The sequence below is a fragment of the Pongo abelii genome, chromosome 23 (genome assembly GCF_028885655.2).
Source record: "Pongo abelii isolate AG06213 chromosome 23, NHGRI_mPonAbe1-v2.0_pri, whole genome shotgun sequence".
NCBI classification, from domain to species: Eukaryota; Metazoa; Chordata; class Mammalia; order Primates; family Hominidae; genus Pongo; species Pongo abelii.
In genome coordinates, this window is record NC_085929.1 from 35,613,424 (window position 1) to 35,734,984 (window position 121,561).

Consider the following 121,561-nt stretch of genomic DNA (forward strand, 5'->3'; position numbering starts at 1 on the left):
CAGGTGAGGAGACTGGGGTTGAGAGAGGTGGGGTCCCTGCTCAAGCCAATGGGTGGCCCAAGTCTATCCGACCTGCAGGCCCCATGCTTGGCTCTCAGCTTCTGTTGCTTTCCCTTCTCCCTGGATGGTGAAGACCACTGTGCAGAAGGATGATCACAAGGCCCTTTGGGCCACCATCCAGCCAAGAGCTATTTCATCTGTGCTGGGCATGAGGCTCCGCTGAGCCCGAGGGAGTAGGGAGGCCCAAGGGAGCAGACCCAGTCGTGTGTGAGGCTGACTCAGGGGCCAAGAGCTCCATCCTCTGGAAACACCCATGGGGTTCAGGGCCCAGGGAGGCCAGCCCCCGCTGTCTATCATGAGCAGGCTCTGTCCCCTCCCTAGCATCAGTCCTCCTCCTGCCATATGTCTGGGAACCTCAGCTTCTCTCAGGCAGAGTCCAGCCTAGCTGGAGTCTCACTTTGTTGCCCAGGCTGGAGTGCAGTGGTGCCATCTCAGCTCACTGCAACCTTCGTCTCCCAGGTTCAAGCAATTCTTCTGCCTCAGCCTCCCGAGTAGCTGGGACTACAGGTATGTGCCATCACGCCTGGCTAATTTTTGTATTTTTAGTTTTGCCATGTTGGCCAGGCTGGTCTCGAACTCCTGACCTCAAGTGATCCACCTGCCTCGGCCTCCCAAAGTGTTGGGATTACAGGCGTGAGCTATCGCGCCTGGCCAGCCTGGCTGTCTTGATGGCAGAACCGGAGCCCAGATGCAGCCCTTTGAGGGAGAGAGTTCCAGGCCCTATGTCAGATGCTTACTGAACATCTCCAAATGAGCCTGGGTCTCCCGGCATAGCAGCAACTTCCCACTTTGGTTTACACAGGTTTATATACACACAGTGTTTATGCACAAAGCTACTTCTTCACCCCTGCGTGCCAGGAACCAGCACTCTCCAGCCCAGTGTGCACCCCAGGCCAAGAGCCAGACCATCACTCCCACAGTGGGCTTCCCCTAGGGCCCTGGGATCTTCTAGAAACCTTAGAAACTCAAAAGGAGTCAGGATTCCAGGAGTTCTGGCATCCCTAAGTAAAGTACCCCTTTTGAGCTCCCCAGAGAAAGACTGGGGGAGCCAGGCAGCCCCGGAGAACAGTCCACTAACTGTTGGCAAGCGTGTGGAGAAATTAGAACGCTTGCATGCTGCTGGTGAGAATGCAAAGTGGCACAGCTGCTGCGGAAAACAGATGGTGGTGCCTCAAAAAATTAAACAGAATTATCCATGTGACCCAGCAATTCCACTTCCAGGTATATACCCAAAAGAATTAAATATACCAATTCCACTTCCAGGTATATACCCAAAAGAATTAAAAGGAGGGTCTCAAAGAGATCCCATGTTCATAGCAGTATTATTCATAATTGCTAAAATGTGGAGAAACTCACATATCCATCAATGGAAGAATGGATAAGCAAAATGAGGTCTGTCAATTCAATGGAATATTATTCAGCCCTGAAAAGGAAGGCAATTCTGACACAAGCTACAATGAGAATGAAGCTTGAGGACATTATGCTGAGTAAATGAAGCCAGTCACAACAATAAATACTGTATGATTTCACTTATATGGCGTACCTAGAGTAGTCAAAATCATAGAGACAGAAAGTAGAATGGTGATGGCTGGGAAAAAGGGGTAATGGGGATTATTGTTTAATGAATACAGAGTTTCAGTTTTACAAGATGAAAAGGGTTCAGGAGATGGATGTTGGTGATGGTTACACAACACTACAAAGTTCAGTTAATTCCACTGAACTGTACCCTCAACAATGGCCAATTTTGCCGGGTGCGGTGGTGCAATTATGCCTGTAATCCCAGCGCTTTAGGAGGCTGAGGAGGGGGGTGGGGGAATGGCTTGAGCCCAGAAGTTTGAGACCATCCTGGCCAACAAAGCGAAACCCTGTCTCTACCAAAAAATACAAAGATTCACTGTTTATGGTGGCGCATGCCCATAGTCCCAGCTACCTGGGAGGCTGAGGTGGGAGGATCGCTTGAACCCAGGAGGTCGAGGTGGCAGTGAGACATGATCACACACCTGCACTCCAGCAGGGGTGACAGAGTGAGACCCCGTCTCCAAAAAAAAAAAAGGTAAATTTTGTTATATTTTGTAATGAGTAGAATGGTAAAATTCCACTTAAATGGGGTACTTAGAGTCGTCAACATTGTAGAGACAAGTAGAATGAGGGATGGGGGAATGAGGAGTCAGTGTTGAACCAATACAGTTTCATTTGAGGGAGATGAAAAAGTTCTGGATGGGAGTGATAGTTGCACAACAATGCGAGTGTACTGAACTGTATGCTTTAAAATGGTTAAAATAAGTAAAATGGTCAGTTTTTCAGCCTGGACAACATGGTGAAACTCCATCTCAACAAAAAAATAGAAAAATTAGCCAAGCATGGTAGCACATGCCTATAGCCCCAGCTACCCTGGAGGCTGAGGTAGGAGAATCACCTGAGCCCGGGGAGGTTGAGGCTGCAGTGAGCTATGATCACCACACTGCACTCCACCTTGGGTGACACAGTGAGACCCTGTCTCAAAAAAAAAAAAAAAGTCAATTTTACATTATTTATGTTACCAGAATTTGTATAAAAAAAAAAAAAAAAAAGAAAAATCTGAAGTTCCCCTTCATTAAGCAGCCTGCTATTCTCATGATCCTAGTAAATCCTGGTGGCGACATTTCAAGGTGCATTCTGGGATTGTCCTCAGTTTTCAGGTGAGAAAGCCAAGAGAGAGAGGTGACATGAGCAGCCTGAGGTCACCTAGCAAGTGGCAGGGCCAAGATTCCACCCAGGACCGCTGACTTCACCCAGCCACAGAGGGAATGCCCCCCTTCCCTGACAGCTCCCCCAAAATCCCACTCAGATTCTCCTGGCAGGGGCCAGCAAACAGGATCCAGATGGCGGTTCACCCAGTTAGGACAGGGCCTAACTTGAAACCCCTCTGCCAGGATTTCCAAATGCATCCCAGATTTCTGTCCTGGAAGCATCTGGTGCCCTCCTGCTGGGGCAGTGGGGGGCCGAGGAGCAGCCAGGCCTGGCCGTGGGCCTGGGCAGTGACTGGGGGCTGGTGGGGCTTGGCACTGGCCTCGAGTCCATCTCCTCGGAGCCCCTGGGGGATCCTGCCGGCCCTAGGAGGCCCAGTTTGCTCTGACAGTGGATTTGTCTTATTCCCACCTCAGCAATAAAGCCCCACAACCTGCCTGGCTTAAACAACAGACACTTATTGTCTCACTATTTTGGTGCTGGAAGTCTGAAATCAAAGTGTGGGCAGGGCTGGTTCCTTCTGAGGCTGAGGGAGAGTCTGTTCCAGGCCCCTCTCCTGGCTCTGGGTAGCCTCCGGCGCTCTTTGGCTTGTTGGTGGCCATCTTCTCTCTGTGTCTTAACATCATCTGCCTCTGTGAGTGTCTGTCTCTGAGTCCCATTTCCCCTTTATATAAAGACACAGCCACATTGGATTAGGGCCCACCGTCGTGACTTCATCTCAACATATCATCTGCAAACACCCCATTTCCAAAGAAGGTCCCATTCATGGATCCTAGGGGTTAGGACTTCAACACCTTTTGGGGTGGTGGGGGGGACATAATTCAAACCATAACACCATCCCACAATGCTGTTACTCTTCTCAGCTGCCCAGGAGGCCAGTGGGGAACATTCTGGGGATTGGAGATGTTTGCAAACTGAAATGGCATTTCACATAGTCTCTATGGTTTTATGAATTGTTAACGGTTGCCACCACATACTGAGTGCTTGCTTGCTGTGTGCTGGGCACTCAACAGAACTTCCCAGTCCTCAGCTGCAGGGTGGCTGCTATCATCCCATTATACAGGTGAGCCATTGAGGCTCACCTGGGAGGAGTCACTCGCTCAGAGACTCAAGGCTGATTATTCCCATCTGTGGGATTCATCCCACCACCTGTCTGAGCAGAGGCCCTGAGGTTTCTGTAACTCCTCCTATTCCTGAACACATTCTCCCTTCCCATCCTGTGTTCCCTCCTTTGACCCCAAACAACTTGAAGTTGGAGGAATTAAGTGCAAATGATTGCAGTTGGGAGTAAAAGACAGTGCCTGGGAATTCAGGCAGAAAAGGTGTGTGATGGGGAGGTTTTCCTCCCTCCCTCCTTTCTTTTTTCTTTTCTTTTTTTCACATTCAAACAGAACTTCAGATTTTAGAGGTGAGAAAGGGCCAGGTGAGGTGGCTCATGCCTGTAATCCCAATACTTTGAGAGGCCAAGGTGGGAGGATCCCTTGAGGCCAGGAGTTCGAGACCAGCCTGGGCAACATACCAAGACTTCATCTCTACAAAAACGAGATTTTAAAAAATTAGTCAGGCATGGTGGCACATGCCTGTGGTCCTAGCTACCCAGGAGGCTGAGGCAGGAGGATTGCTTGAGCCCAGCAGACAGGACTGTGGTGAGCTATGGTCATGCTGCTGCACTCCAGCCTGGGTGACAGAGCAAGACTTTGTCTCTTAAAAAAAAAAATTATTTTTAAAGGTGAGAAAAGTGTTCCCCAAGACTATGAGGAAAGAAGATGGGAAGAGGTGGAAAGTGAAGAGTAAGGTTCAGGCTCATCTGACCCTTATGCCCTCCTCCCGCCCTCAGAAACGCTGCCATTCTAGTCGGGCATGTTCCCGTGTGCCTGTAGTCCCAGCTACTCAGGAGGCTGAGGCAGGAGAATCGCCAGAACCCAGGAGGCAGAGGTTGCAGTGAGTCGAGATCGCACCACTGCACTCTAGCCTGGGCAACAGAGCAAGACTCCGTCTCAAAAAAAAAAAAAGAAAGAACACTGCCATTCTACAGGGAGCAAGATAGACACGAGCTATGTAGCCCTGCCCAGGCTGAGCTCCCAGTCTAGAGAGTGCATCCAGGTGAACCCCACCGCTATAAGCTGCTGCCATAGCCCCCAAGGGGCCCCTAACATCTCAGTTTGTGAAGAGAGGTTTGGGGTTGGGGCAGGGCACCTAAACTGAGACTTGCGGGTAAGCAAAAGGCACCCAGGTGAAGCCTGGAGGAGGAGTGCCAGGTGGAAGGAACAGGAAATCAACATGGAGGAGCTCTGAAGCCAAGAGAAATCTTGGAGCCCTTTAGGAACCGGGAAAAGGTCTGTGTGGTGGGAACAGGGTGCCTGAGATGCCAGCAGGGCTGGGCAGTGGAGCTTTGCAGGTCAAGTGTGAGCTGCTTCCAGATGCCCTGGGAGCCACTGTGAGACTCCAAGTAGCAGGGAACATGGGTCTGGCCTCCTCTGGCTGCAAGGGCTGGAGACCAAGGATGCCTGGAGACCAGAGCAGGGTGGCCCAGCTTGAACAATGGCGGTTGGGGTAGGGAGGTGCGGTGGGTTGAATGGTGGCCCCCACCAAAATATAGGTCCATGTCCAGGAACCTGTGAAGGTGACCTTATTTGGAAAAGGGTCTTTGTAGCTGTAATTGAGAATTTTGAGTGCCCAGGTGCAGTGGCTCACACCTGTTATCCCAGCATTTTGCGAGACCAAGGCAGAAAGATCACATGAGGCCGGGAGTTCAAGACCAGCCTGGGCAACAAAGAGAGGCCCCATCTCTACAAAAAATTGAGAAACTAGCTGGATGTGGTGGCAGGTGCCTGTAGTCTCAGTTACTTGGGAGGCTGAGGCAAGGAGGATCACTTGAACCTAGGAGTTCCAGGCCGCAGTGAGCCATGATTGCACCACTGCACTCCAGCCTGGGCAACAGAACGAGACTCCGTCTCAAAAAAAAAAAAAATTAGCTGGGCGCGGTGGCGGGCACGTATAATCCCAGCTACTCGGGAGGCTGAGGCAGGAGAATCGCTAGAACCCGGGAGGTGGAGGTTACAGTGAGCCAAGATCATGCCATCGCACTCCAGTCTGGGCAACAAGAGCGAAATGCCGTCTAAAAAAAAAAAGAAACCATATACCCATTTGTAGTGATTCCCCATTCTCCTGCAGCCCCCACCACCCCACCACCAGCTCCTGGCAACCACTTTCTGTCTCTGTAGATTTTCCTCTTCTGGATATTTCACATAAATGGAATCATACACCATGTGGCCTTTTGCGGCTGGCTTCTTTCACTGAGCACAATGCTGTCAAGCATGTTGCAGCATGTGTCAGTGCTTCATTCCTTCCGAACAATATTCCATTGCGTGGATGGACCACATGTTGTCTGTTCAATTCGTCTGTTGACGCACATTTGGGTTGTTGCTGCTTTTTGGTTCTTACGGATAATGCTGCTGTGAACATTCAGGTGCAAGTTTTTGTGTGACCCTATTTCCATTTCTCTTGGTTAAATATCTAAGAGTGGTGAATGTGGTTTTATTAAATTCTTTTATTAAAAACTTTTTTTTTTGACAGGGCCTCACTCTGTCGCCCAGTCTGGAGTGCAGTGGTGTGATCTCGGCTCACTGCAACCTCTGCCTCCCGAGTTCGAGTGATTCTCCTGCCTCAGCCTCCCAAGTAACTGGGATTACAGGCATGGGCCACCATGCCTGGCTAATTGTTGTATTTTAGTAGAGACGGGATTTCACCATGTTGGCCAGGCTGGTCTCAAACTCCTGACCTCAGGTGATCTGTCCACCTTGGCCTCGCAAAATGCTGGGATTACAGGTGTGAGCCACCGCACCCAGCCAGTGAATGTGTTTTTTAAATTAAAAATAACATATGTTCTTTTTTTATGTATAATTTCTTTTTATGTTTAAATATTTTTCAGTTTGTTAAAGGGCCATGCTAATCTGCTCTGTGTTGTTCCAATTTTTTGTATAGGTGCTGCCAAAGCCAGCATGTGTGTACTTAATTACAAAAGTGATTCATTAGAGATCACCAAAGTAACAAATTGGAAACCAGAAAACGTTTCTCACCTTTAAAATCTGTTCTGTTTGAATGTGTATGTGCGGCTTTATTGACACATAATTCAAATACCATACAAGGCCAGGCATGGTGGCTCATGCCTGTAATCCCAGCACTTTGGGTGGCTAAGGTGGGAGGATCGCTTGAGCCCAGGAGTTCAAGACCAGTCTGGGCAGCATAGGCAGACCTCGTCTCTGCAAAAAAAAAAATTTTTTTGTTAGCCAGGCATGGTGGTGCACACCTGTTGTCCTAGTTGAGGATGAGGCAGGAGGATCACTTGAGCTTCGGAAGTCAAGGCTGCAGTGAGCCAAGATTGTGCCACTGCACTCCAGCCTGGATAAAAAAAGCAAGACCCTGTCTCAAAAAAATAAAAATTTTAAAAATGTTTAAAAAGAAGCTATTGAGGCTGGGCATGGTGGCTTAAGCCTGTAATCCCAGCACTTTGGGAGGCCGAGGTGGGCAGATCACCTGAGGTCAGGAGTTCGAGACCAGCCTGGCCAACATGGCGAAACCCCATCTCTACTAAAAAATACAAAAATTAGCCAGGCATGGTGGTGCGCACCTGTAATCCCAGCTACTCGGGAGGCTGAAGTGGGAGAATTGCTTGAACCCAGGAGGCAGAGGTTGCAGTGAGCCGAGATAACACCACTGCACGCCAGCCTGGGTGACAGAGCGAGACTCCGTCTCAAAAAAAAAAAAAAAAAAGATTGACACACCCATAATGTTCCCAAAGATATCTGGTGTGTCCCGCCCTGCAGATGTGCGTTTGCTAATGCTTACGTTCACGGCATGTGACACAGCAATCGTGTGGATGGAAACTGTGACAGCTCCTGCCCTGTGCAGAAGGCAGCCTGTGTCAGGCCCCTCTGATCCCACATGTGCCCATCAGTAATGACCCATTCAGGGCAGATTAGACATAAAACCAGCTTTGACTTCAAAGGACCAAGCAGCTAAGAGTAAGAGAAAGAAGGAGGATTTTCAGCTGCTTGGGGGTGGGGAAAGATATTCAAAGGGCTGGAACCTCTCTTTCTTTGGCAAAAAAGGCCAAAAAAACCTTCCAAAGGAAAAAAAGAAAAGAAAAAAACCTCTGGGGAATCGTTATATTAAGATGGACGGATTATGGGTGATTTATTTTCTTTTTTAAAAAAAGTGCTTTAATGATATTATATTGCTATTATAATGTTTTACTACTAAAAAAGATTCTAAGAAGCCTCTTAGGGTTATGGATGAAAAAGAATGATTTAATAAAACTCAGCAATTCTTAAGAAGAGTACAGCCAAAAAAGCTTTCTCACTCCTTTATAGTTTCTTCCAATAACTGGCTCACTAAGTCGGAGGCTGAGCAGGCAGACAGCCGCAGACCTAAGGGAAGCTATGACCATCTCATCTGCAAGAATGAGACTGGCCAGGTGCGGTGGCTCATGCCTGTAATCCCAGCACTTTGGGAGGCCAAGGCGGGCAGATCACAAGGTCAGGAGATCAAGACAATCCTGGCCAACACAGTGAAACCCCGTCTCTACTAAAAATACAAAAAAAAAAAAATTAGCCGGGCATGGTGGCGGGCACCTGTAGTCCCAGCTACTTGGGAGGCTGAGGCAGGAGAATGGCGTGAACCTGGGAGGCAGAGCTTGCAGTGAGCCGGGATCGCACCACTGCACTCCAGCCTGGGCGACAGAGCGAGACTCCATCTCGGAAAAAAAAAAAAAAGAATGAGAGTGACTTAGAGCACATAGGAAAAAGCAGGTAAGAAAAGGCATAAAAGGTTTCTCTCTTTAAAATCATTATTTAAAAAAATCAGGAATTCTTGATCATTCATGATGAGTAATAAAGGCTGCACCTAAATGTTTTTTTTTTTTTTTAATTTTATATTATAAAGACAAGGTCTTGCTCTGTCACCCAGGCTGGAGTGCAGTGGTATGATCATGGCTCACTGTCACCTCCAACTACTGGGCTCAAGTGATCCTCCTGCCTCAGTAGCTAGGACTATAGGCCACCATGCCTGGCTCATTTTTAAATTTTTTTAGGGCTGTGGTCTTGCTACATTGCCCAGGCTGGTCTCGAACTCCTGAGCTCAAGCGATCCTCCCATCTCAGCCTCCCAAAGTGCTGGGATTACAGGTGTGAGCCACCACCCCCCTGGCCATTGTTGGCCTTTTAAAATATCTCTCTCTGTAAGTATCCAATCTCAAATTATATTTTCTCCATTGCAAAAATAATTCGTACAAGCATCCCTCCTTACACAGTGATTGATAGTTCTATTATGTAGGCTCAAGTGTTTTAAAAAGAGTTCCACTTATTCTAAAAAGTACTATGAAATAGAAAAACATACTTATCTACTCAGAAGCACAGTCTAGAAGTGGCAGAATGCCTGACACAGAATCTCCTTTCCACTCCTTCACCCAGTACAGACATTGTGAACTGATTACAGCACTCTTCTCCACTAATCTAAAGACTGTCTCTCTAGCCTCTCTATCCCTTTTTGTTCTTCTAAAAGGCAGCTTGTAGGAGTGGATCAGAGCTGGCATCCAGGAGGGTGTGTGTTGGGTGGGGCACGGGGGTGGGGCAGAAATCTCATCTCTGTGCAGGCGCAAAACTAAGACGCCTCCCAGTGGTGGAGCTTTCTAATTGCAGGCACAGTACTTACAGGACCAAAGCAAGACAAAAGGGCAGTAAATGAATGAATAATTCAGTCTAGTCTTCTGTAAATACATCCCTCCTAGAAAAGAGTTTTGAATTTTAACATGAGTTTTCTTTGCTTTAGGGATTTTAAGACTGGCTTATAGAAGCATTTCAGGTGACAGTTGGTAGCAAAGGGCCTTTAGAAAACCTCAGATTCTGATTGGGCATGGTGGCTCATGCCTGTTATCCCAGAACTTTGGGAGGCCGAGGTGGATGGATCACTTGAGGTCAGGAGTTCGTGACCAGCCTGGCAAACTTGGCAAAACCCCGCCTCTACAAAAATACAAAAATTAGCTAGGCATAGTGGTGGGTGCCTGTAATCCCAGATACTCAGGAGGCTGAGGCAGGAGAATCACTTGAACCCAGGAGGCAGAGGTTGCAGTGAGCCGAGATTGCACCACTGCACTCCAGCCTGGGTGACGGAGTGAGACTCCGTCTCAAAAAAAAAGAAAAAAAGAAAAGAAAACCTCAGATTATTTTCCCAATATCCTCTTTGCCAAAGGCTGACCCTTCTTGCTGCTTCTTGCTGTCCCAAGCCTTGCATCCCCAGCCTGCTCAGATTCCTCACTCTGCAGTCTATATGCAACATGCTTTGGATATAACCTGTGTACTATTTCTTGATCAGTCTGTGCCAGGCACTGGGCAAAGAAATCCACGTGCCTCATTTAGATGCTCCTCGTAACAACTTGCGCTGAGACAAGTACCCGATCCCCATTTTCCAGGTGAACACACTGAGGCTCAGAAAGGGGAAGCAATTTGGCCAAGGTTACTCAGTGTCTCGCTCAGGAACAGGCAGGATTGAAACCTTTTCCTGGCCAACCTGGGCCTACAGGCCCCACAACGTTAGCCCTATGTTGGGCCCGTCTTTGACACCAGGCCACCCTTCTCTTGCCAGAGGAGTCCCAGGTCAGCTGTGCCCCTGAGAATGTCCCACCAGGGCTGGGCATAGGCAGCCCAAATGGGCCAAGGGGTGCCTGTCGGGAGGGAAAGGGGACGGTGTAGGGTCCCAGAGCCAATTCTGGACCTGCACTATGCTGGCGACTGCCCTAGGGTTCTGCAGCCAGAGTTTGAATATGGCTGCTGCTAGCTGTGCAACAGTTTTGCCACCCTCCCCGGCCTCCCTTTCCTGTGCCAGATCCCTCCTCTGGGGGCGGCTGTGATAATACGTGCAGTCACATAGATAAAGGCTCGGGGCTGACAAGTGGAAAGCGGGTCAGTGGTCGCCCCTTTATCTCTGTTTCTAACACTGTCTCCTTCTGTGTCTGTGTGTCTCTCCCTGTATTACTGTCTGTTTTTCTGTCTTTCCCTCCCGTGTCTCTCCCTATACTACTGTCTGTCTTTCTGTCTTTCCCTCCCCCTCTCTTCCTTTTCCTCCCTCCGAGGGGTCAAGGGAGGACACAGGACCCAGCCAACTTTGGCTTTGTGAGGCCCCAACTTGCAGACGTAGGGCAGGCCGGGGGTAGGGGGAACCCTGGCTGCCCGCCAGCCCACCTCCTGGGACAGGCCCTTCCCTCAGGTCAGGCCCCTATCTCCCCTACTCACCGCTCTGAATAGCCTCCACTCATGTGTGTCCTGAGCAACTGGGAGCCCTGGGCCATGCCTGCTGAGGACAAGGACACTGGGTCCCTCCTGGGAGAGCATGGAGGGGGTCATCTCCCTTAGGAGCCATCCTCACAGCTTCCCAGGGCTGGGGCTGGGGCTGGGGCCTGATTCAGAGGAACTCCTGAATCAGCCCTGTCACTTGTGGTTCCTCTGCCCCATCTTTCTTCCTGGAGGTGGAAACCTACATGGAAACCTCCACACAGCACTCAGGAGCACTCCCCGGCTGCAGACAACAGCTCCTGGAGCCTGGAATGGCAAGGGCTGCTGTTTTACAACAAACCACACACACACACCACAGACACACACACACACACACACACAGACACACAGACATCTACACAGACACAAACACATATACAGACAGACACACATGCAGGTACACACACACAGACACACAGACACATAGACACACACACACTTCATTTTTAGGGCAAAGGGTGCCTATGCCATGCATACTTTTTGGCGCTAAATTTTTTTCAAACAGCGCAAAGGGATTCATAATGAAAACTAATACCTGAGGCCCAGGTGGGCAGATCACTTGAGGTCAGGATTTGGAGATCAGCCTGGCAACATGGTGAAACCCTGTCTCTACTAAAAATACAAAATTTAGCCCGGCACAGTGGCGTGCCCCTGTAGTCCCAGCTACTCAGGAGGCTGAGGCAGGAGAATCACTTGAACTCGGGAGACAGAGGTTGCAGTGAGCCGAGATTGTGCCACTGCAGTCCAGCCTGGGTGACAGAGCAAGACTTCAACTCAAGAAGAAAGAAAAAAAAACCTAACACCCTCAGTCCCTCAGTTCACCTTCCTGAAGGCAGTCAGTTTCTTGTGAATCCTTCTATAGAAAGTGAATGCATAATTCAAATATTAATATTGATGAGTATATATTCCTGCAATTTTCCCCTAAATGGCAGCATCCTTTACTTACAGCTGTATTAACTTTCTTCATTTAACAGGTGATCTTGGAAACTAGTTCCATACCAAAACACTTAGATCTACCTCATCTTTATGTACATATAATTCACGTGTCAAAAAATTTACCCTTTAATGTGTACAATTCAGTGGTTTTTAGTATAGTCAGAGCTGTGCAACTGTCACCACTACCTGATTGCAGGACACCTTCATCACCCTAAAAAGAAATCCCACACCCATGAGTGGACACCCCCGCATCCCTTGCCCTCAGTCCCTGGCAACCGCTAATCTGTCTTCTGTGTCTATGGATTTGCGTAGTGTGGGTTTCTCTTATACATACAATATATGGCCTTTCATGTCTGGCTTCTTTCACTTAACATAATGTTTCCAAGGTTCCTCCGTGTTGTAGCTTTGTATCAGTGTTTTGTTCCTTTATTTATGGTGAATATTCTATTGTATACATATACTACATTTTGTTTAGCCCCTCTTTCTTTTTAACAGCAATGTAGTATTCCACTGATGGATGTATTTAATTTTTTTATTAGACAGGGTCTCACTCTGTCACCCAGGCTGGAGTGCAGTGGTGCAATCATAGCTCACTGCAGCCCCGACCACCTGGGCTCAAGCAATCCTCCCACCTCAGCCTCCCAAGTAGCTGGGACTACAGGCACGTGCCACCATGCCCAGCTAATTTTTGTATTTTTTGTAGAGATGGGATCTCGCTGCGTTGCCCAGGCTGATATACCTTAATTCACCCGTCTCCTGCAATTGGCGTTTAGGTTGCTTCCAGTCTTTTGCTACTGCAGATAGTGCTGCACTTAATTTCCTTGTGTTCTTTGCAAATATACCTGTAAGAAACTTCCTTGATGTAAAATTTCTGGGTCAAAAGGGTATACATCTTTCAGTTTTATATATTTACCAACTGTGCTCCAAAGAGGGCACACACGAAGGCGACATTTTCCCCATACCCTTGCCAACCCATTTTATCAAAAATGTTAAGTCCTTACCATCAGCTTTGCATTGTGATTTTCATTTGAATTCTTTTTTTTCTCTTTCTCTCTTTTTTTTTTTTTTTAAAGACATGATCTTGCTCAGGTGTGCACCACCACAACCAGCTAATTTTTAAATTTTTTGTAGAGATAGGGGTCTTGCTATCTTGCCCAGGCTGGTCTTGAACTCCTGGTCTCAAGTAATCATCCTCCTATGGCCTGCCAAAGAGCTGGGATCATAGGTGTGAGCCACCACACGTAAGCACATTGCTTTTGTTTTGCGTGAAGCCTTTTCATTCTGAGTTAGTTGTCTGTTCACAACTTTTATTCATTTATCTATTAAGTCATTGATCAAATGTTATTGATTTGTGAAAGCTCTTTATATGTGGAGAAAATTAGCCTTTTTATCTGATTTAGACATTGCAAAAATTTCCACAATTAATCATATTACAGTTGACATTTGAACAATATGGGGATTAAGGCAGTGATCCCCCTCATGCACACTCAAAAATATGCACATAACTTTTGACTCCCCCAAAAACTTTACCACTAACAGCCTACTGCTGACTGGGAGCTTACTGTTCACATAAACAGTCCATTAAGGCTGGGCGCGGTGGCTCACACCTGTAATCCCAGCACTTTGGTAGGCCGAGGCAGGTGGATCACCTGAGGTCGGGAGTTCAAGACCAGCCTGACCAACATGGAGAAACCCTGTCTCTACTAAAAATACAAAATTAGCTGGGTGTGGTAGCACATGCCTGTAATCCCAGCTACTTGGGAGGCTGAGGCAGGAGAATCGCTTGAATCTGGGAGGCAGAAGTTACAGTGAGCCAAGATCACACCATTGCACTCCAGCTGGGGTAACGAGTGAAATTCCATCTCAAAAAAAAAAAAAATTAACACATATTTTGTATGTTATTATATAATGTATTCTCACAATAAAGTAGACTAGAGGAAAGAAAATGTGGGTAGGTGTGGTGGCTCCTGCCTGTAATCCTAGCACTTTGGGAGGCTGAGGTGGAAGGATCACTTGAGTCCAGGAGTTCAAGACCAGCCTGGGCAACACAGCAAGACCCCGTCTCTTAAACATATGAAAAAAAAATTTTAAAAAGCAAATGTTATTAAGAAAATCATAAAGAAGAAAAAATATATTTGCTATTTATTAAGTGGAAGTGGATCATCATAAAGGTCTTCATTCTTGTCTTCATGTGGAGTAGGCTGAGGAGAAGGAGGAAGAGGAAGAGGAGTGAGTGGTCTTGCTGTCTCAGGGGTGACAGGGGCAGAAGAAAATCCACATATAAATGGACCCATCAGTTTAAACCCATGTTGTTCAAGAGTCAGCTGTGTTTTTGTTCTATACAGAAATTGTGGCCTGGCACAGTGGCTCATAACGTAATCCCAGCAGTTGGGGAAGCCGAGGTGGGTGAATCACCTGAGGTCAGGAGTTCAAGACTGGCCTGGCCAACATGGCGAAACCCTGTCTCTACTAAAAATACAAAAATTAGCCAGGCGTGGTCATGCATGTCTGTAATCCCAGCTACTCAGGAGGCTGAGTCAGGAGAATCGCTTGAACCCAGGAGGTGGAGGTTGCAGTGAGCCAAGATTATGCCACTGTACTCCAGTACTCCAACCTGGGTGACAGAGCAAGCCTTTGTCTCAAAAAAAAAAACCAAACAACAACAACAACAAAACAGAAATTGTTATGCACCCAGATGTATCTTGTACAGCTTCTGGAGTTGTATGTGCCCTAGAACTCTTAGAAAGGTTATAAAAAGGGCTCAGCATCTGTGCCTATTTATGATCCATCAGGGGAATCACACAAATCAACAGATGTCCCCAGCCCAGAATGCTGTGAGTGGTGAACCCCAGTAGACACATGACCCAGTGTTGGGGGTGTGAAACATCCCTCTAGAGGTGGAGTGGGGATGATGTCTGAGCTGAGACTGGATGGTGAGCTCAGGCAGGGTGAGTGGGTATTGGCAGGCAGAGGGACAGGGCAGGAAAACCCGCAGACAGATGGAGTGCACAGGGTGGGTTAGGGAACTGAGACATCCCCTAGCCCACCCTGGGTCTGGGGGGTCTGTCCCAGGGTCTGGGGACAGTGGGAGGATAAGCAATCTGGGCCACCTTCAGTTCTCAGCCTGAAGGGGACAGGGAGACTGGAAGGTTTTCCTCTCAGGGTTGCTTGGCTCCATTTGCCTTTGAGAAGATTCTGCAGGACTGAAAGTATCAGAGGAGACAAGAGGCCATCGAGGAGACCGATGCCACATCCCATAAGGGGGCGGAGGCTGGATGGGATGGAGCCAAGGAATGGACACAGGGAAAGAGGACCCAGACTTAGCCCTGCAAGGTGACCGGATGGTGGGGCAGGGACAATCTATAGTCAGGTCCCTCTCTCCCTATATAGCTGTCCATCCACCTAAGACTCCCAGGACCAAGCCTCCGGTTAGGAATCCATTACCCCTGGGCCCAAGGGCTCTGTCTAACGGGGCGGCCCAAGCATGATGTATTCCAGCCCCAGGCAGCCCAGAGCCCACGGGCAGCCATTGCCAGATGCATGGGTGGGCAATGGAGGAAGGACAGGCTCCCCACCCTTGGCATGGGATGGGGGTCTGAGGGAGGCCAGAGTCTGTGAGGTGCTGAGAACGCATGAGGCTCGGGATGGTGGAGGGGTGGTGCCCCGGTCCTGCCCCCTCTGCCAGGCTCCTACGGGAGCTGAGACCAACCACCTAGGATCCTCTTACAAAAGAATCCCTCCTTCTAAGTCTGTCTGTCTCTTTTTCTGTCTCTCTGTCGTTCCCTCTGTCTCCTTCTATGAAAGATGAAGACATCTCTCTAGATCACTTTGTCTCCCTCTCTCTCTGGCCAGCTGGCACACTCTCTTCTTCTGAGAGTCTCTCACTATATCTCTCTGTCTCTGTCTCTGACTTCTCCTCTCTCCCCACCACTCTCATTCTCCTCCTGCTTCTCAGCACCACCACCACCTCCCCATTCATCCTGGAGCTGTCAGGTGGGGTGGGCCCACATGCTCATGACCTGGCAGGTGCCACCTGAGACTGGCAGGGCTGGTGGGCTGCTCCAGGGCCTCTGCTCTGAGGGGCTTCTCTGGTCTGTCCTTCCCTCCTGCCAGATCCATCCAACCACGGGGACTCACAGCTGCCACTTCAGATGCATCCAGCCAGGAGTGGGCTTCACCTCGCTGGGGTGAGAGATGGACAGCTTCCCATACAGAAGGTCTTAGGCCACGTGGCGTTCCTAGGCTGTGGTCACCAAACATTTCCCTCACCAGGCTAGAAGTTCCACTACCAACAATTTAGGGTTTAAATGGCAGGAAGCCCTGTTAACTCCCCTTCCTCCCAACATTAAACATTAAACACATCAGTCATTCACACTCTAGTAGGAATGAGCCTAGAGCTCTTCCCTCTACCCCCTAGTTGGGTGGATGCTGCATATGGAGATATTGTTCATCCATTTTTGCAAGAGGAGATGAAAGAGAAGCAGAGGAAGGGACCTGAGAGAAGGCAAGTAGGGCAGAGGTGGGGTGTCAGAAAGGGGAGGATTTAGGAGAAATTGCCAGAGGAGGGGAAGGGGGAACAAACGTTGCTAAGGAGAAAGCCTCTCATTTGTCCATTCCTGCACAGTCAACAAAGCACAGTTGCAGGAAAGTCCCTGAGTCCTCACATCACCCCCATTTTCCAGATGCAGAAACTGAGGCTCCGAGAGAAGGGACTCCCTAGATCACATAGAACATCCAGGTCTCCTCACTCCAACAAGAGGTGCCCTGTCCTGCCATGCTCGCTTATGTCCGGCCCTGTCATTCTGTTGTCGTCCCCCTGTACCCCCCTCAAACATGCAAAACGGGAGATTCCAGAGGACAGGAAGGCCCTCCCGAGCCCTAATTTATGATTTTCTGACAGCTTCCTTCCTCCCGCTACTCCCTTCCAGCCCCAGTCCCAGCCCTCTGGGGAAGGAATGAGCTGGGTGAATGAGAAGGGCAGCTCCATGGAGCATAAATAACTCGGCTGGGCAGTTGCAGACCGCCCAGGTCTCCCAGCGCCCTGACCCTGGCCCTGCAGGGTGCTCCCATCTCTGAGAGCCAGGGACAGGAGGGCCAAACCCCCTGATCAAAAGTGCAGACAGCAGCCATTGCTCTTGGGCCCTGTCCTTTGTCTGGTCAGCAGCTTTTAAGGCTGTGGCCTTACACGGTCCCTTCCTTCATGGTGTCCAGGCACTGCCTTGGCAATTAGGCCTGGGCCTCTGGGGGCTGCGGCCATGGACTCTGAGGACCCCTCAGGCTGCTTCCTCACCTATGGAACAGGCACGATATGGGAAGAGTGCCTGAGCTCACACGAGCTAGTGTGTGCACAGGGCTGATATGATGGGGCACACCCAAGCTGGAGAGACAGTCCTGTAGGACACAGCGAGAGGAAAAAGTCCCTTAGCTACGGCCCCGAGAGACTTCACAGGGGAAGGAGGCTGCCGCCCAGGTTGTTTGTTAAGAGGATAAAACATTTCCTGTTTGGACTAGGCCAGGGTGGATGCGTCAGTGAATCTGCCCCAGACGGGCTGTGTTTCCCGGATCCCATGGCCTGCCCTGGAAGGGTGTCTGTGTGTGTCCCTGTGTGGTCCATCTGGGTGTGGGTCCAGGTCTGGGTATGTGTCCATACATTCTCTTTGGCCTCATCAGCCCCAAGATGGGACTCCAAATGGGAGCCAAGTTATCTCTTACCCCAAAGAAGCCCCGCTTCAGGGCTCAGCCAGTGGGTGGCAGTGTGGTCTGCTGGGTAAACTCATAGGCAGCTGCCCATCACTCACTAGCCGTGAGCCCCACACCTGGGGACAATAAGGCTGCCTCCCGGGTGGCGGAGAGGATCGCAGCAGACAATACAAGCAAAATGCTTAGCACAGCACCTGGCGCACAGTCAGCGCTGGGGAACGGAAGCTGCTGTCGTTACTGGCGGTTGTGGTCTGGTCTTGGCAGTGGAAAGGACCAGGCCCCGCAGTGGGGAGGCCCTGCCCTCAGGGACAGGCCCTGAGACCTCAAGCCAGCGGCCCCTCTCCTCTCAGTTTCAGCAAACATTGAAACCTCAAATAATCAAAACCCCAGGCCCCCACGGCATTTCCTGCCTTTCCACTCAACTAGGAAAGAGGACCAGAAAGCAGGCTGTCATCCAACAGGAAAGTGAGCCCTTAAACAGGGGCTTCAGCTGTGCCCCAGGGCCACTGAAGGAGAGACCTGAAGTTTTCACACTTTCCCAGAAGCTCAGACTCTTGAGCCAGAGGGACCTTAAAAGTCCTATGTGGGAGGTTTGCTTGAGGCCAGGAGTTCGAGACCAGCCTGAGCAACAGAGCAAGACCCCGTGTCTACAAAAAATATCAAAAATGAGCCAGATGTGCTGTCATACACCTGTAGTCCTAGCTAATCAGGAGGCTAAGGCAGGAGAATCACTTGAGCCCAGGAGGTTGAAGTTGCAGTGAGCCGAAATCGCGCCACTGCACTCCAGCCTGGGTGACAGTGTGAGACCCTGACTCAAAAAAAAAAAAGAAGGTCCTGTGGCTTGTTTTTTCAGGCAAAGAAATGAAGCTCAGAGAGGGGAAGTGACTTGTGTCGGGTCACACAGCTCCCAGAGGTTGCTCTGGAATTGACACCCTGGCCTATGGGTCACAGGGCCTGTGGGGTGGTAACCATCAGGTCACACAGCCACAAGTTCTGTCTATAGTGATAAATAAATACCCTGGACCCGGGAATCCCAGCCTCAGCAAGGACAGGCCCCTCTCTGATATGAAAATGTTGATAACAGCTTTTACCAGGAGAGTCTCTTGCTGGGGAAATTCTGCAGCGGCCTGAGTCTGCCACAAGTTTGATGGCATTGGTTAAGAAACGTGGATGCCATTAATCGCAGGAGCATCTCAGACATGTTGCAAACAGACGTAGCAGTGCCGCCTCATTCTGCAGCACCCATCTGACACGCTAGACACCTCTCAGTCCCTCCAAGGCATTATCCAGTGCTTCTCCTTCCTCAACAGCTGCGTGTTAAACAGCTGCATGTTTGAGCTTCCTAAACAGCTCAAAGCATCCCGTGGGGTGATGGTTTTTTATCTGGGCCCCTTGATTGGGGTTTCAGACAGGCCTGGCATCCTCTTGGGGGCATGGCTCCTCAGGAGTGACGAATTATCCAGGGTGTTAAGTCATTGATCTAGCTGTGTCAAAAACAAGGGCTAACCAGAGAGGTACGAAGCTGCATTTCTTGGAGGTCAGAGAGATGGCACAGGAGATGCGCCAAAATTTCACGTGAAAGGGAGGGCAACAGCTCCCCAAGGGGGCAACATTGGCACCATGGTGATGTCGCTGGAGGGAGAGGGAGCCCTTGGGGGACTATGTGAAGTAGGGGAGAGTGGGTGACAGGCCATTACCATGATATCTCAGTCCTTCCCACACTCCTGTAAGGAATGTACAACTGTCCTCCCTGCAAAAGAAACACTGAGGCTCCAAGAGGGGCAAGACTTGCCTGAGCTAACTGGAGCAGAAGTAGCAGAGGCAGGGTTTGAACCCAGCTCTCACTACCTGTCTCTTGGGACAGGGCATCAGCTTTCTCTATGTGGACACACTGGTGATGGATCCCCCGTCCTGCCTGCCTGCCTATGGTGGCCTATGCTGCCTGCCCCTGGTGAGTCCAGGAGGGGCAATCCAGTGACTGGCAGATCCTTTCTGGGGAGTGTTTCTAGAAGGGACCGTGGGTCTGGACAAGCCATAACAGGAAGGAGCCAAGCTGGGCAAGGGCTTCCCCAGCCCAGGCCTAACTACTGCCCATCAATCCAGGCAGAAGGCGGGGTTAGAGACTGCCCTGGGAGATTGGGGGTCTGGGTGCCCTCTGATGAGAGCTCTGGTCCCTCCCTATAAACGTACACTCCTATCACAGACACACATATGCACATAAATCCACATCAAGCATGCACACACATCCACCATACACACATACGACACACACATGCACCCCTGCACACACACACTACGATTCCATATACCTTTGTGGGATGCAGAGCCATTCCTCCAGAAGCCCATCCATGTACCCCAGATGAAGAAACCACACCACCAATTCTTACCTTGTTACATATGGTGAAATCAAGGCATAGACCAAAGTGCTGTGGTTAAGAGCTGATACTCTCCGAAGTCAGGCGATCTGTGTGCAAATCCTGGCTCTGCCAAACCCCTGCCACGGTGCTTTAGGTAAATGACAGCTCCTCTCTGTGGCTCAGTTTCTCCACCTGTAAAATGAGAATAAGAACAGACTCTGCACTTATGGGGTCAGCCCAGATCTCCTCCTAGGGAGACTGTGAGTGCCTGGGCCTCAGTTTTCTCTTCTGTAAAATGGGGATATTGTGCCCAGTTCGAGCAGAGTGGCTTGAAGAGTCACTGAGATAGGATGTGAAGTGGCCGCGGTGAGGTGCCCAGTACACGTGGCGCGCACTGCTCAGGAAGCTTTCCTTGGAGGGCTGGATCCCGCAAAGGTGTCGAAAAAGGATGAGTCCCCGATATCATTCGCTCAGGTGGGTGAGGTGGGTTCGGGTCCCGGCTGCGTCTGGGACCGTGGCCCGGGCCTCAGTTTCCCAGTCTACAGCCCGTGGGAGGACACCTAGGAGCTGGCACCCCGCCCCCAAAAGGGCCCCGCGGCGCAGGGCATGGGGCTCAGGTGGACACCTGGCGGGCCTCCTGGCGGGGGCGCCCTGGCCGCCCGGGCCCCTCCGGGCTCCTTCCGGGTTGGCAGCGGCGGCGCAGGGGGCGGGGGGCCGCGCAGAGGGGCCGGGCGAGGCCGGGAGCGCGAGCCCCCGCCCCCGCCCGCCTCCTGCCCGCCCTACGGCCGCGGAGCTGGAAACCGGGCTCCGCGCGTCCGGGGCGGCTGGCGGCGCGGGCAGGCAGGCGGGGAGGACAGGCTGGGGGCGGCGACCGCGAGGGGCCGCGCGCGGAGGGCGCCTGGTGCAGCATGGGCGGCCCGCGGGCTTGGGCGCTGCTCTGCCTCGGGCTCCTGCTCCCGGGAGGCGGCGCTGCGTGGAGCATCGGGGCAGCTCCGTTCTCCGGACGCAGGTAAGAGCTCCCGGCGCCTTTGCACCCCGCTGGCCGGGGGTCCCGGCGCGCACACGCCCCCACCTCCAGGAAGGGCCGGGATTGGGAGGGCGATCCAGTCCCCAGCCCGGGTGAGGGCAGGGACACGGCCATCCCGCGGTCCGGCTGAGGCTCCCGCGAGTGCGGGGTCCCCTACTCCATGTGTCGGAGCTGGCTGCCTCCCCTACTCCCTCCCTTTCAACCCAGGAGCCCGAGAGGAGAGGGAAGGGGCGCAACGAGGGCGAAGCCCTGGCCCTTCTGTCCCCCTGTCCCTAAGGCCCCTCCCCCTGCACTTGGGAAAGGCCTATGACACCCCCTAGCCGACTCTTCGTGGACCCTCTCTCCCCTTTTCCCTGTTCCTGTTTTTTTGTTTTGTTTTTTGTTTGTTTGTTTTGTACCCAGGCTATTTATCTCCCTCGGAGGAGGGACTGGGGTGGTCTCACAGCCCAGTGGGTCAGTGCCAGAGATTCCCCAGGGACCTGGCATTTCGGACAGAGAAAAGAGAGAGCACGGTTTTCCTTCTGCTCTCCTAGCGGCCGGGAACCTCCTCCCTGCTGGCCTTTACGGAGGAGCTCCCAGAACCTGACATGGTGGGACCCATTATTATATATAGTGTCCTCATCAATCCTTCAAGGACCGAATGAGGTAGAGAAAACTGTCCCCATTCAACGGTTAAACAAACTGAGACCCTAGGGAATTGGCATCATCTTTTAGACTCATGGGCTACTCACTGAAGAGCTGGGTTGCAAATCTGCCCTTCTCTTCTTGATGACAGTGTTTGAACCTGCCCTGGCCATTGTCCTGGCTGCAGCTCCAGCCAGGGTCCCCTCCTAAAGGCCAGCCGCTGTTGTCCAAGGCAGACAATGTGGAGTAGCCAGGCCTCTCCAGGCCTTTTCATCCCACTCAAAGGCCTGCGCGGCCCCCACCCCCTACGGCCTCAATTCTTTAATTCTTTTCAGAAATTCTCCTTTCCCAGTGGTCAGGGGCCAGCATGCCCCTGCTGGGCTAGCAAGAGCGGTTGACATGGGCAGGGCTGGAGGATGGAGGTGGTTGAAGCATCAGAGGCCAGAAGGGCAGTTGTCTGAGACAGGGGTGGAGGTGTGGCAGATGTTACAGCCACCGCCTATTGTGTGCAGACAACAGTTAGCCTCAGTTGGCCCCATTACCTGCATTCATCAGCTCCAGAATCTTCCCAGTTGCTTGGAGGTACGCTTTTTATGATTCTGTTTCATAGAGGAGGAAGATGAGGCTCAGAGAGGGAACATGACCTGCCCAGAGCATGGATGTGAGCCTCCAGGATCCCAGATGCTAAGAGGACAGAGACTATGAACTCAGAAATCCCACTGTTAGGCTCAGGATGACAGTGGCGACAGCTTAAGGCCCAGACTGCCCTGCAGCCAGTTCAAGGCAGGGCTTCCCAGCCTGGGCTCCTCACCTCCCAGGGTCTCCTGGGTGGGAGCAGGATGGTGGCTATAACCAGGTATCTGGTGGTCACTGGGGACTGTCACTCCATGTGTTGACAGAAGCCTATCACAGTAGCCTGAGCATCCCAAAAGCCCTGTGGGCAACGCTATTGCACCCATTGTACAGATAAGGAGGCTGAGGCCTACATCCCATTACTGGGTATATACCCAAAGGACTATAAATCATACTGCTATAAAGATACGTGCACACGTATGTTTATTGCAGCACTATTCACAATAGCAAAGACTTGGAACCAACCCAAATGTCCAACAATAATAGACTGGATTAAGAAAATGTGGCACATATACACCATGGAATACTATGCAGCCGTAAAAAATGATGAGTTCATGTACTTTGTAGGGACGTGGATGAAATTGGAAATCATCATTCTCAGTAAACTATCGTAAGGACAAAAAACCAAACACCGCATGTTCTCACTCATAGATGGGAATTCAACAATGAGAACACATGGACACAGGAAGGGGAACATCACACTCTGGGGACTGTTGTGGGGTGGGGGGAGGGGGGAGGGATAGCATTGGGAGATATACCTAATGCTAAATGACGAGTTACTGGGTGCAGCACACCAGCATGGCACATGTATACATATGTAACTAACCTGCACATTGTGCACATGTACCCTAAAACTTCAAGTATAATAATAATAAAAAAAAAAAAAAGGAGTCTGAGGCCTACAGAGGAAAAGTGGCACCTCAATCCAGACCAGTCAATTTCCAAATCCAGTGGCTTTTTCTACCCAGCAGCCTTCCTGGAAGAGGGAAAGAGGTTGTCGGCTTGGGGGCACCAGGAAAGGTTTGTAGTCGTGATTAGGAGTTAGGGGCTCCAGCCTTGGACAGAATGGAGACAGAATTCCTTGCGTTACAGGCTTGATGTGTGACCTCAAGTGGGTCACTTCCTGGCCATGGGTCTCAGTTTTGCTCTCAGTTTCCTTCTTTCCTCGTGGGAAGGACCAGCACTGGGCCTCACCTGCAGTGGTTCCTGCTATCAATCATGTCACATAGGGGTAGGGACCTGGAGCTTGAGGAGTCTGTGGGCTACCAGGACCTCCACTTGTGGCCCCATCCCCACGTCACTGGAGACAGCCTGGGGATGTCATGCCCTGTCAGCCTTCCTGCCACCCACACCCCAGCACCCCAGGCACCCCTTGGCAGCCAAGGGACCAGATGCAGAAAAGAGGCTTTGTCCTGGAGAGGGGGTGGCCTGGGAAGGCATCCAGGGGGCCGCCCCTTGCCCCAGGAATGTGGTGACACTTGGAGACCCCCGGAACCAGGGTGCCCAAGGGCTATGCAGAGCTGCCTTGGCTTGCCCCTGCCCCTGGGGCTGCTTCCTGCCCCGCTGAGGTCCTTCTAAGCCTGGATTCCGCTTCCTTTAACCACTCATCTCAGCGTTTCAGCTGAGGGTTCAAGCCTTCACCAGCCCAGATCTCTCGCCCCTGCAGCACCAGCTTCCTTCCGGCAAACCCTAGGATCAGGGAGAATGGAGGGCTCTAAAATGGAGGGGATCTGCCCCAAGCTCTCTCTAGGGGGCTCCAATCCCAGTTGATGCCCACAGGGGTGACCTGGGTAGGTGCTTTCTCTTGGAGCCTCAGTTTTCCCCTCTGTAAAATGCAGAACCTGATAATCCCTATTCCAAGGGGAAGACCTTGTGAAGAAGGTACTGTGCTGGTGTCCCCAATCCCCAGGGAAGCCCCTGGACCACAGCTGCTGGGTGTGGGGCACGTGTCTGGGCCTGAGCCCCTCAGTCCAGGAACAGGAAAGAACAATAGCTATTAGCACTGTGCTAAGGTCTTTGAGTGAAAATTCCCCCGCTGGAGGAAATTCTGCTGTCCCCATTTGCAGATGGACAAAATGAGGTCCAGAGAGGGTCAGGGCCTTGTCCAAGGTCACCGATGTAGGAAGCAGCAGAGCCAGGGCTGGAACTTCGCCCCCACTGCAGGGCTCTGGCTCTCATCATACCACCCCCGCCCGCCCGGTCCTTTCTTCTTTTCATCACAGCCCTTGGCCCTGGGCCCGCTTGGCTGCCTCCTGCAATTAGCCCCTATCACTGTTCCGGATCGCAGCCCTGGGCCCTACAGAGACAAAGTCCCCTGGGCCCCTCGTGGCAGGGGGTGGAGTGTGGGTGTAGGTGGGGGGCCCTTGTGGGGGTGGCCGGTGCCAGGCTGAGCTGGTCTGGCCTGTTTCTCCCCTCCTGGAGGCCTCTGGGGGCCTGGAGGTCCTGAGTGGGCAGAAGTGTTGGGCCCAGGAGGGAAGTGCCACCTCTTCCCAGCCCCTGCCCTTACCTGCCCCACTGCCCAGCCTCACCCAGCACTTGGGCAGCTTATCAATGACCACACCCCAGGGAAGGAAGCCCCCAGGGGCTGCAGGGATGGAGCACATTGGGATGGGTCCCTTCATCTGTGGAAACCTCGGGTCCCAGCTCCTCTGCCCGGAGCTGCTGCCTGTTCTCCATCATTCAGTCATTTAACAAACATCGCTGAGCGTCCTCAGGCTGAGCCCTACACAAACTTGGTCCCAGCTCATGCCCTCCTCCAACACCTGCCTGAGTGAGTAAAGCCCAGGGCTATTGTGAGTGGCTAATGGGTGATGCCCAACTCCTGCGTGGGCCTGAGGGCTGAGACCCAAAGGATGAATAAGAGTTGGCTGGAGCAAGAGGGAGGGGCTTTCCAGGCAGAGAGATCTTCATATGCTAAGATCAGAGGTGGGAGAAGGGGCTGCATGAGTGTGCAGGAGAGGCGAGCAGAATAAAAAGTGAAGGGCAGCACTTGCAGGGCTATAGGGAGTCATGGTGGGCTGCGGACTCCACAGTGGGTGGTGGCAACATTAAGTCTGCACTTTAGAAAGAGCCTCCTGCTACCCCTGTAAGGTGGATAGAGGCGCAGGAGGGTGGCAGGGCCAGGCTGGGACCCTGTGGAGGAGCTCGGGCTGATGCTAGGAGTCCTGGGGCTGGGGTCCTCAAGGTGGGGGATGGGGTAATTATTAGTGATCCCCAGGTGGAGGGGGCAAGGGACTAAACTTGAACTCCACCTGGCATGAGTGTCCTCTCCTGTCCAAAAGGTCTGCCTAGCCGGCCACCAGCTCCATGTCTCCTAAGGAAAGGATTCAAGCACAGTCCAGATTGTGGCAACCAGGCAGGGACCCACATGGCAAATTTTTTTTTTTTTTTTTTTTGAGACGGAGTTTCGCTGCTGTTGCCCAGGCTGGAGTGCAATGGCATGATCTTGGCTGACCGCAACCTCTGCCTCCTGGGTTCAAGCGATTCTCCTGCCTAGTTATACAGGCATGCGCCACCATGCCTGGCTAATTTTGTATTTTTAGTAGAGACGGGGTTTCTCCATGTTGGTCAGGCTGGTCTCAAACTCCCGACCTCAGGTGATCCGCCCGCCTCAGCCTCCCAAAGTGTTGGAATTACAGGTGTGAGCCACTGCACCCGGCCAAGAATTTTTTTAAGAGACAAGGTGTCACTCTGTTGCCCAGGCTGTAGTGCAGTGGCATGATTATAGCTCATTGCAGCCTCAAACTCCTGAGCTGAAGCGATCCTCTCACCTCAGCCTCCCAAATAGCTGCGACTACAGGCACGCACCAATGGTGGAGATTTTAATTAAGGAAGAAGAAGGAAAAATACTGTTTTTTTTTCTCTAGCTCCGCGCTGGTAAAAAGAAGGACAGCTCTGGCCATTGTGGACCATCACAGGCCCACCTCTACCTGCCTAGTCTGGGGGCTGGGCATGTGAGGGCTGTTGTCCACGTGTGTGTGTGAGGGCAGATGGCTCTGTGCGTGCCTGTATAGATATGTGTGAGAAGATGGCCAACAGTGCCTTGCTGGGCCTGCCTTCACCTGTTTGTGTACGTGTGAGAAGTGTGTGTGTGTGTGTACACATGTGCCTGCGTGTGCATGGGTGTACATGAATGAGAGCACTGTGGGGCCCTGTGTGGACATGCCCAGAGATCACAACTTCAGCCTATCTGCGTCCATGCGAGAGGGCATGTGTGTGTGTGTGCGCGTGTGCAGGTGTGTCAGTGTGTGTGCAAGTGTGAACGCATTTGCAGGGAGAAGGTTTGACTGTGACTGTGTGCCCCTCTGGGCCTGCTTTGGTCTGTCTATGTGCATGTGACAGAGCCGATGACTGTGTATATGTGAATGTGTGAGGGCACAGAGCCCTGTATCTGCAGGTATGGACTTGTGTGCAGGGAGGACAGTCATTTCTGTGATTAAGTGTCCTGCTGGATTTGCCTTAGCCTGTCTGTGTGCGTTTGTGTGCATGTATGTAGCTGTGTGTTTATGTGGATCTGTGTGTGCACATGGAGGCCCGTGTGTCCATGCATTGTGTATACATATGCCTATGTGTGTCTGTGTGCACATGCTCACTGCAGTGCGTATTTGCCCTGTGTGCCTGTGTGTGCATGTGTGTGTGTATGTGTCTGTGTGTTTGTGTGGATCTGTGTGCATGTGCATGAACACGTGTGTCCATGCATTGTGTGTACATATGCCTATGTGTGTCTGTGTGCACGTGCTCACTGCCATGCATATTTGCCCCTGTGTGCCTGTGTGTGCATATGTGTGTGTGCATTTGCGTGTGCAGGCACTGTGTGTTTGCGAGCATCTGCTCACTGGCATAGTGTATTCATTCTGTGTCCAGGGGCCCTTTCCTGTCTCCAGAGCTTCCGACTGTCCTCTGCCCAGATTGTCCTCTTCCTCCCTCCCTCCTTCACTCACGAAGCCCCTGGGCCAGCCTGGTGAGTGTCACATAGGCTCCAAGGAGCCTCTGAACCCCCTTAACCTGTACACCAAGTTTTATGCATATTTCTGGAGAGGAGCCATGATTCACAGCAATTTTCTAAAGGGGCTTATGCCCCCACTCTCCATATTCAACCCTAACAGGTTCAAAACCACACCTCTGGTTTTTTTTTGTTTTGAGACAGAGTTTCGCTCTGCCGCCCAGGCTGGAGTGCAGTGGCACGATCTGGGCTCACTGCAACCTCTGCCTCCCGGGTTCAAATGATTCTCCTGCTTCAGCCTCCTAAGTAGCTGGGATTACAGGCGCACACCACCACGCCCAGCTAATTTTTGTATTTTTAGTAGAGACGAGGTTTTGCCATGTTGCCCAGGCTGGTCTCGAACTCCTGATCTTCAAGTGATCCACCTGCCTTGGCCTGCCAAAGTGCTGGGATTACAGATGTAAGCCACTGCACCCGACCTTTTTTTTTTAATTAAAAAAATTTTTTTTATAGAGATGGGGTTCTCACCATGTTGCCCAGGCTGGTCTTGAACTCTTGGCCTCAAGCGATCCTCCTTGCCTCAGCCTCCAAAAGGGCTGAAATCTTCACCTACTCATTAGGAGAAACACTTCTAGCCTAGGGTTGAGAGTGCAAGCTCTGGAGCCAGAGGGACTTGAGTTCCAACCCTGACTGTGCCGCCTATCATGGGTGCCTGGGGCACGTCCTGGACCCCAGAGTCTCATTCTTCCCATCTGTAAAGTGGCTTTTTTTTTTTTTTTGATACGGAGTCTCACTCTGTTACCCAGGCTGGAATGCAATGGTGCGATCTCAGCTCACTGCCACCTCCGCCTCCCAGATTCAAGCAATTCTCCTTCCTCAGCCTCCTGAGTAGCTGGGATTACAGGCTCCCACCATCACACCTGGCTAATTTTTTGTGATTTTAGTAGAGACAGGGTTTCACCATGTTGCCCAGGCTGGTCTCGAACTCCTGACCTCAGGTGATCCACCCATCTCGGCCTGCCAAAGTGGTGGGATTACAGGCATGAGCCACCGTGCCCGGACTGAAGTGGCTTTTTAATAGAGTGTGAGAATTTAACTGAGCGAACACGTGGAAGGCTCTGGGCACAGCTCCTGGCGTGCAGCAAGCATGATAAACATAGCTACTGTTCGTGTAGTAGACAGAGCAGATGGAAAGCCCTCCTTGCTCCCATCGTGGCAGTTTGAGAAAAGTGTCATTTTTTTCTCACTTTATATGCACATATCTGTACATGTGCACGCATGTAGAAATAGTTGACGTTCTGTCTCTCTCTTAATGTAATAGAAATGCAATCACTGTATATCCGTTGGTCTTTGTCTGCTTTTTTTCTCCCGGTAAATAGGTGTGATAGCTGGGTCTCAGGTCAGCATGCGGAGACCTCGGGCTTTGTCACAGCATCTGGTTTCCCGTGTCTGGTGGCTGCATAGCTATTTAGGCTGTTCCCAGTTTTGTGCCATTTCTGATGGTGCCATGGCAGGCACCTGTCACCTCTGCATGGGATGGCTGGCCAAGGGCTCTGTTGAGCTTCTCCTGCTTCATGGGCCAAACTCAACCATCCCTTCTCCCAGCCTTCCCACCTGCAGGACCATACCTAGGTTGTTTTGTCTTCCAGCACTGATTCTGGTGTGGCACAGAAAGATGAAGGGAATTCCACAGGGCCCTAAATTGAATTAGTTGCCTGGTCCTGGCCCAGGAGTTTCTCCTTCTGGTGGTCTGGGGTGGGGGCAGGGCTGCAGCGAGTGGGGGCCGCACTGTGGTGGGCATGGGAGTCTCTGTGATGGCTGGGACATTCCAGGTGCTCAGCAGCCCTCAGCCCTGCACAGGGTCACGGGCCCTGTGCTTTTTGCAGTGGCTGGGGAAGGAGGGATGGTTTCAGGTGACCCTTCTCAGCCTGGGTCCCCCACCCCTCCCAGACTTTCTTCCTGCCCTCAAGCCTGGGGTCAGCAGGTTCCCAGGCCGGGGTGTTCACAGAGCCACAGACCGTGGCTCAAGGAGATGAGGAGAAGATGGGAGCTGAGGCTCTGGGATGGAGTCAGAGGCTGGGCTAGGCCATCCACATTGCTGGGTTCAAATCTGGCTCCTCCATGCACCATCTGTGACATAAGCAGTTGTCTTCACCTCCCCAAGCCTCAGTTTCCCCTCTGTAAAAACAGGGTGGGGGTACCTTCCTCACCATTAGAGGATAGTGTAAATACCCTTTGCATACAATAAGTGCTCAATATGTGCAGTGCACTCTGATTATTAGTTGGTGTTTGGAGAAGTCAGTCCTCTGGGCTTGGGGCATTGATTACACATCCCAGCCGTCCCACGGAGGGGACATGGGAATGAGTGAGACAGGGCCTCTCCTTTTGCATGCTGGCAGAGGGGGCAGGCACAAATTGGTAGCTTAATTCATCGTGACAGGTGTGCAGATGCTGCGGGAGCCAGGGCAGGGCACCATCAGAACTGCTCGGGTCAGGGTGAAGATGGGAAAGGATGGAGGGAATAGGCCATGTCACATCCGGGCTTTGAGGGTAGGAGGTGCCACGGGGAGAAGCGGAGGAAGGGCACTCCAGGCAGAGGGCCCAGCACCAGCAAAAGCCTGGGGCAGGTGTGGGTACAGGAGATCCTGAGGGTTGGGGAGTTGGGTAGGCAAGGCAAGGATGTAGGCAGGTTTCCATTCTGTGACACTCCCTCTAGGGAGGGACCGAGGGGCAGATGGAGAGGCCACTCACTGTAGTTGTCCAGGCAAGAGCCAGGCAGTGATGATGGCCTGGATGGGTCAAAGTTGGAGAGGAGAGAAGTTGGGGAGGGAGAACTCAGGGGAAGATGGCCCGCTTCCATCTTTCCCCTGCCATTCATTCCTCAAGACCTACCGAGAGCTCTCTGCACAGCCCCACCCCCAGGGCCATGACATTCACCCCTCAGCCACAGAGACTCCCACCAGCCATTTGGGCCCAAATGACTTTACAAGCTCAGGGGTTCTCGCTTCCTGGGGATTCGGGGCTCTTGAAGAGAACACAGACGTCCTCACCCATCCTCCTGGAGTCCCCGGTACCTGAGTTTCCTCTCTTTGGGTCTGTTTCAGGAACTGGTGCTCCTATGTGGTGACCCGCACCATCTCATGCCATGTGCAGAATGGCACCTACCTTCAGCGAGTGCTGCAGAACTGCCCCTGGCCCATGAGCTGTCCGGGGAGCAGGTAAATGAGGTGGAGAAGGAGCTGATGGCATTCCAGGTGGAGGCCCAGTTTGGGCAAAGGCCTGATTGGAGGACTGCATGGGGAGTGTGGGGGAAGACTGGACCCCAGGGTGGGCGGAGCAAAGGCAGCATCAGCCGACACCATTCTCAGCCTATCCCCTGTGCTGTTGAAGCACCCTGGAGGGCTTCCTGAGGGAGGGATACACCATTTGCCTGCATTCCTTTACTCAGTGAGTATTCACTGCTGGGCTCAGGCTAGCCCAGCCTGCAGGGTCTTCCTGTCCAGCTGGTATCCAATCTCCGATCCCTGTGGCAAGGTGGTGGGGGGATGGAAGGGCTGAATCCCAAAATGCAGGAGGAGAGAGCCTCCAAAGGGATCTGGAGGCAGCAGAGGATCCTGGAAGCTCTGGGTTTGTCCCCATGGGTGTCCAAGGCAGTGGGAGAGGTCGTGGAGGACCCTGTCTCAGCTGGGCCACCTGGGGACTCTTTCAGCTACAGAACTGTGGTGAGACCCACATACAAGGTGATGTACAAGATAGTGACCGCCCGTGAGTGGAGGTGCTGCCCTGGGCACTCGGGAGTGAGCTGCGAGGAAGGTAGGACTGCCCGGCCGGCTCCCGGAGCCCCGCGACAGCAGGCCAGGTGCCTCCCTGCAGGTGCATGGAGCCGTGAACTGTTACTCAGTCATGCACAGTACCGTGCCTGCTAGGGCCAGCTGCACAGAGCCTGGTTCAGACACAGTCAGTGCTTGTTGTCCCCCCTGCCCCCCACGGTGACCGCTTGCCTCTTGGGAGACTCTCAGGACCCCCAGAAGAATATTATACATGCTGCATAGCTCACATTTTAAGTCATGCCATCATAAGTCTTTCCTCCACACTCGGGGAAACCCATCCAGACATTTCTGTATGACACAATAACAGACATTACAGGGAAACAAAGAACCATTTTAGTCAGTTCATGGGTCAGAGAGGTAAGAATGGTTTTACCTATCCTGCAGATGAGGAAACCGAGGCTCAGGAAGGGGAGGGGCACACACCTCTGTCTGTCTGCCAGGCTGCACTCCCCGCCCCCCGCCCCTGGGCTCCAGGGATGGGAGGGCTCGGCTGGGCCCTTGTGTGCAGAGCGTGTTCCAGGCTCAGGGACTTCTCTCACCCGACCTGGCTTCACTGTGTGTACCTCTGGGTGGCTCAGGGCTAAGCACCCTGCAGGGGCACAGAGGAGGCAGCCTGGGCCTCCCAGGAGCCTGGCCACACTCTCCCCTGCAGAACCCTCTCCTCTCCTCCAGGCACCTGCCCCTCTGCTGAGTAGCCCAGGCCTCTCCCTTCCTCACCGCCTGGCTGAACCCATGAGCAGCAGATTTTTGGACACCAAGAGCTGTGTTTCCAAGCATGGCGCTAAAGAGGATGGGCTGGCCCAGAACCATCCTGAGAACCAGGCTCAGAGACAGCTCAAGGGACAGAAGCATTCAGGGCCCCCAAAGCAGCACATGAACGTGAACATCAGTCTCAGGACGTACCCCAATTCCGGAAACACAAATGTGCGAAAATGTAGCCTCTGACTCAAAGGAACATGGTGCTTCCAGAAGCCACGGCTCACAGGTGTTTCTTGGGAGATGTGCACACTTCACCTCCCGGGGACCCTCAACAGCCCAGTTCGCAGATAGAGTGACTGAGGCCCAGTGAGGTGGAGTGGAGTGCCCAGAGGCACACAGCCATGGGGATGGGGTTCAGAACTCACCACACAGTGGGGAGGGGTCTGGCAGGTTCTGACATGGGGTAGAGGAGTACCCAGTGAAGCCGGGGAGAAACCGGGTGCCTACAGGGAGAGCCGAGACGCCCCATGCCAAACACTCCTGCAGAGAGGCAGTCACAAGTGCCGGTGTGGGAGGCTGGAGCGGGTGGACAGACGTTTGAAGGGGAGCCAGGAGCAGCACCCTCTTGTTGCTGGTGGAAGGGAGAGGGGAAGGCAGGTGGGGCCGAGGGGCGGGAGAGCCAGCCAGGAGGCGCGGCTGCCAAGGAGACTACAGAGGTGCTGTGGAGGGGAGGGCCGAATCCCCAGGGCATGGGGGCCGCCTGGGCCCAGGCAGGGCCTCCCCAGACAAAGGCCATTCTGTCCCTGGCTGCCCTCCCAAGGGCAGACCTTCCTGGTCTCTGGGGCCTTCAAGGAGCGGGTGAGGGAGAGGACAGGTGGGGACAGCACCCGTGCCCTTGAATCTAGCTGCTGGAGGCCGTGAGTCCAGGAGCCAGGCCAAGGGCTGGGGGCTCTGCTGATGCTAAGGCAGGGGCATGAGCCAGGCAATGGAGCCAGGCCAGCTCCCTCTGTGGGGCCTTCAGGTCCCAGCGTGGGTATGGGATAGCTGAGGCTTCCTGGGCCGGGCCAGCTCTGCCACACACCAGCTGTATGGCCTTGGGCCGGGGACTTCCCATGCTTGTGCAAGTCATTGTGCAAGGGCCCTGGGCTTGGGGGTGCTGCACTCCAGGCAGCATTCTTCTCCTGCCCACTCGAAGGGAAAGGTACCGTCACTAAAAGGCACCAAGCTGCTGTGTGTGCCTTCAGCAGCCCGGGCTCCTCCACATTCAGCCTCAGTGTCCTCACCTGGGAAATGGGCAGGATGATAAGAGTCTGCCTCCCTGGATATTGCTAGGATGAAATGGTGGAGTCTGTGGAGGAAAGGGAGGTGGGTGAGTGGATGCATGCACTATTCTAGAAAACTCTGCTGGGGTCCTAGGAATGGGGAGCAGAGAGGCATAGGGACATTGCCAGGGGACCCTGGTCTCTGCCCTTCCTCCCATAGTTGGGTTCAGGCTGGGTTCCCAAGCTGCTTCTTCTGCTGGTGCCCAGTCTTGTCACCTGCCCAGTGCTGTCTCTTGACCCTCGAGCCATAGAGCTGCATCAGCAGGGCCAACAGGGCCTAGGGCAGCCTGGGGTGGGCCAAAGGAGGAGAGGGAACACCTGCCATTCTGGAATCCAGCCCTAAATCAGCTGCACTCTGCTGTGTGACTTGGGGCAAGTCACTTCTCCTCTCTGAACCTTGGCTTTATCTGGAAGTCACCCAGCATGAAGAAGTAGCACTCATGCTTGGCTCATGGTAGATACTCCACAAATGTCTTCCTCTCCCATCCTGCTCCCCCACCACCTACTCCATGCTGGGGATTGCATGGCGACCTGGCAGACACAGTCCTGCCTCCTGCCTCTGAGACCCCACTTCATAGTCAGCTGCTCAAGAAACGGACCTTGAGTCTCTGTGAGGCTGGTAGGCTCTAGTGAAGAACATCACGGCGCTGGGCCCTGGTTTTCTGCAGAATGGGGATGTTCACTTTGTGACAAATGAGGATTGTCTCATTTGATGTCCGTGGCAACCTGTGGAGAAGGGGCTAGAACGGGCTCCATTTTACAGATGGAGAAACTGAGGCTCAGAGAGGTGATGGGACTGGCCCGAGTTCACTCAGCTGGTGAGAGCCAAGATTGGGACCTGTCTGAGCAAGCTTCTGTGCCCCCAGGCCTCAGGAGGTGGGGCTGGCCAAGGGGTCACCTGGCCGCCTCTCATCAGAAACAATAGGGCTTATCAGAAACAATGGGTGAGGAAGAACCAAGGCGAGAATGCACCAAGTGGGCAGGGAGGAGTGGGCACAATGCCAGGGCCATGTCAGGAGGGCGGGCCGAGCCCCACAATCACCTTTTCTGGGCCTGGGCCTGGGCCTGACCCCCTGAGTGCCTGGGCCAGTGGGCTCTGCTGACAGTGGGGCTGCCGCAGTAAACCCCATGTCACTCTGCCTCTTGAGGCTTCCTGCAGACAGATCAGCCCCACTGTCCGGATGATGAAAATGAAGCTCAGAGAGGGCGTAGGTCTCACATAAGGTCACACAGCAAGCAAGTATTGTCGCCAGGTTTCTCCCCAGGGTGCCGACCTGAGTTATGTGGCATCCCCCTGCCCCAGATCCTCCTGCAATAATAGGACAAGGGGAAGGAAAGCTGCCACCGTCCTCCATGCTGGGCGCTGCAAGGCACACCCGCCTGCAGGTCATGGTACAGAAGGCGCAGATGCAGAAACTGAGGCTCAGAGAGGGGAATGCCTTGTCCAGGGGAGCAGCCTGTGAGCTGAGGAGGTGGGCTCAAACCCGGTCAGTCTGTGCAATCAGGGATCTTTCCCCTGCAGCAGTGCTGGCTGAGGATGTCCCCGGGAGCGTGTTCAGACAGCTGGGATGCTGTGAGGCTGGCAGAAGCCGGTCTCAGCCCCAGCTCATCCTAGATAAAAAGATAGAGAGGCCGGGGCTCCCTCTCCTCCCTCCTCTCCCCTCCACATGGGCCCCCTGGAGCTGAGTTGCCTCTGCTTCCCCCTCATAGGTCCCATTGTCCCCAGCATACATATCCCTTCCCCATCCATGGTTCCTCACAGCCCTTGTCTTCCAAGAAGAGGAACCAGAGGAGGGACACTTGCCCGAGGTTGACCACAAAATAGCCTAAGAACGGGCCAGGCACAGCAGCGCACACCTGTAATCCGAGCACTTTGGGAGGCCAAGGCAGGAGGATTGCTTGAGGCCAGAAGTTCAAGACTAGCCTGGGCAGCATAGCAAGACCCTATCTCAGAAAAAAAAGTTAAAAAATTAGCTGGGCATGGTGGTGCACACCTGTAGTCCTGCCTACTTGGGAGGCTGAGGCAGGAGGATTGCTTGAGTCCAGGAGTTCAAGTCTGCAGTGAGCTGTGATCCTGCCACTGCACTCCGGCTTAGGTGACAGAGCAAGATCCTGTCTCTAAAAATAAAATTTTAAAATAGCCTAAAGACAGACTGAGATTCTAGCCCAGGCCCTTCCTGGGCTCCTTGGTCTCTTCTACCATCCAGGGCTGGGCGCTGTCCACACTCATCTCTTTCATCCTAACCAGGCTCCAGGTATGGTGCTAAGTCTGAGCTTTACTTTGCAGATTCAGAATCTGAGGGCTAAACATTGCAAATCCACCTACATCCACCACCCAGCAACCCCCACCTCCTGCCAGCCCATCCTGCATGCCCGGCCGACATGGCTGCCTCCTCCACTCTCTCAGCCCCTGCCTGCATCCCCTGAACCTCACCCTCCCTCTGTTTGAACCCCCTGCCCACACCGGCTTTGTCTCCCATACACGGCCTTGGCAGTGGCCAGCAAGTCGCTGCTCTGCCTGCAACCCAGTGGGTGCTTCCACCTGGCTAGGTTGACCCCCATCCTGCCACCGTTACTCCCACATCCCCAGTGCCTGGCACTCCCACATCCCCAGTGCCTGGCACTCCCACATCCCCAGTGCGTGGCACTCCCACATCCCCAGTGCCTGGCACTCCCACATCCCCAGTGCCTGGCACTCCCACATCCCCAGTGCCTGGCACTCCCACATCCCCAGTGCCTGGCACGGGCCACGTATAAAGTGAGCGCACAGGAATTAAATAGGAACTTTGCCTACCCTGAAGAGGAGGCCAGGCTGGACATAGACTAAGCCTTCCCGGAGGCTCCTGATTGGGCTGGAGAGTTCTTGGAGCTCCCAGCCCCAGCTCCGACCCTAACCCCTGGCTCTGGCCACTGGAAGCAAATATTTACATTTGCAAAGTAAATTCCTTGCAGGAGACCTGGACTGGGGCTGGGAAGGCTGCCTCCCTATGGCCTGTGGTTACTAAACCGAGCAGAGCAGATCTGTGGGGTGGGTTGTGAACGAGGAAGCCCTTCCTGTGGCTCCCCCCCAGGGAGAGAAAGTCATGAAGGTGGATCCCAGGGACACCCCCAGCTTTTCACACCCCTAATCCCCAACTTTTCACATCCCTAATCCCCAATTTAGGGCAAGATTGGAATCCCAGCCCCCCTTGTCCCACTGCAAGGACAGAGCAGAAGCCTCTCCTCTCTGGACCTCAGTGTTCTGTGTCATGGGGTGTCATGAGGGTCCTGAGAAGGGGCACAAAGCTTCTTAGCTCAGGCCTGGCACTGGGCAGAGGGAAGAAGAGCTGCTTATGGGGCCCAGGGCTAGAAACTACAGACAGCACTGGCCTTGTGGAGGTCAAGATGTGGAGGTCAAGACAGGGAGTGATGAGCTTCGAGGGGGCTTTGACACTGGTAGGTGTACTGGCCTGTTTGGGAAGGCTTCCTGGAGGAGGTGACATGGGTGCAGCAGCTGTAGAGATTAGGGGAGGGCATGGGGTGGGAACGTGTGCACGTGCACGTGTGTGTGTGTGTGTGTGTGTGTGTGTGTGTGTGTGTGTGTGTGTGTGTGTGTGTGTGTGTGTGTGTGTGTGTGTGTGTGTGTAGGGCATGTGTGTGTGTGTGTGTGTGTGTGTGTGTGTGTGTGTGTGTGTGTGTGTGTGTGTGTGTGTGTGTGTGTAGGGCATGTGAGGACCTCCCAGATGGTGGGAAGTGGGCCACAGTCAGGCTCCCAGAGTGGAGCTGGGGTTTGTGGTCCTGGGACCAGCCTTCAGGGCCTCCCTGGGAGGACAAGGTTGAGGCTAGGGAGGAACCCTTCAGAAGGGACCACCAGGCTGAGATGAGGAGGGTCTCAGCTCACAGGGGCCTGTTTCAAGGCCTTTGACCAAACACCAGTGGGAGGGATATGACATTTTTTTGGTTTGGTTTTGTTTTTTTGAGAAGGAGTCTCACTCTGTCACCCAGGTTGGAGTGCAGTGGCGCGATCTCGGCTCACTGCAAGCTCCACCTCCTGGGTTCACGCCATTCTCCTGCCTCAGCCTCCCGAGTAGCTGGGACTACAGGCGTCTGCCACCACACCCGGCTAATTTTTTGTATTTTTAGTAGAGACGCAGTTTCACCGTGTTAGCCAGGATGGTCTCGATCTCCTGACCTCGTAATCCGCTCACCTCGGCCTCCCAAAGTGCTGGGATTACAGGAGTGAGCCACCACGCCCAGCCGGGATATGACATTTTTGTCCAACGGCAGATCTCCCCACAACCTGTGGCTTCTTCCTTACTGGAATTTTGTGTGCTACACGGTCGTTTAACAACCTGCTACATCCCTTAAAATGTTTCTGTCCATTTCTCAGAATTTTGGGGGAGTTTTTGGATAACTTTTTGTGAATCTTGAATCCAAAGCCAAAATTTTCTGGTCTTTTGAACAGTTTTGTTATTTCTTTAAACTCTTTTCTTTTTTTAATTTAAATTTGCAATTACTTTGAGCATTTGATGTCTATGCTGCTGGTCAGACCGTGTTTTTATTTGTTTTTCTAATTCTTTCTGGCCTCTGGAGAAACATCGAAAACAAACTGGTTGAAAAAGAATTTCCAACCACAAGTTTACAGATTAATAACTCAGGGACACTCTAGTGTGACATTAAAACATTTATGCTGATTTTATTATTTTTTTTAGATAGGGTCTCACTCTTTCAGTGCAGTGGCACAATCACAGCTCACTGCAACCTCGACCTTCCAAGTTCAAGCTATCCTCCCGTATCAGTCTCCCAAGTAGCTGGGACCACAGGCATGCGCCACCACACCCAGCTAATTTTTAAATTTTTTGTAGAGACAAAGTTTTGCCATGTTACCCAGGCTGGTCTCAAACTCCTGGGCTCAAGCAGTCTGCCCACTTCAGCCTCCCAAAGTGCTGGGATTACAGGTGTGAGCCACTGTACCTGGCCCATTTATGCTGACTTTTTTTTTTTTTTTTTTTTTTTTTTTTTTGAGGAGTCTCACTTTATCACCCAGGCTGGAGTGCAGTGGTGCAATTTCAGCTCACTGCAACCTCCGCTCCCGGGTTCAAGCGATTCTCCTGCCTCAGCCTCCCAAGTAGCTGGGATTACAGGCATGCACCACCACCCCCAGCTAATTTTTGTATTTTTAGTAGAGACAGGGTTTCACCATGTTGGCCAGGTTGGTCTCGGACTCCTGACCTCAGGTGATCCACCCGCCTCGGCTTCCCAAAGTGCTGGGATTACAGGCATGAGCCACTGTGCCCGGCCTATGTTGACTTTCAAGACAGTTGTTTCTGCCTTATATTTGGTTTGCTTGCTCAAAATTTATTTTCAGTTGGTGATTCATGTATTCATCAACAAAAGTTTTATACATGGCCAGGCGCAGTGGCTCATGCCTATAATCCCAGCACTTTGGGAGGCCAAGGCGGGTGGATCACGAAGTCGGGAGATGGAGACCATCCTGGCTAATACAGTGAAACCCCACCTCTACTAAAAATATCAAAAATTAGCTGGGCATGGTGGCACGCTCCTGTTGTCCCAACTACTCTGGAGGCTGAGGCAGGAGAATCGCTTGAACCCAGGAGGCAGAGGTTGCAGTGAGCCGAGATTGCACCACTGCACCCCAGCCTGGGTGACAGAGCGAGACTCCATCTCAAAAAAAAAAGAAGTTTTATACATGAGGCCCATGAGGTCCTACTGGGTGCTGGGTACTTTTGTAGGCCAAGCACAAGACCCACAAGGTCCCTGCCCTAGTGGGGCTGATGTTCCAGCCAGGAGGCCAGATGACAGGCAGTGGCCTGGGAAACTGGAGCAGTTAATAACACGCTAGAAGGTAGATAATGCAATGGGAAAAAAAAAAAACAGAGTAGAGGGGAGGGCAGAAGCAGGTGGGGGAGCGGACAAAGCTTCATCACAGAGGAAACTCAAACATCCCCAGGTTGTGAGAGACGGCCGCTTCTTTTGGTCAACTTCTCGAAAAGAGTACTAAAATGACATCACATCTCCACCTGGAAGCAGAAAGAATGAAGAGGGCTTGGTGAGGCCATTCTTCTCAGGCACCAGTGCTCCTGCTGAACATTGAGCCTCCCTGCCAGGTGCCCCCCACCTCCACCAACCAAAAAAAGAAATCTGGCCCTGGAATCAGGCAGACCTGGGTTCATATCCAGGCTTGGGACCATCCCATGGACAACCGATGCCAAATTGCCTCTCTTCTCTGCCTCATTTCCTCCTAGCGGGGAAGTGGAGCTGAGCGTCATTCACTCATCTACCTTTATCTGAGCATGGGCGAAAGAGAAGAGGTAGCACAGAGCTGCCCTGTGCCTTGGTTTCCCCCTCTGGAAAGTGGAGGTGAATTGGAGGTGATACTAGCACCCACTCACAGTTAAGACTATGTATGTGAAGTGCTTAGATGGTGCCAGGGCCAGGGTAAATGCTAAACAAGAGTTGTCTGTTCTGATTATCACCTTCCTTGTAGGATTGAGTCAGGCTATACAAGGTCCTTCACATGAGCATGGTTCACAGTGATGTCTCCCCTCCCCAGGGAGTCCCCAGTGCCGGCCCCAGTCCTGGGCTGGCAACCCACCTTCCTCCATCCTGGGTGAGATTAGCCGCCTGTGCCTGGGCAAGTCGTAGGCCCTTGAGGAGGGTATGCTGGGGATGCAGGCTCAGCACGAGTGAAAGCCCCACAATGGGACCCAGAGCAGGGCCTGGCAGCCTCTGCTGGGGGCTGGCCAGAGGGACCCGTCTGGTTTGAGTTCCCGGCGCCTCTCGCTCCCTGCATCAACCCACAGCCCCGCTCTGAGCTGCCAGGCCCGCTCCTTATTTGGGTCTTGTCTCCCCCCAGACAACATTTCGTGGCCTTAAAAGGAAGGCCTGGGGGGCTGAGGGGGGCAGTTGCCAGTGTTGGCTCCACAGCCTCTCCAGCTGTGCCCCCGCCCCTGGTTTGGCCAGTCCATCCCTCCAGCTGTGGAGAAAACCAGTCCCCCAAAGCCAGACCAGCCAGGGCGGCTGGGGAGGGTGAGGGGGGTCCTCCTCGGGTAGGGGTGGCGGCAGGGGTTGGCCCTGGAACTGGCTCCCCTTGCCCTCCCAGGCAGCCAGACTCCCTCTGGTTTTCATTTAAAACCAAGGCTGGATCCACTTCAGTCTCCTCTTACCAAGCCAGGCAGCAAGAGTGTGGATGGCGACAGTCACGGCGACCATTTATTGAGCACCTACTGTGTGTGCCAGTCCCTGTGTGTGCACAGTGGGCCCTTTGCATTCATGGCCGACCTCAGGCCTCACCCCAGCCTGGGAGGTTTAGAGGCCTTAGAATTCCATTTTACAGATGGGAAAATAAGTCTAGAGAGGACAAGTCACGCAGCACAATAAGTGTCAGGGCTCGGACCCAGGCTTGTCTGAGCTCTAAACTCTTAGCCCATGAGGCTGGCTGGGGTCGTTGGGGAAGTCCTCAGCCTCATCTATGCCCCCCCCCCGCCCCACTTGGCCAGTCCCTCTTCCCAGGCCTATCAGGTGGCCAGCCTTGCTGTAGCTCAGCCCAGTTCATGCTGTTTGACCCAGATACATTGCCTCTCCTTCTCTGGGCCTCTGTGTCCTGCGCTGAGGGGAGTAGGGATCCCTGCTGGGGCTACAGTGGTGGGCAGGGGGGCCTGAGGAGGCAAGGATCACACGCCAGCAGGGCTCTCACCCTCCATCCCTTAGTTGCAGGTTCCTCTGGCTCCTTGGAGCCCATGTGGTCTGGCAGTACCATGCGGCGGATGGCGCTTCGGCCCACAGCCTTCTCAGGTGGGTCCTGGGATAGCTTCTTGGGGTCCCCCTGGGCTGAGGGAGCCCTGGAGGGGGCTCAGGGAAGTTTGGTAACTGTCCTAAAAGCCAGCAGGTCTGACAGTGGAGGGTCAAGGACAGTAACCGTCTCCCCACCCCACACTCCCCAGGCTACAAAAGTTGTTTCGGGGGGCACAGAAAGGACCCCAGAAGGGCATCTGACCTGGGCCCAGACACCCTGAGACCCATGACCCCTGGACTCTTGCAGACGCCAGTTCAATCCCCCATTTCCTCTTTTTATTTAATCAGCACTTTTCTGAGCATCAGCAGTGTGCGAGGCCCTGTGCCAGGCGCTTCCCATCAGCAGCTCGTTTAGACCTCACAGCTGTCCACCGCCCTCCCATTGTCCCCTTTTTAAAGAGGAGGAAGCTGAAGGTCTCTGACCTCCCTGCCCTGCCCCGCCCCAGGCCCCACAGCCGGGAGTGGGGGCAGCACCAGGACTAGACCCCAGATGTTGTGATAGTTAGGCACTCGCCCCTCCCTGCTCTGAGCTGTGTCCTCAGGTGTGAACAGGGGTGACACTCCCGTGAGGAGGGGAGAGACTGCTGGCATAGCACTTGGCTGGGAGGCTCCGTAAATGTCCGGAGCTGCTGTGAATGACTCATGTCATTCTCGTGAGTCTCAGCCAGGCAGCCGGGGGGGCGGCGCTGGATTGTGGGTCAGGGGAGGCTCAGAGGTTGGGACCTTTGAGGCCAGCCCAGTCCAGACTGCGCTGGGTGGGTCCCCAAAGCCGGCAAGCCCTGGCCCCAGCCCTGCCCAGGCAGGAAGCAACAGTATCTTTCCAGAGAGGACAAGTCACGCAGGACAGTAAGTGTCAAGGCTCAGACCCAGGCTTGTCTGAGCTCTAAACTCTTAGCCCATGAGGCTGGCTGGGGTCGTTGGAGAGGTCCTCAGCCTCATCCATGGCCCCCGCCCCGTTGCCATTTCTTGGCTTCTGGGAAAGGGGTCATTTTGGACACAGAGGCTGCCAGGGGTCGGATCCCTGGTCCTGCTGCAGGAGAAGGAGGCCACTCTGGAGGCTCCAACGCCAAAAGGAACCCATAGGGTGAGGTCCCCCTGGACCCACTGTGATCCTATAGCCCCTCCCAAGCCTAAGGCTCCCTCGTGGGTTGGGGTCATCAGGTATCTGATGCTTTCCTCCATCTCACCCCCCAGAGACTGAAGGGTTCTGAGGGGAAGCCTAGGACCCTTGGCCCTGGCCCCAGCATCCTCCCTCCCCGCAGGTTGTCTCAACTGCAGCAAAGTGTCAGAGCTGACAGAGCGGCTGAAGGTGCTGGAAGCCAAGGTGGGTGAGCAGCTCCCTCCTGGTGGTTGTGTTGTCCCCTGCCCCAGGCCAGTCCGGGCAACCATCATCCCACCCTCCCCACCTCCTTCCCTGCACCCGATGCTCGAACCCCATGCTCACACCCTCAGCGAACCCACAGGGCAGCTCTGAGTCGACTCGGCGAGCAGCATCCCCTGTCAGGCATATCGTGGTCTCCTCCAGTGTCCCTCCCTCGGAAGCCTGCTCAAAGGTCGTGCCTCAGTTTCCCCATCTGTAAAGCAGAGGGGATACTGGCATCCACTCAGTGAAGACTGTATATGTGAAGCGCAAGTCACAGCCAGCCTGGCCTGTTCTTCCTCCAGGAGGCCTGTGAGCTCCCTCCCATGGGGCTCCATCACCATCCCAGCCAGATCAGCATAGACACTGCCCAGAGATCCTGGTAGGATCTCCTGCCTGCCCCTGCCCCACCCCCTTTCTCTATCCCCCCAACCCCCATCCATAATACTATCTTCCTCGTTTCAAAAACAAAACATCTATCACACGTCTCAAATTATTTCAAGAGAAAATGTTGTGTATTTTTTGTTTTGTTTTGTTTTGTTAGAAACAGGGTCTTCCTCTGTTGCCCCGGCTGGAGCGCAGTGGCAAAATCTCAGCTCACTGCAGCCTATGCCTCCTGGGCTCAAGCGATCCTCCCACGTCAGCCTCCTGACTAGCTGGGACCATAGGTGAACAATACCACATCCAGCTGATTTTTAAATTTTTGGTAGAGATGGGGTTTCTGCATGTTGCCCAGGCTGGTCTTGAACTTCTAAGCTCAAGCGATTCACTGTCTTGGCCTCCCAAAGTGCTGGGATTACAGGCGTGAGCCACTGCGCTGCCATAAAACTTTTTTTTTTTTTTTTTAATTAAAAAGTACAGCTTGGCGCAGCGGTTCACACCTGTAATCTCCATACTTTGGGAGGCCGAGGCAGGTGGATTGCTTGAGGCCAAGAGTTCAAGACCATTCTGGCCAACATGGCATAACCCCGTCTCTTTTAAAAATACAAAAATTAGCCTGGCATGGTGGCACATGCCCATAATCCCAGCTACAAAGGAGGCTGAGGCATGAGGATCCCTTGAACCTGGGGGGTGGAGGTTGTAGTGAGCTAAGATTGCGCCACTGTATTCCAGCCTGGGCAACAGAGCGAGACTCTGTCTCAAAAAAAAAAAAAAAAAAAAAAAAATTAGGCCAGGCGCAGTGGCTCATGCCTGTAATCTCAGCATTTGGGAGGCCGAGCCAGGTGGAGCACAAGGTCAGGAGTTCAAGACCAGCCTGGCTAAGATGGTGAAACCTCGTCTTTACTAAAAATACAAAAAATTAGCCAGGACCAAGTGCGGTGGCCCACACCTATAATCACAGCACTTTGGGAGGTCAAGGAGGGCGGATCATCTGAGGTCAAGAGTTCGAGACCAGCCTGACCAACTTGGAGAAACCCCATCTCTACTAAAAATACAAAAATTAGTGAGGCATGGTGGCGCATGCCTGTAATCCCAGCTACTCGGGAGGCTGAGGCAGGAGAATCGCTTGAACCCGGGAGGCAGAGGTTGCAGTGAGCCAAGATCATGCCATTGCACTCCAGCCTGGGCAACAAGAACAAAACTCCATCTCAAAAAAAAAAAAAAAAAAAAAAATGAGCCGGGTGTGGTGGCAGGTACCTGTAATCCCAGCTACTTGGGAGGCTGAGGCAGAGAATTGCTTGAACCCAGGAGGCAGAGGTTGCAGTGAGCCGAGATTACACCACTGCACTCCACCCTGGGCAACAGAGCGAGACTCCGTCTCAAGAAAAAAAAAGTAATTAATTAATTAATTTAAATTAAAAAGTACAACATTCTAAATTTAGAAACAAAAAAAATTCAGAAATGTAAAAAAACAGCCAGCAAACCATTCACAGTGTTGCCCATGCCCCCAAAGAATGCAACTGTCAACATTTAAGCATTCTTTCTTCCAGATTTTCTAAACACACAGACATGCATACACTTTAGTGCCATTCTTTGCTCCATCATTCCCTTCTCTAGAAATTTATCTTTTGTTTGTTCATTTTGTTTTGATTCAGAAACAGGGTCTTGCTCTGTCACCCAGGCTGGAGTGCAGGCATTGCAATCTGCCGTGAGTTGGAGCTCACTGCAGCCTCCAATTCCTGGGCTCAAGCTATCCTCCTGCCTCAACCTCATGAGTAGCTGGCATTACAGACATGTGCCACCACACCTGGCTAGTTTAAAAAACTTTTTTTAGAGCTGGGGCCTTGCTGTGTTGCCTAAACTTGTCCTGAACTCTTGGCCTCAAGGAATCCTCCTGCCTCAGCCTCCCGGAGTGTTGGGATTACAGATGTGAGCCATTGTGCCCAGCCTGGGAACTTAATGAGATTATCAGATGCAAAAATGTTTACCAATAGAGAAATTTGAAAACCAGGCAAAAGAAGGCATGTTGTATAATTGTAGAGAATTCATTCTATGGGGCATTCAGCAGCCATTTACAATACTTCCCTACCCTAACATGAAAAGATTTCTCTAGGCTGGGCATGGTGGCTCACACCTGTAATCCCAGCACTTTGGAAGGCCAAGGCAGGAGGATTGCTTGAGGCCTGGAGCCCGAGACTAGCCTGGGCAACATAGCAAGACTCCATCTCTACAAAAAATTAGCTGGGCTTAGTGGCACACAGCTGGCATGCAGTCCCAGCTGCTTAAGAGGCTGAGGCAGGAGGATCACTTGAGCTCAGGCGGACAAGGCTGCAGTGAGCCGTGATAGCACCACTGCACTCTAGCCTGGACGGCAGAGCTAGACCCTGTCTCTAAAATTAAAAAAAAGAAGATGCCGCCAGGCGCGGTGGCTCGTGCCTGTAATCCCAGCACTTTGGAAGGCTGAGGTGGGCGGATCACCTGAGGTCGCGAGTTCGAGACCAGCCTGACCAACATGGAGAAACCCCATCTCTACTAAAAGTACAAAATTAGCCAGGCGTGGTGGCGCATGCCTGTAATCTCAGCTACTAGGGAGGCCGAGGCAGGAGAATTGCTTGAACCTGGTAGGCAGAGGTTGCGGTGAGCCAAGATCATGCCATTGCACTCCAGCCTGGGCAACAAGAGCAAAACTCATCTCAGAAAAAAAAAAAAAAAAAAAAAGAAGATGCCCCTGATTTATCAAATGGGAAAACCAAGCTTCCAAATAGCATGTGCTGGCACCTGAGTTACAAGGCACAGGGTTCCAGGAGCAGTTCCCTGAGCTCCCTCCCAGGAGAAGCCCATGTAAGAAGCAACTCAGTTGCACATCTGTGATGGGAATTCCTGGTTCAGGATCTGCCAGAGAGTTTCAGCTTTTCTCTGGACAGGCCCCCACGATCCCTGAGCCCCTGATCTGTGGTCATCTGGCCTTTCCTTGGTCCTCAACAGCTGAGGGGACACCTCCAGCTTCCCAGAGTCTTCCTCCCATGGGCCCAAAAGTGGACTTTGTGTACACCTCCAGGTTTCTATTTCATGTCAGACTCTTCCAAACTTCTTTCCAAATTTAGTGAAAGGCTGGGAGTGATGGCTCACGCCTGTAATCCCAACACTTTGGGAGGCTGAGATAGGCAGATCACTTCAGGTCAGGAGTTTGAGACCAGCCTGGCCAATGTGGTGAAACCCCATCTCTACTAAAAATACAAAAATTAGCTAGGTGTGGTGGCGCATGACTGTAATCCCAGCTACTCGGGAGGCTGAGGCAGGAGAATCACTTGAACCCGGGAGGCAGAGTTTGCAGTGAGCTGAGATCGCGCCACCACACTCCAGCCTGGGCAATAGAGCAAGGCTCTCCATCTTGGAAAAAAAAAAAACAACAAAAAAACAAACTGAGTGAAACTCTTCCAGCCATACCCTGTGGTGCTTTAACAAATCAAGACAAGCTTCTTATTTGGATAACCATAGAGAAAAAGCGCATGGCCCAGCAAGCACCGCGACAGTCACAAAGCTCAACTTTGATGGCAATGATGGTGTCAGTGACTTTTCCATAATGCGTGTTATGAATTGTGTGCTTTGAAAAACACTGTCACTTCTGATGAAGTTCGGTGCCCCTTCGAGCCTGGGGCTCCACTCCAAGCTGGGCCCTGCTGGCTATGTGCCTCCTGCCTCCCATACCAGGCCCCTTGGCTGGCCTGTCCCTGGTGAGACCCTGGCTCTTGCCTGTAATCCTAACACTTTGGGAGGCTGAGGCAAGATGATTGCTTGAGCCCAGGAGTTCAAGACCAGCTTGGGCAACATAGCGAGACCTCGTCTCTACAAATAGTTTTTTTTTTTTAATTTGCCATGTGTGGTGGTGCATCCCTGTGGTCCCAGCTACTTGGAAGGCTGAGGCAGAAGGATCACTTAAGCCTGGGTGGTTGAGGCTGCATGAGCCGTGATGGCACCACTGCATTCTAGCCTGGGCAACAGAGCAAAACTCCATCTCAAAAAAAATAGGGAGGGGTCCTAGTGAGACCCTGGTACCCACACCGTCCCTGTCTTCCTCTTCAGATGGCCATGCTGACTGTCATAGAGCGGCCGGTACCTCCAACACCAGCTACCCCTGAGGACGCTGCCCCGCTCTGGGGCCCCCCTCCTGCCCAGGGCAGCCCCGGAGATGGAGGCCTCCAGGGTGAGTGTCAGACTCAGACTCCCCTGTGGGAATGAGCAGTGGGTTGGGAATGGGAGAAGTGGGATTCTGGTCCCCACCCTGTCGCTGACTCCCAGCTTAACCCTCTAGTGGGCCTCAGTCTTCCCATTTCCCGTTTCTTAGACCCGCCTAAGAGGACCGTCTCCTGGGACTCCTGAATGCTGCAGTCCCTGGAGACCAAGCAGCCCCAGCAGACCCTGCCTGGAGGTCGGGGGGAGCTGGGAGTGGGGATTCTGGATGAGCCTCCCTCCTCCAGGCCCAGCGGGGACACTGACCTCTGCCTACCCCCCCACCCCAGGGCTGCCAGGAGCCATAGAGAGTGTGAGGGTCCCGCTGCTTCCCCGAAATGGTAGGTGCTGGTTGGGGGGCTGGGGCCGGGGTGGGGGTCAAGAGCAGATATGGAGCTGCCAGTCTGATATGCTTTACCCCCCAGACCAAGTCGGTGCTCGGGGGCTGCCCGGGCCCACCAGCCCCAAGGGAGATGCCAGCAGCCGGGGCCCAATGGGGATGAGAGGCCCACCAGGTGAGTGCCCGCAATGCTGCCCCACAGCTCCTCTGGCCATCCCCCCCACCAGGTGGGCCCTTCCCTGCTCCTGACATGGCCAGGATGACCTGGGCCCTTTCATCTACTTGCCTCTTCACTCAACACCCCACCAGGGAGGGCCCTGCCCACGCCTGGGCTCCATGAAATCCTCTCTTATGTTCACTGACCCACATTCCCTGGGCACCTACATTTAGCAGGCTCTGAGCTGGGCACTGGGTGGGGTCAGACATGTCCCTGCCCTTCTGGAGCTTCCATACTGCTGGGAGCAGGGCTGGGCAGAGGAGAAGCAGCAGTGTTTGCCCCATATGACCAGGGTTTCTATGAGGGGTTTTGGGGGTTTGGGAGCCCCAAGGAAGGAAGACTCAGCCTGGACGAGGTGGAGGACTGGGCGCTGTGCTCATCCCCCTGTTAGACTACCAGGTAGCCTAGGCCTGTGGACTCCGGGGCCCTCTCTCGTGCCCACTGCTCCAGGCTGCCCTGTCCTGTCGCTCAAGGCCACCCTGGGCCTCCTTGCCTCCTGTATACCCACAAATCCATGTGATTCCCTTGCAGGTCCACAGGGCCCCCCAGGGAGCCCTGGCCGGGCTGGAGCTGTGGGCACCCCTGGAGAGAGGGGACCTCCTGGGCCACCAGGGCCTCCTGGTCCCCCTGGGCCCCCAGCCCCTGTTGGGCCACCCCATGCCCGGATCTCCCAGCATGGTGAGTCCCCCGGGATCCCAGCAGGTGGAGGTGGGGGTGGAGTAGCCATCAGCACAGTGCCCACTACCATCTGCCAGGTGCCTTCTGTGTGCCAGCCCTGCTCATGGTAGGCCACATGTGACCCAGTCCTCCAGCAGGCGCCGTTGTCCTGTGGTTACAGATGAGGAACACTGAGGACCAGAGAAGGAAGGTGGCTTGCCAGGGTCCCACAGCCTGGGTGTAGGGGAACAGCTTCAAACCCAGGCTGCCTCCAGAACCTGTGCTTAGAGCCACCGGGCATCAGGCCCTCCCGAGCCTTGGAACTGGCTGGAATCCAGTTCTCAGAGCACTGGGACGCAAAAGACCCGGCAGCAGGAAGCGAGCCCTGAACTCCCAAGGCCACAGGCCTGGCCCCTCCTCCAGGCCCCGACGTGCATCCTTGGCTTCTTCCCTTTGGCAGCCCAGCCTGACCTGCCCATGGGCTGCCAGGGGTCAGAGTGTGGAGCGCCAGGTTTCAGCCTCTTCTCCACCATGTTTTTGGTGCACAACCCAGCACACCATTCATTCTGCCATCCCAGCATTCATTCCATCTCACTGTCCATACGATGGGGACAATGACAGTGCCAGCCTCCCAGAGCTGCGTAACACCCATGTACAGAAGCCTGGCACACAGTAAGTGGTGGATAAATGGTATCTTTTATTGTCATTCCCATTTGACAGGTGACAGTACAGGCTCTGAAAAGTAGAGAGTGTTGCTGGATGTCACCAGCTAGATTGCAGTGGGGTTAGAACCCACATCTCCCTGCCTCCTGGTCTTGCGGGACCAACACTCTCCACACTCCTCACCCTGGAGCAGGTGCCCAGGTGGTACCAGCCATGCTGCAGGCTGCCCCATAGGGCAGTCCAAGCTGTCTTGGCAGAGGTGGCAGGTGAAGACTAACCACCCCGTTCTACCCAGCTCTACTCACTCATCATCTTTGCTCACCCAGGAGACCCATTGCTATCCAACACCTTCACTGAAACCAACAACCACTGGCCCCAGGGACCCACTGGGCCTCCAGGCCCTCCAGGGCCCATGGGTAAGTTGAGTCCAGGCCAGGGGTAAAGGGTGAAGTTGGTAGATGGCAGAGGGAATAGGGTTTGTGGCTATCAGGAGGGAGCTGATGGGGCACTTCCTGAGATTGTACTTTGTTCCGACCCTTAGGACATCCTGTCTTTTTCCAGGTCCCCCTGGGCCTCCTGGCCCCACAGGTGTCCCTGGGAGTCCTGGACACATAGTGAGTAGTTCTCCTTGTACTCTCACCCATGTGTCTGTCCATCTTTCCATTTATCCATACATCCATATATCTGTCCATCATCCACCCTTGTATCCATCTATCCATCCATCCATTCATCCTTCCATTCATTCATTCAACAAGTATTTATTGAGCACTTAATATGCAAACTACCTTCCATAAATCTTATTCAATCCAAGTAATGAGAACCATGTATGGTTATCACCTAAGACCAAGAAAAGTGGAGATTCTTGTGCCAGCACATGGCAATGAGCTGTGGTGGGACTGTCTGACTCCAGGATCAGATCTTTTAACACTGAGCTGTGTGAACTGACTGCTGTGTGCTGGGTGTATGGTGAAGAACCCAGAGGCCCAGACCAAGCTTGAGCACCCTCCCCAACACCTCTGTTCCCAAGCCCCTGCCCACTCCATCCTGCCCCAACACAAGGCTGAGGCCCTGTCTTGTTGCTCAGGGACCCCCAGGCCCCACTGGACCCAAAGGAATCTCTGGCCACCCAGGAGAGAAGGGCGAGAGAGTGAGTACCCAGGTGGCCCCAGGTGGGGGAATTCTGGGGAGTCCTGAGGGCGCCAGGTCAGAGTCCTCAACAGCTGACGCCATTCGTCTCCTCCCTCCTACACAGGGACTGCGTGGGGAGCCTGGCCCCCAAGGCTCTGCTGGGCAGCGGGTAAGTGTTGCTGTCTGTCCTGCAATCATCCCTGCAGGATCCCATAGTCCCAGATTCCTCCTGTGACTCCATCCCCTGCAACCAGAGCTTCTGACCCTCCCTGTCTTGTCATTTATTCTCAGATGCTCCCTGTCTCTAAGACTCATTGTCCTCTGGATCAGGCTGCCTCTGTCTCTCTCACTCTGGCTCTCTGTTTCACTGTATCTCTCTCTTTCCCGTATGTCTGTCTCTTTGACTCTGTATTTCATTTACACTCTATCTCTCCAATTCTGATTGTAGATCTGTTCATTTCTCTCTTTAATTTCATCAATTTTGCTTTACGTATTTTGAGTCTTTGTTATTAGATGCATTCACATTTAGTATTTTAATGTCTCCTTGGTCATTTTATCTTTATGAAATTAATATCTTTATCTCTGATAATACTTGTCTTGAATCTACTTTGTGTGCTTTTAATAGCACACCAGCTTTCTTATGCTTGGCATTTGCATGTTATATCTTTTTTTATCCTTTTTTTTTTTCAACCTGTAACTTTATATTTAAAGTGCATCATGACTGGGTGTGGTGGCTCACACCTGTAATCCCAGCACTTTGGGAGGCTGAGGAAGGTGGATCGTTTGAGCTCAGGAGTTCAAGACCAGCTTGGGCAACATGACAAAACTCTGTCTTTATATAAAAATATGTATATAAATTTTATTAAATGTAAGAAAGTGTGGGCTGGGCACGGTGGCTTACGCCTGTAATCCCAGCACTTTGGGGGGCTGAGACGGGTGGATCACCTGAGGTCAGAAGTTCAAGACCAGCCTGGTCAACATGGTGAAACCCCGTCTCTACTAAATATACAAAAATTAGCTGTCATGGTGGCGGGCACCTGTAATCTCAGCTACTCGGGAGGCTGAGGCAGGAGAATTGCTTGAACCCAGGAGGCAGAGGTTGCAGTGAGCTGAGATCACACCATTGCACTCCAGCCTGGGCAATAAGAGAGAGATTTCATCTCAAAAAAAAAAAAAAAAGTGCATCATATGACTTGGGTCTTGCTGTTTAAAAACAGTTTGACTGTTTAGTTAATTTATATTTAATGATATGTATCATTGATTAATTAATATGGTTCTGTTCAGCCATCTTGCTGTTTATGTTCTATTTATTCCTTCTGTTTTGTGTTTCTTTTTTCCCTTTTCTTTTCTTGTCTTCTTTTGGATTGAGTACTTTTTATGATTTCTTTTTTCTTTTTTAGAGACAGGGTTTCCCTATGTGCCTAGGCTGAACTCAAACTCCTGGGCACATAGTGAATGAAGTGTCTTAAGTGATCTTCCTGCCTCAGCCTCCCAAGTATCTGGGACTACAGGTGTGCACCATTGTGCCTGACTTAAAATCTTCTCTTTCTAAAATTAATTTTCTTTGTAGAATTAAAGCTATTCTTGCTTTCTTTTGTTTAGAGTTAGCATGCTATATCTTTCTCCATCCCTTGACTTCTTTTTTTTTTTTTTTTTTTGATACAAGGTCTTTCTCTGTCACTCAGGTTGGAGTGCAGTGGTGCAATCATAGCTCACTGTAGCCTCAACCTCCCTGGCTCAGGCAATCCTCACACCTCAGCCTCCTGAGTAGCTGGGACCACAGGCATGTACCACCATGCCCAGTTAACTTCCATTCCTTTACATTTAATCTGTTTTGTGGTTATATTTAAAGTCAGTTTCTTGTAGACAACATACGGTTAGGTCTTATTTTTTGGTCCATTCTAACAATCCTCATCTTTTAATTGCTGTATTTAGGCCATTGACATTTAAAGTGATTATTGAGGCCCAGCATAGTGGCCCACACCTGTAATTCCAGCACTTCAGGAGGCCAAGGCAGGAGGATCACTTGAAATCAGAAGTTTGAGGCTAGAGTGGGCAACAAAATGAGACCTTTTTCTGTAAAACAAATTTAAAAATTGGCTGGATGTGGTAGTGTGCACCTGTAGATTCAGCTACCTGAGAGGCTGAGCTGGGGGGATTGCTTGAGCCCAGGAGTTGAAGGTGACAGTTATAATTGCTTTACTGCATTCCAGCCTGAGTGACAGAACCAGACCTTGCCTCTAAAAAATAACTAAATAGTCTGTGCACAGTGGCTCACACCTATAATCCCGGCACTTTGGGAGGTGGAGGCAGGTGGACCACCTGAGGTCAGGAGTTCGAGACCAGCCTGGCCAACATGGTGAAACCCCGTCTCTACTAAAAACACAAAAATTAGCCAGGTATGATGGCGCACTCCTGTAATCCCAGCTACTCAGGAGGCTGAGGCAGGAGAATCGCTTGAACCTGGGAGGCGGAGGTTGCAGTGGGCCAAGATTGTGCCACTGCACTCCAGCCTGGGCGACAGAGTGAGGCTCCATCTCAGAAAAATCATCAATCAATAAAATAAAAAATAACTAAATAAATGAAGTGTTATTTATATAGTTGGGTTAACAGCTACCATATTACTATTTTCTTTCTTTTTTTCTTTTTTTTATTTTTTGAGGCAGAGTCTTTCTCTGTCGCCCAGGCTGGAGTCTAGTGGCTCGATCTCGGCTCACTGCAAGCTCCATCTCCCAGGTTCAAGCAATTCTCCTGCCTCAGCCTCCCAAGTAGCTGGGACTCCAGGTGCCCGCCACCACACCTGGCTAAGTTTTGTATTTTTAGTAGAGATGGGGTTTCACCATCTTGACTAGACTGGTCTTGAACTCCTAACTTTGTGATCCACCGGCCTCGGCCTTCCAAAGTGCTGGAATTACAGGTGTGAGCCACCGCGCCCGGCTACTATTTTCTGTTTGTTTTCCTTGTTCTTTGTTCCTATTTTTGTCTGCCAGACTTTTTCTGCCTTTTTTTTTTTTTTGGCTTTATTTATTTATTTATTTATTTATTTATTTATTTATTTACTTATTTCTTTTGAGACGGAGTCTTGCTGTGTCACCCAGGCTGTAGTGCAGTGGTGCGATCTCTGCTACTGCAACCTCTGCCTCCCGGGTTCAAGCAATTCTCTGCCTCAGCCTACTGAATAGCTGGGACTACAGGCACCCGCTACCCTTCCTGGCTAAATTTTGTATTTTTAGTAGAGACAGGGTTTCACCATGTTGACCAGACTGTCTCGAACTCCTGACCTCAGGTGATCCACCCACCTCGGCCTCCCAGAGTACTGGGGTTACAGGCATAAGCCACCATGCCCGGCCATGCTCCTCTTTTCTTTATGTAAAATCTGAGTTTCTGGCCGGGTGCAGTAGCTCACACCTATAATCCCAGCACTTTGGGAGGCCGAGGCGGGCAGATCATGAGGTCAGGAGATGGAGACCATCCTGGTGAACACTGTGAAACCCCGTCTCTACTAAAAATACAAAAAAAAAGTAGCTGGGAGTGGTGGCAGGCGCCTGTAGTCCCAGCTACTTGGAAGGCTGAGGCAGGAGAATAGCATGAACCTGGGGGACGGAGCTTACAGTGAGTGGAGATCGTGCCACTGCACTCCAGCCTGGGCAACAGAGCAAGACTCCGTCTCAAAAAAAAAAAAAAAAACTGTGAGTTTCTGACATATAATTTTTGTCCTCTCTGAAGAACTACTTTTATTTTTTCCCAGTTGGCTTTATTTGTGATTCTAGAATTGGGCAACACTTCACTCCATAAAATAAAATAAGTGCTCTGCTGAAGAACTTCTTTTAATGTTTCTTACAAGGCAGATCTACTGACAAAAATTCCCTCACTTTTTGTTTGTCTGAGAGTCTTCATTTCCCTTTCATGTATGAAGAATAATTTTTCAGGGTAAAGAATTCTAGGTTGATGTGTTTTTTTACTCTCAATACTTGGTATATTACTCTCCACTCTCCTGCTTGCATGGTTTCTGCAGAGTTGGATGTAATTCTTATTGTTGCTCCTCTGCAAGAAAGATATTTTTTCCCTCTGTTTTCTCTTCAGTATTTTTTTATCTTTGATTCTCTGAAGTTTTTTAAAAAATTATTATTATTATTATTATTATTATTATTATTATTATTATTATTAGAGACAAGGTCATACTCTGTCACCCAGGCTTCTGGGCTCAAGGGATCCTCCCGCCTCCACCTCTCGAGTAGCTGGTACTACTGTCACGTGCCACACCTGGCTAATTTTTTTTTTTCTTTTTTTGAGATGAAATCTCATCTTGTCCCCAAGGCTGGAGTGCAATGGCGCAATCCTGGCTCACTGCAACCTCCGCTTCCTGGGTTCAAGCGATTCTCCGGCCTCAGCCTCCTAAATAGCTGGGATTACAGGCGCCTGCCATCACGCCTGGCTAACTTTTTGTATTTTTAGTAGAGACAGGGTTTCACCATGTTGGCCAGGCTGGTCTCAAACTTCTGACTCAGGTGATCTGCCCGCCTCAGCCTCCCAAAGTGGTGGGATTACAGGCGTAAGCCACCGCACCCAGCCATTTTTTTTTTTTTTTTTAATTTTAGAAGCAAGGTCTCACTATGTTGCCCAGGCTGGTCTTTCTGACCTCTAGTGATCCTCTTGCCTTGGCCTCCCAAAGTGCTGGGAATACAGGTGTGAGCCACTGCACCCGGCCTGATTTTCTGAATTTGGATATGATATGCCTACTTGTTATTTCTTGGCATTTATCCTATATGGTGTTCCCTTATCTTCCTATATCTGTGGTTTGGTGTCTGACATTTTTTGGGGGAAAATTCTGTCATTATTACTTCAAATATTGCTTGTGTTTCTTTCTCTTTTTTCCTTCTGGTATTCCATTATGCATATTTACATCTTTTGTAGTTGTCCCACAATTCTTGGATATTCTGTTCTATTGTTTCAGCCTTTTTTCTCTTTGCATTTCAGTTTTGAAAGTTTCCATTGTCATATCATCAGGCTTAGAGATTCTTTCCTCAGCCATGTCCAGTCCATGAATAAGCCCATCAAAGGCATTCTTTATTTCTGTTACAGTGCTTTTTATATTTACCACTTATGTTTAATTATTTCTTAGAATATCTTTTTTTTTCTTTTTTTAAATTATTTTTTTAACTGTAGAGGCAGGGTTTTACCATGTTACCCAGGCTGGTCTCAAACTCTTGAGTTTAAGCAGTCTACTCACCTCAGCCTCCCAAAATGTTGGGATTACAGGCGTGAGCCACCACGCCCAGGCCTTTCTTAGAATTTCCATCTCTCTGCTTATAATCCATCTCTTCTTGCATGTTGTCTACTTTTTCCATTAATTCCCTTAGCATGTTAATTGTAGATTTTTAAAATTCCTGGCCTGATAATCTGAACATTTCTGCCATAACTGACGCTGTGTTTTTGCCTTTTAGTATGCCTTGTAATTTTTCACTGGAAGGTAGACATAATGTACTGTGCAAAAGAACTGCAGTAGATAGGCCTTTAGTAATGTAGTGAGAAGGTATAGGGGGAAGGGAAGTGTTCTGGAGTTCTATGATTAGATCTCAGTCTTTTTTTTTTTTTTTTGAGACAGAGTCTCACTCTTATCTCCCAAGCACTGGAGTGCAGTGGCTCGATCTTGGCTCACTGCAACCTCCGCTTCCTGTGTTCCAGTGATTCTCGTGCGTCAACCTCCCAAGCAGCTGGGACTACAGGTGCCCGCCACCACACCCAGCTAATTTTTTTGTGTTTTAGTAGAGATGAGCTTTCACCATGTTGGCCAGGCTGGTGTTGAACTCCTGAGCTCAGGCAGTCCACCCATCTTGGCCTCCCAAAGTGCTAGGATTGTAGGTGTGAGCCACTGCGCCCGGCCTAGATCTCAGTCTTTAGATAAGCTTGTGCCCTTGGACTGTGAACTTCACCAGTGTGTCTCAGTTGTTGTTTTGTTGTGTTTTGTTTTTGTTTGGGGGTTGTTTTGCCCCTTAGGTGGGACAGGTTGTCTAGAGGGGGTTAGAGTTGGATATTTCCCTTCTTTCATGTGAAAACTAGAGGGAGCTAGAAGTGGGTATTTTGCTTCCTCCAGGTTGGTTAGTGTTGGGAGAAAAGCTGAGTGTTGGGAGGGAAGCTGAGGCAGGGCTTGCATGTCTGACATAATGTAAAAGAGTCTTGGAACATGTCTGGGGTCCAGGGTCAAGAAGCCCTCATGGCCTTTGGAACACCAAACTCTGTGCTAAAGGGTGGAAGGCTACCCTGCCGCACCGTAATCTAAGCCCAGGGCATAAAACCCCTCGTGACTTGGATGGAATCCAGGGCTCAGGGCATTCCTTCGTGGCCTCTGGAATGCGTCTAGACTTGCTGGCTCCTTGCTTCTAGCACTCCCATTACCTCAAGTAGCAGAACATGTTCCATATGCTTCAAAGAAAATGCTAAACTATCACAGCTGTAAATCATGCACTTGATGCATCGCATTCTCTCAACCCCCACATCCTTGCCACCTGTTTCTTTGTTTGATCACCAGTAAATAGCGTGGGCTCCCAGAACTTGGGGCCTTCACAGCCTCCATACTCGTGTTGGCCCTCTGGATCCCCTTTCTCTCTCAAACTATCTTTTCTCATTCCTTTGACTCTGCCGGACTTTGTCGCCCCCATGACCTGGTGTTGGGTCCAATCACCCCAACAGGTTAGGCTCTGGTAAAGTAGTTTCTCCTGAGGCAGGCTTTGTTCAGAACAGAATGCTTTGGTCTATTTCAAAATGGTGCCTTCTCTCTCCTCTCCCTGCTGGAAGGACAAGGGCATTTTTCTCTGATATTCACTGTGAGGGCCTTGTAGAGCTCCTTGAGGTAAAACTCACCAAAGGAGGGATGTGGGCCTATGACTGGGTCCCCCTGGAGTTTTTAACCCTAAGACTTGTCTACACTGAGCCTCCAGAAGTTCATCAATTACAGTTTAGGTTTTCCTACCCTGGCCCTGGTTCCTCTGGAGGCTTGTGCTTGTGGGTTTCTGCTTTAGTAAGTTGTGATGGTCTGGATTTGCCTCTCCAGCTTTGGAGGCAGTGGTTTGCCTATGGTCTCACTTCTCCAACAGATCTAAGAAGAGTTGTTGATTTTTCAGTTTTTTTCAACTTTCCACTTGTTGTTAAGATGGAATGATAACTTCTAAGGTCCTTTTTTTTTTCTATATGACTCTCACCCTTGTCCCCTAGGCTGGAGTGCAATGGTGTGATCTCGGCTCACTGCAACCTCCACCTCCCGGGTTCAAGTGATTCTCCTGCCTCAGCCTCCAGAGTAGCTGGGATTACAGGCACCTGCCACCATGCTCAGCTAATTTTTGTATTTTTAGTAGAGACGGGGTTTCACCATGTTGGTCAGGCTGGTCTCGAACTCCTGACCTCAGATGATCCACCTGCCTTGGCCTCCCAAAGTGCTGGGATTACAGGCTTGAGCTACCGCACCCGGCCAACAACTTTTAACCTCTTTACATGCCAGGTTGGAACCCAGAAGTCTGTTTTGCTTTGTTTTTAAATCAAATTTGAAAAAAAAAAAAAGATCAACATTTCCTCAAACATTTTTTTCTGTTTCTGCTCTCCAGTATGTCCTTCTGGAACTCCATTGATTTTCTCCCAGGAGTCACTGAAGTTCTGTTAGTTTTTTAAACAATCTTTGTCTCTCTGTGCTTTATATTTATTTATTTTACTTTTTTGAGATAGGGTCTTGCTCTGTCACCCAGGCTGGAGTGCAATGGCGTGATCACAGCTCACTGAAGTCTTGAGCTCCTAGGCTCAAGCAATCCTCCCACCTCAGCCTCCTGAGTAGCTGGGACTACAGGTGCACACCACCATACCTGGCTTGTTTTTTTGTTTGGTTTTTGTTTTTTCATTTTTAGTAGAAATGGGGTTGCTCAGGTTGGCCCCAAACTCCTGGCCTCAAGCTGTCCTCCCACCTTGGCCTCCCAAAGTGCTAGGATTACAGGCTCTCTCTGCACTTTAGTTTAAATTATTCCATTGACCTATGTTTGAGTTGATTGATTACTTCTTCTGTTGTGTCCAATCTTATGTTAATTTCATCTGATAATTTTCTATTTCTGGTATTATCATTTTCACTTCCAGGATTTCCATTTGATTCTTTTTTATAATTTATATATCTCTCCTAAAATTCTCCATCTTGTCACTCATGATATCAATTTCAGTAGATTCTTTAACATATTAATCATAGATATTTTAAACTCCTTTGCTAATTCTAACTAGGTCGGCTGTGGATCTATTTCTATTGACTGATTTTTCTCTTGAATATAGGTCACATTTTCCTGTGTCTTCACATCTAATAATTTTTTATTGCACACTGGACAAAGTAGATAATATGTTGAAAAGACTCTAAATTCTGTTATCTCCTGAAGAGTATTGAGTTTTATTCTAGAACAGTTAAATTACTGATGGGTCATCTTGCTCTTTCAGAGGCTTAGTTGTAGGTTTTATTAGAGAGAATCTCTGGTTTTGCTCTTAGTCCTAGGAAAAATCCCTTAATCCTGAGATAGGGTCTTTCTTCCTAAGTCATGACTGTTCTAGAGTTTCATTAGAAAGCTTTAGGTGTTCACAAGCACCTCTAACTTGGTTGGACTGGAACTCTAAACTCTGTCTCCTATATGGTGGGCAATTTTTGACATCTTCAGTCAGTTCTACCAATCTGTTGGTTCTCCCCCTCTGGGCTCCTTGGAGTATTGCCCTGTGATTGGGCAATCCAGGGACCATCCAAGCGTCAGAAAGGAACATTTATGCAGATTTAGTTCCCCCACTTGTAGCTCCCTGCTTCCCAGTATTTCTCATCAATTTCTTGCTTCTCTGGCAACCTCAACCTCTGACTCCTCAGGCCAATAAAACTGAAACTTTCTGCTTGAGCTCTGTTTTGCCAGGCTGATGGGGCTGGGGTGCACCCTGTGAGGAAAAGCTGTAAATATATGGATTTTACCCAATGCCATTCCCTTCTTTTAAGGGTTGAATATTCTCCAGTTTCTGTCTGCTTTTTATTACTTTCCGTTGCCTTCAATCAGTTGGTTTTTGCTCTGTATCCAATGCAAGCTACTTTCTGTTACTCTTAAGTTTCTCTCCCTCTCCCCCATCTTTTTCCTCCCTCTTTTTTTCCCCTCCGTTTCTGTCTCCTTCCCTTCCTCACTGCTGCTATCTCTGTCTCTCCTTGCAGGGGGAACCTGGCCCTAAGGGAGACCCTGGTGAGAAGAGCCACTGGGTAAGCTCTGGCCTGGCACTGGCCTCTCCCTGCCTTCTCAGCCCTACGTGCTCAAGAGAGTATTCCCTCCCCAGGAGGCCCTGGGAGTGGGGGCATCCCATCCACATCCCCACTACAGCCTGGTCTCCCAGGCAGGAGCCTTGGCAATTCTCAGCCCCAACTCCTTCCCCATCTTGTTGCTCCCAACCGGGCAGGGCCAGCCCTATCAGCAGACCCCATGCCTTCTGTCTCAGTCTCTGTGCCTGTCTCCACCTTCCCTCTGCAGCCTTTCCAGGCCAGGGTGGCTCTGCGTGTTCCTCCTGGGTGGTTTGGGCTGACCCAGGCCAGACTGCATCCCCTGCCTCCATAGCCCCCTCCCAGCAATGGCTTAGCTTGCTCCCTTGTCTGCAGAACAAAGGGAAGAATGAAGACAGTATCTACACGGGAGAATGGGATAGAGGACCTAGGAAATGGGCCTAGAAATGATGAGGTGCATAGGAGCCACGTGGTAAAAAGGGCGGGGAACTAGATACCACCATACACATCGGAAATTCATGGAGCCTGTGAGGAGACGCCTCGAAACTGCTATGTACACGTTTGATGTGGTTAATGAGGCCAGGTGACCTAGACTCCTCTATACTTAAAGGACCTATAGTTTACACAAGGTCCTAGACACCATCACATACATAGGAGACCCATGATGGTTGAGAAGGGAAGCCTAGAAACTCTCACATATAGAGGAGACAGAGTAAATGAGAAGGGGACAAGAAGGGGGAACGAGAAACCACATACCCCAAAATCTCATGATTAATGTGGGGTCCTAGAAACCTTCACAATCGTCCGGGATGCCGTGGCTCCTACCTGTAATCCAGCATTCTTGGAGGCCGAGGCGGGTGAATAATTTGAGGTCAGGAGTTTGAGACCAGCCTGGCCAACGTGGCAAAACCCCTATCTCTAAAATACAAAAAAAATACAAAAATACAAAATTAGCCTTAAAGTTTTGGGCTAAAAATACAAAAATTAGCTGGACGTGGTGGTACGCACCTGTAGTCCTAGCTATTCAGGAGGCTGAGGCAGGGGAATCGCTTGAACCCAGGAGGCAGAGGTTGCAGTGAGCAGAGATCGCGCCACTGCACTCCAGCCTGGGCGACAGAACGAGACTCTGTCTCAAAAAAAAAGAAAAGAAAAGAAAATAGAAACCTTCACAATCATTGAAGATCATTGCAGGGGAGGGATTTTCGGGTTAGGACCTAGAAATCTACTCACCCAAGAGAAGTGGGGGAAAGATAAGGACCCTAAAACATACCATACCCAAAAGCCCCACAACACGGGGATCTGGAAACCATCATTGACAGGGGAGACATCTGGAAAATGGACAGAATGGAGGCAGACACTCCTTCAGGAGAGAGAGACAACTAGGAAGCTCTTTTTGGGGGGTGGGATTGTGACTCCCCCTCCACATGCAGTCTGGCTGGGACACCCTACTTCCTGGCAGTCACAAGTTAGTGAGGATATGGGTGGCACCCAGTGCCTGCCTTGCCCTCTCAGTTCTTGATTGTGGGGTCGGTGATAGATACAGCCGTGGGAGCCCCCTACCCTGCACGAGTCTTCCCCTGTGTCTGCCCATGACTTCTGGTGCCCTGCTACCTCTCCAGTTAGCCTCTCCTGGCCCCTGCTGCCCTGAATCTCCTCCTACCCCATGCCCATCCTCTGTAGCTCCAGAGTCTCTGAATACTGCCAGTATGGACATGAGCTGAGCTGGGATCAGATAGACCCATGCAAGCCTGGCTTTCTGCCTCCCCTACGCTACTTGCTGGCCTCTCCCAGAGGCCCTTGGTCTGGGAACACATTTACTACCCAGCCCAGGAGGGGTGGGAGAGATTAGGCAGTCCTGTCCCTTCATAAGAACCCCCGGCAGGATGCCCTGGCCATCCTAGACCAGTCCTTGAGCCCAGAACCACCTGTGGGCTCCCCGCAAGAGGTAGCAGGGCCCCTGCCCACCCACCTTCCTGCCCCTCTTCTACCTGCACTTCTGCCCCTGCTTGCTGCTTGCCTGGGAGGGGACCCGCTGGGCTGGGGGCTGCATGAGGCTTTGGGGGCTGGGGGAATAGCTCTGTTGGGGACAGGTGGGAATGAGGTTCAGTGCTGGCAAGGTCTCCGAGGGCTCCTACGTACACTTCACCAACCAACTCCCTTAGTGCAGCTTGCAGACGTGTTCTGGCTGTGGCCCAGCAGTGACACCTGGTGGTCATGATGGTGCACTGCAGGAACTGGAGTGACTGCGCTGGGCCCGCCCACCTGGATCAAAGCTCTCACCCCTTATTCAGACAGGGAAACTGAAGCCCGACTCTGCAGAGAGAATCCTTGGCAGAGCGGGAATTGGAGCCCTGACTTATAAGCTTTTAGGGCCAGAGAACCAGCTACCATTCCGCAAGCATCTCCTCCATAGGCACCAGACCTGGGGCTGGGCACTGTGGACACAGATGCAATTCAGACACAGTCCCCACCCTCAGGGTGGTTACAGTGAGGTGGGGGAAAAAAGACCTATAATCAGCAGCTACAGGACTATCAACTTTATAAACACTTTACACTTTAGCATCCTCCCGGAGGAGCCAGGTGAAGCCTGAAAGGTGCATTAACCAGGCACGGGGTGTCCAGGCAGAGGCGAGGGTACAACAGGTGCAAAGGCCCTGTGGCAAGAGGGAGCCTCGGATATTTGAGGATCTGCAAATACTTGGAGTGGCATTGTGACAGGTAGAGAGTGGAACAGAGGCTAAAGAGTCCTTCAGGATGTAGGAGGCCATGTTCAGGAATTTGGACTTTGTTCTAGGGCAGTGGGGAGGCATTGAAGGCTCTAGAAGCAGGAGAGTGATGTGGTCAGGTTTTTTTATTTGCAAAAAATCCCTGTGATTGCCATGGCGAATGGATGGGAGAAGCAGAAAGACAGTAGATAGGGGGCTGTTGTGGTCATCCTGGTGAGAGACTGAGCTGGGCAGTGGGTGGGAGCCAGTGAGGACAGACAGCCGTCGATGGAGCAAAAAGACACTTGTGTGCTGGTCTGGCTGCAAAAGGCAGTGAGGAGTCAAGGGAGACTTAAAATAGCAAAAGAGAACCAGGAGAAGCAAGCAGGCTGAGTTTTGTCTGTGGACCAATGGGAGGAGTCTGTGTTACAGCCAAGTAGGGGTGTCCAGCAGGCCCAGACACTTAGATCCAGAGTGCAGAGGGCAGGCCAGGCTGAAGGAGACTGGGTTGTCATCAGTGCAAACATCAGGCCGCCTGGTCTGAGGGAGTTCCAAACAGTGGATTTTAAAAACACTTTTCCCCAGATTTTTCTTTTTAATTTTATGTTTTAAAAAATACAGACAAGATCTCACAATGTTTCCCAGGCTGGTCTCAAACTCCTGGCCTCAAGTGATCCTCCTACCTCAGCCTCCCAAGGTGTTGGGATTACAAGTGTGAGCCACTGCACCTGGCCTCCCCAATATTTTTCTTTGTTTATGTTTATTTTTTTCCTTTTTTATTGAGACAGAGTCTCTATCGCCCAGGCTGGAGTGCAACAGCTCAATCTCAGCTCACTGCAACCTCTGCCTCCTGGGTTCAAGCAATTCTTGTGCCTCAGCCACCTGAGTAGCTGGGACTCTGTGGCCATGCCTGGCTAATTTTTGTAGAGATGGGGTTTTTTTAATAGAGATGGGGTTGTGCCATGTTGGCCAGGCTGGTCTTGAACTCTGGGCCTCACATGACCCACCCGCCTCAGCCTCCCAAAGTGCTAGGATTACAGGTGTGAACCACTGCACCCAGCCATTTTGCATTTTGATATACAGAAAAGTTGGTACAATGAATGTCATTCTGCCCTTCCTGTAGATGGACCAATTATTGGTACAGCCATGTGTCACTTAATGATGGGGATATGTCCTGGAAAATATGCCATCAGGTGATTTTGTTGTGGCATGAGCATCATACAATGTACATACACAAACCTAGATGGAATAACCTACAACACACCTCAGTTGTATGATGTAGCCAATTGCTCCCAGGCTACAAACCTAAACAGCATGTTACTATGCTAAATATTGCAGGCAACTGCAACACAATAGTAAGTATTTGTTTATCTAAACATAGAAAAGGTACAGTAAAAATACACCATAAAAGGTTTTTGGAGGGTTTTTTTGTTTGTTTTTTTAGGACAAAATCTTGCTCTGTCGCCCAGGCTGGAGTGCAGTGGTGTGATTTCGGCTCACTGCAACCTCCATCTCCAGGTTCAAGCGATTCTCTTGCCTCAGCCTCCTGGGTAGCTGGAATTACAAGCATGAGCCACCACGCCCAGCTAATTTTTTGTGTTTTTAGTAGAGACGGGGTTTCACCATGTTGGCCAGGCTGGTCTCAAACTCCTGACCTCAAGTGATCCGCCCACCTCAGCCTCCCAAAGTGCTGGAATTACAGGCGTGAGCCACCGTGCTGGTGAGATTATTATTTTTTTTACTTTTTTGTTTTTTTTTTTGAGACAGAGTCTTGCTATGTCTCAAGAAAAGTATAGTGGAGTACAGTGGCTTGATCTCGGCTCACTGCAACCTCCGCCTCCTGGGTTCAAGCAATTCTCATTGCCTCAGCCTCCCAAGTAGCTGGGACTACAGGTGAACACCACGATGCCCAGCTAATTTTTTTGTATTTTTAGTAGAGACGGGGTTTCACCATGTTGGCTGGCCAGGCTGGTCTCAAACTCCTGACTGCAAGTGATCCGCCTTCTTCGGTCTCCCAAAGTGCTAGGATTCCAGGTGTGAGCCACTGTGCCTGGCCCCTTTTTTTTTTTTTTTTTCACTTTTTAAATGTTTTTGCTAAAAACTAAGATGCAAACACATACATTAGCCTAGGCCTACACAGGGTCAGGATCATCAATATCACTGTCTCCATGTCCACGTCTTGTCCCACTGGAAGGTCTTCTGGGCAGTAACATGCATGGAGCTGTCATCTCCTGTGATAACAATGCCTTCTTCTGGAATACCTCCTGAAGAACCTGCCTGAGGCTGTTTTACAGTTCAACTGTTTTTTAAATAAGTAGAAGTACACTCTAAAATAACAATTGAAAGTATAGTATATGACCAGGTGCAGTGGCTCACATCTATAATCCCAGCACTTTGGGAGGCCAAGGCAGGAGGATCACTTGAGCCCAGGAGTTCCAGACTAACCTAGGCAGCATAGCAAGACCTTGTCTGTACAAATAAAAAAATTAGCTGGGTATGATGGCACGTGCCTGTGGTCCCAGGTACTTGGGAGGCTAAGGTGGGAAGATCGCTTGAGCCGGGGAAGTCGAGGCTGCAGTAAGACGAGATCACGCCACTGCACTCCAGCCTGGGCGACAGAGCAAGACTCTGTCTCAAAAATAAATAAGTAAATAAGTAAAATATAGTAAATACTAGGCAATGGGAATTTTTTGGCTCCATTATAATCTTATGAGACCACCGTGGAGATATGCAATCCATCGTTGACTGAAACATCATTACGTGACGTATGACTGTATTGAGCCACAATTGTTCTGTCATTCTCTCTTATATATTTATAGATCTTTTTTTCAAATTCATTTAAAAGTAAGCTGCAGGGAGGGGGGAGGGATCGCATTGGGAGATATACCTAATGCTAGATGATGAGTTAGTGGGTGCAGCGCACCAGCATGGCACATGTATACATATGTAACTTACCTGCACATTGCGCACATGTACCATAAAACCTAAAGTATAATAATAATAATAATAATAATAATAATAATAATTTAAAAATTAAAAAAAAAAGTAAGCTGCAAAACCCAGCCACATTTCCCCTAACATTGCAGTGTGCACCGTGAATGAATATGGACATTCTCCCACATAACCACAATACCATCGTCATACTTAAGAAAGCTAACATTTATTTAGCAAAATGATGCCATTAAATATGTGACTTATCTGTAAATTCTACCAGTTGTCCCCAGATGGCTTTTCTTTTTTTTTTTTTCCTTTTTTTTTTGAGATGGAGTCTCTGTCACCCAGACTGGAGCACCAGGACGGAGTCTCTGTCACCCAGGCTGGAGTGCAGTGGCGTGATCTCAGCTCACTACAACCTCCGCCTTCCAGGTTCAAGCCATTCTCCTGCCTCCAATGTTTGAGTAGCTGGGATTACAGTCATGCACGCACGCCACCATGCCTGGCTAATTTTTGTATTTTTAGTAAAGACAGGGTTTCACCATGTTGGCCAGGCTGATCTCAAACTTCTGACCTCAGGTGATCTGGCCATCTCAGCCTCCCAAAGTGCTGGGATTACAGGCGTGAGCCACTGTGCCTGACCCCCAAAATACCTTTATTTATTATTTATTTATTTATTTATTTATTTATGTATTTTTGAGATGGAGTTTCACTCTTGTTGCCCAGGCTGGAGTGCAATGGCGCAATCTCTGCTCACTGCAACCTCTGTCTCCTGGGTTCAAGCGATTCTTCTGTCTCAGCCTCCCATGTAGCTGGGATTGCAGGTGCCTGCCACCACGCCTGGCTAATTTTTGTATTTTGAGTAGAGACGATGTTTCACCACGTTGGCCAGGCTGATCTCAAACTCCTGATCTCAGTTGATCTGCCCGCCTCAGCCTCCCAAAGTGCTGGGATTACAGGTGTGAGCCACCACGCCTGGCCCCCAAAATGCCTTTTAAAGCTCTTTTTTTTCCAAAGTCCAAGATCTGGCTGGGCAAGGTGGCTCATGCCTATAATCCCAGCACTTTGGGAAGCCAAGGTGGGAGGCTCTTTTGAGCCCAAGAGTTTGAGACCAGCTTGGGCAACATAGGGAGACACCTGTCTCTACAAAAAAAAAAAAAAATTTTTTTTCAATTAGCTGGGTGTGGTGGTGCACACCTGTAGTCCCAGCTACTTGAGAGGCTGAGATGGGAGGATCATTTGAGTCCTGAAAGTCAAGGCTACAGTGAGCCATGATCACACCACTGCACTCCAGCCTGGGCAACAGAGCAAGACCTTGTCTCATTCAATCAATCAATCAAGTCCAAAATATAATCAAGGTTCTCACACACTGCGTTTGGTTGTCACATTTCTTGTCTCTTTTAACTTAGAACAGGCCTCCTGCCTTTTTCTTCTTCTCTTGACTTTGTCTTTGTGTGAATGTCCCACAATTTAAATTTGTCTGATTGTTTCTTCATGATGAGATGCAGGCTAAATACTCTTGGCAGGGGCACCTGTGGTGCCTTTTATTGTACCTCGTTAGGAAGCTCATGATGTCAGCTTGTCCCATTGTCCATGCCAGGAATGGCTTAGTGGAATTTTTTTTATCTTTTTTTTTTTTCCTTTTTTTAATTTGAGACAGAGTCTTGCTCTGTTGCCCAGGCTGGAGTGCAATGGCGTGATCTCGGCTCACTGCAACCTCTGCCTCCCGGGATCAAGCGATTCTCCCGCCTCAGCCTCCAGAGTGGCTGGGATTACAGGCATGCACCACCACACCCGGCTAATTTTTTTTTTTTTTTTTTTTTTTTTTTTAGTAGTAGAGACAGGGTTTTTCCATGTTGGCCAGGCTGGTCTCAAACTCCTGACCTCAGGTGATGCATCCGCTTAGGCCTCCCAAAGTGCTGGGATTACAGGCGTGAGCCACTGCGCTCAGCCTGGAATTTTTTAAGATCATCTTTTTTTTTTTATTTTTTGAGATAGGGTCTTGCTGTGTTGCCCAGGCTGGAGTGCTATGGCACGATCATGACTCACTGCAGCCTCGACCTTAGGGGCCCAAGCCACCCTCCCACCTCAGCCTCCCAAAGTACTGGAATTATAGGTACACACCACCACGCCTGGCTAATTTTTTAATTTTTTCTTTTTTTGAGACAGGGTCTCTGTCGCCCTGGCTGGAGTGCAGTGGTACAATCTCAGCCCAGTGCAGCCTCAGCCTCCTGGGCATCAATCCTCCCACCTCAGCCTCCCAAGTAGCGAGGACTACAGGCGTGCACCACCATGCCTGGCTAATTTTTATATTTTTAGTAGAGATGGGATTTCGTCATGTTGGCTAGGCTGGTTTGGAACTCCTGAGCTCAAGCAGTCCACCCACCTCAGCCTCCCAGAGTGCTGGGATTACAGACGTGAGCCACTGCATCTGGCCATTTTTTTTTTTTTTTTTTTTTTTTTTAGAGACGGGGGTCTCACTATGTTGCCCTGGCTGGGCTCAAGTGATCCTCCCACCTTGGCCACTTAAAGTGCTGGATTACAGGTGTGAGCCACCATGCCAGCCCCCCTTTTTCTGAGACACGGTCTTGCTCTGTCACCCATCGTGGAGTGCAGTGGCACAATCATAGCTCACTGTAGCCTCAAACTCTTGTGCTCAAGTGAACCTCCCACCTCAGCCTCCACAGTAGCTAGAACTACACATGTGTGCCACCACACCCAGATAATTTTTTTTCCTTTTTTTTGAGATGGGGTCTCCCTCCGTCACCCAGGCTGGAGTACAGTGGTGTGATCTCAGCTCACTGCAACCTCTGCCTCCTGGGTTCAAGTGATTATCCTGCCTCAGCCTCCCAAGTAGCTAGGACTATAGGTGCACACCACCACGCTTGGCTAATTTTTGTATTTTTAGTGGAGATGGGGTTTCACCATGTTGACCAGGCTGCTCTTGCACTCCTGACCTCAAGTGATCTGCCCACGTTGGCCTCCCAAAGTGTCATTAGGTGCTGGGATTACAAGACAGCTACTGTGCCCACTCTAATTTTTTAATTTTTTGTAGATATGGGGTCTTGCTATGTTGCCCAGGCTGGTCTCAAACTCCTAGCCTCAGGTGATCCTCCCACTTTGGCCTCCCAAAGCACTGAGATTAGAGGTGTAAGCCACTGTGCCCAGCGAAGGTCATTCATTTTTAGATCCCGCTCCTGTAATACTCGAAGGGGGATTACTTTGGCATGCAGCTCGCGGTCACCCTGGGACCCCCAGGCTGAAATGGCCATTCAGCGGCCTGAGGGTCACCCAATCCATGTGATGAGGACAGGACAGCTGGATCACAAGGGTCAGCCCCAGCGAGCAGGCTCGCTCATGATGGACATATTGAGAGACCTCTTAGTTGTTTAGATGGTTTTGTGGGAAGCAACAACCTTAAAGGGTTGGCTTGTAATTATACAATTATGCATATTGTCCATCCCTTCACTTATCTGTACTGAGTAAAGGGCACCAAGAGAGATTTCCAGATGTTGTCAGAGCTGGGATAGTTCTATTTGTCATCCTGGTGCGCTATTGGAATTGAGAGATCTACATTCTGGAAATAGCTTTGGTCTGGACTAGGAAAGAGGAAGGAGTGAGGGAGTATGGAGTGTTGTCAAGACTATGGACCATATGCTGGGGAAGGAAAGGATGCAGATGGGGAGAAAGAGATGAGGTCACTGGCATGAGCCCTGGGTAGCAGCTGGTACCACTTGGGGAGTGGGGAGCCCCAGAGCTGGTGGCCTTGGAGGAGGGGCTTTGTGAGCCCAGTGCCACATCCCTGGGGTCCGGGAGCCAGAGACAGGGAGAAGCAGATCCATACTGCTAAGAGGAGAGGGCTGGGCTGAGGGTGACGCATCAGGATGTGCCAGATTGTGGACCTGGCATAGTCTAAGCCCTGGGAGAGGTGAGCACTGTTTTCCAGGCAGGGAGCCCAAAGCGCAAAGAGCTGGGGAAGGGGCAGAGGCCTGAGCCTCAGGTTTCTCAGCATTTTAAGCACAAGTTCTCCAGAAGCAATGTAACTCAAACCGTGTCTAATTTTATTGACATACTGATGGTCCCCAACTTACGATGGTTCAAATTACAATTTTTCAACTTTACAATTGTGCGAAAGCAATATAGGCTTTCGGTACATTCCTCAACTTACTTCCAAATAAACCCATCATAAGTTGAAAATATTGTATGTCAAAAATGCACTTTTTTGGCCAGGGATGGTGGCTCACGCCTGTAATTCCAACACTTTGGAAGGCTGAGATAGGAGGATCACTTGAGGCCAGGAGATCGAGGCCAGCCTGGGCAACATAGCAAGACCCTTGTCTCTTAAAAAAAAGAAATGTATTTGGCTGGGCACGGTGGCTTACGCCTGTAATCCAAGCACTTTGGGAGACCGAGGCGGGCAGATCACCTGAGGTCAGGAGTTCCAGACCAGCCTGACCAACATGGAGAAACCCTGTCTCTACTAAAAATACAAAGTTAGCTGGGTGTAGTGGTGCACGCCTGTAATCCCAGCTACTTGGGAGGCTGAGGCAGGAGAATCGCTTGAACCTGGGAGGTGGAGGTTGCAGTGAGCTGAGATCGCGCCATTGCACTCCAACCTGGGCAACAAGAGCAAAACTTCTTCTCAAAAAAAAATGTACTTTTGACTTGTGCTATTTTCAACTTACACTGGGTTTATCTGGATGAAATCCCATTGAAAGTCAAGGAACATCTATATATTCATTTGGGCATGAGTGGAAATACTGGTAAGTAGCCTGAGCTCACTGATCGGAGTAATTAGGGTGAGGCTAATGTGGTGATTTAAAGCAAAAAGAATGTGAAGTAAATAAGCATATAGGTGGCCAAGAGATATAGTCATGCAGGTGTTGGGAGAGCAACTGGTGCTGGGCGACAGACATTAGAGGACAGGAAGCCTCCCAGCAGCTTCTGGGACTGCCGTTCTGCCCCTGAAGATTGGCTCCCCCTGCCTTCAGCGCAGCAGGATTTGTGGCCTTGTCAGAGAGCAGCCAGCTGGGATCCAACGGGACCTTCTGGGAGGTCCTGCAGGGGTTGCTTCCTTCCGCCTGCCTTGTCCCCCTTCTGTCCTCACCTGGTCTTGTTCTGGCTGTCCATGGACCCTGGGCTGTGGCAGGTACTGTGGGGCTGCAGGTGCATGTCCCGGGTGGGGCATGGGCCACCGACGGGCTTTGCAGGGTCCCCTCCCCTACCCCCTTCACGGCTGCATCTGTCTCTTTCCTCCACAGGGGGAGGGGTTGCACCAACTACGCGAGGCTTTGAAGATTTTAGCTGAGAGGGTTTTAATCTTGGAAACAATGATTGGGCTCTATGGTGAGTAGAGACAGACAGACGGACAGACGGCCCAGCCCCTGCCTGCCAGCCTTCCCCAAGCCCTCCTGGGGTGGAACTGGCCTGAGCCCAGTCATGAGGCTGGAGAAGGTGCCTGCCCCAGGCAAGCATGGACCTGAGAGGCCACAACCACCCTTCCCTCAATGACTGGTTCCCTCCTCCACGGGTACAGGGGTGCCCCAGAAACCCGGGCCCTGCTGCTGTGGTCAGACCTGGGCCTCTAAGCATTATGGGTAGTGTGGTTTCTAGGCCTGCAGGGAACCAGAGATGAAAGATTTCAAGTTTGGAAGAAATTATGGGCAATGGAACCAAACTCCACTCCAGCAGTGGGATTGTGGGTAACAGAGCCAGACTCCTGCAGTGTAAGGAATCATGGGGAATCCAATCACAGCTCAGGGCAACAGGAGGATTATAGGTAATGGATCCAGACTCTAGTCAGCCTTCAGCTCTAGAGAAATCATGGGTAACAGAGTCAGGCCCGCAAGACAATAGGTCATGGAGCAAGACTCCAGAAGGGCAGGGGACTGTGGGTGACAGAGCTAGGCTCAGGCCCCAGGGGACTCTGGGTAATACACCACCTACTAGTTCTGACCTTCCTCTCCCATAAGCCCCCAGAGGCTCTCACAAGGCAGATCCTCCTGGCCCCAGATGTCCCCTTTGCAGTTTTCCCTTTGGTCCTCCTAACCTGTTCTGTTGGTCCCTTTAGGGGACTAAGAGAGCCAGGCCCTCACCCCAGGCATTCATTCACCCAGAAACTCTCCACCCATGTGGTTATTTGAGGAGCCAGGCCAGCCCTGTCCCCACCATAGGAGGGGAGACTGAGGTCTCAGCACTGAGACTCACTCCCAGGCTCCTGCCCTGACGCCAGCTGGCAGTGCCCTCCCACCCTCCCTGCTTGGCTCCCCAGCCCAGCCCTCGGAGGCCAGACTCGCACCGTCTGCTCTTCTCCATCTCCCATCAGGCTCCTAGCTTACAGAGCTTCCTGCAGCAGCAGGCTCAGCTGGAGCTCCTGGCCAGACGGGTCACCCTCCTGGAAGCCATCATCTGGCCAGGTAATGGCAGGGCGGGCAGGCAGGGGCAGCCTCTTCCAGGAAGGGCCTGGAAAAGGCCTGGGCATGCAGAAGGTGCCTTCCGATGCTTGGCCCAGGCCAGCGGACACTCGTTCTTCATCCAGCCAGCCAGCCAGCAAATGGTGCCTGGCAGAGAGAAGGCTCTGGTCACTCGAGTGAATGAGCACCTGCTCTGTGCCAGGCACCTTGTTGGGACAGGCTCCACAAGATAAGACAGACATAGTCCTGCCCTTGAGGAGTATAGGGTGCTGGGGGGCTCAGAAGAACCCTGACACTGGTAGAGAAACCCAAGGTGAGCTACACTGCAGGGAAGGGAGTACAGGCAGCCATGGGGATATAGAAGTGCCTCTGGCCTGGCCCAGAGGAGGTTGGAGGGGGGTCAGGGAGGTCTTCCTGGAGGAGGTGGTATCTAAGTGAAGACTTGAAGGGCAAGGATCTGGGGAGAGTGAACAGGCAGAGAAACAGCATGAGCGAAGGCCAAGGGACCAGAAGGAGTCTAGAAGCGACAGTCTGGCAGGGCCTAGATTGAGAAGGTCCTAGAAGGCAGGTTGGGGTAGTACAGGAGGTGGTTAGACACCAGTGGGTGGTACCCCTCCTTGCGTCTGGCTCCTGGGAGTGAGGCTGAGAAAAATCTCTCTCTATGAAACTGGAGCCTGTGGCTGGCCCTGAAGAAAGGAAGGGATTGGCTACCCGAGGGGCTGAGCTCTGTTCACCTGCCCAGCTGCCCCATCTCGCAGCCCAGTGAGCACATCAGTGCATGGAGGCCTCCACATCATGTCCAACCTCGCATCTATTTTAAAGACTGAGAGGCCGGTCATGGTGGCTCACACCTGTAATCCTACGGGAGGCCGAGGCATACGGATCACCTGAGGTCAGGAGTTCGAGACCAGCCTGGGCAACATGGCGAAACCCCATCTCTACTAAAAATTAGCTGGGTGTGGTGGCGGGTGCCCGTAATTCCAGCTACTCGGGAGGCTGAGGCGGAGAATCACTTGAACCCGAGAGGCAGAGGTTGCAGTGAGCCGAGATCGCACCACTGTACTCTAGCCTGGGCGACAGAGCGAGACTGCATCTCAAAAAAAAAAAAAAGACTGAGAAACTTAGGTCCCAAGCAGGAAGGAGGGTTAGAGCCCAGCCTCCTTCATCCAGCAAAACTGTAGGGAGCACTCATTGAAAGCCAGACCTGGTTGGGCACTGGCGCTCTGGAGTACGGATAGGTGCCGGCCTTGGGGAGCTGGCCATGAGTGGCAGGGAATCGTATCTACAGAGATATGGGGTAGGGGAGCACGGAAGGATATGGGTGAGGAACAGTCACTTGTCCCTAGGGGTTGGAGAAGGCTTCTTGGAAGAGGGGACTCTGCGTTGCGTCCTGGAAGATCCCAATGAGTGTGCCAGGTGGGGAAGTGGGTCGGGCAGCCTTGAGAGAGTTCTGCCCGTGCAGAGGCCCAGAGCCTGGGAAGGGTGTGGGGTCTGCTTCCAAAGCTCCTCCCACGGTGCCACATGCTTCTCTAACTTCTAGAAACTTCAGTACCTAGCTCCCAGACCTCCTCCCCTTTTACAGAGAGGGGCCAAGGACCAAATCTCAGGCTCCCAGAACCTTTTTAGGTGTCTTCACCTTCTCTCTCAGGATTGGAGCAGGAGCTAGAAGGGACACATTTGGGCCACTGTTGCTCTGGATCTGTCCCTGCCTTCAGCCAGCTCTGTCTCTGACAGCCCAGGGAGAAAAGTGCCAGGCACCTCAGAAGTCCCACACCCACTGCCAGTGGCCCCTCAAGCCAGCTTAGGTCGGGGCTTGGAGGGACAGGTCGGGGGAGTGGGAGATGGGACAGGGAAGGAGGTGGGACCCTCCCCATTGGCCCAACATACACATCAGGTGCTACTGAAGACCCAGATGAGGTTCATGTTTAGGTTATAGTCAGTAATTATGATAATAGTATCAGCTGCCAAGTGTCTGGCCCACCTGGGCTGGATTGATCATCTCCAGTCTCTTAGAGGAGTAAGCTTGCTAGGTGAGCGATGCCGTGGCCGTTTTACAGATGAAGAAACAGAAGCTCAGAGGCTCTTGTGACTGCTTCAGTCACAGGAGTGGGAATGGTCAGGCTAGGGGTCCACCTCAGGTCTCCCCTCTAAAGTCCTGGCCCTTTGGACTGCATCAGCAAAGGTTTGCTGACTCCACCACTCATCCAGGGCCTCAAATTTGATTGTGACAAACTCACAGGGACCAGACCTGCAGGAGACCTGGGTGGAAGCGACACCAACCTAGTAACCATAATAATCCAGCATTTCCCGTGAAAACCACTTTCCAGTCCTGGTCACGGTAAACACATGTATCACAAGGGTGTGAAAATGGGACTATTATGCCCACGTTCCAGATGACGCTCAGAGGTTCTGTGACTTGCCTAAGGCCACATAACTGGCAGAGTAGGACCAAGCCATGATCCCAGCTGGCATTGGGGCCAGTGCTCTGTGCCACTCCCCTCCCACACTCCCTAAGGCATGGAATGTCCCTTTCAGTGACCACACATGCCTGTCTGCTCCAGGAGCCCTCATCTCAGCCCAGAGGTGCAGGGCAGGCTGGGCCACACAGGGTCGGGGCACTGGCAGTCATGATTACGACGGGATAGCCCACTCCCTGGCAGTGCCCTCAGTGGGAACCTGGTGTTCACCAGAACCCAAGTATCTGTCCTGTGGAGGCTTAGCCAAGTCCTCCACCATGGCCCTCTCCTCCCTGAGTGTCCATCTCCCCCTAGAAAAACAGCCTATTCTTCTGACCTGCCTGGCCTGCTCATTTTACTTTGGGAAGGGCTGAGATGATAGTCACAGAAGGCTTCCTGGAGGAGATGGCTCCTACCCTTGGTTTTGAAGGATGAGTAGTTTTCCGGTTCCATCCAGAACTGTCCCTGTTTCAGAGATGAGATGACTGAGGCCCTGACAGAGGTCCAGCTTGCCCAAGACTGCACAGGAGGTCAGTGGCAGAGCCTGGCCTCCTAAGCTCTTTCCCCCAACTGGTGGCCTAGCCCATGTCTGTTACCTAGCCTCAGTTTACCCAGCTACCAAATGGGGATGATTCAGGGTACACCTCCACCCCAAAATGAATAGAAAAAGAAGCAGCCTTTATATGAAGCATTCACTGCATCTAAACACTTCCTAAAGGCAGTGGGTGTGGTTATCCCCACCTGACAAAGCAGGAATCAGAGGCCCTGAGTGCTCTCCTTGGGCTGGGGGGCTGGTAAGTCCTGGCGTGAGGCACCAACCAATCTGCAGACCCCCTTTCCCACAGCTCTGCAGCCAGATACCAGGGTGGATTATACCTGGCAGAGGGTGCCTGCTTCTGCCACCCCCTAGAGGGCCAAGGGGAGGTGGGCACCTCACATGAACCCCTGTAATGTGGCCTCTCTCCTTCTTCCCTCCGGCAGAGCCAGAGCTGGGGTCTGGGGCAGGCCCTGCCGGCACAGGCACCCCCAGCCTCCTTCGGGGCAAGAGGGGCGGACATGCAGCCAACTACCGGATCGTGGCCCCCAGGAGCCGGGACGAGAGAGGCTGAGGGCGGTGGCGGCCCCTGAGGCAGACCAGGCCGGGCTTCCCCTCCTACCTGGACTCAGCCAGCTGCCTCCAGGGACCGCCCGTCCATATTTATTAATGTCCTCAGGGTCCCTTCTGCCATCTAGGCCTTAGGGGTAAGCAGGTCTCAGTCCTGGCACCATGCACATGTCTGAAGCTGAGCAAGGGCTGAGAAGAGAGGCTTGGGCCTCAGTTTCCCTCTGTGAAGTGTGGGGAGGCAGGCCTTCAAGGAGGGATAGAGGTACAAGGCTTCGTCTCATCTGCTGTCTGAACATCCAGGCCCAAAGGCACTGAGGGAGTCAGGAGCTGGGGCTTGGCACATGCAGAGATGACAGGGCAGGGGGCAGTCTTCCTCCCCCTCCCCGACCAAACCTCGGGGAGCCCTCCTGTGCCCCTCCCTCCTTGTTGTCCAGTGCTGGGTTCCCCACCCCGAGGTCAGGCTGCCCAATCCTCTGACTGGATCACCGGGGGCTTCTTGCCTCAGTTCTCCCCTCTGAGCCCCCAGGCCCTCCCGCATCTCAGGTTGGGGATGGGGACATGGAGAGGAAGGGGCCGCCTACTCCTGCAAATGCTTGTGACAGATGCTAGGAGGTAGATGTGTGCTGGCCAATAAAGGCCCCTACCTGATTCCCCGCAGCTTGGTCTCAGTGTGTGCTTAGATGGGGGCAGCTGGGAATGAGGCTACGACGGGAGAGGGCTAGAAATGGGCAGTGGAGAACGCTCTGTGCTGGAGGACAGAGCCTCCTGGAGGTACAGGCTGCATGGTGCAGGGCCAGGAAGCCTGTGTCTCTGGACATCGGCGAACAGCTCTCCCACAACTGGTCATTCATTTGGTGCTCACTCATTCATTCATTCATCCCCCTGATGCCAACACAGAAGAGTCAAACACAACTGCTGCCTCCAAGGAGGTCCAGGTTGAAAAACAAACTGGTTTTTATTCTAAACACGTACTAGGGCAGCATGCTGGGGGCCTCTCCTGCCTCCAGAGGTGCCCCTGCTCCCCACTGTGGCCTTCTTTAGACAGAGCAGGAGCTCAGGCTACCCACATGCAGCCCAGCCCTTAGCACCCAAGGGCCTGCCTGTGCCCCACTCTCTGCCTGGGCTAGGGAGGTCCAGGACCCTTGGAGTGGGCAGGCCCACCCTTTCCATGGGTCACCAGGGTCTCAGTGCCCACTTGTCCTCCAACCAACAGTGACACGGCACCCTCCACGCGGCCTGTGGCTGCCAGTGCCACCACCGCCTGCTCTGTAGGGAAGCCCATGCGCTCCAGCTGCTGCAGCCTGTGGGGGGTGGGGGGACAAGTGGGGAGTGTCAGGGCCACCCCGGCCCCTATACCAGGGGACCCCACCTCTGCCCACCCCACCTTACCGCAGAGAGGAGACAGAGGACTTGGACAGCCATGGTGCGCTCTGGGGTCCCTGGGCTGGCCCGTCAAGAAGCGAGGCCTGGATGCCCTCCTGCAGCATCTGCTCATCCAAGGCCGCCCATATCGGAGTCCCCGGGGAGAAGCTGGCCCCAGCCCAGTCCAGGCCCGCCTCTGAGGAGCCCTCCCAGGTGGGCTGCACAGGCCTCAGGCCTGGTGGGGGCAGGGCTGAGCTTTCACAGTGGGACCAGAGGTCAGGGGAGGCCACATAAGGCAGTCTAGGAATGGGAGGCCTGGAGGAGTGGGAACAGAAGAGGGCCTGACTGCCAGCCCTGCCACAGTGCCCACCACCTGGACTGGCGTCCCCCGCATCACCCTCACCTCACTCCGGCAGGATGGGTGACAGGCAGCTCCGCCAGGCTGCCCGGGGTGGGAAGGAGCCTCAGGGGCCAGCACCCTGCCAAGGTCCTGCACAAGACGCCCTCCTGCAGCGTCTGCAGCCGTCGCTCTGAGGGTTCCAGCCACCGGAAGGCCCCAGCTGCATCTGTCTGCCCGGGGCAGGGCGGCCGGTCAAGGAAAACCAAAAGCAGCCAGGGGTGGGCCCACACCACAGGCCAGGCCCCATGCCAAGTGTGCTGGCCACCATTCCCTCCCGTCTCCTCACTGTGGACCAGCATGGAATAGCGTCACCCTGGTCAGCAGCAGAGGCTCAGAAAGGAAAAGGGATCTGCCTGAAGCTACTCAGCCAAACAGAGCCAGGTATGCCTCACCCCAAGGCCTGGGCTCGCCCGTGATCCACTCTGTTCCCAGAATGCTATGCACCTTTTCAGGTCTGTAACTTAAGGCCCACCCTTCCTGGAAGAAGTCCCATGGACACACCTGCTGTTGCCTTCAGACAGGCCTGGATAACTCCTGTCCCCAATCCAGAGTGCAGGGGCCAGCCTGTTCTCTCCCGTGGCATTGTTTTCCCCAATAGGTATGAATCATCTTAGGGCTGGACACAGTGGCTCACAGCTGTATAATCCCAGCACTTGGGGAGGCTGAGACGGGAGGATCACTTAAGGCCAGGAGTTCAAGACCAGCCTGGGCAACATAGACCCCCATTTCTACAAAAAAAATTTTTTAATTAGCTGGACGTGGCAGTGCACACCTGTAATCTCAGCTACTCAAGTGGCTGATGCAAGAGGATCACTTGAGCCCAGGAGTTTGAGGCTGTAGTGAGCTATGACGGTGTCGCCACACTCCAGCTTGGGTGACAGAACGAGACCCTGTCTCTAAAAATTAAAAAAAAAAAATCTTAGAAGCAGAACACCAATAAATAGTGCTCTAGCACTATTTATTTATTTATTTATTTATTTATTTATTTATTTTTGAGACAGAGTCTCACTCTGTCGCCCAGGCTGATATGCAGTGGTGAAATCTCGGCTCACTGCAACCTCCAACTCCGAGGTTCAAGCAATTCTCCTGCCTCAGCTTCCCAAATAGATGGGATTACAGGCACATGCCATCACACCTGGCTAATTATTTTGTATTCTTAGTACAGGGTTTCACCATGTTGGCCAGGCTGGTCTCAAACTCCTGGCCTCAAGAAATCGGCCCACCTCAGCCTCTCAGAGTGCTAGGATTATAGGCGTGAGCCACTGCACCCAGCCTCTAGCACCATTTATTAAAAAGAATATTCTTTTCCTCATTGAATCGACTTGGCACTCTTGTCAAAATAAATTGACTATACAGTAAATCTAATAGTTTATTTCTAGATCGTCAATTCTAGTCCATTGATCTGTATGTCTATCCTGATGCCAGTACCACAATATCTTGATTATTATAATTTTGTATGGCTTTTTTTTTTTTTTTTTTTTTTCTGGAGAGAGTCTTGCTCTGTCGCCCAGGCTGGAGTGCAGTGGTGCAGTCTCAGCTCACTGCAACCTCTGTCTCCTGGGTTCCAGCAATTCTCCTGCCTCAGCCGCCTGAGCAGCTGGGATTACAGGCGTGCGCCACCACGCCTGGCTAATTTTTGTATTTTTAGTAGAGATGGGGTTTCACCATGTTGGCCACGCTGGTCCTGAACTCCTGACCTCAAGTGATCTGTCTGCCTCGGCCTCTCAAAGTGCTGGGATTACAGGCGTGAGCCACCGCACCTGGCCACTTTTGTAGTTTTAAGTTTTGAAATTGAAAAGTGTAAGTCTTCCAGGTTTGCTTTTCTTTTTCAAGATTATCTGAGGTATTCTGGGTTCTTTACATTTCCATATTAATTTTAGGACCAGCTTGCTAATTTCTGCAACAACAACAAAGACAGCTGAGATTTTGATAAGAATTGTGTGGGATCTATACATCAACTGAGTAGCATTACCATTTTAACAATATTAAGTATTCTAATCCGTGAACATGAGATCTTTCCATTCACTTAGGCTTTTAATGTAATGTAATTTTTTTTTTTTTGAGAGGAAGTCTCGCTCTCTCGCTCAGACTGGAGTGCAGCGGCGCTATCTTGGCTCACTGCAGCCTCTGCCTCTCGGATTCAAGCAATTCTCCTGTCTCAGTCTCCCAAGTAGCTGGGACTACAGGCGCCTGCCACCACGCCTGGCTAATTTTTGTTTTTCGGGGTTTGAGACCAGAGTCTCGCCCTGTCACCCACGCTGGAGTGCAGTGGCACGATCTTGGCTCATTGCAGCCTCTGCCTCCCAGGTTCAAGCAATTCTCCTGTCTCAGTCTCCCAAGTAGCTGGGACTACAGGTGCCTGCCACCACGCCCGGTTAATTTTTGTTTTTTGGGGTTTGAGACCGGGGTCTCGCCCTGTTGCCCAGGCTGGAGTGCAGTGGGATGATCTCGGCTCATTGCAGCCTCTGCCTCACAGGTTCAAGTGATTCTCCTGCCTCAGTCTCCTAAGTAGCTGGGATTACAGGCGCACGCCACCACGCCCAGCTAATTTTTGTATTTTTAGTAGAGATGGGGTTTTACCATGTTGGCCAGGCTGGTCTCGAACTCTTGACCTCGTGATCCACCCACCTTGGCCTCCCAAAGTGTTGGGATTACAGGCGTGAGCCATCGTGCCTGGCCTAATTTTTTTATTTTTAGTACAGATGGGGTTTCACCATGTTGGCCAGGCTGGTCTTGAACTCCAGACCTCAAATGATCTGCCCGCCTGGCCTCCCAAAGTGCTGGGGTTACAGGCATGAGCCACTGCGCCTGGCCAGGCTTTTAATTTTTTTAATTTTTAATTTTTGCTCAGGGTGGTTTGGCTATTCTGGGCCTTTTGTGTTTCCATATAAATTTTAGGATTTTTTTTTCTATTTCTGCGAAGAATGGCATTGATATTACAGAGAGCCCACAGAGCCCTTTACATTGTAATTGGCACCTCCACCAGGCCATAAGCCCCCAGGTCCCAGCCCAGAGCATGTCCCAGAGGAAGACTCAGAGAAGCTCCTGGAATGTGTGTGCATGGCTCCTTGGTATTGCTTGGGCCTTCACCCCTTTGTGCCACTTCCTTCCCAGGCACCCACCCACAGAACCCACACATCCCCACGGGCCCTGGGCTCAGGCAAAGGATACAGGCCAGGCCGGCAAGGAGGCCGCAAAGGAGCTGCAGGAAGGGTGGCTCAGAGCTGAGCAGTGGCGTCAGGACAAGCAGCAGCCACGGCGGCAGCCATGGTGGCAGTGCCCCACGGGGCCGTCTAGGGCGGTGGCCCTCCCCAGCCAGCATGGCCAGGTGGACAGGCATGTATCCACAGCTGCCGGCTGCACTGGACAGCCCAAGGCCTGCCAGCAGCACTGCCAGCAGCCCAGAAGCCAGGGCGAGCAGGGCCGAGGCATGCAGGAATCTCAGCGTGCCCAGGTGGCACTCCTGCTGCCAGCCCACAGTGGGCAGGAGCAGCAGGCTCAGGAGCAGGCCCGGCAGGGCCGTGTGGCCTAGGGCATGGGTCAGCAGCCGGTGCACTGGGAGAGAGAAGGGGCTTATGTGCCAGGTTAGTGGCCCCAACATCCAAGGCTGTCCCAGGTGTGCCAGGTTGAAGGTTACCCTACACCAGGGCGACCTGCTGAGCCCACCTCCCCTCCCCAGGAGCCAGTCTGCCCACAGCCAGCACTTAATCATTGGTGGAAGGGACCAAGGACTTCCAAACACTGGCTACGCCTCTGTGGTATTAAACAGAACACACTGGACCTGCCACTCAGTCTTTTCACTGACAACCCGCTACTGAGCACTCACTATTTCCCAGACACCATGAAGGTACTCTGCTTCTGTATTTACTAAATCATATCTGGCTGAGAGCATGAGATGTCCTGCTTCAATCCTGGAGCTACCCCATTCCCTCAAGCTGTGTGACCCTGGTCAAATCACTTAACCTCTCTGAGCATCATTGGGGGTCCTCAAATACAAATTGGAGGAGTTATTATTGGGAAACAGGTGCTCAGCTGAGATTACTCCTCAAACCCCCAACACCTCCTCCTCCCATCCTCATGCTTAGCTGAAAGTCTTAGTTGTTTTTTTGTTTTTTGTTTTTTGTTTTTTTGAGACGGAGTCTCACTCTGTCACCCAGGCTGGAGTGCAGTGGCGCGATCTCAGCTCACTGCAAGCTCTGCCTCCCAGGTTTGCAGCATTCTCCTGCCTCAGCCTCCCGAGTAGCTGGGACTACAGGCACCCGCCACTACGCCCGGCTAATCTTTTTGTATTTTTAGTAGAGATGGGGTTTCACCATGTTAGCCAGGATGGTCTCAATCTCCTGATCTCGTGATCCACCCGACTCGGCCTCCCAAAGTGCTGGGATTGCAGGCGTGAGCCACTGCGCCCGGCCGATTTTTGTATTTTTAGTAGAGACGGGTTTCACCATGTTGGCCAGGCTGGTCTCGAACTCCTGACCTCAAGTGATCTACCTGCCTCAGCTTCCCAAAGTGCTGGGATTACAGGCATCAGCCACCTGGCCTTAGTTCTTATTTCAAGGAAAAGCTGCCAGAAAGGGAAACCATGAGAAAAGCACTCCTACCCACAGGTTCCAGCCCACCCTGCCAAGTCCTCTGCCTCCCTTCTTGGCTGTGGATGTGCTGGGCATGCTCCTGTCTAAGACCACGCTTCCCCAGGACACTGGGCCCCATCCCTGTTTGACCCCTGGAGGCCTTGTGCTGCTCCTGCCAACTGGGCCCAGGCCCTACAGCAAGTCTCCTGCTTCCTCCAAGGTCCACGTGGCTGGCCCTCACCCTGCCAGGGGTCCAGCAACAGCTCCGGGGCCAGGACCAGGCCAGGGCCGGCCCCCACCAGCCACAGGCTGCTCATCAGCAGCATGAGGACTGAGGAGGCCAGAGGCAGCGCCGGGGACAGTTGGCCATGGGGGCCCCTGGCATGCATAGCTTGGTTGAGGATGGTCAAGGGTGGTCCTGGGGCTGTGTGCTGGGGATAAAAGAAAACAATAACAAGTTATTATTGGAGCTTTTATCTCACCAATACCCTCTCAAGCACCTTATCAACAGCCCTATTTTACAGAGGTGGAAAACAGGCTGGAGAGGCAGGCCCAGCAGCTTGGCCATAGTGGAGCTCAGACCCTAACCCATGCGCTCATAAGCCATCTTACCATTCCACTCACCTCTGTTTAAGGACTGGCAGAGGACAGGCATAGAGACTCCTGAGTCCTGATGGGCCCTGAAATCCCAAAAAGAGGGGTTCAGGCCCTCACCCCCCAGGGCGAATTCAGGGCCATCTCTAGCCCTCTTCTGTCCTCCCTCTTCCCTCAGGCTACTACCTGGCTCCTTCCTCCCTTCCCCTGTGCCCAGCCTTAATGCTCCAGATGGTTTCAGTTGCCCTTGACCCTGGGGTGGGGCCAGACAATGGGCAAGCAGTTTGGGGAAGGGGTGGGGCAAAAGGGCAGGAGTCCCACACCTTGAGCCATACTAAGAGACCCGGGACTGAGACATCCCCTTTGAGGGTGAACCCATCCACCGTAAGCCTCCTCCTGCTTCCTTACTGGCACAGCCCCTCTGGCCCTGGCTCCCCTTTCCACAGGAAGGGTACAGTATGTGCTCCACCTCTTTCTGCTCTGTGTCCTGAGGTAAGTTTCCACCCTCATCTTTTTACAGAGGAGCCTCATTTTACAGATGAGCCTCTCCTTTCTCATCTGTAAAATGGAAATTCAGAAATTCCTTTCCTCAGAGCATGATGAAATAAAAAGGAATAGGCTAAGGCAGGCCCTGGCCCACAACCCTTGCTCCATAAACCATAGCAATCCCCACTAATCATGGCAGGCGTTGGTAGCCACCAACTGGCCCATCGAGAAGGCCTCAATATGGAGGTGGCTGCTCCAGCCTAGCTGGTCCCAGCTTTGGCCCTCAAACATGGCCTTTCCCTGCCCACCAAAGCAAGGCCTTCTCCCCCGTGCTCTCCTCTTGCATCCAGCCTGTCCTCCAGGGCCTGTAGGTCTTCATCCCTGGTCAGGCCTCTAGGTCCCAGGACTCCCACTGAGCTGATTCAGGGCAGGAAGCAGGATCCCAGGGAGACAAGAAGGCTGCCTAATTTGCTCCCCTGCCAAGTGCCTTCTCCACATCTACCAGTTTCCTGCAGGAAAAATGTGGAAAGCTCCTCTGCCTGCATTGTCCTTCCCTCCATTTTGCCAGCAGGCAAACTCCTATTTCACCCTTGGAAGCCCAACTCAAATATCCCTTCCCCTCCTCTGGCCCCCTAACATCATGGATCTTATCCTTAGGAGCACAGCTTGGCCAGTCTGTCTCCCTAGGCAGGTGGTCTGAGCTCGTGGCTCCTCTCATCCAACCCCACATTCCCCATGGTATTCACAGCACACAGCCAGTGCTTTATATATGTTCACTGAAGAAAGGACACTAGCTTGGCTCCTGGTCCTGCTGAGGGATTTGAAGGTGAACCCTGCCCTTCGCGGACCCCGGTATCCACCTAGGGGGCTGGGGCTAGAGGTCCAGGAAGGTGGGCAGGGTTTGGGGCCAAGGCACCCACCGTAAACCTCCTCCTGCATCTAAACCTCCTTCTGCATCGACACCTCACAACCATTTCCCCGCTCTGGGCACCTTAACAAGGGTGAAGGGCTTACCCGTGGACACTCGGAACTGGGACTTGAGCCCCCTGGACCTCACTTTCTTCAATCTATGAAACGGGGCAGTGCACCACCAGGCCCTGCCTACCTTACTGGGAAGCCGGGAGGGCAGAATGGAAAGACAAGGACGGAGATTCTTCCGGGTGGCGGATAGAGTAGGGGGTCCCAGGATCTGTCTGGTTCGAACTCAGCTGGGGACTTTGCAGAGATACTCAATTTCCTTGGGCCTCAGTTTCCCCTTCTGTAGAAACGAGGGTATTGGATGAGGGATGATTAAAGGGCCTGCTCCACCTCGACCGTTACCGGGGATGGGGTCTCGGGGCCAGGCACGGCGTTCGAGGCCTCCCACCCAGCCGACCGGCCTTGGGGGCCCTTCCCCGCTGGCCCGGGCCACGCGTCCCGGGTACTCACTGCAGAGCGCGCCCGGCAACCCCGAAAGGCCGGTCGGGGACCCTGGCTGGGAGTCGGGACTCTAGCTCCCGGGCGAGACCCGGGAACCCTGAATCCATTCCGCGCACACCCGGCCGCGTGACCCCGGCCGACCGACTGGCGCGCCACCCATTCCCCGCGGCCCGCGGATTAGTCAGCAGTTGTTCTAGTCCGGGTCCCTTCCCCCAGCCCTCCCGCCGATCTCCGTCTCCCTGCAGGGCCGACTCTTCAGCGACGGTCCCTAGAGCCAACGGACGGAACCATTCCAAACAGCCTAGCCTCGTGCAGAGAGCCTCTCCGGTTTCACACTGAGACCCGCTCACCCGCGCTCTGGCCTCTTAGGTGCTATTTTGGCCCGAGTGTCATGTCGGGCGTTCTTTAGAGAGGATTGGGACAAGGGTTGCGGACGCGAAGAACGAGAAAGCGGTGGTTCATCCCTCCTGACCCCACCCCCGTGGCCTGGCCCGATGGTCGCGCCCGGGGTTGCGGGATTTGCGCCTGCGCAGTGAGGCGCCTAGAGGGAAAGCGAGAGGGAGACGGACGTTGAGAGAACGAGGAGGAAGGAGAGAAAATGGCGTCCACGGGTGAGTATGGTGGAACTGCGGTCTCGCCGGCGGTAGCCGGAACGCCCAAACTGGGGGTCGTTCGTCTCTGGGCTTGGCTGGGAAGACTGAGTGGAGTTGCAGAGAGGGGTTTGAGGCACCCGCCGCGGCCCGACGAGCTCGGGGATCCGCGTTCCTCTCCCCTCCCCCAACCGGGCGGGCCGGTTCTGGAATCTTCCGGCGCCCGTGGCCCGCGGGGGGCTCGCTGTGGCGGGGGCGCGCGGGGCCCGCCTTGGCCTCCATTGTGTGGCGGTCCTCGCGCCCTGCGCTCTGGGCCTCCCGCCACGTGGGCGGGGCCTGCGGCCTTCGAGGCCCTGCGTGAAGGGGAGGATTTGGCCAGGCCTCAAGCCGGTCACTATGAAACCGCAGGGGGGGCCGTAGGCTGCTGTCCCTGTGAGGCCTCTCTCCCCGTTTTCAGGGTTTCCCGAGAAACCAGGGAAAAAAGCAAATAAAGATATCGTGGATTTGTGGGCCGAGGGGTGTTGGCCTATGAGCGGGAGCCCCGTCATCCTTAAGACTCAGTCGGCTGGGGTGTCTGGCGCTGCCGAGCTGCCCCCTCTGCGGCTTCCAGCCCCAAGCCGAACTTCTGCTCGCCAGGGATTTAGACAGAAAGTGCTTCCCTCCTCCAGGGCCCCCAGTTTGCCGCTTTCTTGGGCTTCTCTATTTTTATCGTTATTTATTAATCTACGCCCTCCCCTCCCCCAAAACCAATTAAGTGGCTTCCCAGGGCCCTTTTTCTGCAAACGCCGAGGGACATCCGTTGTATAATAAGGCCAGCCTGGGTCGAGAGACGAGAAACGCTACCGGAAAGATAGTTCTGGCCTCTCTGACCTAGGAGGAACAAAAGGCTGAGCCTGCGTTTGAATTATGTTTCAGTAGTGGCCTCGCACGTCTATTCGCCTGCGTTAGGCCGGCAGGCCTGTTGATTTCGTAGGTCGACAGAGGAGAGGGAAAAAAAAGGCCAGTAGAAGCAATCTTAAAGGCACCTGCAAGCAAGCCCCGGATGGTAACTCCAAAATGGGAGTAGAGTGGTCCTTGATGGAAGGGGCGTTTAAGAGTGTCGCCTAGCCATCACCTGCAGTTCGCAACCTGTGGGTACACTAACCCGCGAAAATTGGCAGGGTGGAGCATTTTTGCCCCGGGGGTATTCTCAGGCCACCTGGTTCCAGGCCTTAGAGACAGTGGGAGAAGATGAGAAGGAAGACAGGAAAAGTTCTAGGCCCTCCAGAGTTTTTAGAGTCCAGAATCCAGCAACTTAAGGACAGTTTAAGAATTCTCCCCATCTGTGGTCAATAAACAGGTAAGTGTTGGCTGTTCGTGCCGGGATACCAAAGAGTGCCAGTAGAAGAGAGGACTCTGGAATACCACAGCTAACCCCCTGGTGGGAAGTGGTTTCCTAGGTGCCCTATCCACCCTCTTCTCCGCTGCAAAAGCCTGAAAAGGCAAAACGTGTGCGTTGACATTTTTGCATGGCTGGACATGCCTTTTTTCAGTCAACTTTGTTCAAACTTTGTTCACCAGTAACTACCATGTGCTGTACTGTATTAGAATTACAGTTGTGGTTTCTGTTGACACAAAGTAAACACATTAGGCCTGGCTGGGGGGGGCCTTCAGAGAGTCACATAAGTAATCTGGTCCTTAGTTTCCTTTCCTGTAAAATACAGAAGTTAGGCTAGACCTCTTAAGCTTTTGAGCCCTTCTGACCTTCCAGCATAAGCATTCCACAAATTGTTGCATGCTGACTTCAACTCAGGTAGTGTGAAGCAGCTTCCATAGTGACTGCTCTAAAGTGTTAAACCGTTGCCTTGGGTTAATAATAATAACAGTTTTCTCTCCTCGTATGTATCTCATGTAGAAAAGTATGTAAAGCATATATATCCAGTGCAACAAAGAATTGGAATGCAGACTCGCAGCAATCTAGAACCCCCACCCCTCAATCACAGTGAAGTGATTTTTAGTGAAGTCTGTGACTCACTTTTGGGGGTTAAAAACCAACACGGTTGCTGAATAATCTGACCAGTTTGTAATTGTATTAGGTTGGTGCAAAAGTAATTACGTTTGCACCAACCTAATAGCTTGTTTGAGGGCCTGAGATGTTTGTGTGCTCTAGGAAGATAAATGTAAGTTCATGAAACAAATTTGCTACCTTCCATAGCCCACAAGTTAGTATAGGGCCGAATCCTCTGGTTTCTCACTGATAAGAGGTCATTGGTTGTTCCATATCAGCTTTGCCAGTTTTATGTTTTACATAACTGCTCTTGTGTAAAAGTCGTCTTGCAAACGTTGAACTTACATGACAGTGATTTAGAATCATTTCTCAAGCAAAGACCTCAACAAAACGTGGGTTAAAATATTTGATGTTAAATGATTAATTGCTGTGTTTATTTTATAGATGCCACATGGAAAAAAATGATTTGTATTTAGTTTTAATGTCACAGAGAGTATGACTTGTAGTGCTATTGAAAATGCCTTTAAGATTGTCATGAACAGATTATTTTTTCATTATAGGTAGCCTTTGGGCAGTTGATTTGTTCCTCTTGGTGATTCAGGGTTTTGAGTTAAGAGTGTGTGCAAAGGAAAGAAGGTAGTCCAGTAAAGTATAGAGAGGTAGGCAGATAAGCCAACGTGAAGAGATGGCTTCAGCAAAGCGCTCTCAGGCCGCAGAGGGATTGTGAGGCTGGCTTTGGATTGCATGAAGTGGATGCCATGAAGAGCTGTCAATTGTTGGTTTTGGATGAGGGACTACTTTCTGATTGAAAAATAAAGGACCCCTTTTTTCGTCCTAATGGCAGTACTGTCTTCAGACAGCAAGATATGTGTCCTTGTGGAGAAGAAAGAATTGGGCAGAATTTTCAAAAATAATTACTTTAACTGCCTTTTAAAAAAAAAACTAAATTTATCTAACTTTAATGCAGTAGTGCTCTGAAAATTATTTTCCTTTTGTTTTTACTACTTGTAGACACCTCAGTGGACCAGAGTTTTTGGTCCCTTTGGATGCATGTTATAAATTTCATAGGAAAAGGAAAATTATAGGGAGGTTTATAAGGGATGAAAATTCATGTCTTTTTTTTAAAACGTTGAAATCATTTTGAGTTGTATGAAAGACAATGGTGTTACCAAATTTTTCCCAGAAAGACTAAATGCTTTTTCTTCTTTGCCAGTCTTCAGGGTTCTGCCTTAGCTCTGCTTCACCAGGATTTATAATATATCTAGCTTTTAAGTTGCTGCACAAATGTAGTTCTGACACAGCAAACCCTTTAAAACACTGGAGTGTGGTGACTGCCTTCTTGTCTGCCATTCCGTTTCACTGTCGTTGAGCTAGGGAATGATGGTTTGTCTAACTTGCTAAAGTGAGGGGAGTGAAAACTAATTTTTGAGGAGAGGTAGGTTCTAACGTAACCAATCTAGTGTTAAACTTTGTATTATTGTTGCATGCCTCCGTTTTATATGAGGGTAAAAACTTCTGATCCTGTTAGTAGATCTTGTTGTCAGTCTGTGATATTGATGATCATCTTGTATTTCAAATGACGGTTGGGATTGGGACGGGTTTTGTGGTCACGGGAACATACAAAGTATACCTGCCAAATGAGCTGATCTTGACCTCAGCTAGTCCCATAGTCAAATGTTGAGTTTAACTGGTTTAGACTTTTTTTCTGTTAGGTGTTGAGAGGTAAGGGGGACTCATTTGGACCTGTGTTGGCAGGTCTCCCTACAGTTTAAAGAATTCTTCCTGCCACGTGAATTCTTTCCCCCTTTTTTCTCTTCTCCTTGTTTCTGCTAACTTTATACTATTTTTTCTCCTTGTTTTCCTCTAGATTACAGTACCTATAGCCAAGCTGCAGCGCAGCAGGGGTAAGTCAGTCTTTTATAACCGTATTTTGTGTGTGATTAATATTTTTTGAATATGGAGCCTTCTATAATTGTAGAGGTGGTATTTGAATGTTCTCTATTCAAGTTACTGCATTTAATTCTTTTGCAGCTACAGTGCTTACACCGCCCAGCCCACTCAAGGATATGCACAGACCACCCAGGTAATCTTTAAAATAATTACATGTAGCTGCATCTCCAAGTAAAATCAGTAAATTATCCAGTTATCTTTCAGTTATCCAGTAAAACAAATGAGTAATGTGTTTGTAATAGTAAAATACCCAGGCATTTTAAACTTTCACAGTGGGATTGCGAAGGACTCCATTCTGCCATCATAAATGAAACCATTCAAAAGCTGATAATTGACTCTCTATAACTTTTTAATACGATTTCTCAAGTTAGGTGCCCTGTTCCATGCTTGGTCCTCTTCATTATGTTTAAATTTAGTGAATTTATTCATCATAGCAATTCTGCAAAGGAAGAAGATGATACGACCATTCTGCAGAGGAGAACATTGCAGTGCATAGATATTAAGTAACTTGCCAGTGGTTGCACAGTAAGTGGTGGGGTTAGCTCTAAAATCTGGCAACCTAGACAAGGAGCTGCTGAGCTCTTTCCAGTGAAGAGTCTGTTGAAAAGCCTAGGCCAACAGATTCTAGAAATTAGCCTTCTAGTGTTCTCAAGATAATGTTGAATTCTGAAATGATCCATGCCATAAAATGGATACTAATAACTGCCTTGGAAACATGTTCTAGGACAGGCAGAATGTGATGTCTCTGGCAGATCTTACATAACTGGTCATTTAAACAAACCTAGAGAATAATCATGCTAATAATCTGAAAGAACAACTCATTCCTTGCCTGATTTTAAGTATTATTGATGTCTAAGTTCAAAAGACAGTACTCTTGATGTGCCCACCATAAGAGGACATACAGCATTCTGGTTCCTTTTCTTTGAAGTGGTGTAGTAGTTTTAAAGTCTTTCTGTCAGGCTGAAAATCTGGTTTTCAATTTTTTCTGACAGATTTTAGCCCTCTTCATTGCTTTCTCTTTGTTCATTTGTCTTCTTACCTTTTGTTTCCAATCACCAAAACTGTGCTATGCTAAGTGCTGGCAGTTAATACACCTGTGCCCTTACTGCTCTTCCCTTGAGAGTGTCTTGTTAATCTCATGTATAGTTAACTGAGGTTTTGCCTGATTATCTTTTTTTCCCCCTCTTGAGAAGCTGTGAATGACATTGCCTACTTACCTAATGAGCTTTTTTTGTAGTTAACTTTACCATAATATGAGTGAATCAGATAAGGGATAACATTTATGATACTGTGATTATTTTTCTTGTTTTGTTGGTTTTTTTGTTTTGTTTTTTAAATTTTCTAGAAAGGAATGTTTTTGATTTTGGTTCTCCAATTTAGAAACTTAAACAGCAGTGCATTTTATTGCTAAAATACAAAAGTTCATATATGAAATTCTTGCATTCATTTTTTTGGAGCAGGCGTATGGGCAACAAAGCTATGGAACCTATGGACAGCCCACCGATGTCAGCTATACCCAGGCTCAGACCACTGCAACCTATGGGCAGACCGCCTATGCAACTTCTTATGGACAGCCTCCCACTGGTAAGGCCTGCCTTGGAGAGATTTTTGGGTCATTCTGGCTAGGGTATTGCCTAAGAAGCTTATTAGTCATGCTTTTGGATGTATATTCTGGTCCATACTTTGGCATCTGGGGAATCCTTTGTTCTTAGGAAGAGGTATTTTTTCTCTTTCTTCCCTACTCTTAATAGTCTTGAGAGATCTCCAATAGAATGTGGGTGGGATAAATTCCAAGAGAGAAAAGAACTTTTAACTGTTTGATCTCACGATGAAATGAAGACTATGTAAAAGATTGTGCTAATGCTAATACTGAGTAAGAATGAATCTTCTTAAATTGAGCTGCTTAAAAATCAAACTGGTTTTCACATGTTTGCTTCATCTGATAGTGTACCCTCTACTTTTTGTTTTGTGCTTTCCACAGTAGAAGGGACCAGTACAGGTTTGACTATCCTGCTCATTCTTGCATGGGAAATGCTTTCCATCTTGTCTAACCCTGTAATGTTAATCCTTTAGGTGTTTTCATTTGTTTAACCCCCAAACTTTCTAACATCACACACAGCAAGGTGCTAATGAAAAACTGCTTCAGGTGCCATTTGCAGATCCATGTCCTATTCTTTATATGATTTTGGGAAAGGTTTTCTTATTTAATATTACTTTGTTTCAAGCCTTAATAATAGTTATTTACCTTCCCAAAGGTATTTCAGATGATTTCTCCCCAGCTGATTTTCCCCTGTTCCGTGAAGGATAGATTGCATGATGAGATTTATTTAGAGGAGCAGACTGCCACCCTGCATGTATCATGTTTGTCTATTGGTTGGTTTCTAGTCCAGACACATTTTATTTTCTGTTTTAAGTGTTATGAATTATTTTAATCCATGGTATGTCTTGAATATATATAACATTATTCCAGGAAACTAAAAAATAAACTATTCTAAGAATTAGAAGAAATTGTATTCTGATACTGAGGTTGGGTGGGATACATGAAAAATCTATGATAATTTTTTTGTGTTCAGTGCTGTGTAATGTTTCAGGCTCTCTATCTACCCCCCCTTTTATTATTGCTGTTATAAAAGACTAATATAAAGTCTTAAAGATATCAGAGCTCTTATTTTCAAACTATCTTTAGTTCTCCAAATTATATATAGTCCAGTTAAGAGGAAAAACCTGTCTGTAATTTATCTCATTGAGTACCAGTGTCCTGATTTTGATGGGAAGTAATTCCTAACCCGTCTAGGGTGTTTCTCAAATAGGATGGGAAATGTTTATCTAAACTTTCTAGTGGTTTTAATTGCAGCTGTGGGAAGAGCTGGACCTAAGATTATGCAGTTTGGATTTTTTAGCATAGAATTTTGAAATTGTGAGATAAACTTCATGTATTAAAGCCATTACATTTTTTAAAACAAGTATGGTGTGAAAGTTAATGTGGCCTAGATCTAGTCTTTGAAATCCTTAGATCATTTTACAGGAACGAGACGGAGTGATTTATGGGCAAATTAATGGTTGTCTAGAGCCATGTATCACATTGTCGTTGGTTGAGAAAGCCCTATCATGACTGTGGGCCTAAAAAGTACAGGTCACTCTAGTATAGAGACTAGTAGCTTTGATGAGCTGGAAATTGCAGTTAGTAATAATAATGTTTGTATAAAATTCACAATTTATAGGGTGGCCTTCTTATCTCCCTTAATCCTCCCAAGAACTTTTGGAGTATAAAAACACCAAAATTAAGCCTGATGAGCAAACTGTGTGAACAAAACTAAGCAGGAGCCTAATTGGTAGTGAGTGGGTTCAAGCACACATGCTGCATTTTTCCTTACCTCATACTGCCTTTACACATGAAAGTTATCGGATAGTCATTGGAAGGAATACATAGAAATACACTGTTCTCTTCTAGGATTTTTAAAAATTAAACTTCAGAAGAAAGGGGCTATATAAACCTCAATTGAATGGAATTCTTAAAAACTTTTAATTTTTTACGTTGAACAAAAGTTTTGGTTTGTGTAATGTTTCTTACCACCTTTTTCCTTCAAGTTGTCAGCACATAGCAGGTGTGTTTTCTTTTTTTGCCACTGGTCTTTTGTTTTGTTTTGTTTTGGTCATTAAATCATTTTGCTCTGTTGTTTTTTGTTCATTTTGCTTGGCTGCTTTTGTGGGTACTACAGATTAATTAAAAGGTTATTTATTAACCCAGTGTCTATTGCTGTAATCCTTAGCATGACAAGGCCCAAACTGTTGCTGCATAGTTTTATGACATGAGTTATTGCCCTGATCACTTTTAGTTTTTTGTTTTTTTTTAATTGCCCTCCTTGTAAATCTTATAGATGTTGTATCATGTAGTGGGGTGTAATCGGTACATGAACGGTAGGGTAGATGGTATTAGATTCTAATTAAATTTAAATAAATGAATGCCTTATGTGGTTGACCTTAGGACTCTGCAAAAAACTTAAGCAGTTCAGATGAACAACATGCCAGCTCAAAAACTTTTATTGCTTGGGGCTTCCTGTTTTCTGAAACTATGTATACTTTCGTATACATTTTAAGTCAGCAGTTTTGACAAGGACATTACTATCTCTGTGTATAATTTCAGAATTTCCTTTTAATATTTGAGGTAGAGAAGAAAGGGTATTATTATATTCTCTGCTACAAATGGTGATTGTACAAAAGGAAGCTGATACTTGTTTCTGGCCAGTACGTGAGGACACTTTAAGGCCCTAAATCTTAACTAAAATGGGCAGTCTTGATTCAGGATTTATTTAAATATGGAAACTTTTTCTTTAGTGAGATACAGACTTTTTTTCTTTTTTGGATATAAATGCCGGCACCTAGACCAAAGTTTTGTTTTGTTTTGTTTTGTTTTGTTTTAAGATAGGGTGTCTGTTGCCTGGGCTGGATCTTGTCTTACTGCAGCCTTGACCTCCCAGCCTCAAGCAGTCCACCACCTCAGCCTCCCAAGTAGCTGGGACTGAAGGCTCACACCACCATGCCCAGCTAAGTTTGTTTGTTTTTTGTAGAGGCGAGGTCTCACTACATTGCCCAGGATGGTCTCTAACTCCTAAACTCAAGCAGTCCTCCCACCTCAGCCTCCCAAAGTGTAAACCAAACTTTTTATTGCATGGCTTAATTGTACCCATTGACCATGAGGAAGAAGAGTCCAGCACCAGGAATGGTTGTAATACCTCTTACAGGAAAGATACTCTAGTTAGGAGCTGCAGACTTTCGTGGTTTTGGTCATGCTTCACGCTGAAGTCCCGAAGGGAAAGGCATGGATCCTGCCTGGTCTGGCAGAGGCAGGAGCTAGGGAGAGAATGCATCTTGCTTTGCAGCATACCTGTGAGAGCAGGTCTTTTCTGACACCTGGTTAGTGAAATACTGAAGGGGAGGAGGGACTCTAGGGTTTACCTCCAATATTGCTGAGCAGGAAAAGGTCTTTTGCTTGTGGTAGGTAAGTAAGAGGAATGGAGCTGAGTAACTTGATAACCAGGCAGGAATCTGCTTTATGATGTGAAAACATTACTTTTTAAATGTTTGTTTGGAGGAGTATCGAAGTTTAATTTTAAATAATTTACAAAAAAAAGATAACCTGTGTTAAGCAACTAGAATTTATAGTTTATCTTTATTACTCATGTGCTCAAGTAATTAAGCTTGTGCTTCATATGATGTAGTGCTTGGGACCAAAAGAAAGTGATTAAATTAATTACTACCCAAATTACAGGTTTTAGTGCTAGAACTAGTACCTGGATCATTTTTTAATTATTTTAAAATGCTATGTCATTTGCCTTTTACCTTTTTTTCTGGGATGTTTTATTCCTGCTTGAGGGTATTTTGGGGTGTGTAAGTTTGTTTACAAACTTGTTAAGAAGACCTGCTAGCAAAATCAGTACAGACTTGGCAAAAACAGACTTGTCTCCTATTCACAGCATTCAAGAGGGGGCAGAAGGAATCCTGTTTTCTGTAGCATGACATGCCACTTCTGTTAGGTGTGGTGTTAGAGCAAATGAGACAGTTACTTTACCAAAAACTAGGTACATTCAGAGAACTTAGGCTTTAAATACCAGTTTGTTGCTACTCTTGCGGAAGGGGGACTATTTAAAGGGATTCAGTATCCTGATGGTTTAAAGTAAGTGGTTTACAAATTGTTCTGATAATGAGTGTCTAGGCAGATCTCTGAGGGGCCTGAAATCTGATGCAGCTCTCCTTTGTTCTAGGTTATACTACTCCAACTGCCCCCCAGGCATACAGCCAGCCTGTCCAGGGGTATGGCACTGGTGCTTATGATACCACCACTGCTACAGTCACCACCACCCAGGCCTCCTATGCAGCTCAGTCTGCATATGGCACTCAGCCTGCTTATCCAGCCTATGGGCAGCAGCCAGCAGCCACTGCACCTACAAGGTAAGGCCATGGTCCCCTTAATGCGTCAGTCTCATGTTGGAGGGAAAGAAAGCAACTGTGTACACTTAAAATAATCTGTGGTTTCGTTCCTTATTAATGGTTGCTTTCATATACTCTCAGATGTTCACTGTTACATTAATTACAGTAACTGATGTGCTAGAACATACCACAGAAATATTCTGCATTTAACAGTGAAATTGGCTGGGCGTGGTGGCTCACACCTATAATCCCAGCTCTTTGGGAGGCCGAGGTGGGCAGATCATATAAGGGCAGGAGTTTGAAACCAGCCTGGCCAACATGGTGAAACCCCGTCTCTACTAAAAATACAAAAAAACCGGCAGGGCGCAGTGGCTCACACCTGTAATCCCAGCACTTTGGGAGGCTGAGGCAGGGGGATCACAAGGTCAGGAGATCGAGACCATCCTGGCTAACACGGTGAAGCCCCGTCTCTACTGAAAAATACAAAAAATTAGCTGAGCATGGTGGTGGGCGCCTGTCGTCCCAGCTGCTCGGGAGGCTGAGGCAGGAGAATGTCATGAACCCGGGAGGTGGAGCTTGCAGTGAGCTGAGATCGCTCCGCTGCATTCCAGCCTGGGTGACATAGCAAGACTCAGTCTCAAAAACAACAGAAAAATTAGCTGGGTGTGGTGGCGCATGCCTGTAATCCCAGCTACTGAGGAGGCTGAGGCAGGAGAATTACTTGAACCTGGGAGATAGAGGTTGCAGTGAGCCAAGATGGCGCCATTGTACTCTAGCCTGGGCGACAGAGTAAGACTTTGCCTCAGAAAAAAAAAAAAAAAAAAAAAGTGAACTGGTGCCATCCAAGGGCCAAAATGAGGAATGGCACTGAATAGGTTCTCTGGTTTCAGAATGACCTTTGGGGTAGGAGAAGTCCATTGTTTTTAAATGCAGAAGTAGAGAGAGAGAGTGTGTGTGTGTCTGTGTGTGTGTGTTTTCACTCAAAACAGCATAACTGATAGAATTGTACTTTTGATGCTTTTATCTTTGGTTTCATTGACCCTGTAAATGGGTAACCGCTTTCTCTTTGGCAAAAACGTGGTAGTTCACACAGGCAGGAGGGGAAGGGAGCATCATGTGAGTCAACAAATGGTCGTATGACCTAATTGTCTGGAAAGGACATATCCATATTCAAGAAATCAAACATTATTGTCTCGGCTTAAGCAGTTGACATGACTTTCTCTACATTATATAGAGGCTTAATCTAAATATTATAGGCAAATAAAAATTCTTAACTGGGTACCCTGCTATAGGATGAACAGAGCTCATACCCCATGACTGGTTAGCAGGTATACAGTATAATTATTACTTAACAAAAGATTTTAGATCTTTGCTTTAGACAGTCACTTAAGTGGCTTCCGTATACAGTCTTGAAAGGACATTGAATTCTGGTTTGAAAGAAGACATTTTAGGGAATAAACAAGAAATCAACTTCTAACCTAGATGTATCTGCTCTAGAGGTAAGAAATTAGCTCTGACAAACACTCGTGAAATTACTTTTAAAATGCACAGTGAGTAATCAGAGCCACTTGGTAATTTACCCTTGGTAGACCACCTTTGCAGTAGCTAAGTTAAACTTAGTGGCTTATTCCTGAAAGGGCCTCATTTCCGAGTGTCATCAAATGTGTGAAGTCCCATTTGATACTGTGATGCAACAGTATATGCAAGCCATATCTGGAGGGTTTTATATATGAATTGGGTTTTGATTAAGTCATCCTTTTTTTTTTTTTTCTTTTCACTTGTTACCACTTTAAAACAGCTGTCTGTCTCATAATCAGTGGCAACTGCTTTTTCGACTGGAAAAGGGTGTGGGACCTATTTCAGCTCAGGAAAAGTTAGTACTTTACACCCTCTCTGGTTTTTCTGGGTTGGTTGGTTGGTTGGTTTTTGAGATGGAGTGTTGCTCTGTTGTCCAGGCTGGAGTGCTGCTCTGTTGTCCAGGCTGTGGAGTGCAGTGGCGAGTGCACCCACCACCCAGGTTCAAGCAATTCTGCCTCAGCTTCCCGAATAGCGGGGACTATGGGCATGTACCACCATGCCCGGCGAATTTTTGTATTTTTAGTAGAGGCAAGGTTTCACTATGTTGGCCAGGCTGGTCTCGAACTCCTGACCTCAAGTGATCCGCCTACCTTGGCCTCCCAAAGTGCTGGGATTACAGGTGTGTGCCACCGTACCCGGCCTGCCTGTTGATTCTTTGGACTTTGCTTAAAATATTAATAGCTCTAACTCAGTCTGCTGTAGCCTTGATGTAAACTGTTAGGGTCAAGAGGTAATAGAAACCCCTGGAGTTTTCCTTGGAATTGAGATTAATTTGCATCATTTAACAGGGATACTTACTTCCAGGTTCATCCGAGCAGGGACTTGGGAGGGGTCTCTTTGCCTTACTCTGGTGTTTCCATTACGGAGACTTTGAGCCAAGTTAGATTAATTTATGGCAGCCCAGTTTAGGAAATGATTTTTTTCTGGTTGGTTGGGTAGTTTGGTTGTTTTTTTTAAGATGGAGTTTCGCTCTTGTTGTCCAGGCTAGAGTGCAATGGCACAATCTCGGCTCAGTGGAGCCTCCGCCTCCGGGGTTCAAGTGATTCTCCCGCCTCAGCCTCCTGAGTAGCTGGGATTACAGGTGCCCACCACCCTGCCCAGCTAATTTTGTGTCTGTGTGTGTTTTTTGTTTGTTTGTTTGTTGCTTTTTTTTTTTTTTTTTTGGACAGAGTCTCGCTCTGTCGCCCAGGCTGGAGTGCAGTGGCACCATCTCAGCTCACTGCAAGCTCCACCTCCCAGGTTCATGCCATTCTCCTACCTTAGCCTCCCAAGTAGCTGGGACTACAGGCACCCACCATGATGCCCGGCTAATTTTTTGTATTTTTAGTAGAGACAGGGTTTCACTGTGTTTACCAGGATGGTCTCGATCTCCTGACCTCGTGATCCTCCCATCTTGGCCTCCCAAAGTTCTGGGATTATAGGTGTGAACCACCACTACTGGCCAATTTTTTGTATTTCTAGTAGAGACGGGGTTTCTCCATGTTGGCCAGGCTGGTGTCGAACTCCTGACATCAGGCAATCCACCTGCCTTGGCCTCCCAAGGTGCTGGGATTATAGGCATGAGCCACCGTACTTGGCAGTTTGTTTTTTTGAGATGGAGTCTCTCTGTTGCCCAGGATGGAGTACATGATCAACAGCTCACTGCAGCCTTCACCTCCCATGCCCCGGCAGTCCTCCCACCTCAGCCTTCCAAGTAGCTGAGACCACAGGCATGTACCACCATACCTGGCTAATATTTTTCTATTTCTGTAGAGGTGGGGTCTCCCTATATTACCAGGCTGGTCTGAAACTCCTGGGCTCAAACCATCCTCCTGCCTCAGCCTCCCAAAGTGCTGGGATTTTTTTTGTTTGTTTGTTTTTGAGACGGAGTCTCGCTCTGTCGCCCAGGCTGGAGCGCAGTGGCGCAATCTCGGCTCACTGCAAGCTCCGCCTCCTGGGTTCACACCATTCTCCTGCCTCAGCCTCCCGAGTAGCTGGGACTACAGGCGCCTGCCACCACGCCTGGCTAATTTTTTTTTTTTTTTTTTTTTTTTAGTAGAGACAGGGTTTCACTGTCTTAGCCAGGATGGTCTCAATCTCCTGACCTGGTGATCCACCAGCCTTGGCCTCCCAAAGTGCTGGGATTATAGGTGTGAGCCATTCTCGCCTGGCCTTGGCCTGGTCTGTTTTTAATAAATGAGAAACAAACCCACAAATTCTCTAAATTTATGATGCCGTGGACTTACATAAATGTTACTCCAACCTAAAACTTACATTATTGTTAGTTTCTAGTCTTCAGCAGTCCCCTTTGAGAAAAAGCATTTATTCCCTAACAGATCACTTCTCCCGGATCACCTAAACTGGTAGCACACAATATCGCAACGCGCTTTTATAGCGTTTACTGTGATGAATGGAGCATATTAATGTCTCTTCTGTGGATATGATTGATTCTCCCCCTTCCTTAGTGTTGTCTTCAAGCAAATATAGTTGGACCAACACTGAGTTTGATGTAGTTTACTTTAGGATTGTATTTATTATTGTATTTATTTCCAGGCTTAATCATAACATTGCTTATTGCTCATAGCTTTGTAGCATTCTTACCCAGGAGTTTTGTGGTTGACCAGCCACACAAAAAAAGTCACTTTTTAATTTTATTTATTATTTCTCCTCTTAGACCGCAGGATGGAAACAAGCCCACTGAGACTAGTCAACCTCAATCTAGCACGGGGGGTTACAACCAGCCCAGCCTAGGATATGGACAGAGTAACTACAGTTATCCCCAGGTACCTGGAAGCTACCCCATGCAGCCAGTCACTGCACCTCCATCCTACCCTCCTACCAGGTCAGTCTACTTTTTGTGGCAAAACAAAAACAGTGACAAAACAATTTTTTTCAGGTTGTTGACCAGCTTACTTTGACCTCTTCAGGTAAGGTATGTTATCTGACTGTCGCAGTGATAAGTCATCTGACCATACTTGGTTACATTAAAGCCTCAGTTCTAGGGTCCCATAGTGTTGCCTGGCAGCTAATAACTATTCTTTTTTTTTTTTTCCCCCGAGACGGAGTCTCTCTCTGTTGCCCAGGCTGGAGTGCAGTGGCGCGATCTTGGCTCACTGCAAGCTCCGCCTCCTGGGTTCACGCCATTCTCCTGCTTCAGCCTCCCGAGTAGCTGGGACTACGGGCGTCCGCCACCACGCCCAGCTAATTTTTTGTATTTTTAGTAGAAACGGGGTTTCACTATGTTGGCCAGGATGGTCTCAATCTCCTGACCTCGTGATCCACCCATCTCAGCCTCCCACAGAAGTATATGAAAACATGTAAATAGAACTATAAGATCCATCTTCCCCAATGCAGTTAGGATAAGTAAAGCGCAGGGCATTATAATTCACCTTAATCATTTTACATTTTACCTAACACATAAAGGTTCATTCATGCACTAACCTTTTAATGTTTGGGCCAACTCTTTTTATTTTATTTTTATTATTATCGCCTGGCCAAGTTTTCTTTTTTGAGACAGGGTCTCACTCTGTTGCACAGGCTGGAGTGCAGTGGCACAATCTCTGCTCACTGCAACCTCTGCCTCCTAGGGATTCTCATGCCTCAGCCTCCCGAGTAGCTGGGACTGCAAGTGCACGCCACCACGCCTGACTAACTTTTCTTTTTGTTTTATTGTTGTTTTGAGATGGAGTTTCGCTCTTGTTGCCCAGGCTGGAGTGCAATGGCACAATCTCAGCTTACTGCATTTTCCACCTCCTGGGTTCAAGCGATTCCCTGCTTCAGCCTCCTGAGTAGCTGGGATTACAAGTGCTCACTACCACACCTGGCAATTTTTTTTTTTTTTTTTTTTTTTTTTTTGTATTTTTAGTAGAGACAGGGTTTCACCATGTGGGCCAAGCTGGTCTGGAACTCCTGACCTCAGGTGATCCACCCGCCTCCGCCTCCCAAAGTGCTGGGATGACAGGCGTGAGCCCCTGCGCCCAGCCAGTTAGTTTGTTTGTTTTGAGATGGAGTTTTGCTCTTGTTGCCCAGGCTGGAGTGCAATGGCGCGATCTTGGCTCACCGCAACCTCTGCCTCCTGGATTCAAGCGATTCTCCTGCCTCAGCCTCCCTAGTGGCTGGGATTAGATACAGGCGCCACGACACCTGGCTAATTTTGTATTTTTAGTAAAGACAGGGTTTCTCCATGTTGGTCAGGCTGGTCTTGAACTCCCATCCTCAGGTGATCTGCCCGCCTCAGCCTCCCAAAGTGCTGGGAATACAGGCATGAGCCACTGCGCCTGGCCCAGTTTTTGTATTTTTAGTAGGTACAGGGTTTCACAATGTTGGCCAGGCTGGTCTTGAACTCCTGGCCTCAAGTGATCCGCCCACCTTGGCCTCCCAAAGTGCTGGGATTATGGGATTACAGGTGTGAGCCACCATGCCCAGCCTGCAAGTTTTCTTAGCCCATGTTTAATTAGATGTGGGTTTTCAAATTGTTTGAATTGTGCTCTAAAAGTTTTGCTAGAAGTAGCGGTTCCCTTTTTTGCACTCATTTCATTGTTTTGCAGCAGATGTGAACAGGTTTAGGAACAAGTAGAATTGATTGGGTGTCTCTCCATACAGCCAGCTTGGAGCAAAAGTGGGCAGGGCTTACAACCCTTCTTCCACAGAGCAGGTTTGTACCTATTGCATTGAGAGCAGTTAATAGCAGTTAGTCTGGCAAGTTGGATAGGTACACAGTGAGAGATTATTGAATTCATACAGCAATGGTGAGGGATGTGGTATGTTAGAAGCTTTGTTTATTTATTTTTGGAGACTGGGTCTCACTCTGTTGTCCAGGCTGGGGTACAGTGACACAGTCATAGCCCCCTGTAGCCTCAAACTTTCTGGCCTAGTTTAATCGGAATTTAAAATATGTGTCCTTACTGTTTCTCATCATGATTTGTAAAGCTTAATACCAGATGGGTTTTTTTTGTTTTTGTGTGTGTTTTGTTTTTTGAGACCAAGTTTCACTCCTGTTACCCAGGCTGGAGTGCAATGGTGTGATCTTGGCTCACCACAACCCTCATCTCCCAGGTTAAAGTGATTCTCCTGTGTCAGCCTCCCAAGTAGCTGGCATTACAGGCATGCGCCACCACACCCAGCTAATTTTGTATTTTTAGTAGAGACGGTGTTTTTCCATGTTGGTCAGGCTAGTCTCGAACCCCTGACCTCAGGTGATCCGCCTGTCTTTGCCTCCCAAAGTGCTGGGATTACAGGTGTGAGCCACCACTTCTGGCCCTTTTTTTTTTTTTTTTTTTTTTTGAGACGGAGTTTTGCTCTGTTGCCCAGGTTGGAGTGCTGTGGTGCTGTCTTGGCTCACTGCAGCCTCTGCCTTCCAGGTTTAAAAAATTCTCTTGCCGCAGCCTCGTGAGTAGCTGGGACTATAGGCGTGTGCCACCATACCCAGCTAATTTTTGTATTTTTAGTAGATGGGGTTTCACCATGTTGGTCAGGCTGGTCTCGAACTCCTGACCCCAGGTGATCCACCTGCCTCAGCCTCCCAAAGTGCTGGGATTACAGGCATGAGCCTTCAAACCTGGCCAATACCAGTTCTTTTCAAGCTTCATTTCTGTGCAAGGATGTATCTATTAATTTCTCCCATGTAATTGACATAATTTTGTCTTTCATACAATACCTCCATTCTGAAGTTTTCTATATTAATACTCAGATTTCATAGATAATCGGGCATGTCTGAAAGATTGAAAGTAGCAAAGACAAATCTTTGAGGGAAAACTACTATTTTTGTGTTGCGTACCCTTATCCCTTCAGAAAATCGTTAACTCGAGATTATTGGCAGGCAGGCTTGGAACTGAATGCCTCACTTCACTTTCTCTATATTTTCTCCGTCCCCATTTCACTGGGTCAGCCTTCCCCAAGTGCATATTCTTGCCACAATACAGGAAGCACCTAAACTCCCATATTTGCCTGTCTTGAATATAGTTGAAAATGACGTTTTGTTTTGTTCTTTTGAGATGGAGTCTCGCTCTGTCGCCCAGGCTGGAGTGCAGTGGCACTATCTCGGCTCACTGCAAGCTCCGCCTCCCAGGTTCACGCCATTCTCCTGCCTCAGCCTCCCGAGTAGCTGGGACTACAGGCGCCCACCACCAGGCCCGGCTAATTTTTTGTATTTTTTAGTAGAGATGGGGGTTTCACCATGTTAGCCAGGATGGTCTTGATCTCTTGACCTCATGATCTGCCTGCCTCGGCCTCCCAAAGTGCTGGGATTACAAGCGTGAGCCACCGTGCCCGGCCTGTTTTTTTGGGTTTTTTTTTTTGGAGATGGAGTCTTCACTCTGTCCCTGAGTCGCCGAGGTTGGAGTGCAGTAGCGGATCTCAGCTCACTGTGAACTCCACCTCCCAGGTTCATGCTATTCCCCCAGCTTCAGCCTTCCAAAGTGCTGGGATTACAGGCGTGAGCCTCGGCTCCCAGCTGAAAATGACCATTGTTTTAAATGGGAGTGATGATTAAGAGAAAACTCTTTAAGGATTATACAGATGGTTGTTGTAATATTTCCCCCTCCCAGCTGGGCACCGTGGCTCATGCCTGTAATCCCAGCACTTTGGGAGGCCAAGGTGGGCGGATCATGAGGTCAGGAGATGGAGACCATCCTGGCTAACACTGTGAAACCCTGTCTCTACTAAAAACACAAAAAAATTAGCCAGGCGTGGTGGTGGGCACCTGTAGTCCCAGCTACTCAGGAGGCTGAGGCAGGAGAATGGCATGAACCTGGGAAGCAGAGCTTGCAGTGAGTGGAGATCGCGCCACTGCATTCCAGCCTGGACAACAGAGCAAGACTTTGTCTCAAAAAAAAAAAAAAAAAAAATTTTTTTTTTTTACCCTCCCATTTAATGTTTTATTCTGAACACAAAAGTATTTGCTGACTTGAAATTCAAATTGTTGATGTGTAGAAAGTAACTACTGTTTTATGGATGTCTGTGTCACATGGTGTGAATGTCTCTTTTATTCAGGGGATTTGAAATAACAAGCGTCTTCTTTCTAAAAAAGCTTTTTTTTTTTTCTTCTCTCTCTTTCAGCTATTCCTCCACACAGCCGACTAGTTATGATCAGAGCAGTTACTCTCAGCAGAACACCTATGGGCAACCGAGCAGCTATGGACAGCAGAGTAGCTATGGTCAACAAAGCAGCTATGGGCAGCAGCCTCCCACTAGTTACCCACCCCAAACTGGATCCTACAGCCAAGCTCCAAGTCAATATAGCCAACAGAGCAGCAGCTACGGGCAGCAGAGTGAGTTGCTAAGAGAGAAAACCAAATAAGAATGAATGTGTTTAGAGTTTTTTTGTGGGGTTGATGTTTTTTTTGTTGGTTTGTTTTTCTTTTGAGATGGAGTTTCACTCTTGGGGCTGAGGCTGGAGTACAGTGGTGTGATCTCAGCTCACTGCAGCCTCCGCCTCCTGGTTCAAGCAATTCTCCTGCCCCAGCCTTCCGAGTAGCTGAGATGATAGGCACCTGCCACTATACCCAGCTAATTTTTGTATTTTTTGTAGAGACGGGGTTTCACCGTGTTGGTCAGGCTGGTCCCGAACTCCTGACCTCAGGTGATCCTCCCGCCTCAGCCACCCAGAGTGTTGGGATTACAGTCATGAGCCGCTGCGCCCAGCCATGTTTGGAGTTTTTGAACAGGGGGAATACTCTTTGCCATTGTTTGCTTTTGGAATCCAGGACACATCTTCAGGGCATGGCATTCCAGCTAACATCTTGGATGCCCCAGTGAAGATTTCAGTGCTTTTTTTCCAATTTGTTTTTAGTATGCCTTGGCAAAAAAGAAAAGAAATACTAATTCATCAGAAAAAAATGTTTTAGACTGCTAGCCCTGCTGTCTTTGGGGAAGTTGTATGCAGTGAGTAAATCCAACATCATTTTTGGCCTCCCTATCAGTCATTAATGTAAAGTGGGGAGGCAGCTATTGCAGGCCACTATGATTTTGATAGTCAAGTAAAAGCTATGTTTTTTTGTTGCTGTTTGTTTATATCCATTAAGGGGAAAAATGGCCGGGCATGGTGGCTCACACCTGTAATCCCAGCACTTTGGAGGAGGCCAAGGCAGGAGGAATCACTTGAGACCAGGAGTTTGAGACCACCCTGGGCAACATAGTGAGACCCTGTCTTTTTAAAAATAAATAAAGATTCTTTAAGAAAATAGAAAAGGAAAGGGGGAAGAATAATCCTCCTCACAGAATATTTGCAGTTCTTCTGTGTGGAGAGAGGTAACCAAAACACATAATTATCTTCAGAATTTAGTTTGTACCAGGATCGTTGCTCTTTTTAAATTACATTCTGTCCACGGGGATTTCTCAATAACTGAAAGGAGTAGTGTTGATTTATGGAGCTCAGCCCCTAGCAGTGTGCTAAAGCCCTAAGAAACCTGGCTCTGTTTTCGTTTCTTGAGTTTAGCTCAAAAGAAGCTGCTTTTGGAGACATCTTAGGATATAGAACCCTATAAACTATATGTTAGCCAGAGGGCTTTTTTTCTTGTTGTTATTTAGAAACTGTTTATTCTAGGCTAACTATATAAGGTTATTTCAGCTGTGATGAACCAGCAGTTTTGTTGAACTTAAAAGAGCCTACCTATTAAGGGTGCTTTATCGTGATGTAAAGAAGATGGTGCCTTGGTTATGCCTTGGAATTGAGGATTTTGTGATTCCAGGAGAAAGTACATCAGGCAGTGGTGTAAATGCTGGTCCATGGCTTACAGATGTGACTCTTTCCTCAGGTTCATTCCGACAGGACCACCCCAGTAGCATGGGTGTTTATGGGCAGGAGTCTGGAGGATTTTCCGGACCAGGAGAGAACCGGAGCATGAGTGGCCCTGATAACCGGGGCAGGGGAAGAGGGGGATTTGATCGTGGAGGCATGAGCAGAGGTGGGCGGGGAGGAGGACGCGGTGGAATGGGGTAAGAGCAAACCTTTTCTCCTTTTACCTAATTTTGTTTCATCCATAGGATTTTCAATGGAAAGAAGGGACTGAAAGACATAAGAAATTAATTTCTGCATTTCCATGGACAATCTGTTGAGCTCAAGCCATCTTCTAAAACATGGAAATGTCATCTTTGTGGCATATATTAAGTGGCAGTTTATTTTCTTTCCCTGCCAGTATACTTCGTTGGGTCGGGGAGAACAAAGAATGGTTTTGAAACCAGAGCTTTCAGTTCCCTTCATGGTTTCCAGAGGTGAGAAGCCTCTGTGGGTAGTAGATTTGGGATGGAACACACACAACCCTTCTAATGACCCTAAGTTTTTAACTAACTGCCTTTGAATGGTTGTCTTGAAATACCTGGTGTATATACTGCAGAAAAGGAATGCAGCTGTTTTCCACAGTGTTTGTCCCCAACTTCTGTTTGTACTCAGAATCGTTGAACATATGAAGATTTTGGTCCCATAATCTTTAAACTATAGCCTGAGGTGCACCTGATTACATAGAGTTTGGATGGAGCACAGAAAAATCCAATAGCATTTTGCAGAGTAACGTATATAATTATAGGCTCACTTCCCACTGGAGATGTTGAAAGTCTAAATCGGTTTGACCATTTTGATTGATGGCACAATCTGGTTTAGAAAACTTTGTTTAGATCAATGACATAACCCTGCTGCCTCTGCCTGCCCTTCCCCTCCCTTCTCCCATCCCCTTTTCCCTATCTGGTGTCTGTACTTTGATGAAGGTGAGCTATAATATTGGTGGTTAACATAATCCAGAAGGCTTAGTTCTGTGTGTGTTCTGTCCCTATATAAACTGGTAAAAAAAAAAAAAAAAAAAAGTTATGCAGAATGTTAGATATTACATTTGATTCGGTGTGTCAGTATTCAAGGAAAAATTAAATAGCATTTTTTTAAAAATAGAATGAACTTCAGAATTAAAGTTGATCTTTAACTTCCACATTAGCAAATACTCTTCACTACTGAAAGTACTATTTTGCATATTCTGCATAACTTTAAGAAAGTCTTTAGTGAAATCTTTATTGGAAGAAAGTCATTTGACAAGAGGCAAAAATTTAATGATTTGGTATGAAGTAAAACCAATCTTCTGATTTGTAAAATACTCTATTATAAAGGTTTCACTTCTTTTTGGATGTTTTAAAATAGACATAGACACTTGAAAGTACTATCATCACGTCTCAAATCACCTAGAATTCCTATTATTTTTAAATTGCAAATACAATTTCAAGTTTATTTAAATACTCCAGAAGTTATAATCCTACTAATTGTGCTAGACTTTGCTAGTAGAGGGGGCCCCTCTTTCTGGATGAGAAGTCTCTCTTGCAGCCATAGAAGAGACCATGGCTTTCCCCATAGGTTTTTCAACAGACTGTGAAGCAGTCTGTCGGATCCTGTGGGGATAGACGGGCATTTCCCTCGTTCCCCCCCTTTTTATTGTGGTGTGGTGATGGTTTTCAGTGTCTTCTACAGGTAAGGCACTCATTGTTGTTAACATGCCCTTTTTCATTGCCTCAGTATTTTGATATTTTCATTGGCTGTTAAACGTGGAAACTTTTTAACATGCTTTGTCGCATTTATATGCTACAGGTTACAAAGTGAGAGCCTTGTATACACTTCAATACTTAAAAAGTACCCGTACTCAGTACTCAGCCGGCAGCATAATGAAAAGTGGGACTAGACACGGTGTCCATATGGAGAGGAAAAATATACATAGAATATTTTTAACAAAATGTATTCATTGTATAAATGGAATCCTTCTGTAACTTTGGTAACTGCATACTTGTTGTTTGGTAATGAACCAGAGGAGGTATAATACTCTAGAATTGTGTAACATTAAAGTGTAAACTTTTGTGTTTAAAGAGAGAGAACATTTTATGGTGTGTACTTTTAAAAAGGAAACAAAGCTGCATGCAACAGCTTGAAATTGTATATTCAGGTATTAAAGGTGCAATACTGGTTAGAAAAAACTCAGGGCCTCCCACTGGGGAGCTGCCTTTATTTAATTTTAAAGAAAACAAAATCTAACCCAAAAAGTCCAATTCATATTTCCCTCTCCCCTCTTTAAGTAATTTTACATGGCCATAGTCATTATTCTAACTGATATGTCTATAAAGTTGCACCCCCAGTCCGTTGAGCCTTGGTATTTGTTGTAAATTCTCCTTTCACAGCGATTGTTAAATCTATTCGTGCCCTGAGATGTATGGCTTTATGCTGAAGATTGGCTGGATGCGTCCTCTGATGTGTGTTGTAGGAATTTAATGTGGTTGTCTCCTGCTTTATTATACTGTGACTTGTTAGGAAACCCTGGGCCTCATTTGGCTCTCCCTTGGGAGAGGTTGAGGGTGCACCTTTATGAACATGGAAAGGTTTATCACAGCAGTTAACCCCCACTTGCTCCTCCCCTCTATACCAAGCTCTTCTGGTTTTTCACCTGATGGGGTGGGTGTTTGGGATCTATTTTTTCTTCCTAATTTGCCAAGTATTGCACTATTAATACCAGCCCCCGAAATGAAAGGAAGCAACCACACTGGTGTGTACAATCAGACAAGCAAGGTTGTATATTGAGGAAATTTGAGCAAGCTGCCCTGAAGAAAGGCATAGTGACAAGATGAGAGAGATGCATTGTTTGGAGATGTGTTTAGCCAGTGCCCTTCTTCCCCACGAGCCCCCCCAAGGCTCAGAGCGGTACTGGCTTTTAAAGGGAAAGGCCTTCATTTCTTCGTTTATCCCCCCAGCAGCGCTGGAGAGCGAGGTGGCTTCAATAAGCCTGGTGGTAAGTTTTTGAGTATTACCATAGATAGTGTTTAAAAAAAAAATGCAGTCAGTTTTTAGAAAACTATAATTTTTTTATTAGTTTCATAAGTGGTTTAAAAATGATCTATACAAAAGAGACTAATGGGTACTGCCGGCATTGTCTTAGGGGTAATAAGGTTAACCTATGGTTACAAAACAAAGGGTAACTTGAAGTATTGAGTAACTGCTTCTGTAATATGGGGGAGAATAAATTTTTAAATTTGGTTTATTTAGAGGAAAAATTTTGACTTAAATTTAACACTGATTTGGCACATAAGCATTGAGAGTGTATTTGGTTAATGGTTTAGAAGCAAACCAGCAAAGAAAAAAAGCAAACCCTAGCAAACCTTTCACAAATGTTAAAGAGGCACTGCTCCATTTTAGCAGTGCGGGTCATTTTGAGTTTAATGAATCCCCATCAAATGGTGGTATAGTAGATAGCTATGTGTGTTTGTAAGGTTTGTAGCTTGCAAGACGTGCACTAATAATATTTTGTATGATCTTTCCTGGTTGGCAGGACCCATGGATGAAGGACCAGATCTTGATCTAGGTAATTTTGAATTCTAGTTGTGCTTCATATTGTGCTTTATAAATTAATGGTACAGAGGTAGATGCATGCCTAGAGTTCAGCAGCCTTATAGACCGGTGTGATATTCTTGCTGTCAAGGACAGTTTGGGAAATCCTATGTGAGCATCTACTCATAATTGCCTTCAGTGAAGTAAACCAAAAGTTTGATAGCATTCTTCTTAGTATGCTTGGTAGTTTTCTTAGATTTATGATGAATACCCTTGGGCAGTAGGGATCAGGTAGTTAATATAGATGCATGATAATAATTCTCCTGTCTTGTTTTCTCTGAAAGGCCCACCTGTAGATCCAGATGAAGACTCTGACAACAGTGCAATTTATGTACAAGGATTAAATGACAGTGTGACTCTAGATGATCTGGCAGACTTCTTTAAGCAGTGTGGGGTTGTTAAGGTCAGTAAAAGCATAACCAGGTCATCTGGCAGAACTTTAAACCACAGAGCATTTTAAAGAGATTGAATTGATATTGAGAGCTGTTTTGTAAGGTTGCCTTTGCCTCACTTCTTTCTAGATATCTTATGGTTTGTTCCTTTTAAAAAAAAAATTAGCTGTTGTTTTTTTGTTTTTTTTTTTTGTTTTTTTTGAGACGGAGTTTCCCTCTTGGTGCCCAGGCTGGAGTGCAATGGCGTAAGTCTTGGCTCACTGCAACCTCCGTTCAAGTGAATCTCCTGCCTGAGCCTCCCAAGTAGCTGGGATTACAGGTGTGCGCTACCAGCTAATTGTGTCTTTTTAGTAAAGATGGGGTTTCACTGTGTTGGTCAGGCGGGTCTCAAACTCCTGACCTCAGGTGATCTGCCCACCTTGGCGCCTCCCAAAGTGCTGGGATTACAGGTGTGAGCCCCTACACCCGGCCTTCCCTCCTCCACCCCTAGGGACAGAGTGTTGCTCAACCTCAGCCTCCCAGGTTCAGTTATTCTCCCACCACAGCCTCTTGAGGTAGCTGGACTTACAGGCACATGCCACCACGCCCGACTAATTTTTATATTTTTAGTGGAGATGGATTTTCGCCTGTTGGCCGGGCTGGTCTCGAACTCCTGGCTGCCTCAAGTGATCCACCTACCTCAGCCTCCCAAATTGCTGGGATTACAAGCATGAGCCACTGCACCCAACCTCAAATTATTGTGTCTTTATGCTAATTCTTAATAGCTAGTAATGCAAATTTTTTCTTCAGGGATTTTGACTGTTTTTCAGTTCTTGCTTTTCTGTATTAGAGTTAGTTTATGAACCCCATAAACCTCAAAACCTTAAAACCCCAATTGAATATTTACTAATCTATGAAGTAATTTCAGGAGAATTTACATTTTTGTAATAGTGATCTTTTTTTTCCCATGAAGATTTTATTTGTCCATTTATTTGTATATTTATTTGCTTATTTATTTATTGAGACAGTCTCGCTGTGGCATCAGGCTGGAGTGCAGTGGCGCGATCTCGGCTCACTGCAACCTCTGGCTCCTGGGTTCAAGCGATTGTCCTGCCTCAGCCTCCTGAGTAGCTAGGATTATAGGTGCCTGCCATCACGCCCAGCTAATTTTTGTATTTTTAGTAGAGATGGGGTTTCACCATGTTGGTCAGGCTGGTCTTGAACTCCTGACCTCAGGTGATCTGCTGCCTCAAATCCCAAAGTTTTGTGATTGCAGACGTGAGCCACCGCGCCTGGCCTGTCTCTATTTATTATTTATTTTATTTTGAGACAGACTCTCACTCCTTCACCCAGCTGGATTGCAGTGGCGCAATCTCGGCTCACTGTAACCTCTGCCCCCCAGGTCTCCTTGCCTCAGCCTCCCGAGTAGCTGGAATTACAGGCGCCTACCAGCACCCCTGGCTAGTTTTTGTAAGTAGAGATGGGATTTCACCATGTTGGCCAGGCTGGTCTTGAACTTCTGACCTCACGTGATCCACCCACCTAGGCCTCCCAAAGTGCTGGGATTACAGGTGTGAGCCACCACACCCAGCCTATTTAGATCTTCAGTAAAGACTGTCGATTTCCTTAAAGGTCTTGCAAACTTTACTAGTTTTACTTCTAGGTTTCGTTTATTTTCAAGTTGCTGTGATTAATGGTCTTCATTAAATGACGCTTTTCTGGTTTATTACTGCTGTATAGAAATACAGTTGATTTGGCCGGGCGCGGTGGCTCACGCCTGTAATCCCAGCACTTTGGGAGGCTGAGGCGGGCAGATCACGAGGTCAGGAGATCGAGACCATCCTGGCTAACACGATGAAACCCCGTCTCTACTATAAATACAAAAAATTAGCCAGGCTTGGTGGCGGGCGCCTGTAGTCCCAGCTGCTGGGGAGGCTGAGGCGGGAGAATGGCATGAACCTGGGAGGTGGAGCTTGCAGTGAGCCGAGATGGCGCCACTGCACTCCAGCCTGGGCGACAGAGTGAGACTCTGTCTCAAAAAAAAAAAAAAAAAGAAATACAGTTGATTTTAGGCGGGCGTGGTGACTCATGCCTACAATCCCGGCACTTTGGGAGGCCTAGGCGGGTGGATCACGAGGTCAAGAGATCGAGACCATCCTGGCCAACATGGTGAAACCCCGTATCTACTAAAAATACAGAAATTAGCCGGGTGTGGTGACATGCGCCTGTAGTTGAGCTACTAAGGAGTCTGAGGCAGGAGAATCAGTTGATCCCAGGATGCAGCGGTTGCAGTGAGCTAAGATGGCGCCACTGCACTCCAGCCTGGCGACAGAGCAAGACTCCATCTCAAAAAAAAAAGGAAGTACAGTTGATTTGATTTTGGTAAATCTTATATAAGGCGATTTCTCCCTACTTGTAGGTGTGTGTGTGCACAGATATCACACACCTCAAAAGTAAAATGCTTTTAGTGTCTGCCGTCATATTCTACCCTGTGCAAGACTCCTTTGTGTTTTTGAGATGGAGTCTCACTCTGTCGCCCAGACTGGAGTGCAGTGGCACAATGTCAGCTCACTGCAACCTCCGCCTCCTGGGTTCAAGCCTCAAGCCCCTTGAGTAGCTGGGATTACAGGCTTGAGCATATTAAAAAGACTGCTTTTTAATATGTATATAATATGTAGTTTATTCAGGAATGTGGAGTTTATCCTGGTTAAGAAAGTAGTATTTACCATCAAAATTTTGGAAATAAAGATGTTAAAATAGATTTCCAAGCTGGGTACAGTGGCTCACATGTGTAATCCCAGCACTTTGGGAGGCCAAGGCAGGAGGATCCCAAGGATTGCTTGAGCCCGGGAGTTTGAGACCAGCCTGGACAACAGAGTGAGACTCTGTCTCACAAAAAAGAAAAAAATGCATTTCCACATTATTCATACCACAGTTTTGCCATATTTTCAGTTTTTAGGTATCATGTTCCTTTTTTTAAGTCAGGTATCAATATATATATATCCTATTGTAATCTTTTTTAAGCCTTATATAGATTGCTCTCGTGTTACTGGATATATGTAAACAATTACAGACTAAACTGATCATGTGCATATATAATGCAAAAAAGTACACATGAAGATATTCTTATACAAGGTGGCTCCTGAATTCAAGTCAACCACATCTGATATTCAGCTGAAAGACTAGTCATCTGTTCTAATTGGAGGAAGTAGTGGCTGTGTTAGACTAACCAAGAATCCCTGTAGTTCACTCACAGCCTGTACACTGTCCTTCACGGTTTAAGGATAATTTTCTTTATGCCAGTCATGTCTTATGTGGTGGTATCAAAGTCTGACTACCCCTACGAGGTGGCTGTGCTCAGTGGGTACCTGTCTGGGCATAGAAAATGCCAGGGCAGGCGAACCAGCATCAGAAGATGGCTAAGGCAGGAGTGGGGCCTATCCTGTTCACTTCCACGCTTTGGTCTGCTTTGGTTTTTATGATAAAGCAGGGATAGAGGAGAAAATAACTTAGAATTCTGAAAAACTTAAAAGCGGAGAAACGGTGACATTTAGTGACTTACTACATGTGAAAAATTGGTACTTTTCCTGGATTTTGCCTGGACTTTTTTCTCCCAAATTAGTATATTCTAGTCATGCCTAACTATGCTATTCTTTGTCTAGATGAACAAGAGAACTGGGCAACCCATGATCCACATCTACCTGGACAAGGAAACAGGAAAGCCCAAAGGCGATGCCACAGTGTCCTATGAAGACCCACCTACTGCCAAGGCTGCTGTGGAATGGTTTGATGGTGAGATGTACTCACTGGCATTCTTAATCTCCCTGGCTATAGAGTATGGCATGAGGGAGAAACTTGTGAACCATAGGAGCAAGAAGACCTTCCATCTCTTCCTGGGGGAGGTAGATTGCCCGTCTCCCTTCAGTAGTATTAGGACCCAGCCATTGACCCTGGATTTGGAGATCCCTTTATTTTCAGGCATTAGTATTACAAATCAACCTTGCTTAAAGTGGCAAACACTTCTCTAAGCACAGATTATCAGAAGGTACAGAAAACCCTTCAAAAGAACATCTTAGCCCGTGTACATTTGCATATAGATAAATATATATATATTTAAATAAGGCCTTGACATTAATGCTGGGATTTCACTTCAGACAAAACCAACTTGAAAGCATTGAATGACTTGGCCACGTCCAGTGGCTTGCACCTGTAATCCCAGCACTTTGGAAGGCCAACATAGGTGCATCGCTTGAATCCAGGGGCTTGAGACCAACCTGGGGAATATGGCAAAATCCTGTCTCTACAAAAAAATACAAAAATTAGCCAGGTGTTGTGGCACACTCCTATACCTATAGTCCCAGCCACTCAGGAGGCTGAGGTGGGAGGATCACTTGAGCCCGGGGAGTTTGAAGCTCCAGTGAGCTGAGATTGCACCACTGCACTCCAACCTGGGCAACAGAGCAAGACTCTGTCTCAAAGAAAGTGTCAAATAATAAGTCCTGGTTCTCTTTTCTTGGCCATGCAGTCAGCTTCCCACCAGCTTATTTTCCTCCTTATGGTAGACAGTGTTTTTTGCTTGTGGTGTTTTTTTTGAGTCGGCCTCACTTTGGCCCAAGCAATCTCAGCTTACTGCAACCTCCACCTCCCAGGTTCAAGCCAATCTTGTGCGTCAGCCACTCGAGTAGCTGCTGGACTACAGGCGCATGTCACCACGCCATCCTAACTTTTGTATTTTTTAGTAGAGATGGGGTTTCACCATGTTGGTCAGGCTGTAGGGAGGTTTTTAAGTATATTTAAGTATGGCCTTTTTCTGGCCAGGCACAATGGCTTTTGCCTATAATCCTGCCACTTTAGGAGGCCAAGGCAGGAGGATTGCTTGAACCAAGGAGTTCACGAGCAGCCTGGACCACCTAGCGAGACACTGCCTCTACAAACAATTTTGTAAAATTAGTCGGGCATGGTGATGCGTGCCTGTAGTTCCAGCTACTTGGGAGGATTGCTTGAGCAAGTGATATTGAAGCTGCAGTGAGCTGTGCCACTGCACTCCAGCCCGGGCAACAGTGAGACCCCCATCTCAAAAAAAGCCTTTTTCTGGCCTTGTCAGTAAAGATCTTAGAGAAGATTACAGGCAGACCTGATGCATCTGGGAGTGGTCATTTGATGATGTTGTGGAGTTGGTGAACAGGGAGTATAGGGGAGTAATTGATGTTCTGTTGTCTTGTTCCAGGGAAAGATTTTCAAGGGAGCAAACTTAAAGTCTCCCTTGCTCGGAAGAAGCCTCCAATGAACAGTATGCGGGGTGGTATGCCACCCCGTGAGGGCAGAGGGATGCCACCACCACTCCGCGGAGGTACTTTTTCTGAGCTCCTATGTTGCATTAAAAGGTTTTCAATACACTTCATACCCTTGAGAAACTTGATTATTAGAGTGAAGAAATATAAAATTGTGTGTAGAGTCAGTACTAGACTATTGAGAGCTAACAATGAATGTTTGTTGGGAGTAAAAGGAAGAGAAGAACATGGGAGGCTGGAAGCTACTCTGCCTGTCAACTCCAGACTGCCATTTATTCGGCTTTGGTTGTGTCTGTATAGACATGCCTACTCCTTACAGAATTGTGGGAGTTTGGCCAGGTGCGGTGGCTCACGCCTGTAATCCCAGCACTTTGGGAGGCTGGGGCAGGCGGATCACCTGAGGTCAGGAGTTCAAGACCAGCCTGGCCAACATGGTGAAACTCCTCCTCTACTAAAAATACAAAAATTAGCCAGGCATGGTGGCGCATGCCTGTAATCCCAGCTACTCGGGAGGCTGAGGCAGGAGAATTGTTTGAATCTTGGGGGTGGAGGTTGCAGTGAGCAAAGATTGTGTGCCACTGCACTCCAGCCTGGGCAACAGTGTGAGACTCCGTCTCAAAAAAAAAAAAAAAAAAATTGTGGGAGCTCTGTTTCTGTAGAGCACGTGGAACACGCTCCTCACAGGGAAGGGGGCTGATGCCTGAGCCACACGGAAACATGGTGATGGGGAAATGACAACAGTGGTATCTATGGGTTTACTTAGTGATTTTTATTTCCCATAGCAAATCTGGTGCTACAGAGAAATGATTTGCTGTTTCTTGTTCTAGGTCCAGGAGGCCCAGGAGGTCCTGGGGGACCCATGGGTCGCATGGGAGGCCGTGGAGGAGATAGAGGAGGCTTCCCTCCAAGAGGACCCCGGGGTTCCCGAGGGAACCCCTCTGGAGGAGGAAACGTCCAGCACCGAGCTGGAGACTGGCAGTGTCCCAATCCGTATGTACTTGTCTTGGCAAATTGATACCCTACGAGTGAAGCCACCCTTCCCTCACCCCATCCCTACTCTAGAGTGGATTGCTCTGTCTAGAGGAACAGAATGATGACCCTGATGGCTGGTTAGGGACACTAGTCAGCCATTCACTGGATGCTTCAGAGCCTTCTGAAGATTGATTTGACCTGTCCTGTGGGTGCAATGCTGCCTGAGGCTGTGCCCTAAAGCCTGGGTGTACATAGATCCTCTTGATAGTGAGTGTGTGTACCTGTTCACACACCACCTTTCCTTGTTTATCTTCCTTAGTTCAATTGGTGATTTCTGCTGTGATGTAATTGTATGCAGGGGTTGTGGAAACCAGAACTTCGCCTGGAGAACAGAGTGCAACCAGTGTAAGGCCCCAAAGCCTGAAGGCTTCCTCCCGCCACCCTTCCCGCCCCCGGGTAGGTGCAGGTTTCATGAGTGTCCCCTCAGCTTCCTGGTGCCAAACCTCTTTTCTTATTTGTGGGCTTCGTAAACTGCAGTTGCCCTCTGCTTAAGAACTTTGAGTTGTCATGTCGTTATTTCTAAATTGTCAGCCCGATGCTGAGATTGAGTGAAGTGTCTCGTTTGTTTCTGCTGTGAGAGAAGGAAGCAGAGCAGCTTCCACAGTGTCCACAGGGCCTCTGCAGCCACCCACTGACTGCTTTCGCCCTGCTCTTCTCACCTTAGGTGGTGATCGTGGCAGAGGTGGCCCTGGTGGCATGCGGGGAGGAAGAGGTGGCCTCATGGATCGTGGTGGTCCCGGTGGAATGTTCAGAGGTGGCCGTGGTGGAGACAGAGGTGGCTTCCGTGGTGGCCGGGGCATGGACCGAGGTGGCTTTGGTGGAGGAAGACGAGGTGGCCCCGGAGGGCCCCCTGGACCTTTGATGGAACAGATGGGAGGAAGAAGAGGAGGACGTGGAGGACCTGGAAAAATGGATAAGTAAGTGCTGGTGAAAAGAGCTGTGGGCCGCCAGGCACAGTAAGAGGACAGCCCCTCCCAGCTTGGTTGGAGCAAGTCCTTATGGCGCTAGGAAGCTTGTGCCTAGTGCTTGGGAGGAGCCAGGAAGGGGCACCTGGGGGCTCTGGAAGGGCTTCCTCACCCCTTCCCATTCTAACCAAAGGGCCCTCTTTACCTTGCAGAGGCGAGCACCGTCAGGAGCGCAGAGATCGGCCCTACTAGATGCAGAGACCCCGCAGAGCTGCATTGACTACCAGATTTATTTTTTAAACCAGAAAATGTTTTAAATTTATAATTCCATATTTATAATGTTGGCCACAACATTATGATTATTCCTTGTCTGTACTTTAGTATTTTTCACCATTTGTGAAGAAACATTAAAACAAGTTAAATGGTAGTGTGCGGAGTTTTTTTTTCCTTCTTTTAAAAATGGTTGTTTAACTAAGACTTTAACAATGGGAACCCCTTGTGAGCATGCTCAGTATCATTGTGGAGAACCAAGAGGGCCTCTTAACTGTAACAATGTTCATGGTTGTGATGTTTTTTTTTTTTTTTTTAAATAAAATTCCAAATGTTTATAAACAGTCATCCTTCTTGGCCTCTGTTCCACAGTCACTGCGTGTCTGCTGGGAGCATGCTCCCACCCCACCCAGGAGAGGGGTGCCTTCCAGGTAAACGGTTTGTTCAGGGGTTGTGTGAGGGGAAATAATGAAACAGACTCTGGCCCTGATGCAGCCTCTGAGACCCACTAGTGTCCAAAGGTTCAAGGGGAGATGCAGGTAAGGGAGGCAGAGGAAGAACTGGAAATAACTTTGCTTTCCATGGGATCACGGATCAAGCACTAGGAGCATCTAAGGGGCTGCTCCCTCAGGTGAGGGACAATCCCTCTCAGGTAGACTGGGTCGGGCCCTCTCATCCCCAGCACTTCTGGGCATGCATTGTGTGCACCTCTGCTGTTTCTTTCCCTGGTCATTTCCTGTTCTAATATGTGTTTGACTTCCTGCATTTGGAAAACCCTCCCTTAACCAGCCATCATCCCCCTCCCTCCATCAAACCATCTTCCTGGCCCTTTCTACAGGAAGCGCATGGAAAGAGCTGTGCCCACCCCTCCCTCTCTGGAACCCACTTCATTCTTTGCACTAAAACAGCTCTCAGTCACCAACCACCTCTAATGTTGCCAAATCAATGGTCTTTCTTTCTGTTCTCCCATCTCCTTCGTTGCTTCCTTTTTCTTCTAAATGCAGGAAGGCCCCAAGGCTAGCACTGTGCTCGCCTGAGCCCTCCCACTGCCTGGCTGCCCTTTCCATACTGTGGCTTTAGCCCTTTCTCCCTAGGGCCAACTCGGCTTGGGTGCATGATGGGTGTAGAGCAGGGCTTGCTCTTGTCCCGTCCTGCCTACACCCCAGTTCAGCAAACGCATACTTGCCCCAAACCTTGGAGTCATCCATGACCCATTCTCAAACCCCAGCTCCCAATCTAGCTCTCTTCCAAATCCAGGACAGTGCAAATCCACCCACAGCCCCCACCTCCATGACGCCACCTCACTGGTTTCCCTGCTTCTCCCCTCGGTATCTCCAGCCCTTCCGCAGAAGCCAGACCAAGGTTTATGGGGTTTTTTGTTGTTCGAGATGGTCTTGCTCTCACCAAGGCTGGAGTGCAGTGGTGCAATCACAGCTTCACCTCCTGAGCTCACTGAGTAGCTGGGACTACAGGTGTAGCACCCGGCTAATTTTTTGATGTTTTTGTAGAGACCAGGTCTCACTGTTGCCCAGGCTGGTCTCAACCTGGGCTCAAGTGGTCATCCCACCTTGACCTCCCGAAGTGCTAGGATTACAGGCATAAGCCACCGCACTCGGCCCAAACCAGCTTGACATGGGAGGCCATCTCCAGTCTCAAAACCATTTGGTGGCTCCAAGCATGCTTGTCATGCCCCAAAAGACCTCTGGGACCCCAGCTGCCCTGCTCTGCCTTGCACGCCAGTCCAGCACTGTTCCTCAAGGGGCCGAGGACGCTCTCACCGCAGCCTTGGTGTGTCAGAGCCAGGATGCACACATACCTACGAGGCCCAAACTCGACTAGGGCATCACTGGGCCCCTGTGTCGTGCCAGGCACTGCACTAAGTACCTCCATGCGCTTAATTCCTAATAACCTTCAAGGCAGGTAACATAGGACAGCCACACGCCAGCTGAGATGGGAGTAGAGAGGTCAAGGGAGGACTTGCCATTGAGAGGCCAAATTGAGCTAAGGGTGGTCGCACGCTCACCCTCCCACCAACCCGCTGTATACAGGCACCTGCTTCTGAAAAGGATGGGTGCTCTGACATGACCCGCATGCTGCCAGCACTAAGGGAAGACAAGCAGCCTGCTCTGGAAGCTGCTACTGCACAAGCATCCGTCGGACTCTGGCATTGCATAGGTTCCCCAGGAGTAGCCTTACGTCCCTGCCCGAGAGGGGTTTGTCACTGGCACTAAATAGCCCTGGTAGAGATGTTTACAGCAGGCAGGTCTGTTTTTCTCAGCCCAAAGAAACTTCTGGATGCTCTGGGCACAGATGCCCTCAGGCAGCATGGATTCCGAGCCTGTCTCAAAGGGCTGCACGAAGCTGGCTGGTGCCAGGGCGTGAAGGAGGTCGGCAGGGCGGAGAGCAGAGCAGGTGGAGAAAAAGCCTGGCCTCTACCCACACCCTGCTCAAACTCCCCAAAAGCACCTAGACTAAAAGTTGCCAATACAAACTTGAGGTCCCACGAGGCCACATGGCACAGGCCTGGGCAAAGGTGGCGGGGTCCATGGGGAGATCAATCTATGCCCACAGGGAGTGGCTCCCCTGCTCGACGGGGAAGAGCGCAGGGCTGTAGCAGCAGCAGCAGCTGTGGGGCTGAGGACAGTGCAGTCTGTGACGGACAACAGCTGGCCCTCGTGCTGCCCCCTCCTACCCCACTCCTGACAGATCTGCTGGGCGCAGGGCCAGCAGTGAGGACAGTGTGATGCAGGCAGGTTGGAAAGAGCCCACTTGGGTTTTCCAGTTTTGCGTCTCTTGTTGAGGGCACTGGAGGCAGCTCAGGGTCACCTGTCCCACAGCCAGAGCAGGAGCTGACCAGCAGGTGTCCTTGGAGCTGAGCCCACACCTGGACACAGCAGCCGGAAGCCTCCTGCGAGTCCCTCACTTAGCCTGGGCTGTGCTCAGAGCCTCAGTCCAGACTGGAGAATTTGGAGTTCTAATCCAACCAGTGCCAGAGGTTCCTGGAGCTGCCTGGTAGCAGGGCTGTAGGCCACAATGAGAGTTTCGCCACAGCCATCATCTGACCTCTAGCTGCAACCAAGGCCAAGCAGGCTGCTGGCTGGCACCCAGCAGTGGGTGCAAGAAACTGGCTATGTGCCCTCTGGCCAAAGGCCAGAAGGAGCCCACATGGGAGCCACAGCATTCTGTGCATAGAGGTAGGTGGCCTCAAGGGTCCGTGCAGATGGGCTCAGGGTCTCTATAGCCCAAACCTCCTGTCCCTCCAGCAGTTTCTGTGGTTTCTCTTGGTCCTGCAAGGAACAAGGGAGACCATGTAGAGGCTGAGGCTTTCCCAGAGGTGGCCCCACAGGCCCTGGGCCACCACACGACAGAGGGCGACAGAGGGAGTCAAAGCTAGGGTCTACCATGCCCTGGGCCAGGGGGTCTGACCCCCCAGTGAGGTCTGCACCATAGCAGCTACATGTCCTAGAATCACGTGGGAGGCTGTGGTCTAGAACAGGCCTCTTATCACCGGCCACAGCTCATGGGAGAGGAGGAGGAAGGAATCTCTTTGTGTGTGTGTGTGTGTGTGTGTGTGTGTGTGACGGAGTCTCGCTCTGTCGCCCAGACTGGAGTGCAGTGGCGCAATCTCCACTCACTGCAAGCTCCGCCTCCCGGGCTCACACCATTCTCCTGCCTCAGCCTCCAGAGTAGCTGGGACTACAGGCTCCCGCCACCACGCCCGGAGAATTTTTTGTATTTTTAATGGAGACGGGGTTTCACCGTGTTAACCAGGATGGTCTCGATCTCCTGACCTCATGATCCACCCGCCTCGGCCTCCCAAAGTGCCGGGATTACAGTCGTGAGCTACCGCGCCCAGCAGAAGGAATCTCTTTATAATCCCTCCTCCCCAGAGAAGTGGATATGCTGAGCCAGGCCACACTGAGCTGGGTAGTGGCATTATTTTTCACAACGCCATGATGTAACTACTACTACTGTTCCATTCTGCAGATGGTGCCACTGAGGCTCAGGGAGCTTCACCATCCCACCCAATGACCAATGACAGAGCCTGGGTTCAGTCCAACTTCACCCATGTCCAAAACCCCAAAATGCAGCAAGGTAGATATAAGCAGGAGTCAAATTCCTGCACAGCTGCTGGCTACACACATCCCATGCCTTCTCTGGGCCTCAGTTTCCCCAAATTGTAAAATGAGAACACCTAAGAGTATCATAGCTCATCGGGGTATTTTGAAGATGAAACTGTTAAATGTCCACACCCTGATTCACCCCCACCCCAAACCTGCAACCCTCCTCCACCTCCAGCAGCCCTCCCCTCCCCAGGTGTTAGCACCTCCGCCCTCCCAGTGCTCAGCCCTGGGAGTTGTCCTGGATTCCGTCCTCACACTCAACCAATCCACCAGCACATCAGCTCTCCCCTCACAATATGGCCAGAATCCAGCGCCCTCTCACCACCTGGTTTCCTCTGAGGTTCCAGCTCCTGCCCTGGCCCACCACAGCAGCCCCAGGGAATGTTTTTTTTTTTGAGACGGAGTCTCGCTCTGTCGCCCAGGCTGGAGTGCAGTGGCACGATCTGGGCTCACTGCAAGCTCCACCTCCCAGGTTCACGCCATTCTCCTGCCTCAGCCTGCCAAGTAGCTGGGACTACAGGTGCCCGCCACCACGCCTGGCTGATTTTTTTGTATTTTTTTAGTACAGACAGGGTTTCACTGTGTTAGCGAGGATGGTCTCGATTTCCTGATCTCGAGATCCGCGCGCCTCGGCCTCTCAAAGTGCTGGGATTACAGGCATGAGCCACCCCGCCCGGCCAGGAATGTTAAGATCTAAGCCAACCACCCCTGCTCTAAATCATTCCATGGCTCCCATGTCCCTCAAAAGAGACACAGCCCCCAAGGCCCTGCTTAACCGGCCCTGGGGTCTCTCTAACCTCTCTACCTCCTCCCTCACCCACCTCCCCGCACTCCAGCCTCAGCTACCTCCCCAGTCTTCTTGAGCACGCCTGACACATGCCCACCTTGGGGCCTTTGCACTGGCCGTTCCCTCTCCCTCTCCAGATATCCCCGACCTTCTTCCCTCACCTCCTTTCCTGATGAGGGATTTTAAGTTGCAGCCCCCCTCACACCCACACCCTCACCCAGCTCCATCCCTGTCTTCTCTGCACCTCATCCCTGTCTCTGCCCTGGGGCTGCCTCTCTGCCAGACTTGGACAACAGGCCCTGAGAGCTGGCTCTGCTTGGTTCCCTGCTGTTTTGCTGTTGATTTCCAGTGCCCAAAGAGACCCAGCACACAGTAGGTGCCACGCAGATGTCAGCCTTGAGGGTTGCTAGTTACTGCCTTCCTCACTGGAGGAAGTGCCATGCTGGGCGCTGAGGTGAGAAAACCCCTTTGAAAAGGTCACACAGGCCAGGCAAGTGGCTCACGCCTGTAATCCCAGCCCTTTGGGAGGCCGAGGCGGGCCGATCACCTGAGGTCAGGAGTTCGAGACCAACCTGGCCAACATGGTGAAACCTCGTCTCTACTAGAAATACAAAAAGCCGGGCGTGGTGGCAGGTATCAGTAATCCCAGCTACTCGGGAGGCTGAGGCAGGAGACTCGCTTGAACCCGGGAGGTAGAGGTTGCAATGAGCCCAGATCCAGCCACTGTACTCCAGCCTGAGCAACAGAGCGAGACTCCATCTCAAAA

At 50.0% G+C, this 121,561-nt stretch overlaps 3 protein-coding genes and 1 long non-coding RNA gene across 25 annotated transcripts; 2 read left to right on the forward strand and 2 right to left on the reverse strand.

Moving 5' to 3' along the window:
* Positions 1-13,196: 13,196 nt before the first annotated feature.
* Positions 13,197-22,373, reverse strand: LOC129052607 (uncharacterized). Its single transcript, XR_008517680.2, has 3 exons — positions 21,865-22,373; positions 20,137-20,298; positions 13,197-14,250 (listed from the first exon to the last, which is right to left on the reverse strand). It is a non-coding gene; the product is annotated as an uncharacterized LOC129052607 (long non-coding RNA).
* EMID1 (EMI domain containing 1) lies at positions 20,902-75,704 on the forward strand. Of its 6 annotated transcripts, none has more exons than XM_054543287.2 (16): positions 20,902-21,115; positions 30,437-30,550; positions 31,042-31,145; positions 40,894-40,977; positions 42,240-42,301; positions 46,802-46,922; positions 47,197-47,289; positions 47,374-47,463; positions 48,037-48,183; positions 49,152-49,241; positions 49,387-49,439; positions 49,910-49,972; positions 50,078-50,122; positions 59,156-59,200; positions 71,180-71,270; positions 74,705-75,704. In XM_054543287.2, exons 1-16 carry the CDS (start codon positions 21,015-21,017, stop codon positions 74,830-74,832), a joined length of 1,431 nt encoding a protein of 476 aa, XP_054399262.2. In that variant the 5' UTR covers positions 20,902-21,014; the 3' UTR covers positions 74,833-75,704. The 6 variants fall into 6 exon arrangements, with proteins under 6 accessions (XP_054399262.2, XP_054399266.2, XP_054399265.2 ...); XM_054543291.2 differs by lacking the exon at positions 74,705-75,704 and adding an exon at positions 70,116-70,200 and having other exon boundaries at positions 20,904-21,115; positions 71,180-71,267; XM_054543289.2 differs by having other exon boundaries at positions 20,905-21,115; positions 47,239-47,289.
* Positions 75,705-75,764: 60 nt separating this feature from the next.
* Positions 75,765-84,194, reverse strand: RHBDD3 (rhomboid domain containing 3). 4 transcript variants are annotated; one of them, XM_054543295.2, is made up of 8 exons: positions 84,011-84,143; positions 83,347-83,499; positions 81,786-81,841; positions 81,403-81,592; positions 79,762-80,145; positions 76,594-76,756; positions 76,218-76,505; positions 75,765-76,129 (listed from the first exon to the last, which is right to left on the reverse strand). In XM_054543295.2, the coding sequence occupies exons 4-8, from the start codon at positions 81,548-81,550 to the stop codon at positions 75,952-75,954; spliced, it is 1,161 nt and encodes a 386-aa protein (XP_054399270.2). In that variant the 5' UTR covers positions 81,551-81,592; positions 81,786-81,841; positions 83,347-83,499; positions 84,011-84,143; the 3' UTR covers positions 75,765-75,951. The 4 variants fall into 4 exon arrangements, with proteins under 4 accessions (XP_054399270.2, XP_024095879.2, XP_054399268.2 ...); XM_024240111.3 differs by lacking the exon at positions 84,011-84,143 and adding an exon at positions 83,670-83,855; XM_054543293.2 differs by having other exon boundaries at positions 79,762-81,592; positions 84,011-84,194.
* Positions 84,135-116,232, forward strand: EWSR1 (EWS RNA binding protein 1). Of its 14 annotated transcripts, none has more exons than XM_054543276.2 (18): positions 84,135-84,271; positions 88,105-88,141; positions 88,269-88,320; positions 89,645-89,771; positions 90,169-90,186; positions 93,950-94,136; positions 98,347-98,514; positions 102,729-102,940; positions 104,426-104,606; positions 107,382-107,419; positions 107,957-107,989; positions 108,300-108,418; positions 112,049-112,178; positions 113,614-113,736; positions 114,505-114,667; positions 114,969-115,105; positions 115,374-115,626; positions 115,827-116,232. In XM_054543276.2, exons 1-18 carry the CDS (start codon positions 84,259-84,261, stop codon positions 115,864-115,866), a joined length of 2,031 nt encoding a protein of 676 aa, XP_054399251.1. In that variant the 5' UTR covers positions 84,135-84,258; the 3' UTR covers positions 115,867-116,232. The 14 variants fall into 14 exon arrangements, with proteins under 14 accessions (XP_054399251.1, XP_054399257.1, XP_054399253.1 ...); XM_054543282.2 differs by having other exon boundaries at positions 115,008-115,105; XM_054543278.2 differs by having other exon boundaries at positions 107,385-107,419.
* Positions 116,233-121,561: the final 5,329 nt, after the last annotated feature.

What these genes read in the sequence shown, in the direction of transcription:
- EMID1 (XM_054543287.2), top strand. Translation starts at nt 21,015, where the DNA reads ATGGGCGGCCCGCGGGCTTGGGCGCTGCTCTGCCTCGGGCTCCTGCTC. An exon ending in GCTCCGTTCTCCGGACGCAG is followed by an intron (nt 21,116 to 30,436) that starts GTAAGAGCTCCC and finishes GGTCTGTTTCAG; the next exon opens with GAACTGGTGCTCCTATGTGG. An exon ending in CCCGCTGCTTCCCCGAAATG is followed by an intron (nt 47,290 to 47,373) that starts GTAGGTGCTGGT and finishes TTTACCCCCCAG; the next exon opens with ACCAAGTCGGTGCTCGGGGG.
- RHBDD3 (XM_054543293.2), bottom strand. Translation starts at nt 80,302, where the DNA reads ATGATTAAGTGCTGGCTGTGGGCAGACTGGCTCCTGGGGAGGGGAGGT. An exon ending in ACCCATCCTGCCGGAGTGAG is followed by an intron (nt 76,506 to 76,593) that starts GTGAGGGTGATG and finishes CCACTCCTCCAG; the next exon opens with GCCTCCCATTCCTAGACTGC. An exon ending in TCCTCTGTCTCCTCTCTGCG is followed by an intron (nt 76,130 to 76,217) that starts GTAAGGTGGGGT and finishes CACCCCCCACAG; the next exon opens with GCTGCAGCAGCTGGAGCGCA.
- EWSR1 (XM_054543276.2), top strand. An exon ending in CAGCAGCTACGGGCAGCAGA is followed by an intron (nt 102,941 to 104,425) that starts GTGAGTTGCTAA and finishes CTCTTTCCTCAG; the next exon opens with GTTCATTCCGACAGGACCAC. An exon ending in AGCAGTGTGGGGTTGTTAAG is followed by an intron (nt 108,419 to 112,048) that starts GTCAGTAAAAGC and finishes TTCTTTGTCTAG; the next exon opens with ATGAACAAGAGAACTGGGCA.